Source organism: Balaenoptera physalus (assembly GCF_965194825.1).
Source record: "Balaenoptera physalus genome assembly, chromosome: 1".
Lineage (NCBI taxonomy): Eukaryota > Metazoa > Chordata > Mammalia > Artiodactyla > Balaenopteridae > Balaenoptera > Balaenoptera physalus.
The window spans coordinates 163872370-164014859 of NC_138882.1; the positions used below are offsets into that span (position 1 = coordinate 163872370).

General features: G+C 45.0%; 3 protein-coding genes, 1 long non-coding RNA gene and 2 pseudogenes across 21 annotated transcripts in view; 5 read left to right on the forward strand and 1 right to left on the reverse strand.

Moving 5' to 3' along the window:
* The first annotated feature begins 15389 nt into the window (after positions 1-15389).
* On the forward strand, positions 15390-16402 carry LOC309653400 (small ribosomal subunit protein uS2 pseudogene; annotated as a pseudogene). The gene has a single exon. The product of its transcript is annotated as a small ribosomal subunit protein uS2 pseudogene (transcript).
* Positions 16403-23805: 7403 nt separating this feature from the next.
* LOC309657713 (signal recognition particle receptor subunit alpha pseudogene) lies at positions 23806-36257 on the forward strand (annotated as a pseudogene). The gene is made up of 2 exons: positions 23806-23819; positions 24143-36257. The product of its transcript is annotated as a signal recognition particle receptor subunit alpha pseudogene (transcript).
* A 5165-nt stretch (positions 36258-41422) lies between these two features.
* On the reverse strand, positions 41423-52918 carry MFSD2A (MFSD2 lysolipid transporter A, lysophospholipid). Of its 10 annotated transcripts, none has more exons than XR_014257628.1 (15): positions 52726-52918; positions 51157-51288; positions 49852-49976; positions 46171-46294; positions 45982-46060; positions 45460-45617; positions 44915-45005; positions 44674-44795; positions 44368-44451; positions 43745-43828; positions 43539-43651; positions 42945-43088; positions 42678-42753; positions 42169-42294; positions 41423-41891 (listed from the first exon to the last, which is right to left on the reverse strand). XR_014257628.1 is itself a non-coding variant. In XM_082442217.1 (14 exons), exons 1-14 carry the CDS (start codon positions 52816-52818, stop codon positions 41828-41830), a joined length of 1581 nt encoding a protein of 526 aa, XP_082298343.1. In that variant the 5' UTR covers positions 52819-52918; the 3' UTR covers positions 41423-41827. The 10 variants fall into 10 exon arrangements, 7 of the variants coding, with proteins under 7 accessions (XP_082298343.1, XP_082298342.1, XP_082298341.1 ...); XR_014257629.1 differs by having other exon boundaries at positions 42678-42854; XR_014257627.1 differs by lacking the exon at positions 42169-42294.
* Positions 52919-53084: 166 nt separating this feature from the next.
* Positions 53085-72316, forward strand: LOC309654188. 3 transcript variants are annotated; one of them, XR_014259984.1, is made up of 4 exons: positions 53085-57083; positions 57572-57768; positions 63059-63186; positions 64440-72316. It is a non-coding gene; the product is annotated as an uncharacterized lncRNA (long non-coding RNA). The 3 variants fall into 3 exon arrangements; XR_014259983.1 differs by having other exon boundaries at positions 63059-72316; XR_014259985.1 differs by having other exon boundaries at positions 57572-57667; positions 63059-72316.
* Positions 72317-83443: 11127 nt separating this feature from the next.
* On the forward strand, positions 83444-90058 carry MYCL (MYCL proto-oncogene, bHLH transcription factor). The gene is made up of 3 exons (XM_082446704.1): positions 83444-83676; positions 84035-84539; positions 87508-90058. Exons 1-3 carry the CDS (start codon positions 83596-83598, stop codon positions 88104-88106), a joined length of 1185 nt encoding a protein of 394 aa, XP_082302830.1. The 5' UTR covers positions 83444-83595; the 3' UTR covers positions 88107-90058.
* A 9665-nt stretch (positions 90059-99723) lies between these two features.
* Positions 99724-142490, forward strand: part of TRIT1 (tRNA isopentenyltransferase 1) — a 44840-nt gene continuing 2073 nt past the window's right edge. Inside the window, exons 1-10 of one of the 5 annotated variants that reach the window (XM_082444065.1) lie at positions 99782-99981; positions 127440-127580; positions 131014-131112; positions 131840-131985; positions 134789-134931; positions 136770-136881; positions 137241-137353; positions 137607-137684; positions 140290-140399; positions 140718-140835. In XM_082444065.1, the coding sequence (XP_082300191.1) occupies positions 99808-99981; positions 127440-127580; positions 131014-131112; positions 131840-131985; positions 134789-134931; positions 136770-136881; positions 137241-137353; positions 137607-137684; positions 140290-140399; positions 140718-140835 (1234 nt within the window). In that variant the 5' untranslated portion in view covers positions 99782-99807. Of the gene's footprint in view, positions 99982-127439; positions 127676-131013; positions 131113-131839; positions 131986-134788; positions 134932-136769; positions 136882-137240; positions 137354-137606; positions 137685-140289; positions 140400-140717; positions 140836-142490 lie in introns of all 5 variants that reach the window. The other 4 variants (XM_082444069.1, XM_082444067.1, XM_082444066.1 and 1 more) reach the window with 4 other exon arrangements.

Genomic DNA, 142490 nt, shown 5'->3' on the forward strand with positions numbered 1-142490 from the left:
CAGTAGTTGTGGCTCACGGGCTCTAGAGCGCCGGCTCAGTAGTTGTGGCACATGGGCTTAGTTGCTCCGCGGCATGTGCGATCCTCCCCGACCAGGGCTCGAACCATGACCCCTGAATTGGCAGAAGAACTCTCAACCACTGCACCACCAGGGAAACCCCTGCACATAACTCTTAATCTAAGTATTGAAAAACAGTATAAGTTACATGGTTGTAATATTTTTTTGTACAATATTGCAATGACTCTCCAGCTTAAAATTTGGAGTCAATTTTTTCATATAAAGGGGATATTAGGGGAATACCCTGGTGGTCAGTGGTTAGGACTCCAGGCTTCCATAGCAGGGGACCCAGGTTTGATCCCTAGTCGGGGAAAGAAGATCCTGCAAGCCGCACAGTGCAGCCAAAAAAAAAAAAAAAAGATATCAAATACCAGTATCTTAAAATATTAACAAACTATTAAGTGTAAAACTCCATAAATTCATAGTTTAATATCAAGCATACTGCCTACAGCATAAAATTTTGAAATATTTTATATCACATTAACAAAAAAAGGAAAACTGGATTACCCCCTGCAAAAGATGTCACAAATGGCATACAATTATGACAGGGGACCCAAGACTAAGACACAGTTTTTTTTTAAGGTGTGATTTAATAGATTTTATTTAGAAAACTTACCCAATATTAGAGAGCATATATTTTCATCGATCATTTCCATGGAGCTTCTGTAAATATTGACCATACTCTAGGCCATGCTCTAGCCTTGTTGAAAAACAATCTCAAATACCAAAGAATAAGTATTATACTTACCACATTGTGTGTCTAAATCATAATTAGAGGACAATAACAGCAGCTACTAAAAATGCCCTGTATGTTTGGAAAATTTTAAACATACTGCTTAACTGATCACGGAAGACATCAGATAGGAAATCACAGAACACTTAGAATGAAATGACTTTGAAACTTGTAGGATGTACTTCATGCAAAGCCTTGAGTGCTTATATTAGAAAAGAAGATAAGCTAAAATTTAAAGAGCTAAATGTTAAAGTCAAGAAGTCAGACAAAGAGGGAGTTCCCTGGTGCCCTAGTGGTTAGGATTCGGGGCTTTCACTGATGTGGCCCGGGTTCAATCCATGGTGGGGGAACTGAGGTCCTGCAAGCCTCGGGGCGTGGCCGAGAGAGAGAGAGAGAAAGAGAGAGAAAAGTTAGGCAAAGAACAACAGAACTAACCCAAAGAAAATGGAAGTAATGAGTTAATAAAAGTAAGAAGAGAAACTAAATAAGCAAGAAACAAATACATGTGAATTTTAAAAGATTGACATAACCGAAAGTTGATTCTTTGAGAAGAATAATGAAATAGATAAATCTCTGGTGAAATGATGAAGAGAAGTCACACAAAATTTTTGGAGTAAAAAAGAAGCTACAGGAGAGACAGATGGTGTAACATATGTAAAGACTACCTACCACAGCCCACCCTCTGGACAACACAATTCACGCCCATTGAATGTGCAAAATACACTCACCCTTCTCCCACAACTCCCAAAATCTCATTTGATTATAGCATCAGCTCCAAGTTCAGGATCTCATCATCTAAATGAGGTCTAGGTGTAGATGAGGCTCTTTAGATGTGGCTCTTTGGGTGTGGTTCCTCTTGATCTGAAGATCTATGAAAAAAGAATCAAGTTGTCTGCAACACAAACACAACATACAATGATGTTATAGGGATAAGATAACTGCAATAAATACTTCTGTTCAAAAGGGAGAAACAGGGCACACATAACAGTCAGTGTTCCATAGCAATTCTGAAATCCCAGCCAGGTACATGTTTCCATTTCTTTGATTGGGACTCAGTCCTGCTCCCAGCGAGTGATTCTCTGTGGCTTTGAGCTCTGCCTTCTGGACTCTTGGTTCTTCACATTGAGTCATCCTTCCTTTCCCATAAAAAGTGGCTTATATTTCCTGCTGTGTAGCTTTCACAGCCTGCTTCCTGCCCATAGGAATTTGGGTGTTCCAAGGGCTCTTTTCATTTTGAACCGTCCTTTTTACTTGAAACTGGTGGTACTTCTAAAAATGCAGTTCTCCTGAAGGTTGTGTTTTCTGGGAATTTTATTTAGGTTCTCAAAAGTCACATCCACAAATATCTTCAAGATAGGCCCTTCTCTACCTTGGTCTGAGATTCAGTATGCTATAGGAAACACCCTTAAGATTCTTAAAAGCTCTCTTGCCTAGTAAAAAAAAAAGTCTAAGAGGCATTCTACCATTCTTAGAAGCCACTTCATTTACTTGAGAGAATTTATAAAACACGCACTTAAAACTTTCTAAAGTCTTAACAAAAAGTCTTACAAACGCACTCTTGACCTCTTCTTTATTTGAAGAGTATTCTTCCTTTGAGAAACTTTTAATGGCTGGAAAAACTGTCCTGAGCCCTTCATATAGCCTCTAAATTTTTCTAAAAAGCTGACTAGTTCCCTTTTAACGTATCTCTCTCTTTCAGTACCTTATCATTGACAGCTAAAAGAAACCAGTTGGCACTTGGAACAGTCTACCTAGCAATCTCCTTAGCCAAATTCACCTATGCATTAACTACATTTTCTATTTTGTGTTTTACAGGTGACGTTCTTCTGAACTTTTTGCTACTACCTAACAGGAGTTATCTTTTCTCCGGCCTCTAATAACAATTTCCTTTCTCTCCTTCAAGTCTTCACTAATGGTCTCCCTGAGGCCCTTCCAGCTTCCAAACACTTCTTGGTCCCAAGCCATTGCCACATGTTTTAGGTTTTTGTCACAGCAGGATAACACTTCTGGTATCAATTTCTGTTCCAGTTATCTATTACTGCATAACAAACCACACTAAAACTTAGTAAATTAAAACAATAATTTATTAGCTCTCATGCTCCAGTGAGTTGCCTGGGCCCAGCTGGGCATTCCTCACTTGGGCGGTCTCTCATGTGATTACTGTCAGATGATGGCTGGGGCTGGAGCCATCTGAAGGCTTGACTGGGCTGGATATACAAGATGGCTCGTTCACATAACTGGGAATTCATGTTGACTCTCTACTGGGAGCTTAGCTGGGCTGTTAATCAAAGTGCCTACAAGTGACCTATCCATGTGGCTTGGGATTCTCACACCATGGTGTCTGGGTTCTGAGGGGGAGTGTCTGAAGAGAAAACATTCCAAGAGATCCCCATGGAAGCTGCAGTATTTCTTATGATCTAACCTTGGAAGTCCCAGAATGATACTTTCTCTGCATTCTATTGATTAAGCAAGTCAGCATTCTATTCTGTTGATTAAGTGAGTCGTTAAGTCCAGTCCAGGTTTAAGGGGAGAGATAACTCTGTATCATCAAGGGAAGGAATTGATCACATTCATCTCTGGAGACTGTCTACAAAATCAAGTTAAAAATTATTTTGTCCATTTCAAAAAAAATATTAAGTTTATAATTATAACTGTATTAAATGTATTAATTTTGGTAGACTGGACATTTCAAGTCTTCCCTTCCAAGAATAGGAGATGTTTTTCTGTTTGTTTAGATTTTGTCTTATAACTCAGTCGTGTTTAATTGGTGAGAGAAACTTTCTTTTTTGGAACAAGAATGTAAAAGAAACAAAGCATTGTGTATACTTGGAATACATTATATTCATCCGAGTTCCTATATGAGGCTACATTGTACAGATTTATAATTATTATGTTTAAGAAATTTTTAAAATTATAGAATAAATCTATCAGTATCCTTGTGGGAATAAATGTCTGCATGAATTTAAATTATGGCTGATGGCTAAAGCAGTGGCTTAAAGTCAGAAAAATCCAGTGACTTCTAGATTTTCATTCATTCATAAGTTGATTGAACTGAGAAATAGTCCACTCTCCTCTACTCGACCTGACTCCCTTTTTCCAGCCCATAAAATTAAACCAAAGTCAGATTATTGGTCTTTGAGGGCAAAGATAGGCAGTCTCTACCATAATCAATATCGTTTAATGAGTACCTACTATATGATATGTAATGGCTAGGTACTTTGCACCTATTTTCTCACTTAAGATTAAATTAGACCAATAGGCCAAATAGAACAAAAGAGAGATCTCAGAGATAGACCTATGTATAAATATGGGAATTTAATATATGATAAAAGTATAGCACAAATAAATGAGAATATGACTGTATCAGACAGGGTTCAAGCAAGAGACAGACACCATACAGTAATATGAACAGGAAAAGTTTAACATAGAGAACTATTAACTATAGCAGGGGATGAAATAACAGGAGATTGAGTAGTAAGAAATAAAAAGAGCACCTAAAGAATGCAAGAATCTCAGATGTAAGGAATAGCTACTACCTCTAGGACAATGCCCACAGAAGAGTGGGCAGCCTGAGACCCAGAATGGGTTGACAAAGGAGTGTCCTCTTCACTGGATGATGAAGTTGCACCAGTGAATTTTTCTGGAAATCTATCCAAGAGGGTGCCAGGGGAAGCTGCTGCATGCTGGACACTGCAGGCCACTGCACAATCTAGGAACCAGGTGCTGGAGAAGTTACGTGCTGCAAGCCCAGTGTCACAGAAACTGCATACTGCAAGAACCTGATGAGAGAAGGAATCAGGAAATATCTTTTTCCTCAGTGTTCCTCCAGCATCCTCTACTGACTAGCTTAACATTATGCCAGATGCTAATAGAGAATGGAGACATATTTAAAAGTATCATCTTAAGTTTTGCTAAGCAGGCAATGAAGGGTAGATTTGGAACTGTGAGGCAGTACATTGAAAACTGGCACAGAGGCTAACTGGATTGTTTAGTAGATAGTTTTTAATAAATTGGCTCACTATATGGAGAAAAATACTAGATCTCTATTTAATACCATATATAAAGGTGAGTTCCAAATGGGTTAAAGACCGAAACATAAAAGGTAAAATTATGAATTTAATAAGAAAAAAAGTAGGAAGATATTTTTGTAACCTAGAGGCAGAACAGAAATGGTTTTTCAAACTTCAAAAAAGTGTAACTTGAGGTAAAAAAGAAAAATCAATGGATTTGATTACACTAAATCAAGATTCATTTTGGTTCAATAAAGGACTGTATAGACAAAGTCAAAAGAGAGATGACAAAATGGGAAAAGATAGTTGCCTTGTCTCACACCAAAAAGAGATTATTAACTAGAGCAGGATTTGGCAAACTCTTTCTGTAAAAGACCAAATAGTGAAAATTTAAGCTGGCTTTGTAGTCCAAATGATCTTTGACACAACTATTCACCTCTACTGTTGTAGTAGGAAAGCAGCCATAGACAGTAAGTGAATGGGTGTGACTGTGTTCTAATAAAACTTTATTTACGAAAACCAAAGGTGTGCCACATTTGGTCTATGGGCTATAGTTTACTGGTCCTTAATCTAGAAAAGACAAAGAACTCCTGCATACTAACAAAAAAAATACAGCAATTTTTTTCAGCTTTTAAAATGGAAAGGGGACTTCCCTGGTGGCACAGTGTTTAAGAATCCGCCTGCCAATCCAGGGGACACAAGTTCGAGCCCTGGTCCGGGAAGATGCCACATGCTGCAGAGCAACTATTCCCGTGCGCCACAACTACTGAGCCTGCATGCCACAACTACTGAAACCCATGCGCCTAGAGCCTGTGCTCTGCAACAAGAGAAGCCACCACAATGAGAAGCCCGCGCACAGCAAGGAAGAGTAGCCCCTGCTCGCCACAACTAGAGAAAGCCCACGCGCAGCAACGAAGACCCAACACGCCAAAAATAAATAAATAAATAAAACTTTTATTTTATTAGACTTGAGATGTCAGGATTTGTTAAACTACCACCATACATTAGCTCATAAAATAGGATTTAGGAGACTTTAACTTTCTACATTATGCATTTAGGTATTGTTTATATTTTGTAGAATTTTACATGGCATTTATAATTAGCCTTGTATACAATATAGATTTTTTTAAAGTTAATGTTCTGTAGCTTATAATCAATTCTTTCTCCTCATTCCCTGAGTAATTCCTTCTTGCATTTTGGTAGAAAATGCAAAGTTGGATGGTGTTACCAAATGGCTGACTGTCCAAGATCTATAAGTATAGAAGTCAGCTTGCTATCCTTTCTGGTTTTCTTTATAGAGATATAATTCACATAGTATAAAATTCACCCTTCTAAGTGTACAATTCAGTCATTTTTAGTATATTTAAGAGGGTTTGCAGCCATCACTACTATCTAATTCCAGAACATTTTCATCACTCCAAATAGAAACCCCATACTGGGACTTCCCTGGTGGTCAAATGGTTAATTAAGACTCCACGCAGGGGGGAACGGGTTCGATCTTGGTTGGGGAACTAAATCCCGCATGCTGTGCGGCCAAAAAAAGAAAAAGTTCCATACCCCTTAGCAGTTATTCCCCATGTCTCCCACCCAGCATCTGACAACCACTAAGCTACTTCCTGTCTATGAATTTGCTTATTCTGATTTTTTTTTTTTTTGGCCACACTCAGCGTGGCATGCAGGATCTCATTTTCCTGACCAGGGATCAAACCCGCACCCCCTGCAGTGGAAGCACAGAGTTTTCACCTCTGGATCGCCAGGGAAGTCCCTGAGCATTTCATACAAATGGAATCATACAACATGTGGCCTTTTGCGTCTGACTTCTTTCACTAAGCAGAATGTTTTTGAGGTTTATCCACATTGCAGCATATATCAGTAGTTCATTCTTTTTTGTAGCTGAATATTATTTCATTTATGGATGTACCATATTTTGTTCATTCATTCATCAGTTGATGGACATTTGTTTTTTTCCCACTTTTTGGCTATTATGAATAATGCTGCTATATCTTTTTAAAAAAAATTTTTAATTATTATTATTATTACTGACTTTTGGCTATGTTGGGTCTTCGTTGCTACGCACGGGCTTTCTCTAGTTGTGGCAAGTGGGGGCTACTTTTCATTGTAGTGCATGGGCTTCTCATTGCAGTGGCTTGTTGTGGAGCACGGGCTTTAGGCATGTGGGCTTCAGTAGTTGTGGCGCATGGGCTCAGTAGTTGTGGCGCACGGGCTTTGTTGCTCTGTGGCATGTGGGATCTTCCCGGACCAGGGATCGAACCCGTGTTCCCTGCATTGGCAGGCGGATTCTTAACCACTGCCCCACCAGGGAAGTCCCAATAGTGTTGCTATGAACGTTTGTGTATAAGTTGCGGCATGAACATATGTTTTCAACTTTCTTGGGTATACCTAGGAGTAAAATTGCTGGATCACTTGGCAACTCTGTGTTTAACATTTTGAAAAACTGCTAAACTATTTTCCACAGCAGCTTCACCATTTTACATTCCCACCAGCGATGGATCAGTGTTCCAATTTCTCAATATTCTCTCTAAAACTTGTTATTGTCTGTCTTTTTTATTATAACCATCTTAGTGGGTGTGAAGTCATATTTCATTGTTGTTTTGATTTACATTTCCCTGATGATTAATACAATTTCTGTTCTAATGCTTATGTGTGTGTGATTGTGGTGGTGGTCATGGTATAATAATTACTTTGCTATACTGACAAGGTATTTATGGATTGTATGTTGAAGAAAACATAAAACATAGAAAGAGCTGATTCTATTCTCTCCCACGTTTTCCATTCGCCTGTCCTCCCCCACAACAAACAAAAAGACACCCAATCAACTCATTTTATCTTCTTCATGTAGCAAGGTGGCTAGATTGGACACAGTTTGGGAGTCAGTATTTCTGATAAGTGAAAGTCATTAATGCCCTTCTTTCCACCTCCACATACCTATTTAAATTTGTCTTAGTCGGCTTGAGTTGCCATAACAAAATACCACAGACTGGGTGACTTAAAAAACAGGAATTAATTTTCTCACAATTCTAGAGGCTGGAAAGTCTAAGATCAAGGTGCCAGCCAATTCAGTTTCTAGTGAAGATCAAGGTGCCAGCTAATTCACTTTCTGGTGAGGACTCTCTTCCTGGCTTGCAGACGACCACCTTCTTGCTACCTCCTCACATGGCCTTTCCTCAGTGTATGTGTGTGGAGAGAGAGAGAATGAGAGTTCTCTGATATCTCTTCTTAAAAGGACACTAATCCTATTGGATCATGAACCCACTTTCATGATCTCATTTAACTTTAATGACTTCTTTAGAGGCTCCATCATCAAATACAGCCATATCTGAGTTTAGGGCTTCAACATATGAATTTGGGGGGGATATAAATAGTCAGTGTATCCTCTGATTTCCTAGGAACCTCCTGAGAATCTGTCTTGATCTATGTCCACTATTTGATTCGTACACATGCAAACTCATCTGATGGATTGGTTTAGCCCTGACTGATTGGAAGGAAATTCAACTGTGCACTTGGGGGGAAATTCAAGAGGAGGAGACTGTATGAAGCTTACGCAAAAAGCCAAATCCAGCAACAGGGACTATGAGAGGGGAGTAATAGGTCACTGCACTACACAACATCAAGGGCACCATTCACATCATAATCTATGTGAATGGCACTCCCTGGAGTTTTGTGTAGTGCAAAACCTATAAGGCCATATCCTAGGTAGTGGTTCTGAATATAATGTATCAGCAAGTACTGGTACCCTTCCTGAAACCTTTTTCAGTCCAGACACTATGGAGGTATGCCCGGGGAGGAAATTGCTATATGCATGTGTTGAAAAAGCTGGATCACTAAGTATCAGCTTATTTGGGGGTCCTCTTTGCTACAAAACCATTCTAACTGAATTTAGTGTTCTTTTTTAGTGGAATTCTTCTAACTGAGCTTAACACTAAGGAATCAACTACCAAATAAAGTTCTTTGGCTACAAGCAACAGAAACCAACTCTGGCTAACTTAAGGGGGAACATCAAAGGATTTGTTGAAAGAAAATGTGAAAATTCACAAAATCAAAAGACAGTCTGAACAGTTAAGTATCAAGATAATCGGGAATCAGGGAAGTTCTGGATATGTAGGTAACAGAAACAAACAGAAAGTCCCTTCAGGATACTGCCCCAGAATGAATCAACTTGAAGAGTTTTTTGTTCTCCTGTCTCCCACTAAAATATTCTCCCAGAGAAAGCACTTTCAAGTGGCCTAGTTGGGATTAGACGCCATCCCCTGACTAGGGAAATGCAGAGAACCATGACTGACAGCTCCACCAAGCCAGCGTATAGTGGGGGAGGAGGCATTCTCCGAAAGAAGGAGATAGAGGAAAACAACAGATGTCCTCTGCATTCCAACCATGGTTGCCAAGCAACGTCCTCCCACTTTTTTTTCATACCATATACAATTTTTAAATGCCTCTGCCTAACATAATGTAATTATCTCACATGCAAACAAAGAATACACTCAACTCCTTCCAAAAGGCGATAACCCATGTCCAGTTATGGCATCCATTTCTCCCCTCATTCCATCATGATCCCCCTCCATATTCTGCAACTTGTGGACAAAATGACAAATTTAACCATCACAATTCACAGCATACATGAGTCTAGGGGAAGGGAAAAGGAAAGAGAAGGATAATTACTTTCTAAATATATCTGACTTTCTGCATATTACTCTATGTCAGCTTGAGAAGGAAAAACCCAGTCTTCCTCCTGTGTTTCTCCTTTACTTTCATACCACTACCACACTCAAAACATTTCTGACACCAGATGTGTGGGGTTTATCCCCACAACAAGCAATTCTCTGTGATGCTAGCTGGGTGTCCTACAGTCTAACTCAATCCTGACACCATCTACCTGGAGTTAGCTTCAGATTCCATAGATTAAGGGCTCAGTCCTACAAGACTTCTCCTCCCCCCCATACTTCGTCTGCCAATTGCAAGTCCAGGTTGTCACCTGTGCTTCTGGCCAACTGACTATCAGTTGGAGGTTCCCATGACCTCCTCATCGGGTTTGATTAATCTGCTAGAGTGGCTCACAGGACTCAGGAAAACTGTTCGCTTACTGTTTACCAGTTTATTATAAAAGGTACGATAAAGGACACAGATGAACATCCAGATAGAAGAGATGCACAGAGCAAGGCACCAGGGAAGAGGCACAGAGCTTCCATGCCCCCTCTGGGCATGCCCCTCTCCCTATATCTCCACATGTTCACCAACCTGGAAGCACTCAGAACCTCATACTATTGGGATTTTTATGGAGGCTTCATCACACAGACGTGATCAGTTATTAACTCCATTTCAAGCCCCTCTTTCCTCTCTAGAGAGTGGAAGGTAAAACTGAAAATTCCAAGACTCTAATCATGGCTTGGTCTTTCTGGTGATCAGTCCCCATCCAGGAGCCCACTGAGTCACCTCATTAGAACAAAGGCATTGCTATCACTCAGGAAATTCCAAGGAACTCTGTGTCAGGACCTGGGGTCAAAGACCAAATATTAGAATGAAAGATGCTCCTAGTGCTCTTATTAATTAGGAATTAATTAATTCCTTGAGACTAGGAAATTACAAGGGTTTTAGAGCTCTGTATCAAGAACCAGGGGCAGAGAACAGTATATATATTTTCTGTTATCTCACAAAGTTATATCTAAATAAAAGAGAAAAAAATATCCATGGCACAGCAAGGAAGGAAATGTAAGAGGCAGCTGTCCTCACTTAACGGAGCTGATTGTGGTATTTATGACTTCTCTCCTCTCCCACCAATCCAGATTGTCTTGTCATTGGCCAGCACCTTGGTTGGACTAGTGCTTTGCCAGGTGGGATGTGGTAGTCAGCCTTCAAGGTAGCACCCAGTGATTCTCACCCCTGGGGTTCATGTCCTTGTTTAGTCCTTTCCCACATTGAATAAATCCTAGAATATTTTAGATTATTGGGATTGAGTCTTCCCCCAGGGTAGCTACATCATCTGCTCTCATGCTTACCACTCTGGTTTTCAGCTCTCTCTTTACTTTGGACCCTGGAAATTACTCTTTCTTCTTACCAGTTCAGTTATGCATTTCCTTAAATTTCAGTCAGCATTTCTTAGTGTTTATCATCTGAATGTTTTCAGGTTATCTAGTATTCCAGATTGCTGAAGTTGAAAGTTGCCATGTGTTTACATTTCTATCTCCCCAACTAGACTACACGCTCCACAGAGACAAGGAAGTTGTTTTGTTCATAATTATGTTCGATAATTTTGCAATGTGCCTGGTACATAATAGACATTCATTACATGTTTGTTAAATGAGCACATGTAACCAGGGAAGGAATGGATGCCATAATTGGACATGGATTGTCTCCTTTTGGAAGGAGTTGAGTGCATTTTTTGTTTGCATGTGAGATTATTAATAAGTTATTAATCAATCAATTAATGAGAAGGCATGTAAAAGACTTTCTCCATTTTAAAAAAATTATTTAATTTATTTATTTTTGGCTGTGTTGGGTCTTTGTTGCTATGCACGGGCTTTCTCTAGTTGCGGCGAGCGGGGGCTAACCTTCGTTGCAGTGTGTGGCTTCTCATTGCAGTGGCTTCTCTTGTTGCAGAGCACAGGCTCTAGGCAAGCGGGCTTCAGTAGTTGCAGCGCACGGGCTTCAGTAGTTGTGGCACACGGGCTTAGTTGCTCCGCGGCATGTGGGATCTTCCCAGACCAGGGATCGAACCCATGTCCCCTGCATTGGCAGGTGGATTCTTAACCACTGTGCCACCAGGGAAGTCCCAAGATTTTCCCCATTTAACAAAATTCTCTTTCAGAATTCTCTGTTGTTGATAATTAAACCTTGAGACTTGCCTTTTAGATATTATTGTTTGGCCTGCAAACATGGTGGTCATTTGAGTTTTACTTCTTTTTTTTTAAATTTTATTTTAAGAAGTATAGTTGATTTACAGTGTTGTGTTAATTTCTCCTGTAGTTTTACTTTTTCTTATACTTATTATTTTTTTAACCTTGAAAGTCTCCAGAGGATGTGGAATTTGGTTATGTTGACCTAGTTATAACACTGACAGGACATGAACTTCTCTGTGTCAGGGTAAAAGAAACAAAATTTATTTATATAAATATATTATTTGCATTGGTTTTTATAGAGCTTGTTCTTTAACGGATGGATATTTTAGTGATTGACTTGAAATTTTGTGTTGTTTAGAATAACTGTTCCATAGTCTGTGGAACTTGACTTGATCAATTTCATGATCAAAAGAGAATTCTTGATTCTTTTTTTCTACACTTGCCCCCATCTTCCCCTTTTCTGAATCTTATCTAGTAGTTCAGGCCAAAACCTTAGGAAGCAGTTGCGAATCCTCTTTTCCTTCCCATCCTACAGCCCTCACCCCACATCCAATTCATTAGCAATCCGGTTGACTCTCCTTTTTAAAGACTCTAACCTCTTCTCTGAAGTCTTACCTACCAAGTCTAAACCCCCATCATTTCTTGTCTAGACTACTGCAGAGCCCCCAACTCACCTGCCTGCTATCACTCATGTCCCCACTATCAGTTCTCCAGACAACAGCCAGAGGGAACTTTTCAAAATATAAATCAGATCACATCAGATATACAGTCATGGGCTAATTTAAAAGGCAACTGGAAAACATATCCTCTTGTGTCATCCCTGGCTATGTTGTAGGAAGCCAGGGGCCATCTCAAAAAAAATGGTGTGACTTTCTATCCCTAACAAATTAAAAAAAAAAAAAAGAGGGAAGTGTTGCTGCCTGAGAACTTTATGGGAAGTTATAAATTGCAGAGCTTGGCCTGATCATCTTGGCTGTCCTCTATCCTTCATTGTGCAGCTAGCACAAACAACCTCTGAGCAATCAGCACGAGAATGCTGAAAAAATAGTCATAATAACCTGATGTTTTCCAGATACATCCCTGCTGTTCTGCTTGCTTCTCTCATTACAAAGTTGACCTTTGATGAGCTAGTGAAAGGCTAGTTCCTATGATGGCCCAGGGTTGCTGCTCTGATGTTATGCCATCACTCGGCAGGAATGAACATGATGGATTTTGATCCTTTTCTATGATGCCTTCCAGAAGGACCAATGGCCAGAAATACAGTGGGCAGAAAAATGTTTTCTGACTCAGGTCAAAATAGACACACATTTAACATAAAATTAATGAAGCTTAAGATTTAGGACCGCTTCCTTGTGTGAGAGCCTTCCAAAATCCTGTATCCAATTTTGTGTTCATACTTATGTATTCTTTTGCTCCCCGCCATTTGCAACCAAGTTTACAACCCTTATTCCCAGGTTTTGTGACAGCTACCAGGAAAAGGAGATTCAGGGTGTTGATGATATGAGCTGGGAGAAAAGAGCAGCAAATACTGTGTCCCTGGGACCTTCTATTTTGCTGACACCCTGAGAGAACTTCTGTCCCAACCATTCCAAGCCACTCAACATCCACACCCTTAACTCAGCAATCACCACTTTTTGTCATTCCCAAGAATCCTGGCAGATTGCCAGCTGCGTGGTCATCCGTGAGACCCCATTAAAAAAAAAATGATCCTAAATATCTTTATTAGGAATTTCTATGTCAGCTTGACCATCTCTTCTCCACAGAACAGAGAGAGGCCAGTTTGTAATAGGTAGTTCCACTTGGCCCTGCCTCTCTACCATCCAAGATACGAATTGTGATTCACTGCAGTCTGGGCAGTATGTATCAATATTTGAACTTCTTGGAACACAGCAGACTCTCTGACTTATTAAACTTAACTAGAAGTAAGATTTTTTGCTTTGATCTCTGTCCCCAAGTCATGGACAATCAAAATACTCTGGATTTGCATTGACTTCGATAGCTCCATCTTTAGGCAAAATTGCACAAAGTGACTTAAATTGTGTCAGTCAGCACTTCTCCACTTCCCCTCTCCTTCATCATCTCCAACGCAGGACATTGAAGTCTCACTGAGTTATATTTATACTAATAATTTTTTAATGTTTAAGAACCACCATTTAAAAAAGCACCCAGTAATGGGACTTCCCTGGCGGTCCAGTGGTTAAGACTCCACACTTCCACTGCGGGGGTGCGGGTTCCACCCCTGGTCAGGAAACTAAGATAACGCATGCCATGTGGTTAAAAAATAAAATAAAATAAAACATAAAATTAAAACTATACCCAGTAAAACTATATAATCCTCAGGCCCCACAAAACCCATCTTTGTCTTCAGGGAGTGGCAACTTGAAGGCTTCATTATTGAGAGACCTTAATTTCTATTTAAAGACCAAGTTAACAGAAGATCAGTATATTTCTGACTAAGCCAGATATGCAGAATATTTCACATTTCCCAGCAATGTGGAGGTCCAGGTAACAACTCAAGTTCTCACTCTGGCTAAAAAAAAAAAAAAAAAAAAAAATCACTCTACTTCATCTTTACCTGATATTCTATGCCTCCTATTTACTAAGCATCACATTACCCAGGAGGGTCACCAGCATTTCATGGTAAATGAAGCTAACATTTTTTTCGCCTTAGGTTCTCACAACTGTATCACATGTATGGTGTTATACGAAGGGTGGATTCCATTAAATATAAGACCCCCCACTTGATGAGTTTAGATATCCATGTTGCAGATTCAGAGTTGGGGAGAACTGAATTGGTCTGCATAATAGAGGAAGGCAAATTGGAGTACAGAAGGTAATTCTAGAGGGAAGGATATATAGGAAAGGGAGAATGAGGGGAGCCAGCAAAATTCTGGAAGACTGGATGTACATGGGGTTAAATGTCAGTGAGAAACCTATAGAATGGCAGGATAACTGAAAAGAATTTTAAGACTGGGGGACTCCCCAGGCTTCCATGGTGGTGCAGTGGTTAAGAATCTGCCTGCCAATGCAGGGGACACGGGTTCAAGCCCTGGTCTGGGAAGATCCCACATGCCGCAAAACAACTAAGCCCGTGAGCCACAACTACTGAGCCTGTGCTCTAGAGCCCGCGTGCCACAACTACTGAAGCCCGTGCGCCTAGAGCCCCTGCTCCGCAGCAAGAGAAGCCACCGCAATGAGAAGCCAGCCCACTGCAATGAAGAGTAGCCCCCGATCACCACGACTAGAGAAAGCCCGTGTGCATCAACAAAGACCCAACACAGCCAAAAGTAAATAAATAAATAAGATCGGAGGACTTCCCTGGTGGCCCAGTGGCTAAGACTCTGAGCTCCCAATGCAGGGGGCCCAGGTTTGATCCCCGGTCAGGGAACTAGATCCCGCATGCCACAACTAAGACCCGGCACAGCCAAATAAATAAATATTTAAAAAAAAAAAAAAAAGAATTTTAAGATTGGAGTTTTCCCTTTTTCAATGTAAATACTTCCCTGCCCACCTCTAATCTTATACATCTACTCTCAAACTAATGCTTAGTATGAGTAGTTTTTGTAAAACTTGGAGAAAGAAGTGAGGTCATACATGTGGAAAGGATCAGGAACCCAGTGGGATAACCTGAGAATGTAATCCTTAGGAATTCACAGGATTCTTAAGAAGGCTGTGGATTTCCTTCACAGGGTTTGGGATTGGAGGCTAGAGGCAATTGTTTGTTTGTTTGTTTTGTTTTTTACTTTTTAAAAATATTTAGCTTTCTGCGCCATATAGGGGTCCATACAGCTTTGTTCTGGATTCCCGTCGTAACTTAAAGGGAAACTTTCACGATGTCCGGAGCCCTTGATGTCCTGCAAATGAAGGAGGAGGATGTCCTCAAATTCCTTGCAGCAGGAACCCACTTAGGTGGCACCAACCTTGACTTCCAAATGGAACAGTACATCTACAACAGGAACAGTGATGGCGTCTACATCATAAATCTGAAGAGAACCTGGGAGAAGCTTCTGTTGGCAGCTCGTGCCATTGTTGCCATTGAAAACCCAGCTGATGTCAGTGTCATATCCTCCAGGAATACTGGCCAGCGAGCTGTGCTGAAGTTTGCTGCTGCCACTGGAGCCACTCCTATTGCTGGCCGCTTCACTCCTGGAACCTTCACTAACCAGATCCAGGCAGCCTTCCGGGAGCCAAGACTTCTGATGGTTACTGATCCAGGGCTGACCACCTGCCTCTCACAGAGGCCTCTTACGTTAACCTGCCTACCATTGCTCTGTGTAACACAGACTCTCCTCTGCGGTATGTGGACATTGCCATCCCATGCAACAACAAGGGAGCTCACTCAGTGGGTCTGATGTGGTGGATGCTTGCCCGGGAAGTTCTGTGCATGCGTGACACCATCTCCCGTGAACACCCATAGGAGGTCATGCCTGATCTCTACTTCTACAGAGATCCTGAAGAGACTGAAAAGGAAGAGCAGGCGGCAGCTGAGAAGGCTGTGACCAAGGAGGAATTTCAGGGTGAATGGACCGCTCCAGCTCCTGAGTTCACTGCTACTCAGCCTGAGGTGGCAGACTGGTCTGAAGGTGTGCAGGTGCCCTCTGTGCCTATTCAGCAGTTCCCCCCTGAAGACTGGAGTGCTCAGCCTGCCACTGAAGACTGGTCTGCAGCTCCCACTGCTCGGGCCACTGAGTGGGTAGGAACAACCACTGAGTGGTCTTAAACTGTTCTTCCACAAACTCTTAAAATGGAAATAGGTTGATGGAAAATAAACAGTTTCCAAAAAAAATTATTTATTTATTTTTTTAGAGGCAATTTTATGTAATCTTAGAGGGTAGGGAGCTGGGCTGCATGCTTGGCCTCTCCTTTTCTCATCCCACCAGGTGTGTCTTGAGATGCGGGGAGAGCTCTGGGCATCACCCTTGTTTGGGCTCCATTTGGGTCCGTCCTCTCAGCAGACCTTCCTTGCAGCTCACTAGTCTACATTGAGGACTAGCATTCAGGGCTGCTGAGTGTAGCCTTGGAGACCATGAATGCGTGTGAGGTGCACAGGTCACACTCCACTCACCAAACCCTGCACCCTGGCACAGAGCTGCAACCACTCAGGGAGGGGGCGCCCTTTACCAACTTCCTCTAAGGGGCTCTTTTAGATTAGATTAGAGGTGGCCTGCTGCCACTGACTGGGTCAGAACAGGAAGGGGAAACCTACCCCTCCCATACTTGTCCTAGTTGCCTACCTTCCCCTAGAGGTTTATACAATTCTCTGCTCTTGGGTTTCACTAATTGTTCCTGACTTAGCTACCTCACCCACTCTACCCCAGTAATTTGCAAGGCCACCTCTCTCACAATGGGTAGGACTTCTATCTGCAATGCAGAACAGTTTTATTTTCTTTCTTTGATCCTTGGCCTCCCAAACTGTGTTCACTTAGGCCGCTGGGAATAATGAGCAAGGCTATTGAAGAGCCAGGTACTTCTTAATGGCTTTTCCTTTTTCTACAAAGACACAAAGGCCCTGCCAAAGCTTTGAAACTAAACCCTTAGACTCCTCCCAGCTGTGCCTGTGTGTGTTACATCAAAAGGAGCCCAGTAAAAGGGAGAAAGAAGGGGACAAAGAGGGTGGTTTTCTTTTTCTAGTTATAACTGTTTGCATTTTCTGATTTTTCTGAAATGAGTACACAGAGGCTCAGGGAGGTTATATAACTTGCCTGAGGTCACGTAGTCAGTAAGTGGTGACCTGGACGTCGATCCCATCCCAGGACTTCAGGTTGCATGGAAGGCTCTTTCCACTATAACTGAGCTGTCCCTGGAAGATTGAGGCTGGCTGCCAGGCTTGGAGAAGAAAGAGCTTTTTCCGTAAGGACAGAGACATATTACTGTCCCTGAGCTGGTGAAAAAGAACCTAAATATCTCTATAGTCCAGCAAGTGAACGTACCGCTTCCAAGTGATTGGAGAGCAGTCATTTCCAGATTCTAGCTGGGCTAATAGGGTCTCTCTCTCAGGGAAATCCATAATTAGAATCAGGAGTGTCCAACTCAATCAGCAGAGGTCACTTGAACAGAGAAGTATGCTTCAGAGCTATGGGTTGGTCATCTTCTACCTGCCAGTGGAACAAAATGCTGAGCAAAGTTATGCAGAGGGTCACATGAGTGGAAGACATAGGACAATTCCTAATGTCTTTAGTTCCTGGATCCAGTGAATTCCTACTTTGTTTGGGGAGGCCAAAGAACTTGGGACAAAGGCCACTACATCCCGAACTAGTCATTTCCAAACTGTAAATCCGTTGCCATTTATCACACATTTTCATGAAACAAGAGGCCAAATAGCTTAATGGCTAAAAGCCCCAACAAGGACACAGACTTCCTGGGTGACTTGGGTAAGTTTCTTTTTTTTTTTTTTTTTTTAATAAATTTATTTATTTATTTATTTTATTTTTGGCTGCACTGGGTCTTCATTGCTGTACGCAGGCTTTCTCTAGTTGCAGCACATGGAGTACTCATTGCGATGGCTTCTCTTTGTTGCAGAGCACAGGCTCTAGGCACGGGCTTCTGTAGTTGTGGCTCGTGGGCTTTAGAGAGCAGACTCAGTAGTTGTGACTCACGGGCTTAGTTGCTCCACAGCATGTGGGATCTTCCCAGACCAGGGCTCGAACCAGTGTCTCCTGCATTGGCAGGCGGATTCTTAACCACTGCACCACCAGGGAAGTCCGGGTAAGTTTCTTAATATCTGTTTCCCCAAATGTAAGATAGAAATGGTACCTTTCTCATATGATTTTTGTGATGATTCAATGAGTGGCTATATGAAAAGCCTTCAGAATAATGACTGGAACATAGAAAGTAATGTGTAAATGTTAGCTATTACTCAAATTTGTTTTCTTCTTCTTTCTCCCATTTTATAAATGGGGAAAGTAAGACCCCAAAAGTCAAGGGTTTTGTCCAAGGCCATGTAGTAATCACATAGTTAGGCTGGGCCTAGAACTAAAGTCTTCCAATCCTATGTGCAATATTTAATTCATCACCCTAAATGTCCTGCAACCAACCACCAGTGCAGAGTTTCCTTGGGAAAAATGTTAGAACCCCAGTCTTGAGGGTATTATGAAAGCTGGTAAGGAACAGCTCTCTTCCTCTGCTCCCAGTTGGAGAACTAGGCTACTGCAACTTGGCCTGCCCAGCTGGGCCTCCATGCCTGTACAATCGAGGAAGAAGAAGAGGGCTTGGTAATGATAATACAAGATTTTGAGAAGTATCTTGCAAAGAATCTTGCAGCCAGAGATACGTCTGCTAATGTTTAGGCAATCAGGAAGTGCAGAAATCATAAGGGACCAACACCAATGATCTCAGTTACCAGAGACACAAAGTGGGTGATTCACAGGAGGAAGCCTGAAGCTACACTCCAAACCTCCACCTACCGCCTGCAGAAGCCCTAGCCTGGTCACTACTGACAGAGTAATAATGGTCTCTCCTTTCCTCTGCTTTGAAAATCTCACACGTGCACCTCTCATTTGCAGGACACAACCCAGAACTGTGCTGTCGAGGGAATCTGGGAAACACAGTCTTGAGGCTTCCAGCCTCCAAAATATAGGGGAAGTGAGGATGAATCTTAGAAGGAAGTGAGAATGGTGCTGAGATGCCAACAATCTGATATGGTCTACCCCTTTAGCTAGTCAGTGAAACTCATATACATTCTTCTGTGCATATTTAACTTTCAAAGAACAGTAATGTTTTCCTTAATACAATGCAACTATCCCTCATATGAATAGGGATGTTGTTATAGGCTGAACTGTGTTTCTCCAAAATTCATATGTTGAAGCTCAATCCCCAGTACCTCAGAAGGGACTACTTTGAAAGAGGTGTTTAAGTTAAAAGAGACTGTTCGGATGGGCCCTAATCCAATCTGACTGGTGTCCTTATAGGAAGAAGGAATTTGGAGACACAGAGATACCAGAGGTTCCCATTTCACTTAGAACCTTGCAGGATTTTGAGTAGAGGCGTGAGCTGATCTAACTCACATTTTTTAAGTGATCTCACTGGCTGCCATGTTGCAGATAGAAAGTAGAGACCAGGGTGGAAACAGGGAGACCGTTTTGGAGGCTGTTGTAACAGTTTTGGGAGATGACAATGGCTTGGACCAAAGTGGTGGTGGGGATGGTAAAATTGATCAGATTGGAATGCATTTCGGAGGTGGAACCAACTGAATTGACTGATGGATCCCATGTGGAGCATGAGAAAAAAGAGGTGTTGGGAATGATTCTAATATTTTTGGCCTGAACAACTAGAAGAATTAAATTGTTACTTACTAAACTAAAATAAATCTTGGGACTTCCCTGGTGGCGTAGTGGTTAAGAATCCTCCTGCCAATGCAGAGGACATGGGTTCAAGCCCTGGTCTGGGAAGATCCCACATGCCTAGGAGCAACTAAGCCCATGTGCCACAACTGCTGAGCCTGCACTCTAGAGCCCACGAGCCATAACTACTGAGCCCTTGCGCCACAACTATTAAAGCCCACACGCCTAGAGCCTGTGCTCCGCAGCAAGAGAAGCCACCTCAATGAGGTGCAATGAAGAGAAAGCCCATGTGCAGAAACGAAGACACAATGCAGCCAAAAAAAAAAAAAAAATCTGGGGGAGGAGAAGGTTGGGGGTGCCTGTGTTCAGGAGTAGGTTCAAGGTTTTGGTTGTAACATGTAAACTCTGAGGTGCCAGTTAGTGATGTAAACAGAGACAGGAAGTAGAAATTTAATCTACAAGTGTACACTCAGGAGAGAGGATGAGACAATGAATAATTTGGAAGCCGTCAGTGTACTTAAATCCATGAGACCGGAGGAGATCACTTAAGCCAATGATTCTCCAACAGGATGATCCACCCACTAGAAAAAATTTTGGAAAATTGCCAGGACATTTTTGCGGGGGGAGGTTATGTATTCATGATTAGGGTTGGGGCACTATGAGGCTTTAGTGGGTGGGGCCGGGGCCTCTCGGCATCCTGCAATGCACAGGACAGTCCTGCATAACAGAAACTGTCCCACATTCCATATGATTTTCAAATGTTCTATCAGACATTCATTTGGTAAAAAATATGTTTATTATTTATCTCAACGTAGAGCCTAAATCTATTCTCCACATAAACACAGAGTATTCGGGGTATTGTTTTAATATACACCAAGTTTCCCAGGAACGCCATTTCCCTGTAATTGATGCAAGAGGGTGCTTGGTCTTGATTCGAAAATCAACAACACAGCTTCTCTCTGTATTTGAGATGCCACTCCAGTTCTCCTGGATCAGTCTGCGTGTGCAGCTTTGGCAGACACAGTGATTCTAGGAACGACTGCAAGCATCTGATGATTTCATTAGGGCTTCTGGTGAAGTTGTGCAAAATTTTTGCATATTCAAATATATAATGCTTTATACATTAGTTTCCTCTTGCTTCTCCTTGTAATACAGGAAATTCAATTCATTATTTTGAAATTATGTGTATAGATTGCTTTGAGGGGTATACTTCATTTGTCCCTCTGGACCTGATCTACTCTCTGCTCTTCTGCACCCTGCTACCTGCCCCAGGAGGCCAACTTTCGTAAATGACATCAACCAGCTCCCTTGCCCAGTGGCTTCCTGTGGGGTTCAGCCAAAGGGAGATACCACTCCCTCATCTTGGTCTTTCAGGCCCAGGGATGGCAGACACGTCCTCTAGTGCTTCCTCATTTCTTGTTGGTTCCCTTAACTTTGCCCAATCTTTGTCAATAATCCCTTCATAAAACTGGCCTTGATTGGACTCGACTTGAGTGTGCCATCTGTTTCCTGCCAGACCGTAACTAATACAGTAGCTACATTATCTCTCAGTTTCATTTCAGGACAGTAAAGGGCAAATTACAAAAGATTTGCTATAAAAAGGAAGTAAATCCAGAATATGGAACATTCTACAGGAATATTGAGCTGGTTTCTGCAATAAGTCAATGGTGTGAAAAATAAAGGGAAGAGGAGGACTGCTGGCGATGAATAAAGTTGAAAGGATACGGCAGCAAAATGTAATGTGGAGACCTGTTTGGATCCAAGTTCCTGTTTGGAACAAATCCACTGTAATAAGACATATCTGAGACATTAGGGAAAGTGTAATTATGGACTGGATATTAAATGATACCAAAGAACTATTTTAAATGCTGTTAGGTATGGTCATGGCATTGTGGTTTTGCAAGACAATGGCCCATGTCTTTAAGAAATGCATACCGATCTTGCTTGAATTACAAAAGAAAGAAAGAAAAAGAAAAAAGAAATGCATACTGAAGTAGGTAGGAGTGAAATGACTGGTGTCTGGGATTTGCTTTCAAATCCCAGACTTCTGCAAAGAAAAAAGAAAAAGAAAAAAAGGGATAGATAAAGCAAACGGGGAGAAGTATTGTTAAATATTGAACCCAGGTAATAGATATATGGGAATACATTGTACTATTCTCTCCACTTTCGTTTGTATGTTTGACATTATTTATGATAAGACATTTTAAAAATAAATTAAATTAAATTAAAAGGGAGCATTGGGGCTTCCCTGGTGGCGCAGTGGTTGAGAGTCTGCCTGCCAATGCAGGGGATACAGGTTCGAGCCCTGGTCTGGGAAGATCCCACATGCCGCGGAGCAACTGGGCCCGTGAGCCACAACTACTGAGCCTGCGCGTCTGGAGCCTGAGGCCGCGATAGTGAAAGGCTCGCGCACCGCGATGAAGAGTGGCCCCCACTTGCCACAGCTAGAGAAAGCCCTCGCACAGAAACGAAGACCCAACACAGCCATAAATAAATAAATAAATAAATTAAAAAAAAAAAAAAAAAAAGGGAGCATTGGATCTGATAAGGTTGAGAACCATCAACCAAGTGTAGACAAGAGAAGAGGTCTGAGACTGGGTCCTGGGTACTTCAGGTAGAGGTTGGGAAGATGGGAGGAAAGCCCGGGAGGGAAAAAGAGAACAAAGAGAGAAAGGTGTCCCTGTGAGGTCAAATGAGTTTCAAGGAGGAAGTGATCATCTGGGCTGTAGATGAGCAAGTAAGAGGGCAACTGACCACTGGACTTAGCAACATGGAGGTCATTGGTGACCTTGACAAGAGCAGTTTTGGTGTAATAGTTGGGGCAAAGCCTGACTGGATTAGAGTCCAATCATCCCTCTCTCTAGATTCTGCTCTTTTCTCTGTTCCCTGTTACAGCACTCCTGCGGCTAGGGTAAGTGGATTGGAGTGGGTTCAAGAGAGAATGGGAGTAGCCAAAGTAGAGAGAGAGGATAAAGGCAATCTTTTGAGATGTTTTGCTATAAAGTAGATTAGAAAAATGAGACGGTACCTAGAAAAAACTGTGCTGTCAGAGGAGGGATTTGGTTTAATTTTTTTTTTCTTTTTTTGGCTGCGTTGGGTCTTCGTTGCTTTGCGCGGGCTTTCTTTAGTTGCGGTGAGTGGGGCCTACTCTTCGTTGCAGTGCTAGGGCTTCTCATCACGGTGGCTTCTCTTGTTGTGGAGGACGGGCTCTAGGCACGCGGGCTTCAGTAGTTGTGGCTCGCAGGCTCCTGAGCACAGGCTCAGTAGTTGTGGTGCACGGGCTTAGTCGCTCCGCCGCATGTGAGATCTTCCCGGACCAGGGATCAAACCCATGTCCCCTGCATTGGCAGGCAGATTCTTATCCACTGCGCCACCAGGGAAGCCCTGATTTGGTTTTTAAGACAGTAGAAAACATGGCCTGTTTGTAAGCTGCTGAGAATGAATCATTAGAGAGGGAGTAATGGAAGATGTGAGAGAGAGAAAGAGATAAAACTATTGTAGGAGGAATGTGCTCGAATAAAGGAGTGCAGATACTGGTGGGTAAGTTGATGTGGTGGTCGTAGAATGTAGAAGGTCTCTTTTGATTGCTTTTCTAATGAAATAAGAAGCAAGATCACCATTTGAGAGTGAGGGTGGAGAGGAGGCTTTGGAGGTTTGAGAAGACAGAGGGTGTGAGATAGTCGGTTAAGAGTGGAAGAACAAATGGACTGGGGAAATGAGTAGCACCACAGGCCCATTTATAGTGAAACTAGCCAATATCGTTGTGTCTTTTTCTCAACCATGTTGAGCCTGGGATTTGGACTTAAACAGGAGTGTATCCAGGCAAGATCTATATAGAGGAAAGTGGGCAAGAAAGTAATGATAATGATGAGACCATGGACCCCAAGAGGTAAGTAGGCAAGGTGAAGGGCAATAAAAAGGTGGTAGGGTCAATGGGCTGGAGATCCTGAAGAGGTTAGAAAGTTAATGGATTCAGGATATTTAAGAGAGTGAGCCAGAAAGATAAGCGGTGATGGTCAATAAATGGGATGCTTTAAAATAATGAAAATACAAGCTGGAACTTTAAGATCGATGAAGATGTTTTTTAAATTAAATATGTGGAAGTTTCATAGAATTAATAAGTGAATTTTAAAAGGTTACTGGATACAAGGTCAATATACAAAACAAATGTATTTCTGTCGATACATACTAGCAAGAAACAATTGGGAAATGAAACTTACAAAACAATACCATTGGAGCCGGTGTCCGGGGCCGCTGGTGGGACGTGTCCCGCGCTTGGCGCAGCAGGAAGCAGCGGCGATCTCAGCCTGAGTTCCCAGCGCCTGCCCGGCTCCTTTCCCGCTGCCGCCAAGCTCAACTTCTGCACCATTTTCTCCAAAGGTGGCTCGTGCTCTGGTGCTTCCAGGGCGTGAGCGACTCATGCACCCGGCTCATTAACGCGTTGATTCGTTCGGTACTGCGGCAGGAAAGGGGAGGTAACAACTCCTTCGCCCATGAGGCACTCACGCTCAGGTATAAACTGGACAACCAGTTTGAGCTGGTGTTTGTGGTAGGTTTTCAGAAGATCCTAACACTGACGTACGCAGGCAAGTTGATAGACTCTGTGCACCCACTGTTTTGTGACCAGTACCGCACTGAGATCCAACAGCAAAGTGCCTTAAGTCTATTGAATGGCACTTTCAATTGCCAGAATGACTTTCTGCGGCTCCTTCGTGAAGCAGTGGAGAGCAGTTAAGATCCGTGCTCCCACAACCATGAAGAAATTTGAAGATTCTGAAAAGGCCAAGAAACCTGTGAGGTCCATGATTGAGACACGGGGTGAAAAGCCTAAGGAAAAAGCCAAGAACAGCAAAAAAAAAAAAAAAGAACCAAAACAAGGGGACCAAGAAGGAAGGTTCTGATGGCCCTTTGGCTACCAGCAAAGCAGTCCCTGCAGAAAAGTCAGGTGTCCCAGTGGGGCCTGAGAACGGGAAGAACTTTCCAGAGAGGAACTGATCCGCAGGAAGTGAAAAGAGTTCACTCAGAAGCATGGGAGGGGTATGGAGAAGTCCGGCAAGTCCAGTAAGTCAGATGCTCCCAAGGAGAAGGGCCAAAAATGCCCAGGGTGTGGGCACTGGGTGGCACTGCTAACAGGGAAGTCCTGGACTATTGCACTCCCACCACCAATGCAGCCCCCGAGGTGGCCCCGGCCGAGGGCATCAACTTGATTCGAGGAACTGGGTCTGGGAGACAGCTTCAGGATCTGGACTGTAGCAGCTCAGATGACGAAGGGGCTGCTCAAAACTCCATCAAACCTAGTGCTACCAAGGGGCATCTGGGTGGCATGTTTGGGATGCTGAAGGGCCTTGAGGGTTCCAAGAGCTTGAGTCGTGAAGACATGGAATCTGTGCTGGACAAGATGCGTGACCATCTCATTGCTAAGAACATGGCAGCAGACATTGCAGTGCAACTCTGTGAATCTATGGCCAGCAAGCTGGAAGGGAAGGTGATGGGGACGTTCAGCACAGTAACTTCCACCGTAAAGCAAGCTCTCCAAGAGTCCCTGGTGCAGATTCTACAGCCACAGCGCTGTGTAGACATGCTCCAGGATATCATGGTTGCCCAGCACCATCAGCGCCCTTATGTGGTCATTTTCTGTGATGTGAACGATGTGGGGAAGTCTATTAATCTTGCCAAGATTTCCTTCTGGCTGTTAGAGAATGGCTTCAGTGTCCTCATTGCTGCCTGCGATACATTTCGTGCCGGGGCTGTGGAGCAGCTGCGGACACACACCCAACGTTTGAGTGCCCTACACCCCCCCGAGAATCACGGCGGCCACACCATGGTACAGTTGTTTGAGAAGGGCTATGGCAAGGATGCTGCTGGCATTACCATGGAAGCCGTTGCCTTTGCACATAACCAAGGTTTTGATGTGGTGCTGGTGGACACAGCTGGCCGCATGCAATACAATGACCCTCTGATGATTGCCCTGGCCAAGCTCATTACTGTCAATGCACCCGACTTGGTGCTGTGGGGGGGGGAAGGCCTTAGTAGGCAATGAGGCCGTGGACCAGCTGGTCAAGTTCAACAGAGCCTTGGCTGACCATTCTACGGCCCAGACACCTCGGTGTCCTTACCAAATTTGGTACAATCGATGACAAGGTGGGAGCTGCTATTTCTATGACCTACATCACAAGCAAACCCATCGTCTTTGTGGGCACTGGCCAGATCTACTGTGACCTACGCAGTCTCAATGCTAAAGCTGTGGTGATTGCTCTCATAAAGGCTTAATGTGGCTCTTGGCCAATACCAAATCACCACTTTGCCCCAAAGCCCCCATCCCTGTATCAAGAACGTGCTCTAGATCATGTGAGCAACTTGTCTTCAGTGTCGTTCAAAGGCAGAGTGAGAGGAGCTCCGGGCGGGGGCTTGCAGCCCCTCCTAACCCCACTCCCTGTTCAGCCCAGCCTCCACCTGCAAGGAGGACCTAATCATGTTACAATCACTGCCCATTACCCGCCCCCATCCCCACGCTCCTCCCCCTTCCTACTCAGGCATCCCTTCACTGCCTAGAGACTCGGTCTCATTACAGTTTGACCAATGGTTAGAAGATCCAACACCAGAGCTTTGCTAGCTAAGTGTGGTCATGGGGACGTCCAAGAATCATCCCCAGCTCCATTAGATAAAGAGACTTCCAGAGCCATCTCTGGGTCTTGAGTGGCACCTCTCCCTAGGATACACAGCTTTCAGGTCCCTGGGGCCAGGGACCCCCAGGGACTGTGGCACACTGTGGCAGTGTATGGCCTATTCTTAATTGTTGCTAATTCGAGGATGACCCCTGTCCCCGTTTCCCCAAAGCATCAGCTACGCCAGAGCGATGTGTTACAGATGAGTGAAAGAGGAGTCCCTGCTTCCCTCAGAGATAAAGGGAGCCAAGCTGCAGTGTTGCATTGGGCTTCTCAGCCTCCAAGATCTCCTCCCGCTTCCAGAATCCAGACGTAACTTTGCATGTTCCCCTTCCCGGGAGAAAACCAACTGTCAGAGGGGAGACACACTGCCCTCTCCCCATTCTTCACCTGAGGTGGATCCTGGCTTTTCCTCATCTTCTTCTACAGTGCCCGGTAGACAAGTGCTACGTTGAATACAGACCTTGTTAAGAGTTGTACTGTAGCTTGGTATTACAGATGCACGTGCTATTAGTGCAATAAGGTGAAGGTTGTCTGCCCAGAGAAATATATAATTTATATAAGAAAATAAATTTCATAAATAAAAAAACCAATACTATTTGTAACTGCATGAAAAATATTAAATACCTAGGAATAAATCTATTGAAAGTTGTGCAAGACCTTGATACTGAAAACTATAGAACATATCTGGAGAAAAATTAAAGATGACCTCAGTAAATGGACAGATATTCCATGTTCATAAATTGGAAGACTCAATATTGTTATTGATTTTTTCTAAATTGGTCTATAGGTTCAATGCAGTCCAATTAAAATTCCAGCAAGCCACGTGTGTAGTATGTGTGTGTGTGATTGTGTGTAAACTGACAAGGTGATAGCAACATTTATGTGATAATTAAAGGACCTAGAATATCCAAGAACTCTTTTTTTTTTTTTTTTTGGCTGCGTTGGGTCTTCGTTACTGTGCGCGGCTTTCTCTAGTTGTATTCTCTAGTTGTGGCGATCCGGGGCTGCTCTTCGTTGCGACGCGAGGGCTCCTCATTGCGGTGGCTTTTCTTGTTGCGGAGCACAGGCTCTAGGCATGCAGTCCTCAGTAGCTGCAGCACGAAGCCTCGGTAGTTGTGGCTCGCGGGCTCTAGAGCGCAGGCTCAGTAGTTGTGGCGCATGGGCTTAGTTGCTCCGCGGCATGTGGGATCTTCCCGGACGAGGGCTCAAACCCTTGTCTCCTGCATTGACAGGTGGATTCTTAACCACTGCACCACCAGGGAAGCCCAGAATATCCAAGAACTCTTGAAAAAAAGTTGGAACACTTACGTCACCAGATTTCAAGATTTACTATAAAGCTATAGTAATTAATAGCAGGGAGCTTTTGGAGCAAAAATAGACAAATACGATCACTGGAACAGAATAAAGAGTCTAGAATGGACCCACACATGTATGCTCTCTTGATTTTCATCAAAGGTGTCATTGTAATTAAGTAGAGGAAGGATGGTGTTTTAATAAATGATATTGGAACAACTAGATGTATGTGGAGAAAAAAGAACCCTGATCCTTAAACTATACACAAAAAATAATTCTAAGGCGATCATAGACCTAAATGTAAAAACTTCAACACTCAAACTTCTAAGTAAATACATAGATTTTTTTTTTTTGATATTGGCGTAGGTAAAGATTTCTTAATCAGATCACAAAGTGCACTTAGCTATTAAAAAATTGATAAATTGGACTTAAAAACATCTAGTCATCAACAGATATCATTAAGAAAACAAATTAGCAAGGTAGAGACTGATAAATCATATCCAGAATATAGAAAGAACCCTTATAAATCATTAAGAAAAATGCATTCAATTCAAAATGAGTAAAAGACTTGGAACAAGCATTTCACAAAGGACAAATGGCCAGTAATGTATGAAACTGCTTAAAATAATATCTCATCAAAGAATGCAAGTCAAAGCAACAATGAGATACTTGATACATTCAGAATAATGGCTTTAAAAAAAACCTGTCATCTAGGGTTGTTGAGGATGTGGACTAACTTGAACTCTCATATGTTATTATTTGGCAGTTTCTTAAAAAGCCAGACATACATCTACACTATGATGCAACAGTTGCACATGCAGACATACACCCAAGAAAGATTAGTTCATATGTCTGTCAGAAGTCTGGTACAAGAACGTTCATAGCAACTTTAGTCAACAGCCAAAACTGGACAAAATCCAAATATCCATCAACAGGAGAATAAAACACTTTGTGATGTATTCACAAAATGAAATATTACCAGCAATAATCAAAATGAAAAAAAAATACTAGTACACAGAACAACACAGATAAATCTCAAAAACATTGTGCTAAGACAAAGAAACCAGACACAGAAGAATACATACTATATGGTTCCATTCATAAGAAGTTCAAGAATAAGCAAAACTAATCTATGGTGACAGAAATCAGAATAGTCGTTACCTCTGGTGGATTGGGTATTGATTGAAAAAGGCACAAGGAAACTTCCAGGGAGATAGAAATGTTCTATAGCTTGAACTGGGTGGAGGTTATGTGGGTGTATACATAGGGAAAAATTGAGCTGTACAGTTAAGATTTGTGCATTTTCCTATATGAAATTTACCATAATAAAAAAAATTTTAAATAAGGAGCTTCCTTTATAATTACAAAAGCAAATAAATGCGTGCTCTTTACAGGAAACTAAAGCAACTAAAGGAGTGAAACCAAGCCTTGAACCCATTTCTGGGGACATGGGTCTATCTTCAACTCTCTGCAGGTCTGAGATGAGATTGCGGGAGGTTGTGTTTTGTGCAGACTCCAAAGGCAGATCCAGGGTATGTGGCGGCAAACCACAAGCACCCAGTTTCCATTTAGGATGAGGAATATCTTTTTTACACCTTTCTTTAGAAATAAAAAGACTGACTTGAACCATAATGAACCGTCTGCCACCGGCGTGTGTGAGCAAAATGCAGCCAGCCAGCCACAGGCAGGAATGTCGTTGCAGCGTCCAAGCATCAGGTGGCAGTTGGATTAGACAACCTAGTCTCTTCCCTTGTGGCCTCTGTGCGTGAGTCCCTTTAAGAAATAGCAGGGAGTGGATCTGCATCTCGCCTGGGTGTTAACAGAAAAGACCAAACCCATCTGCTAGGAAACTAGCTCTGGAGCCCGGGCCCTGGTGGAAGTAAAGGGGAAGGGACTGACACAGGACAAGAGTCTTGGTCCTTCAGAAACTGACAATTCCACTCAGAACTATAAACAATAAATTCTGGGGAACAGGACTTTAACAAGGAAAAACAAACAGGAAGCTATTGAAAAGATGAAAACCTGAACCAAGAAAACTGCAGTGGGGATGAAGGGGATGGAGATCAGCTCCTCAGCCCTGAGACACGACTGTATTTATTCATCCCTATGCCCATCCATGCCCCTCCCTCAGCAAGCTCTCCCCTAAACTGTTCCTGTATTCTATAAATCTACCATTTACCCCCTTTAAAAATTATGATGTATTTCAGACATACAGAGGCTATAAGGACTAATGTAATAAACACCTGTGAAACCACTACCCTGTTTAGGAAATAAAGCATTAATACTGGAAAGAAAAAGAAAGAAAGAAAGAAACTGACAATTCGGAGGGAAAACAAAAATAACTCTGAGTGTGGGAGTGAGAACTAGATTCCATCCTCCTTCTGTCTCTGGTTGGCTGTGTGACCTTGTGTGACTCCATTGCCCTCTCTGAACCTGTGGGCTACCCTGGGTGGTTCCCCTACCTTCCCCAGTACAGATGTCCTTTGAGGCTGCATGGGGGTCCTAAGGGAAAGGTACTGGGTTGAGTGACTGCGGTGACTGCCATGGGAGACAGAGAGACTTCAGGCCTCATCTCTCATCTCTGATGAACCACTATAAGGGCAGACAGCCCTGCCCCCTCCTTGCTTCTCTGACCTAGGTCACCCCAAGATATCCCAGACTCCCTCCAAGCTATCCAGGCCATATTGGATCACCTTGGAGTGGGGACTCAGTCCACCCACCCCAGGTCATTTTCAACAGGATCTCTGCCAGACAGAAGGTAATTTCCTGGATGGGTGAGCAATCAGAACTTACTCAAGGCTGGGCCACTTTAGGGCTTAGGCCTCACCCCGGAAAATGGAAAGCACTTTAGGCCATAGCAATCGGGCACTTCCTTGATTGCCCTGGAGATGTGAGCCCCACCCTGCCTCTCACAGCTGCCCTGGAGAAAAAGAGGGAGGCTCTAGGAAGCCACAGGAGCAGAAACAAGGGAAGCCAGAGGCCAGGGACGCTGGCACAAACTGTTGGACTGCTTGCCTACTGTCTAGAACTTGTCTCAGTGGATCTGGAACATCGATGGCCATCCTGATCACCTCGACCACCTTTGAGAGACCCACCTTGCTCGTATCAAAATGGTCCCTTTTGGTCCTTTGCCCTGGACCTTTGACATTCTGGACTAGTTCTGTTCTCACTTGTGGCTGAATGTAACATGTGTACAATAAGTCATCTCTTTTGCTGTCTTTGCTGAAGAAAAAAAAAAAAAAAAAAGGGAGGCTCTGGATCACATCCAAAACACCCAGTCCTAAACCTTCCCTGGTTCTCTACCGCCTCTGTCATTGCTGCTGCTTTCTTCTCCCCTCTCCTGCCCCCCTTCTTGGGGTTACAAATGAATTTTAGCAAGTAGGAAAATTTGCAAACACGGAATCTGCAAATAATGAGAATCAACTGTGTGCTGCACTGCGGGGTACTGGAGGGACCTCTGAGTCAGCCTGGAAGAGTCAGGGAAGATTCCCAAAGAGATGAGACTTTGGCTGTGACCTGAAATACAGAGAGGTCTAGACAGGGGGTCTGTGACCAAATAAGTCATGTGGTTTAACAGAGAACTATTTTTTTCCTATTCCTAGGTAATTTGTTGCTCTCATAAGTGTGGTCTTCTCTTTCACCTTATCTTCTAACTTAGCACTGGACGATAGAACTTTGTACAATGATGGATATGTTCTATAATTACATGAATACAACAGCCACTAAGCACACTTGGCTATTGAGAACTTAAAATGTAATCAGTAGGATTGAGAAACCGAATTTCATTTCATTTAATTTTAATTATTTTGCATTTAAATTCAAATAGCCACACATGGTAGTGGTTATCATGTCAAACGATAGTTGTTCTTTTTTAACATTTTTATTGGAGTATAATTGCTTTACAATGGTGTGTTAGTTTCTGCTTTATAACAAAGTGAATCAGTTATACATATACATATATTCCCATATCTCCTCCCCCTTTCATCTCCCTCCCACCCTCCTTATCCTACCCTTCTAGCTGGTCACAAAGCACCGAGCTGATCTCCCTGTGCTATGCGACTGCTTCCCACTAGCTATCTATTTTATGTTTGGTAGTGTATATATGTCCATGCCACTCTCTCACTTCGTCCCAGCTTACCCTTCCCCCTCCCCATGTCCTCAAGTCCATTCTGTAGTAGGTCTGCGTCTTTATTCCCGTCTTGACCCTAGGTTCTTCATGAACTTTTTTTTTTTAGATTCCATGTTAGCATACGGTATTTGTTTTTCTCTTTCTGACTTACTTCACTCTGTATGACAGACTCTAGGTCCATCCACCTCACTACAAATAACTCAATTTTGTTTCTTTTTATGGCTGAGTAATATTCCATTGTATATATGTGCCACATCTTCTTTATCCATTCATCTGTTGATGGACACTTAGGTTGCTTCCATGTCCTGGCTATTGTAAATAGAGCTGCAATGAACATTGTGGTACATGACCCTTTTTGAATTATGGTTTTCTCAGGGTATATGCCCAGTAGTGGGATTGCTGGGTCGTATGGTAGTTCTATTTTTAGTTTTTTAAGGACCCTCCATACTGTTCTCCATAGTGGCTGTATCAATTTACATTCCCACCAACAGTTCAAGAGGGTTCCCTTTTCTCCACACCCTCTCCAGCGTTTATTGTTTGCAGATTTTTTGATGATGGCCATTCTGACTGGTGTGAGATGATATTGCATTGTAGTTTTGATTTGCATTTCTCTAATGATTAATGTTGTTGAGCATTCTTTCATGTGTTTGTTGGCAATTTGTATATCTTCTTTGGAGAAATGTCTGTTTAGGTCTTCTGCCTATTTTTGGATTGGGTTGTTTGTTTTTTTGGTCTTGAGCTGCCTGAGCTGTTTATATATTTTGGAGATTAATCCTTTGTCTGTTGATTCGTTTGCAAATATTTTCTCCCATCCTGAGGGTTGTCTTTTCGTCTTGGTTGTAGTTTCCTTTGCTTTGCAAAAGCTTTTAAGTTTCATTAGGTCCCATTTGTTTATTTTTGTTTTTATTTCCCTTACTCTAGGAGGTGGATCAAAAAAGATCTTGCTGTGATTTATGTCAAAGAGTGTTCTTCCTATGTTTTCCTCTAAGAGTTTTATAGTGTCCACTCTTACATTAAGTCTCTAATCCATTTTGAGTTTATTTTTGTGTATGGTGTTAGGGAGTGTTCTAATTTCATTCTTTTACATGTAGCTGTCCAGTTTTCCAAGCACCACTTATTGAAGAGACTGTCTTTTCTCCATTGTATATCCTTGCCTCCTTTGTCATAGATTAGTTGACCACAGGTGTGTGGGTTTATCTCTGGGCTTTCTATCCTGTTCCATTGATCTATATTTCTGTTTTTGTGCCAATACCATATTGTCTTGATTACTGTAGCTTTGTAGTATATAGTCTGAAGTCAGGGAGTCTGATTTCTCCAGCTCCGTTTTTTGCCCTCAAGGCTGGTTTGGCTATTCGGGGTCTTTTGTGTCTCCACACAAATTTTAAGATGTTTTGTTCTAGTTCTGTAAAAAAGGTCACTGGTAATTTGATAGAGATTACATTGAATCTGTAGATTGCTTTGGGTAGTATAGTCATTTTCACAATATTGATTCTTCCAATCCAAGAACATGGTATATCTCTCCATCTGTTTCTGTCATCTTTGATTTCTTTCATCAGTGTCTTATAGTTTTCTGCGTACAGGTCTTTTACCTCCTTAGGTAGGTTTCTTCCTAGGTATTTTATTCTTTTTGTTGCAGTGGTGAATGGGATTGTTTCCTTAATTTCTCTTTCTGATCTTTCATTGTTAGTGTATAGGAATGCAAGAGATTTCTGTGCATTAATTTTGTATCCTGCAACTTTACCAAATTCATTGATTATCTCTAGTAGTTTTCTGGTGGCATCCTTAGGATTCTCTATGTATAGTATCATGTCATCTGCAAACAGTGACAGTTTTACTTCTTCTTTTCCAATTTGTATTCCTTTTATTTCTTTTTCTTCTCTGATTGCTGTGGCTAGGACATCCAAAACTATGTTGAATAATCGTGGCAAGAGTGGACATCCTTGTCTTGTTCCTGATCTTAGAGGAAATGCTTTCAGTTTTTCAACATTGAGAATGACGTTAGCTGTGGGTTTGTCATATATGACCTTTATTACGTTAAGGTAGGTTCCCTCTATGTCCACTTTCTGGAGAGTTTTTATCATAAATGGGTGTTGAATTTTGTCAGAAGTTTTTTCTGCATCTATTGAGATGATCATATGGTTTTTATTCTTCAGTTTGTTAACATGGTATATCACACTGATTTGCATATATTGAAGAATCCTTGCATCCCTGGGATAAATCCCACTTGATCATGGTGTATGATCCTTTTAATGTGTGGTTGGATTCTGTTTGCTTGTATTTTGTTGAGGATTTTTGCATCTATATTCATCAGTGATATTGGTCTGTAATTTTCTTTTTTTGTAGTATCTTTGTCTGGTTTTGGTATCAGGGTGATGGTGGCCTCATAGAATGAGTTTGGGAGTGTTCCTTCCTCTGCAGTTTTTTGGAAGAATTTGAGAAGGATGGGTGTTAGCTCTTCCCTAAATGTTTGATAGAATTCACCTGTGAAGCCATCTAGTCCTGGACTTTTGTTTGTTAGAAGATTTTTAATCACAGTTTCAATTTCATTACTTGTGATTGGTCTGTTCATATTTTCTATTGCTTCCTGGTTCAGTCTTGGAAGGTTATACATTTCTAAGAATTTGTCCATTTCTTCCAGGTTGTCCATTTTATTGGCATAGAGTTGCTTGTAGTAGTCTCTTAAGATGCTTTGTATTTCTGTGGTGTCTGTTGTAACTTCTCCTTTTTCATTTCTAATTTTATTGATTTGAGTCCTCTCCCTCTTTTTCTTGATGAGTCTGGCTAAAGGTTTATCAATTTTGTTTACTTTCTCAAAGAACCAGCTTTTAGTTTTATTGATCTTTGCTATTGTTTTCTTTGTTTATATTTCATTTATTTCTGCTCTGATCTTTATGATTTCTTTCCTTCTACAAACTTTGGGTTTTGTTTGTTCCTCTTTCTCTAACCTTCCTTTAAGGTTAGATTGTTTATTTGAGATTTTTCTTGTTTCTTGAGGTAAGCTTGTATTGCTATAAACTTCCCTCTTAGAACTGCTTTTGCTACATTCCATAGGTTTTGGATTTTCGTGTTTTCATTGTCATTTGTCTCTAGGTATTTTTGATTTCCTCTTTGATTTCTTCAGTGATCTCTTGATTATTTGGTAACTTATTGTCTAGCCTCCATGTGTTTGTGTTTTTTACATTTTTTTCCCTATAATTGATTTCTAATCTCATAGAGTTGTGGTTGGAAAAGATGCTTGATATGATTTCAATTTTCTTAAACTTACCAAGGCTTGATTTGCTACCCAAGATGTGATCTATCCTGGAGGATGTTCTGTGTGCACTTGAGAAGAAAGTGTAATCTGCTATTTTTGGATGGATTGTCCTATAAATATCAATTAAATCCATCTGGTCTATTGTGTCATTTAAAGCTTCTGTTTCCTTATTAATTTTCTGTCTGGATGATCTGTCCATTGGTGTAAGTGAGGTGTTGAAGTCCCCCACTATTATTGTGTCACTGTCGATTTCCTCTTTTAGAGCTGTTAGCAGTTGCCTTATGTATTGAGGTGCTCCTATGCTGGGTGCATATATATTTATAATTGTTATATCTTCTTCTTGGATTGATCCCTTAATCATTATCTAGTGTCCTTCCTTGTGTCTTGTAACATTCTTTATTTTAAAGTCTATTTTATCTGATATGAATATTGCAACTCCAGCTTTCTTTTGATTTCCATTTGCATGGAATATCTTTTTCCATCCCCTCACTTTCAGTCTGTATGTGTCCCCAGGTCTGAAGTGGGTCTCTTGTAGACAGCATATATGTGGGTCTTGCTTTTGTATCCATTCAGCGAGGCTGTGTCTTTTGGTTGGAGCATTTAATCCATTCACGTTTAAGGTAATTATCAATACGTATGTTCCTATTACCATTTTCTTAATTGTTACGGGTTTGTTTGTGTAGGTCCTTTTCTTCTCTTGTGTTTCCCACTTAGAGAAGTTCCTTTAGCCTTTGTTTAGAGCTGGTTTGGTGGTGCTGAATTCTCTTAGCTTTTGCTTGTCTGTAAAGCTTTTGATTTCTCTGTCAAATCTGAATGAGATCCTTGCTGGGTAGAGTAATCTTGGTTGTATGTTCTTCCCTTTCATCACTTTAAATGTATCGTGCCACTCCCTTCTGGCTTGTAGAGTTTCTGCTGAGAAATCAGCTGTTAACCTTATGGGAGTTCCCTTGTATGTTATTTGTCATTTTTCCCTTGTTGCTTTCAATAAGTTTTCTTTGTCTTTAATTTTTGTCTGATTACTATGTGTCTCAGCGTTTGATTACTATGTGTCTCGGCGTGTTTCTCCTTGGTTTTATCCTGCCTGGGACTCTGCACTTCCTGCACTTGGGTGGCTATTTCCTTTCCCATGTTTGGGAAGTTTTCGACAATAATCTCTTCAAATATTTTCTCTGGTCCTTTCTCTCTCTCTTTTCCTTCTGGGACCCCTATAATGCAAATGTTGTTGCGTTTAATGTTGTCCCAGAGTTCTCTTAGGCTGTCTTCATTTCTTTTCATTCTTTTTTCTCTATTCTGTTCTGTGGCAGTGAATTCCACCATTCTGTCTTCCAGGTCACTTACCCATTCTTCTGCCTCAGTTATTCTTCTATTGATTCCTTCTAGTGTATTTTTCATTCCAGTTATTGTATTGTTCGTCTCTGTTTGTTTGTTCTCTAATTCTTCTAGGTGTTTGTTCTTTAATTCTTCTAGGTCTTTGTTGAACATTTCTTGCATCTTCTCCATCTTTGCCTCCATTCTTTTTCCGAGGTCCTGGATCATCTTCACTATCATTATTCTGAATTCTTTTTCTGGAAGGTTGCCTATCTCTGCTTCATTTAGTTGTTTTTCTTGGGTTTTATCTTGTTCCTTCATCTGGTACAAAGTCCTCTGCCTTTTCATTTTGTCTCTCTTTCTGTGAATGGGGTTTTCCTTACACAGGCTGCAGAATTGTAATTCTTCTTGCTTCTGCTGTCTGCCCTCTCTGTATTGATTTTTGTATGTTAATTTTATATCCCATATCCTTATGGACTTTTCTTGTTTAGAGCAGTTTTTCAGTTGATTCACTTGGGTTCTCTTGGAATACAATCATTGACAAATAAATATAATTTTACCTACTTTCCAATTTTATTTATTTTTTTTATCTAATTGCATTGGCTAATATCTCCAATGAAAGGTTACATAGTAATAGTGGTGACAGTGCATATCTTTGTTTCTTATTTAGTCGAATTTCCAAGTGTGATTTCTTCCTTTTTTCATATAAAAATGATACAAACAGGTGACAAATGAATTGTTTTGTCCCCCAAGCTTGCTCCTCCTCCACCCCTCTGTTCCCTAAGTTAGAAATCTAGGCATTGGACTTCCCTGGTGGCACAGTGGTTAAGAATCTGCCTGCTAATGCAGGGGACATGGGTTCAAGTCCTGGTCCAGGAAGATCCCACATGCCGTGGAGCAACTAAGCCCGTGCACCACAACTACTGAGCCTGCGTGCCACAACTAGTGAAGCCCGCATGCCTAGAGTCCATGCTCCGCAAAAGAGAAGCCACCACGATGAGAAGCCCTCGCATCACAATGAAGAGTGGCCCCCCTCGCCTCAACTAGAGAAAACCCACGCACAGCAACGAAGACCCAATGCAGCCAAAAATAAATAAATAAATTTATTAAGAAAAAAAGAAATCTAAGCATCACCTTCATTTCTCTCTTTCCCTCTCCCTCTCTCACCCTTTCTCTGTCAATTATCCAGGCCAAACAGCTGCCAAATCTGTCTTCTTTCTGTTTCCACTGCCACCACCTCTGTCTGGTCCTCTTCATTACCCAGGAACATTTCAAGAGCAGCCTCTTCATTAGTCATCCTGCTTCCACTTTCACTTCCTTCAATCTTTTCTCCACAAAGCAGATGATACAGTCTTTCTAAACTCTTAATCATCATATGGTCCCCCTACTTAAAACTTGTCAACGGATTCTGTCTGCTCTTAGGATAAAGACAAAAATCCTTTTGGTTCACATGGTTCACAAAGCCCTGTGCCATCTGCCTCTGCCTACACTTTTTTAGAAATGTAAATCAATTTTGTAGAAATGTAAATCAACTTTTAAACCTCTTCAATGGCTTTGGCTGCTCTCAAAATAAAACTGAAACTCTCACTGTGGGCTGCAAGGCCCTGGGTGAGCTTGTTCCCGTATAGCTCTCCAAATCCACATCACACCATCTACCCTCTCCTTCACAACTCTCTGGCTGCACAGTTTTCTTTCAGTACTTCAAATACACTAGGCTCTTTCCTACCTCTGGGTTTTTATGCTAGCTGTCTCTTCTACCTGTAATACTTTTCCCCAAGCTCTTCAAATGTCTGGCTAATTCTCCTCCTTTGTGATTTGATTCAAACATCACCTTCTCAGAACATTCTTTCCTGAGCACCTGATTTAAAATAACCTCCAAATAAAATAAAATAAAATAACCTCCATTACCAGTTCCCTCTATTAGTGCACTCTGCTTAATTCTTTCATGGTGCTTATTGCAATCCGAAATTATCTTATTTGCATGTCCATTTATTTGTCATTGGTCCCCACTAAGAATGTAAGCTCTGTTTTGTTCACCACTCTATCCTCAGAGCCTAATCGATGCATGACACATAGTAGGCCCATTATAAATATTTGTTCCGTAAATGGATAACCAAGGTCCTAGAGCCAGTCAAGGACAGATCTGGAAATCCTTCTTTGCAATGTTAAAAGGTGTTTCCCCTTTCTTCCAGCAGGTGGAGTCAGAGCCACATCGGGTCCTCAGCAGGGGTGGAGTGGAGGGGTATGTGCTTTGCCTGGCTGAGGGCAGCAGGACAGTGAAGAGGGAGAGGCAGGGTTTGTTGTAGTGCTGCTGGATCCAAGCGTAGAGGAAGTCAAGGTGGCAGCGTCTCCCAAAGGACAGGAAGGTATGAGCTGTCCAGAAGGCACCTGGAGCGGCCAATGATCCAAGGAGCCCCTGGGATCCCAGATCACTTTCCCACTTCCCCCATCTATCCAGCCTCCTAAATCACACCCCCAAGAATCAGCAAAGGGTCTTTGAGGAGGAGAACAACCTTCTGTGAACACGAAACTGGAGAGGCAATGGTTTTCAATTCCAAATCCCCATGGTACAATGGAGGGAAACTGAGACCGGGGAAGCCTCCCAGTGGGTCAGTGGGAGTTGGGTCTGGCTGACAAAGCCCTCTCTAGTCTTAGTTCATTCATTCAGCTCCACACGCCCCACCCCTCCACTTCATGCCCGCCCCTGGGCGCCGTGTGGGCGGCCATGACGAGGGCATGGATTCCCAGAGCTGCCCCAAAGATGCAAGGGACAGGTATAGCTTTCGAGAGGCATGCTGGAGCCAAGGCACACTGGACCAGTGTCTGCCAAGGGGACCAGGGGCCAGAGGTGTGTTCCAGGGCCAGGCAGGTGACCTGCAAAAAGGGCTGCATCTAAATCTAGAGCTGGGGAAGTCGACAGGGGTCTTGGATTTCCTCCTGAAGACAATGGGGATTCAAAGGAGTTTCTAAACAGGAAATCTACTAGGTTATCTTAGATAGCTTGCAGAAGGAATCAAATCTGATTTGAGATCAAATCAGTCAGTCAGCCAGTGAGGACGCTGGTATAATCATCCAAGGTGAGAGAAGATAAGACCTGAGGAGTAATTGCAGGGATGGGAAAGAAGTAAGCTTGGGTGGTTTAGGAAATTTCTGTTTTAAAGATGGGATTGGGTGGTTATTGGTCAGAGTGGAGGGAGAAGGGAGGTGTGAGTGGACCTCTGCAAATGTCATCTTGGAGTCCTTGAACGCTCCAGCTATGGAGGTCAGACCAGAGCAGCCTCTGACCCTGAGGGCAGCTCCAAAGGCAGCAGCAGGACCTGGCTTGGTGGTGGCAAAAGTATTGAATGGAAATGTACCTACCTCACTCAGAGGGAAGTTATGAGGACTAATTAAATTGATATTTATTAAGCATGTGTAACAGTGCCTGTTATTAACACTTTATAAATTTTAAAAAGTGGTTGAGGGCTTCCCTGGTGGCGCAGTGGTTAAGAATCTGCCTGCCAATGCAGGGGACACGGGTTTGAGCCCTGGTCCGGGAAGATCCCACATGCCGCGGAGCAACTAAGCCCTGCTCCGCAACTACTGAGCCTGCGCTCTGGAGTCTGCGAGCCACAGCTACTGAGCCCGCATGCTGCAACTACTGAAGCCCACGAACCTTAGAGCCTGCGCTCCGCAACAAGAGAAGCCACCGCAATGAGAAGGCCACACACTGCAAAGAAGAGTAGCCCCCACTCGCCACAACTAGAGAAAGCCTGCGCGCAGCAACGAAGACCCAACGCAGCCAAAAATAAGTAAATTAAATAAATAAATTTTAAAAAAAAAAGTGGTTGAGTAGAACTTCATCCAAAAAATGGAGCTCCAACTCAAAAAAAAAAAACAAAAGCCCCAAACCCAAAGTAAAAACCAAGCCTAAATAGTCTAAGCATGCCTCTCCTCTGGGCCGCATTTATCCATCTATGTAAAATAAAGAGGTTGGATTGGTAGCCACTTGATCCTGCCAGTGTTGCTTTCCTGATTTTTTGGAGTTTCATCTAAGTGTGTAAAACCCAATGACTTGCTGAGGCAAGTTCCTACCAGCTTGTGAGGGCAAATTATTAAATTTTCAGGAATTTTGCAGGAGAGCACAACTGCTGGTAACTTGAAATTGGCTATAGTGGGAATATTTACAGCCTGGAAATAGGCAAATGCTACAAACTAGGCCTTCCCCACCATCCTCCTCCCCGCCACCAGTGGTGAGACCCCCTCCCCTCAACCAACACATACACCCAGCTAGGTACATTCCCGCCTTCCAACACTGTCATTGTCAGTGGTGGAGGAAGAATCACAGGTCTCTGGGGACCCCGCAGGGGCCCAGTCACAGGGTCTGCCCCAGCACAGCCAGCGCCACATGCTCAGACAAGCCTAGCGTGGGAAGCAGAGCATGCAGGCCTGAGCAGAGCAAACTGGTTGTTCTCAGACACAGGGGAGCAGTGGGTAGTGGTTAAGGGACTAGAGTCTCGAAGACCTGGGATGTTACTCCAGTTAGGTCTCTCTTGGCTGTGTGAGTTTAGCCAAGTCCCTCTCAACACTGGGGCTCAGTTTCATCATCTTTAAAATGGGGACATTCCTGACCTAGCAGGATGCTTCCCAGTATTAAGTGAGAACATCAGCAAAGTGAGAGGAAAGCTTCCACACCTGGGCCTGGTACAGACAGGTGTTCAGTAAATGTTAGCTGATGCTGTTATCACACCTCCACACACATTCTCGCCCCCCAGGGCACCTGCGGCTGAGCGCTCCCTCTCACTCTCTGCACCTTGGCATAGAAGGGCTCAGTGTCAGGACAAAGACAGAAAACAGGCAGCTCCGTTTCCCAGCTTTTATGAAAATTAATAACATTAATAGCTCACAGACATATACAAACACACACACTGCTATGTACATGGTCATTAAGTTATTAATTAGTCTCTGTATAAAACGTTTCTACATTAGTGTTCCGGGCTAGGCCCGATCAGTCCTTGTGGCATATTCACAGTAGCAGCCCCTGGGCTTGGCCCCTGGGGTGGGCAGAGGGAGGCTGGTGGCTGTATGAACAGCCCGCCTCACGATGGGCACAGGAGGCGTCCTGGGTCGCTCACTCTCGAGTCTTTGGCTCCCTTCCTGGCATCTGGAGACCAGCTGTTCAGTGAGCAGGCAAGCAGGCCCGGATTCCTCATGTGGCCTGGTGACCCAGGCCCTGTGCATGGTGGCTTCGTGCCACCCAGCAGGCCCTAGAGGATTCTGGCTAGTTCTGTAGAGTCTGTGTCAGAGCAGCCCGAGCTGCTGGCCTCTTCCCTGCAAAAGCCAGAGGAGACGGGCTGGAGGAAGCACCCTTACCCACCTGCTTGTTCCCCGCAGGATCTTGGCTCTGAGGTCTTAGCTGACTGCCAGGCTGGTCTAAATCACAGGACATAGTTTGCTCACTCCCACTCTCAGCCCAGAAACTGCTGGTAGGCTTGTTCGCTGTCCTTGCAGCCCACAAGGCATCCCAAGCCCCAGGACTACGCCCTGGCCCAGGGTGGGTTGATGAGCTCCGCACAACTCACTCCACCCTGCCCTCTGGCCTCCGCACCTGAGGTCCTGCACACCAGGAGAGCCGTGAAGAGTGTGGGCTCTGGAGTCAGAACACCAGGGCTCAGACCCCAGCTCTGCCCCTTATCACTTGTCACTCTTCCTGGTTAAGCCTCAGTGTCTTCATCTGCAGAGTGGGAATCATAGGAATCTCTGACACCCAAGGTTGTTGGACGACCATAGGAGATCATGAGTACATTCTCTAAAATGTAAACTCCTTGAGGGCAGGGATTTATCTGTTTCATTCCCTAGAGCAATGCCTGGCACATGGGCGTCCCATTAAGTACTTGTTGAATGAATAAATGTAAAACCACTCAGCACAGGCAGGCAGCGGAAGTGTTCAAGAAATGTTGACTGCCATGGTGATGAATCAGCTGGGGGAAAGGGCAGAGGAGCTGTCCCGGGAAGATGTGTGGAAGGCAAATCTGGCTTTGGCCCCAGGAGGCACTGGTCGAGGGCTTAGACTGGATGATGTCCCCTCGTCCACCTCCCTGTCCCTTCCCCACTCACCTCAGAGCCTGCAGGGCCTTCTTGTTCTGCCGCCGCTTCTCCTCGTCAATGGGGTACAGCTTAAAGAGCAGCAGGCCTATGAGGATGAGGACTATGGGAGCCATGGTCACCAGCATCTTCAGTGTGAACTTGACAGGTGCTGGCTGGGAGCAGCCACGGGTCTGGTACCCAGTAAAGCTGTGGGACCCAGTGGTTAGGGGAGTGGTGAGGATGGGGCACCTGGGACCTACCCCTGCCCAGCACTGCCCAGACCCCCACCCCACTCACTCCAGACTGAGGGTGGAGATGCCCAGGGAGACTCCGGAGGCAAACTTGGTGAAGAAGACGTAGAAGGAGAAGAAGATGGGCTCGGTCCCATGGATATGGGGCTGCTTCAAGTGGAAGTCATCAATGACGTCAGGCAGCATGGACCTGTACACAGTGGTGGCAGCCGTGAGCACCCTTCCAGCTGGCAACCCCAGGCCCCCACTAGCCCATGTGGTCCGTGTCAATAAGATTGGTCCTCTGAGAGTTTGCAGTCCCACAGCTCACACACAGTTCAATGAGGAGAGGGCAACTTCATGTGAATAAAAAAAGAAGGCCCCTTCCTCCAAGATGAAGTAGCCCCAGATCTAGTTGCTCAGCTAGGCAAGTATAGAGTGCAGGCTAGATCTGAGCCCCCATTTCCCACCCTGACTGGATGTGGTTGTGCAGTTCACAACCTGTACAACTGTACTGGGAAGACCTGCCCCACCCCCAACCTGGACCCACAGAATGGCCTGCAGGGAGAGAAGCCCCCACAGGATTCTCCCTAAGGAGCTTCAGAACTAGGGGGGGGTGGGAGGCTGGGAAACATACCCAGCTGGGCCTATATACACTTACCAGGGTAGTAAGAAGGCAGCTGCTACACTGATGCCAGCTGCCACAGCTACCACATATGTGACAATCAGGTTACTCTCCATGAGGGCCACCAAGATGAGAAATGGCACTGCTGACTAGGGGAGCGGGCACAGGAATACGAGTCAGCTGGGAGGCTCCCATCAGTAGCCCCCAAGTCAGCCCAGGCCCTGTCCTTCAGCCCCACTCACTGAGATCCCAATGTACACAGCCATCTTCTTGCCAAACCGCGTTAGGAACCACTGCCAGATGGGGATGGTGACTGTGGCCGAGAACTGTGGATGGGCAAAGGGGGAGAGGGAAGTGGGTTAGAGCCATGCAATCCCCCCTGCTCTGCCCGGGACTCTAAAGGTGCTCCCAGCCCTGCTCAAGAGACAGATGACAACATCTGGACAGTTGAGGACAGGCACTCGATGGCTCTTCAGGGGAACTGAGAGCGAGTCCCAATCTCCTCTCCTGCCTTCTCTGAGCACAGAGCTCCGGAAGTTCTGGCTTCCACACCTTTGCTTTTGCTATGCTGTCTACTTGAATATCTAACCGCAAACCCTCTTTTCTTCCCCCCAGTGTAATTGAGATATAATTGACATATAACATTGTACTAGTTCAAGGTGTACAACATAAAGATTTGATATATGTACCCAAACTCTTTCTCTCATAGTCCTACCTAAGCAGTGGTAGGTCAGATCCAAATGTTCTGAGAAGCCTCCCTCATCCCTCATGACCTTGGGCCAGTCTGGGAAACGTCCTCTGGCTATCCAAAGAACCACCTCGCAGCCTAAGCCACTTCGGCCACCCTCGGGGGCCCCACACGCACCATGATGGCCAGGAGCAGATTCTGGAATTCGTTGCGAAAACCCAAGGTGTAGGTGCAAAACAGAGCGAAGTTCCCCTCCACCAGCTGGGGGACAGGAGAGCGTGGTGGGAAGAGAGGTAAGGAAACAGGTGATGTAGTCGGAGCTGAGCCTCCATGACATTCCCCGTGCTCCAGGGACCTCTGCTCACCCCGCCTCCATTCCACCTGTCCCTCGGGCTTTGTCCCATCCTGAGTCCGAGGCCTACCCCACCCCTTGTTCCACATACCCCCTCCTGCCCAGGCTGAGCATATCAGGGCCCCACTCACCATGAAAGCCAAGGAGGTGAAGAGGAAGCCAGCAATAAGCTTGATGTATGGGCCATGGCTCATGACCAGCCGGATGCCCCGAAAGAAGGGCATCGGCTTGGCCTGCTGAGTCTCGTAGGGTTCTGGGGGCCAGAGGGGACAGTGAGGCAGGAGCAAAGGCCCCTCCCCAAGCCTGAGGCCCAGGCAAAGGGACAAAACCACCCCACGCTGGGGGCCTGCACCCCTCCCCAGGACCCCTCACCTCTCTGCTCCCGCACGCCCAGGGTCAGGATGACAGCACAGATGACATAGATGGAGGCAATGACCCCTGCCGCCAGCAGGTATGCGTTTTGCTGTAAAGAGAGTAAAGGTGACATAGAGAAACAGTCAGTCTGATTTCATCTCAGCTCCCAGCATCTCTACTCAATGACCTTGGATCAGTCCCTTCTCTGGGGGCCTCACTGTCTCTATCTGCGAAATGGGAAAATCAGCCTGGGCCTGCTGCTGCTTCCCAAGGCCAAGTCCAGATGAACAAAAGGTTAAGAAGGCCAGGCTGTGGAGTCTGAGAGCCCACAGTTCAAATCTCCCCAAATCTAGTTTCTGCAACTCACTAGCTCGATTACCCTGGACAAATCATTTAGCCTCCCTGTGCTTCAATTTCCTTATCTGCAAAGTGGGCATGTTAACACTTTGTATAACAGATGCCCAACATTTACAAACACTAGCCATTATTAATATCTTGAGGATAACAGCAAAATCACCCCATCGTTCCTCATCTCCCCCACCCCTGCCCTGCCAGGGCCTTACCGTTTCTCTGAGCGAGGTGGCGCTCTGCGTGCGATTGGCACCTTCCAAGGCTACTGTAGAAGCATTGGCGTCCTGGACACAAGGTGTATGTGCTTGGCCCACAATCTGCCCCTGGATTGCTGTGCCCAGCACTGTACCTAATACCTCCACGGTCATCCCTGAGCAGGAAAAAGCAAGTCCTTTTGAGGGGCCGCACGGCTTGTGGGCCCCCAGGGAGGAAGGTCAGAGGGATATAAGTCGAGCTCTAGCCACAGGTGATAGTAGCAGCTCCAGACAGGATGGTTACTGGGTACTGGGGTAGATGGCACCTTGGCCTAAACTCATGGCCTCGCTATGTGACCTCTCCCTGGTCCTTCCACCTCCCTGGTCTCACCAGAGCAATAAGTTATTTTTAAGATGGTTTCACACCCACTCCCAAGAGCAGGGAGCTGGGCCCACAAGGGAAGAAACATGGTAGGAGGGTCAGGGAGTGGGGGCCCCTGGGTCCCTGGTGGGTGGGATCAGGGGGCTGGGGAGACTTACGATACGCAGTGGCAGAATCCCTCTCACTTTGCTCTGTGCTGATGAACATGGTGAGAGCTGAGTAGGGAACGTGGAAACACTGGCATGGAAGAGAGGCCCTCGGCCAGTCAGACGATGGACAGACAGATGTGGCTTTGGGCACCAACCCCGGAGGCCCCAGGGACTTCCCGCACCCCTGCCCATACTCACCGTGACCAGCGTCTCAAAGAGGCAGTAGAAAAGCAAGTACCACAGGGTCTGGCCCTGTTGGAAGTCAGGCACAAACCAGATGAGGAAGTAGGCGATGATGGCCAGGGGCGTGGAGAAGATGATCCTGAGGAAGGGGAGGGTTTGAGTGGAGGCAGGATGCCAAAACGCCAGGATCGGGGCCCAGGCTGGACTGCTCTGCAGCCTCACAGGGTGCCCGGCAGGAAGGAAATTCCTCCCCCTGGATGCACCCACCCCAGGGTCTCTGGGAAGGGACTGATGGCCCAGCCCAGAAGGGCACACTGAGGCAGGGCCCCCAGCCTACAATCCTGAGCATGGGGTATGAGGTCAGACCCTCCTGAGTCTTGCCTGCATCTCCCCAGGTGTGAAGGCTCCAAAGACAGGGGCTTTCTACGGGCTGAGGGGCTGAGAATGCAGGCCAAGACCTCAGACGGTGGGGCAGGGAGGCGGGGGGGGGGAGGAGCAGTCCCAGTGGGATCTCACCCATGTGTGCATACACAGGAGTGGGGGAGGCCAGCTCCAGGTGAAGGTGCTCCTTCTGGAGCAGCCACAGGGGAGGACTGGGCCCCGTGCCTCCCCACAGTGTGAGTCCCACACCATCCTAGTTAGATCTCAGGATGGTCCAACTTCACGGCATCAGTATAGAAAGGCAGCAGAGAACCATGGTGCAAAGGCCTTTGGAGCCACCCTTCCGGGATCCAGTTCTGGCTCTACCAGTAACTATAAATAACTTGGTCTTGGGCAAGTTATTTAACTTTTGAGCTTCATTTTCACATCTGTAAAACGATAATAGTAATAGCACCTACCTTACCTTCAACATTCACTCAAGAAATATTCAAGTGCCAACTCTGTGCTGAGCACTAGTCTAGTGACTTGGGACGTATCAGTAAACAAAACAGACAAGTCATTGCCCTTGTGGGTTTACATTCTGGTTGGCAAACAAAAAATAAACATAAGATATGTACTAGCCAGCCTTAAAAAGGAATGAAATTCTGACACTTGCTACAATCTAAAACTTGAAGACCTTATGCTAAGTGAAATAAGCCTGACACAGAAAGACAAATCTGGCATGATCCCACTTAGATGAGTCAAATTCACAGACAGAAAGTAGTTGGTCGCCAGGGGCTGGAGGGGAGGAAGGAATGGGGTATTAGTGTTTAACGGGTACAGAGTTTCAGTTTGGAACAAGTTCTGGAAATGGCCGCACAACAATGTGACTATACTTAATGCCACTGAATTGTACACTTGAAAATGGTTAAAATGGTAAATTAAAAAAGTTTTAAATAGTGTATTCTACCACCCACCAAAAAAGCTACATAACATAGTAGACGGTGATTAAGTGCTGTAGAAAAAAAGAAGGAAAGCGGGCTAAAGGGGATTAGGAGTATGTGGGTACAATTCACAACCAGGTGGCCAAGGTAGCCCTCACTGAGAAGGTGACCTCTGTGCTGGGCCTTGAATGAGAGGAGGGAGTTGGCCTGGCAGCTTGCGGGGCAACAGTGCTCAGGTGGGAAATGTGCCCCAGCAGGCCTGGGGAGTAGGAAGGAGGCCAGGGGGCCAGAGTGCCTGGCGTGAGCATGGGAGATGGAATTAGGAAACGAGGTTGGACAGGAAATGGGATGCCAGGTCATGTAGGGCCCAATAGGCCATTGTAAGGACTTTGGCTCTATTTCACAGGGTTGAAGTAGTTTTGAGACTTCAGTTGATATTAAAATGTAGAACAGTTCTTGGGACACAGCAAGTGTTTGCTGTGATTATCACACCAGGAAAGCTCAGCGGGAGACTTCAGGGAGCTGCCGAGAGCACTGGGCTGGGATTCAGACCTCAAATCCATCCCTGCTGCATCTCCCATGTGACCCTGCTGACACTCTGCCTCTCAATGGGTGGCCGGGAACTCCAGGAAATTGTTCGCCAGAGTCTTCCTGGTCTGAAACGGAGGATTTAAATGCTGGCTGAGGGCAGGGGCTGGTCTGAGGCCTGGGAGGAGAGGGGGTCCCAGGGCTCATGAGCCCTGGAAGGCCCAGCCTCTTTCTACACCGAAAGGAGAAGGGGTGCCAGGTCCCAGGCCCTAACGGGGGTGGATGAAGAGGAGGGTCATGCACATTACACGGCAGTGCTCAGCATGCGCTCAGACAGGGCTGGGGGTACCACTCAGAGGTATCGCCAGGAGTTCCCACCCCGACAGCTGAGGCCATGTGCTGAATCACAAAGCAGCCTGAAGGGCCCTCAGCTACTTCACCAAGCTGGTTGCCGCACGCGCCTGCGTGGGCGAGACGTCCTCAGATCTCACCTCCCCAAGGGAGGGCTTCCTCTGCTCTCCCACCCTTGCCCTACCCCACCCCTCCCAAATCCTCAGAGAACCAGGGCTCCTTTGGCAGCCTTCACCAAACACTCCATCCAAGCAGCCGGGCTGTGGAACCAAATGTGACTGGGAGTAACCCGGGCTGCTGCTATTGCTGCTGCTTCAGGCTGGCCGGGGCAGCTGCCTGCCATTGGCTGTGTCTCATGAGGAGATGTGGCAGCACAGCCCCGCCCCTGCCCGGCTGCCAGGGAGGCGGGTACAAGGCCCCGTCTCAGGGGCTGGCTCACCGGGAGCCCCAGCAGCCTGTGCAGGTAAGGCAGACTCTCCTGCCCCCTGGCCCTGAAGCTTGGATCAAAGGCCCCAACCTGGGCCTTTGCCAGGGGCTGGCGGGATTTCAGTGGGAGGGGGGCCTCGTGGGAAAGGAAGCTGTGCTGGGGGGCAGGGACTGTGGGAAGAGCTTTGAAGGCCTTGAAGGCCGGAGACCAGGTATGGGCGCCCCTGGGGCAGGAAGGCGCCCACTCGAGTCTGGATGGGCTAGAGATGAAAGGGGCATGTCCTCCCCCTGCCCCCCAACCACCAAGCAGGATGTCCTGGAGGGAACCAGAGCTCTGGCCTGTCAGCCTGTCCCTTGCGCCTGCCTTTGCCATCTGATCTGTAGCACCACCTCCCCCAGACTTGCCTCAAAGCCTGAGGCTGAGGCGTGTAGGCTCTGTATCAAAGGAAAAGGTAGTTCTCACGGTCCAAGGAGCCAGAGGTTATGCTGTCCCTTCTCGGTTTTACCTTCCACGCTTACCCCTCCACCAGGAGCCACTCTGCAGGGGTGCCAAATTATACATTACTTAATAAGTGCCAGAAATGGTTCTAAGCACATTACGTATTAAAAAATTTAATTCTCACCACAACCCTGTGAGACAGGCATAATCATTATCCCCACTTTGCAGATGAAGAAACTTGAGGCTGAGATGTTAAATGTCTTGCCCAAGGTCGTACAGCTCTAAGTGGCGAAGTCGGTATTCAAACTGAGGCAGGCTGGCTCCAGAGTGTAACCTTTCAACGATTATGGGAAGTGATGGAGCGGGAGAAGTTAGAATTCCAGCTTCATGGAAGGGAAAAGGACCTTGGGGAGGAATGGGGCCTGGGCCAGGGGAAGCTGCTCAGTCTAGCAATTCGGCCAGCCTGGGAATGAACTGGAAGGAGTTCCAGTGCCCATGCCTGGGGCAGCTGAGGCCTTGCTGGGGTTTTTGCATCATTCCTTCTCCTCACCCCCCAGCCTGTGACAAACCATGTGGAAGGACCACGGGGTAGCAGACATGTCAGAAGCCCCGCCTTCTACCACCTCAGAAGGAGCATTTTCTACTCACCAGGGCATGAGGCGGCCCAGGCGGGTCCAGGGGGATTTGCTAATGCAGAAGCCCACCAGGGGGTCTGTGATGGCATCCCAAGCTCGGCCCACAAATAGGATGATGGAAGCAGAGAAAGGATCCACCTGGGATGGGGAACAGGCAAAAGATGACTCCCTCATCCTTCAACTGATGGGCAACATCCACCCTCACTGACGGGCAAAAGCAGGGCTCCCTCCCCACTTCAGCCTGGCCATTAGGACCCTGTACTGCTCCCACCCAGGCCTTAAGCATCATCACTTGCCTTGTTAATAATGACAACCACAGTTTCCCAATAGAAGTAGCACTGTGTGTCTCCTTGGAAACTTTCCCAGATATTTCCCCTTATGTCCTCCCCTCCACTGCCCTTGAAAACACTCCCATCAATTAGAATGAATCCAGAATTCAGTTCCTTGCCTCCCTCTCACAAGCCCCAACCACCTGATATCAGAAATGGCATTTGCTGGGTCACCGCAGTGGCCCTCAATTTCCCCATCTGTATAGTGGGGTTATGATCCCTGTCGCACAGGGTCAAGCTCTATCTTGGATGTGGAAAAAGGAATCAATAGAAAAAATGTTGAAAAAGTAGACTGTTACTGTCACTACCCATTCAAGCTATCCCCCTTCCCCCAAACCTTCTAGGCCTAAATAGACAGTTTCTCTGGACTTTTCCTCATCCATCAAGGCTCTACTATTACTATCACTCCAGGAAGCTGGAGAGGCCTCTCCCACACTGCAGTTTCCCCAGTCTGACTTTTCTAACTTTTTACATTTTGACAGCAGGTTCCCCATATTTGCACCCCATTTAGGGCCTGGCCCATGGGAGTTGCTCAAAAACTAGCTGCTTAAATGAAGTCATTTGTCCTTTCTGGGGCTTAGGGTTCCCCATCTATTAAGTGAATACAAGATGCCTTGCTTGCAAAGTCACCAACCCCTGAGCCAAGCCAGCTACTGCTGTCCAGCTGGGGGCATTGTGTGCCAGTCTCTTCTAAGAACCTCACAGCGGGCTCCATTCTATCACACCACCGCCTACCCCTCCAGGCTCTGTTGCTCTTGGCAGGCAAGGAGGAGTGAGCTGACCTTGCCACTAAGACTCCTGGGGCAGAGGCTCCCCTTCTGGATACTCTCCAAAGCCTTCTTATTTCTCATCCACTGTGACTCTGAGAGGCAGGAGAGTAGGGATTCCCAGTCCCATTTCACAGTTGGGGAAACTGACCCTACCCTGGAGTCCATAGTCTCTCCCACCTTGGGGTGATGGAGGAGCCCTAGCGGGCTAAGCTCACTCACCTGAGCTACATCCAACAGGTAGATCTGCAGGAAGAACCCCAGGGCACAACCCGTCACCTGGTAGGGGGCCCCCCCAACTGCATAGCAAAGTTTGTTGCAAATGGACAACTGGTTTTTCTTCTTTGATTCCTTCTGGGAAGAAGAGGAAAGAATGAAAAGAGATCCATGACCCTGGCCTTCATCCTAGAAGTTTCCAGAGGCAGGAAACTCTGGAACTCTGCCAGGAGGAACAAGTCTGCCTTGCCCTATTCCCACCCAGGGAGAGCTCACTTCCCACAAGAAATGAAAGGTATTCACTGTTCTTAAAAATCTGGAAAAGGGGAATCCATACTGAGGAAGTAGCCCCTAAGCCACCCCACCCCAAACCCAGATCCTTATCAGCTCGTCTTCACTTAATGACTCCCCCCAAGGCCTCAGTTCTGTTCCTTTCCAAGTTGGAGGGGGAGCACACTCCAGCAATGGACCTGTCCCCACCTGGCACCAGCTGCCACAACCTGAAAATCCTCTTGCCGTCAAGAGCTGCCTAAGCCCAGCCCTGGCTTCTGCCCTGGTTCAGAGGCTAGTGAACCTGCCTACTGGGTGAGGGCTCTAGAGATCCCTAAGGGCCCAGCCCAGCTGGCTGTAGGCCCAGCTGTTCCTTCCATCTGTCCCAGAGCCTCCCTGGCCCCTGGAGGCAGCCAGACCTTCAGGCAAACCCAGGAGCTGTCCTACCCTCCCTCTCTCCCTGTCCCCCTCCCCCAGTTCCCAGGGGATCTTGGAGAGGGGAGGAAGGGCCTCTAGGTGCAGGGCTGGACCCTCTCTGGGTGAGGCACTAGGGAGGTTAAGGTTGCCCAGGGAAAGTAGATTACTCATACATGGGAGCAGCATAATTGCTTACCCAGGCTTCTTCCAAGGATCGGTTAATAAAATTAAAACGAAAAGGCAGTCACCTCCTAGGCGGATATCTTTTGCCTGGGATCCCTCCCTGGGGCCGCCTGATGTCATTGGGTCCTTCATTATGTCCAGAGAGCTGGGAATGGGGCCGAAGGTCAAGACGCGCAAAGCGCCGCGCGCGGGCCGACACCTACACTCACACAAACGCCTGCGGAATGCGGCTCCTTTAAGAGCAGAGCCCTTGCTCTTATGAATGAACTTGAGCGGCCCTCACAGCGGAGTTGAGAAGCAGGCGTAGCATGTGGTGGTGGAGAGCAAGGGGATGAGAGATTTGGGACCCAGGTGGGTTTCCCAGATTTCTGGGGTCTCTCTGGCGTCTAGGGCAGCAAAATTAAGCGGCTGGTCACAGAGGAACGGAAACCGACTAGGCAGAGCGGAGCCGGGCACCACGTGGAGCCGCCGGTGGGGCCGCTCCCCGGAGACACCCAGAGTCGGGGGTGGGCAACAGGGGGCCGGCGCCTACAAAGCTTCTCCATCACTCCCTGCCTCCGGGGCACCCCAGGGCCCTCTCCTGCCTCTGGGTCCTCCTGTTCCCGGCTTAGCCCAAGGTGTCCCAGAACCAGGTTTATCCCGTGACGCCCCCACCTCAGCCTGCCGCCCACCCTTGACCCTCCACCCGGGGTGCCCGGCCCTCACCTTCACCTGGACCGGGCGTTCACCGGCTTGGAGGATGCCGGTGGGCAGCAGCCCCGCGGCGGAGCCGCTCTCGGCGCCCTCTCCTTTGGCCATGAGCCGCGGGCCACGCCGCCCTGGACCGGGAGGCCGGGATGCTCCTCTGCTCCGCGATGTTCCTCTGCTCCGCGGGCCTCCGCTCCGCCCGGGCTCGCGTTGTAGTTGTAGCCGCCGCCGCCGCTACGAACGCCGCTGACTCGCTCACTGCACTCCCCACGCGCCTCTTAAAAGGTTGGGCCCTGCCCTCTCTAACTGGCCAATCCTGGAGCTCTGCTACACCGCCGCCAGCCAATCCTGGAGCCCGTCGATCCTCCCGCCGGCCCAAAACCCTCTGCAGCTTGTGCCACCAAGCCACGTTCTCCAGCCTGGAACCCGCATCCGGCTGCGCGTCTCCGCGCAACCCCGGGGTTAAAGCCGGAGACCCACTTGACAAGCACGAGGAAACTGAGGTCCAAGGCTAAAAGTGACCTGCCCGATGTCCCCCAGAGTGAGTTCTCTACCTGAGTGAGATCTACACCCCATGACTTCCGACCCCCAGGCCTAGGAAAGGCAGGGGCTTGGAAACCCACTGCCCCCTTTAACGTCTGGAGTTAGTTCGAGTCTCCCTCTGCTCCAAACCTGGAGGATATAGCGCTGACACTTTCCTAACCGACGCCCCTCTCCCCTCCCCCAAGACGGACCATTTCTTCTTCCCAACATTGGCATCTGTAGGGCCCTCGCGATGGGAGAGAAAGACGAGGCAACGCAGTCGCAGTCGCTGCCGGCAGGAAGCTCCTAAGTTGTGGAGAGGAGTCGGGACCACAGCCATTAGCACACAATGATGATAACAGCGGCATTTTATGGAGAGCTTCCTCCGTGCTTAACATGATCTAATTCAACCCCCATAACCACCGTGTGAGGGTGGTACTATTATTATCCCCATTTTACAGCTGAGGGAAGGAAAACTCAGAGAAATGAAACTGCTCTCATGTGGCAGAGCCAGGCTTATAAGGTTTTGCCCCATTTCACATCCTTCCCTCTCCACAGCCCCGCGCTATCCCTCTCAGCAAAAATTATGAGAAGGCTAAACCTGTCTCCTCAAGAAGAAGCCTTGGGAGAGGGAATTCCCTGGCGGCCCAGTGGTTGGGACTCCGTGCCTTCACTGCCGAGGACCAGAGTTCAATCCCTGGATCCCTGGTCGGGGAACTGGGATCCCACAAGCTGCGTGGCACGGCCAAGAAGAAGCCCTGGGAGATACAAAGCTCTGGGTTGAAACAATCAAGGAAAGTTTGGAAAGAGTGCTGAATAATCTGGTCCTTGAAAGAAGATGGGGGACTTCCGTGGTGGCACAGTGGTTAAGAATCGGCCTGCCAATGCAGGGGACATGGGTTCGATCCCTGCTCGGGGAAGATCCCACATGCCGCGGAGCAACTAAGCCCGTGCGCCACAACTGCTGAGCCTGCACGCTAGAGCCCTCGACCCACAACTACTGAGCCCGCGTGCCACAACTACTGAAGCCCGCGTGCCTAGAGCCCGTGCACTGAAACAAAGAGTAACCCCCACTTGCCACAACTAGAGAAAGCTCGCGTGAGGCAACAAAGACCCAACGCAGCCAAAAATAAATAAATTTATAAAAAAGGAAGAAGATGGGAGGCCAGACCCAGATGCCAGAAAACAGTCTTCTACCACCTCTGGGTCCCTTATGTCACCATCACCCCTGGCTTCCCAGGCACTCAAGAGGCTGGGAAGGGGCCAGTTGGCACTGACTAGTGAAGTGGTTGCTGGGACGCTCAAAGGCTACTCACTCCTGTGCCTGTGGTTGCTCAGTGTCAGTTTCCTTTTTTCTTTCATAAAACCTGATTGCCAGCAGGAGAGATGAGGTCTGGCTGCCCCAGGATGGCCACACCAAGCTTCCTCATCTGCCCTAGCAGATCCCCATCTTGGCACACAGATCTTGGCCACTGCTGAGCCTAAGAGAGCCAAGATCAGGCAGCTGAATACTGTGAAAAGGGCCTGCACTGGCCCCCATGGTTCTGCCATGAGCTGTGTGACACTGTTCTGTCTCTTCCCCTCTCTGCGCTTGAGTTGGCTGAGGTGACTGTACGATCCCTTCCAGCCCTAACATCCTCAGTCCTATGGGATCACACTACATCACAAGTGATTTAGACGCCCGCCAAACCGTGAGCTCTGGGAAGGTAGGAACCACATCTTTTCCACTGCCGTATCCCCACTGACTAGCAGGGGCCTGACTCAGATGTGTTCAGTGATGCCTGCTCAGCCTCCCTCAGGCACAAGCACAAGGGTAGCCCATTCAGAAAAGCCCCAGGCTCCTCCGTTTACTAGCTGTGTGGTTGATCCTGGGCAACTCAGTTAACTTCCCTGTGTATAAGGTGGAGATATTAAGTGACTAACTAATAGAGCTGTTTTGGATATGAAACAAGAAAATGCAGGGGAAGTGCTTAGCACAAGTGCCTGGGAGCCAAGGCTGGGCTGGTCCCCCCTCCTGGCCCGATTCCAGTCTGCCAGCATAGCAGTATAAGATTCCAGATATGGCCTGACCAAGCCAGCACAATAGGCCTATTATTTTCCCCAGTCTGGACACGACACATTGTTAATGCAGCCTAAGACTGCTGGGCTTTGGAGCCTTTCTCTCCCATGATTAGTTCCCATCAGGTTGTGGTCAACTAAATCATTCAGATCCTTTTCACTGGAGCTGGGGTCAAGTCAGGTCTCTCCCTCATACTCTGCTTTGTGTAGTGTTTCCCCCTTCTTGAAGCTCACAGAACAACAGTGTCATCTTGCTTATTCCAACCTGTTGAAATTGTTTTGAATGCTGGTTCTATTGCCCCCTGTTTTCTCTCCTTCTCTAAGTTTAGATCCAGGCTGCTCCTTGCGACTTCAACTATACCATCCAGCCTGTTGGTCAAGACAGAGCCCCATAACACATCACTAGAGACACTCATTCACCACTGACCGAATCAGGGCCCTGCTAATACAACAGCTCCCAATTATTGCTGGGCAAGCACTGTGCTAAGTGCTTTAGGTATATACCATCTCATTTACTCACAACATAACTGGGGAGGGTAGTTTTTATTACCCCCACTTTATAGATGATGAACCTGAGGCTAAGAGAGGGAAAGCAGCGACCAGTTTTATACACCCAGAGTCAGGCCTCTCTTTCAGACCATGAGCTTGGCTGTAAACTCATCACTTAGAGGTGTTGTCCTCTGGCTACACACAGTCTTGACCACGTGTCTCCATGGCCCTCTTGGCTACTCTCGTTCCTACCCCCTTTCCCCCACACCACCAGGCCTGGGGCCCAAGAGGCTTTGCTGAGGCTCCAGTCCAAGGTGGGCAGAGGGCAACCTTATCAGCTCCATTAGCCTCAGGACCCTGGAGCAGAGACCTGGGCCCATTCTTCATAACAACATTCTTTTCATCTAGGATAGCAGTGAGGACAAGGGCTTCTCCCTTAGGAGCAGAAAGGCAGCTCCCCACTCTGAGGGGTACTATCCTTGTGGCCAACCTTGACCTTTTCTGGATCTAGCCCAGCCTCACAGTCAAGGACTAATACATTTCAGAGATCCCCTTGTTGCTCTCCACCTGTCTGTGCCCTCACAGGGCACCATGCCCAGCCTGGTGGGCTTCATCATACCCTAGCGTACTCCCCTGAAGGCCTTTGGGGAAGGCCACCGGGTCCCCTGATCTTCTTGGGAGACAGAGCAGCAGAATTAAGTGCAAAGATTCGAAGGACAGGTCACCTGGCTTCATAGCCTATCTCTACCATACAGTTTACTCTTGGGCAAATTACAAAATCTCCTGAGCCTCACTTTCCTCACCTGTCAAATGGCGTTAATAATTCTGTATATCTCACAGTGTTATCATGAGGATTAAGTAGGGTCCTTAGAACAGTGCTTGGCCTATAGTAAGCATTTAAAAAGTTTTATCGTCATCATTAATATCATCACCACCATCATCATCATTAGTAGTATCCTGGGTGAAGCCACACAAAGTAAGGCCACTTAAGTCAGAGGGGAGAAAATTTGATGTAAATGTCTAGGGGCTAGATTTATATCTGGTGATTCAGGGTGGTATTTCTAGCCCTGTGGGATGCTTCCAGGGCAGGATTACCAGGTAGAGCTGTTGGGGTGTTGGTGCTAGGAGATTGTTGCTACGTGAAGGTGTTGTCAGATGCCAGTGTTGCCAAGTGGGATAGTTTGCTTGCAGCCTGTTATCCAATGGTAAGATCTCTTTAGTCCCTAACTGGCAGATCTACCACCCTGACTTCTGGAGAAAAGGAGCCCAACCCATGCCTTAGAACATACTTATCTCAAGAGCCACTAGTAAGTTTATACCCTAGGTGGTGGTGGTCTGAGGCCTGAGGCCAGGGAATGGCCAGGTTGAAGAGCTTAGGGCTGGGCAAACTATTGCCTGAGGCTATTCCCCCACCTAGCCCTTTTGTTTGCCCTGGGGGGAGATGAAAGGGCAGAAAGTAAGAAGGAGGGACTCTTGAGGGTCCCAAGAGAGGCTCTTTGGGAAGGAAGTAGCTGAGGGCCCTTGAAGTCATCTGAGGCTACCAGTTCCTGCCTGGATGTTGGTTGGGCAATTGAGAGACAGGAGAGGCCTCAAGGCTGATCCCCCAACTCAAGGCTGATCACTCCACAGGGAAGCCTCCTATCCCGGGCTTCAGGACTGGGCTGGGTGATGGGTCTAACTTCTGAGCCTCAGTTGGGGCTGAGGGACATGGAGAGTGCCCAGAGACTCCTTGGGATACTTGGTGCCCCCTTCCCTACCTAGTGCCTGTGCATCTTCTCATCATCGACTCCCCCAGGTTCAAGGTCCTCTCCAGAAGAGAGAGACAGCCCTACTTCCCAGGAAGACTCTGACTGCTGAGGTGACGTGAGAATGATGGAGTGGAAGAAGCTGGGTAGGTCAGCCTTGGCTCAGAAAGCCACGCCGTGGCACAGCTCTGAGGGAGCCCCAGTGGCTGGACCAACCTACCTGGTAGGCTCCGGGGTACAAGATCAGGTGAGGTGCTCTCTGGGCAGAAGCCCAAAGCCTGGCCTCAGAAGAAGGGGTGGGGACTGAAGCCTGAGTGATACTGCTCTCTTACAGGCTGGCCAGGCCTCTGCCCTCCTTCTCTTCATGCTCATTCCATATTCCTGCAGAGCAGCTGTGCCTTGGTCTGTTGGCCTTGACCCTCTGAGAGCCGGAAGACTCTTTCAGAGTAAGTGACTTGTTGGACTCAGACCAATGTGGCAGAAGCAGAACCTGCCTGAGGTCCCGCCTCCCATCTGGGCCTCCTTTTACCTCCTTTTACCTATCTATACAAAAAGCACTCTGGACAGCCCAGCACCGTGCAGTGGCTGCTTCCACTTCCACTGTGGCATGCAGAGACCTTCGTCTTTTGGTGACTACCTTCAGACACGTAACCCTGTGATCTCATGGTGATTAGGTGTAAGAGATAAGCATAGCTGGGGCCCTTAGAGAGCGTGGCCTGGAGTCAGGCTCATCAGGGTTTGAATCTAGTTCTGTCTCTAGCCAGCTCTGTGACTTTGGGCAGGTCAGTTAAGTTCTCTAAGCCTCATTTATCTGATCTGTAATTTATCAGATCATCCTGTTATAAGATCAGGTGAGACAATGTATGGGTACAAAACAAACCTTACAGTTGGCTCTCAACAAATGTTAATTTTGGGACTTCCCTGGTGGCGCAGTGGTTAAGAATCCGCCTGCCAATGCAGGGGACACAGGTTCGAGCCCTAGTCCGGGAAGATCCCACATGCCGCGGAGCAACTAAGCCCGTGAGCCACAACTACTGAGCTTGCGCTCTAGAGCCCTCGAGCCACAACTACTGAAGCCCGCGCGCCTAGAGCCCGTAGTCCGCAACGAAAAGCCCACGTGCCACAACGAAGACCCAACGCAGCCTAAAATAAATAAATTTATATTTAAAAATGTAAATTTCTTTCCTCTGATCCCTCTGATTGGCAGGATGTCTTTGATTAATAGACAGTGGAAAAACACTTTCTGATCTGGGTTTAGAACTTAAAGGTTGAGGGTCTTAAATTAAAAAAAAAAAAAAAAAAAAAAGGATACTTGGAGGAGCTGTAAAGGTGGCCTTGCCAGTACTTTCACTGAGACTATTCGGTGTCCACCCAGCAACACAGAGATGAATAAAGCGTGGATAATCTTATCTTCTGAGAAAGTAACATCTAATCGTAGAGACAAGTGTAAGCGGACTAAGTTATGGAATGATGTGACAGAGGCCTTATAGAGATCTGTCTGAGTACACATTTGAAAACATCAGCTTCTGTTTGGGGGGTAGAAGTCTGCAAAGGCTTCACAGGAGGTGGTGATGCAACCAAACCCTGAGGAATGAGTAAGAGCTCCTGAGACAGGGAAAGGCATGCCAGCCACAGGGAACACCACAGACATGGAAGTGTGTTGGAGGATGGTGGGTGAAGGAACACTGAGCAGCTTGGACTGGCTGGGCATTTGCTGGCTGGGGATCTGGTAAGCCCTGAGGCTGAGAAGATGCAAAGAGGCCTTGTATCCTCATCCTGAAGACACTGGGGAGCCATTCAAAGGATTAAATGCAGAGGAGTAAAATGACCACATCTGTACTTTATAAAGATGACACTGTCACTAGCCATCCTCAGACCCTCATCTCATCTCTCCTGTACTGTTGCAGCAATGCACTAAATGATCCCCTCTGAGCCAATCTCCAACAACAGATGAACCTTTTTTTTTTTTTTTAATTTGGCCGCTCCATGTGGCTTGGAGTGTCCTAGTTCCCCGACCAGGGATCGAACCCCGGCCCTCAGCCCCTCAGCAGTAGAAGCGCGGAGCCCTAACTACTGGACTGCCAGGACCAGATGAATTTTTAAAAAACAAATATGACCTTTTCATCCCCCTATTTATTTATTTTAAATTTATTTATTTATTTATTTATGGCTGCATTGGGTCTTCATCGCTGCACGCTGGCTTCCTCTAGTTGCGGCACGTGGGGACTACTCTTCCTTGCGGTGCGCTGGCTTCTCATTGCGGTGGCTTCTCTTGTCGTGGAGCACGGGCTCTAGACGCGCAGGCTTCAGTGGTTGTGGCACGTGGTCTCAGTAGTTGTGGCTCGTGGGCTTTAGAGCGCAGGCTCAGTAGTTGTGGTGCATGGGCTTAGTTGCTCCATGGCATATGGGATCTTCCCGGACTAGGGCTCGAACCTGTGTCCCCTGCATTGGCAGGCGGATTCTTAACCACTGCGCCACCAGGGAAGTCCTCAATAAATGTTTGATGAGTGAAAGACTAAATGAGTGAAGGGGCTGTAACAGCCCCTTCCTCCATGTTTCTGGGCCTATGGGTCTACATAAAGTGCTTCCTAATTTCCTTTCTGGTAGAAGTGAGACCAGAGAAAGGAAGGAACTTGCTCAAGGTCACAAAGCAAGTCAGCAGCGGTGGGACTCTGTTTCCCATCCCACTGGGATTCTGAGGGCCAGCCCTTGCAGAGAAAGCCCCAGGCCATGTTTTGCCTGGTATCTGAGTCCCCAAGATGGACCCTCCAGACCAGAACTGGGAGGACCACAGAACACTCCCCCTGCCACACACACAAACACCAGCTCCTTGTTCCCTCCTGCCAGGAGTAAGGTTGAGATCTGGAATTCTTCCACCTCAGCTTGCAGTCTTGATCTCTGCCTTTGGGGCTGCCTCTAGGAGGAGCGTCAAAGATCTGCTAGGCTCTGGGCTGAGTGTGGGGTTCTACGCCACCCTAACTAGCAGGTTAGACTCTGAGTTCCGGAGCTAAGATGAGTCTGTGCTGGGTTCTAGGCTTTGGGGCAGGTTCTGAGCTGGACTCTAGGCTGCTCTGGGCTCTAGATTTTGGGCTTTGTTTTGACCTGAATTCTGGACTCTGAGCTTTGGGTCCTCTGGCTCTGGGCTCTAGGCTGTGACCTGGGTTATAGGCTGAGGGTCCAGCTCTAAGTTCTGAGCTCTGATCTTGGGCTCTGGCTGGAATTTGGGCCAGGTTGTGCTCTGGGCCCTGTGGTCTGGGTTCTGGGCTGGACTTTGGACCAGGTCTGGGCTTGTTTGGGCTCTGGGTTCAAGCCTCTGAGCTGTACTTTGGGGCTGGGGTGGGCTGAATACTAAACCTTAGGTGGTAAGCTGTGATCTCTGTCCTCTGAACTCCAGGCTCTGGGCTTACATTGGGTGGGAGGAGGGGGTTACAGAAGGGAGAGTAGCAAATTCTTGAGTTTCTCCCTTTGCCCCACTTCTCTTCCTGGAGACTTTCAGCTTTAATTCCTCCTCCCAGAGGAGAAGGCCAAAGTGAAGGTGGTAGTAGCCTTCCTTGAGGTGCCGAAGACTTCCCTGGTCACCAGGAAGAATGAGAAGTGAAGGGTAGGGCAGGTGGCATGTGGAGGTGTCCTCAGGTGGGCAGGATCTATTCTGCTTGTTATCAAGGACCTTCCCACAGAGCAGAGTGTAGTGAGGAAGCACAGGTGCATCTCATAGCAACCATGGGGTGAGAGCAAGGGGTTCCCACCCCCACCTTTCCTTTCCTTTCCCCGAGATGTCACCCCACCCTCTGTTCCAGCCAGGAGTTGGGCTTGAAGCTCTTGGACCCCAGAAGAGGTAATTTCCAGGGCTCACCGAAGCCTTTGCTCAAGTCCATCCCCTTACCCTGACTGCTTTCTCCCTTACAATGGACTTCTCCACATTTTATTCCCCTTCCTCCCCCATCTGCTCTGGAGCCTTTTGCCCAGCAGGACTCCTCCCCAGCCCCACTGCTGGACATGCTCACTCCACGACGCTGCCATGAATGCAAGGCCCACGTGCTGGTGACAGAATTCACTGAAGGACCAGGAATTCCTGTAGGGAAATACAACTGGGAAAAATCATTTTAAATTGTACATGACACATGACTGCCCAAGGGGAAAAACAATGAAAACCTGTTAACAGGATGTCCCCTCATGAGTACACTCAGTTCCTAACTTTATTCTCCTGTCTCAGATCTTCCTTCCCTCACACCCACAGAAAGAGACCACCTTTTCAGTTCTCCATTGGACAAAGCCTCCATTAGGCTCTGTGCAGGAAACCTCACCCCCTAAGCCATATGGGATCAAATCAACAGGATAAGAAACACTCAGCAGAATACTCCCCAAAGTCTGAATTATTCAGACTAGCAGCAAGAGCATGCAAAGGTACAGGAAATAGCCTTCACCAAACGGCCTAGGCTGGGTTTGGCAATTTTGATTCTCAGTGTCCTGTCCCTTTAAAGTCTTTCCACCAATGAGAAGTAACAAGCTATGCCTCCTCCTCATTGTTCAGATTTGGCCTTTTGGGGTGTGTGGGGATGGCGGGGTGGGGGTGGAGTGGTTAAATGCAGATCAAATACACACATACACACATACCCCTATAAAATACAAGTGTTTATTCTCAGCAACAGTATAGTCTAAATCCATATTGAGGAAGAAAAACACTTTCCTAAGAGCCCTGTAATTGGGTCCCTGTCCATAGTGGGGATAACTCGAATTATCTTTTAGAACAATGGCAGATCCTCTGAGCACATCCTCTTGCTTCAGGCTATGCCACAGCCTACCATGTATAAAAACAAGCCTGCAAAGAGCATTAACCTATGATAGTTCCTCTTGGGTATCTAATGTCCTTGTAAGAGCTTTTTTTTTTAAAATACATTTATTTATTTATTTATTTTTGGCCGCGTTGGGTCTTCGTTGCTGCGCGCGGGCTTTCTCTAGTTGCGACGAGTGGGGGCTACTCTTCATTGCGGTGTGCGGGCTTCTCATTGAGGTGGCTTCTCTTGTCACAGAGCACAGGCTCTAGGCGCACAGGCTTCAGTAGTTGTGATGCGTGGGCTCAGTAGTTGTGGCTCATGGGCTCTAGAGCGTAGGCTCAGTAGTTGTGGCGCACAGGCTTAGTTGCTCCGCGGCATGTGGGATCTTCCCAGACCAGGGATCAAACCCGTGCCCCCTGCATTGGCAGGCAGATTCTTAACCACTGCACCACCAGGGAAGTCCCATAAGAGCTTTGAAATGATTACTTCCTTCCCTTTGGACCAGATGAAAATCATGGGGAATGGAGGGCTTGAATTCTTCCTGTCCCAGAGCGGGCATTCCAGAAGTGTGGGGCATTGGGTTTTCCAAGTACATATTCATTCTTTACATCTCAGCTCCAGTCCCCCACTGTGACCACTGCATCCTCCCTTACAGCTCTGTTTGTCCTAAAAAAGCCTCGACCTAAAACACACAGGGCTGTGAACCTCCTGGGCAAGCTCTGTTCTTAACATGTTTCATGTTTGTTCATTCTGTCTTCCCAGTGTTCAGGAGCCCCAGGATGCAAGGACGAGACCAAGATCCCTTCATTCAGATGAGCATTCACTGAGCCCTGACTCTGTGTCAGGCAGAGTCCTCAAGGAGTTCAGAGTCTAGAGGGAGAAACCAACAGGTAAATAAATCATTACAGTAAGGATCTGATAAAAAAAAAATTATGATAGAGGGAAACAGAGGAGAGATATGGGCAGGGTTGCCATGTTGCACAATTCTGGGGGTCTATATGATGGGTCCCTCCAGAGTTGTGCAACGAGACTGCCCTGGTCATGTGCGAGCCCAGAGGAGGCATCTGACCTAGTCTGTAAAGTCCCTTGAGGATATCAGGCATTAGCTGGGGCTCGAAGGGCAAGTTTGCCAGGCAGACGAGGAGTGAAGGACCATCCATACAGAGCAAACAGCATGTATGAAGCCACAGAGGGGTGAGGCAAGATGCTAAGTGCTAGGAAATGTCAGGAAATCCATTTTGGCTGAAGCACAGAGCACATGTGGGGGAATGCCGAGAGCATTTTGTTAAATGAGTTAATGAATGCAAGAAGGACTATAATAACAAAAATCATAATCACCAACATTTGTTAACCACTCACTGTACGCCAGGCACTGCACTAAGTGGTTTCAGTGAATTTCTCATTTTCACCACATCCCCGTGAAATAAGTTCTTTAATATCCTCTCCTCTGCAGATAAGTGCAGAGAAGTTAGTTAACTTGCTCAAGGTCACAGAGCTAGTGGCAGAGCCAGGATGGAAACTCAGATGTCCTGGACTCTAGAACCCTGAGCCATTGACCACTGCTTCTCTCAACACTAAGGCCCTTAGCTTTGGGCAGGGGTGGCCTCAGTGCAGAGCCAGGTGGGCACCAGCTGTCACATCAGCCCCGCTTTGGGCTTCGCCAGCAGCAGTGCTTTCACTGGCCATCGACATTGACAAGAGTCAATGGTTCCACTGAGATCCTAAGCAGAAGGGGAAAACGAGGAGGGAGCCTCCTGAGTGAATTCTCCGGGCATGTGTGAGAAGCCCCTGGGATTCCCAGAGCTCCCAGGAGGACTTTGAGGGAGGCTGGGGTCCTGCAGAACCAGAAAAAAACACACACACACAATTTGGTGACCGTGTTTTTATCCTAGGCATGGTTACACCCTGAAAAAATGTCAAATTCTCTTCAGGTCTCTCATGTCTGCATGTCCATGCCACCTATTTTTCAACCCCGTCAGGACCTCCCATCCCTTGACACACCCCCATCCTCTCCCAAACTAGTGTCCCTTCCTAGTTTTACTTTGTCTTTCCTCCACAGGGCTGGCATTTCTTTTGCAGACACATTCCCCTGTCCTCATCCTGGGTCAAACCCAACTGATTGCTTTCTCTGCTTCTATGCCAGGCTACTGCAAGCTGCTGGAGGAAACCCCGGAATCACATGTGGTCTCTGAGCTCACCTGCTCCACAGCCCTTTGCTTGATCCTTGCCAGCTCTCAGGCTTTTTTCTCAGCCTCATTCTAGGGCATTTCCCCCTCAGCATGACCTTAAAGGACCTCTTCCTTTAACCCTCTCTTCTATTTACCCCATCCTCTCCCACCACTTCAGTGACCATATTTATACTAATAGACTGTATTATATTCTGTACTAATATACTAATAACTCCTCAATCACAGCTCCACCCAAATCTGGATGCCTCAATGTGTATTTCACACGGTTGTTAATAAAAACTAACTTTTTTTGATTTGTTAGACACTGTGCTTGGTAGATGACATGGACCCTGCCCTCGTGAGCTCACAATCTGCTGAGCAAATAGAACTAGGCAATTAGAATGGAGGGTGTTGGCAGACAGAGCTGAGGGGACAAGAGAGATAGCCGATCCAAGGAAAGTGTATCAGTTAGGCTTGGATTTGGCTGTAGGTGACAGAAAACCTCAAATCACAGTCATTACAACCAGTTAGAAGTCTGGAAATAACTAGTCCAGAGCTAGTATGGTGGATCCATGACCATCAGAAACCCAGTGCTTTCTGTGTTATTGCTCTACCATCTTCTGCCATCCTTAACACAATGCTTCTATCTCGTTGTCCAGGATGGCTGCTCAAGCTCTGGTCATCACGGTTGCATCCCAGTCAGTCCCAAGGAGGAAGGTGTGAAAGCAGCACACTCTCCCTTTAGAAGCAGTTCCTGGAGGTTGGACAAAACCTTCTGCTCACAAGCTGACTAGCACTTAGTCACAGAGCCACACCTAGCTGCAAGGAATTCTGGGAAATAGAGCTTTTACTCCAGGCAAACTTTGTGCCCAGCTAAAGAGCAGTGTTCTATGACTAAGGACAAGCAGGGTAATGGATATTAGGGACAACTAGTAGCTTCAACTTCAGATGAAGCTGATGAGCTGATGCTTAACCTGAATCGTGAGGGATGAGTCAGAGTTAGCCAGGCAGAGTAGGGTGTTTTAGGCAGTGGGCTGCAGAGTGCATTGTTGGAAATGCAAGTGATTCAGGGTGTCTCCAGCATGGAGTGAGGGAAGACACAAGATGACATTATCTAAGGAATGATTCTGAGAGGGGAGGCATGGCCCATTCTGAGGAAAGAGGCACACCTAGAGGAAGGGCAGGGGGGAACCAGCCTGAGTTAAAATTAGGTTCCTCCAGAGATCAGCTGCCTGAATATGGCTTGGACTTAGAAGTCCCTAAACTTTCCTTCTCCGGCCTGGAGTTCCAAGAGATGCCGATTTGCACTTGGGCTAACTCTGCTTAGCAGGGAGGCTCTGGAAGCTCTGGAGCTGGGCTGCAGTTCGAGATAATCATCTAGGACCTGTTAGTGGCAGCAAGGCCATTGGCCTCAGCAGCCTCGACCGCTGGTCAAAGGCAGGGCAGAGCTCACATGAGCTACCAGCTGTAGCGTCCTCCCCAGACACATCACCAGGCCTTCCAAAGGTTATATTTATTTCCCCGGGCTGTTTGCAGACATCAGGGCAAGGCAGTCAGCTGGGCATGGAGTGTCTTGCTCTCTGGAGAATAGACCCCACCCCCTTGACTCGGCGCGTACTGCCCTTCTCTGCTCTTTCAGCAAGTGGACAATGACCTTGGCCCGGGTCACCTCAGAGAATTCAGCGGGGAATTCCAGATATGCCAACACCTCCCCACTGCCCACCGCCTAACAGAGCTCTCCAGCTCACACTCTCCCCCTGTCCCACATCACATACAGATATACCACATACACACATTGCTTGGACCACATACCCAGGTCCACATACCTATCTCCACATATACAGTTATCCATACACAAAAGTCACATACACATCACACACATGCTACGTATAGGCACAGCCCTCCAACTACCCCCTATCATTTATAGACACACACATTACCTACAGACACATACACACTACACATGATATTCTAACATGCCTATACCCACCACACACCATGCCACATATACATCAATACCTACACATGCACACACCTGCACCTCACACCCAGACCCCCACTGATGGTGGTTCCTGGGTCTGGGGGACAGGGTCCCCAAGTTCCCTTATCCATAGGAACCCTTGCCTTTTGAGCTTTGATGGGACAGAGACTCAGTGAGGCAATCAGAGGGGAGAAGGAGGCACCCTACCTCCACAGCAGAAATATATATACTCAGCCCCCAACAAAGAAGGAAGACTGGCCTTTCCCCTATTACTCTATGGACTCATGTTTGCACCTGATGTCAGGGACATGCAGTTCTGGGCAGGTGCTCCAGTATTCCAGTAGGGTGCCTTGGCTCTGTCCCCTAGAAACAAGGCTGTGCCAAGCCTACCAATGTCATAGCGGCAGGAAAACCCTTATGCAATGGGCACTGGAATGTGAAGGACACCTGCAGGAACTGACCCAATGGACCTGGGGAAGGGTGAAGAGGAAAGGCCTTCACGGTTATTGACATCTACTCTCCTCTAGGCGCCATGCCTGTGGGGACTCCACAGCCTTGCCTCCTGACATTCTCACATCCACTGTTGTCCCATTTTATAGGCAAGAGAATTGGGGCGCCAAGGATCACAGCCAGTAAATGGCAGGCTCATGCTTTGAACCTGGGACTGTTTGTCCCCATAGCACTTGTCAGGGCCCTGACGTTGAGCTGGGATACTGCAGCAATGTGGCTTGAGGGCAGGGGTAACCCCAGAAGTGAGCAGGCTGTATGGGGCTCTGTTTAGTCTCTTCCCATGCTCTCTCCCTCCTTCTAACTGGGGAGTACTGAGGCAGGAAGCCACAGTCCAGGAAAGTGGAGCTGGAGATTGGGGGGGTAGGAAACAGTTGGCTGGATTGTGAGTCTGGACCCAATGCTATAGGCTAAGCCTATACTTGTCCTGGATATAGAGCCAAAGCTGGTGCTAGGCCAGGAGGTGGAGCTACAGCTTGAAGCAGGTCAGAGTTGGGACTGAGCCAGGAGCTGGACCTGGAGCTGCTGTTGCTGGAGTGAATCCAGGCCAGATCAAGGACTGAACCTGCAGCCAGAGCCAGGATAGTGGGGTTGGGGGATGGAGGCTAAGGGACTCCCAGCTCATGCTTACAGAACCTCCCCAGTACGTCAGGTACTGTGCTAGGTGCAAAGGGAGAGACACGCTGGAAGGAGCTCATGCTACCCAGTAGGGGAGAGAGAGTCAGGAACACCAAGGACTTTAATCCAAGGTAACTTGGTTCTGGCAAAGGGGCCCCCCATGAAGCTGGGCCTTTGACGATGGCCAGAACTTCAGTCGGCAGAGATGGATGAAGCAGACTGTGGTAGGCCAAGTAGGCAATGGGTGCAAAGGTCCAGAGTCAAGAAAGCCCAGCCCAGGGTCTGTTCAGAGGAGGGTGAAGTAGATCCTGTTTGGCTGGAGCAGGCCAGGGGAGCAGTGAGCATGAGAGCCCAGAGGGCCTGGTTACCTGCTACGGAATTTGCACTTTATCCAGAGGGCAACGGGGTATCGTTGGCAGGTGTTAAGGACAATGACATGGCCAGACTTGGGTTTTAGGAGAGACCGCCGGCTGCTCATGTGGAGGAGGGACTGGGGTGGAGGTGGGAGAACTGGAAGTCAGGGAGACCAAGGAAGAGGCTGATGGAAAGGCCAATGCAAGAGATCACAAGGCCCAAACTGGAGCAGTGACTCAAGGACTGGAGGGAAGCGGACAGATACAAGGTCTGTAGAGGGGTAAGATTGACAGGATTTAGTAATTATTTTTTGATTGAGTGTGAGGGCGAGGATGAAGCCTAGGAGGATACCCAAGGTAGAGCCCAAGTGTCAGGAGACTGAGAAGCCATCACAGAAGTGGGGCCACCCCAGGAGAAACCGTAGGGATGGAGCCTGAGCTCCAGCCTTGTCCTCCCAACTCTGCCTCTCACCAGCTGAATGTCCTTGGCATGTTATTTATGTTCTCTGCACCTCAGTTTCTTCTTCTGTAGAATGGAGAAGATTGCATTTCCTCCACAGGGGTTTTTTTAAATAAATTTATTTATTTATTTATTTATTTTTGGCTGTGTTGGGTCTTCGTTTCTGTGCACGGGCTTTCTCTAGTTGCGGCAAGCGGGGGCCACTCTTCATCGCGGTACGCGGGCCTCTCACTATCGCGGCCTCTCTTGTTGTGGAGCACAGGCTCCAGACACGCAGGCTCAGTAGTTGTGGCTCACGGGCCCACTTGCTCCGCGGCATGTGGGATCTTCCCAGACCAGGGCTCGAACCCGTGTCCCCTGCATTGGCAGGCAGATTCTCAACCACTATGCCACCAGGGAAGCCCCCCTCCATAGAGTTTTTATGACGATCAGATAAAACATGCATGATGGTGCCTGGCACATAGTAAGAGTCAATGCATGTTTCAAAGCTCAGCCCTGCCCCAGCCCAGATCTCTGGCTCCCAAGTAAGATCGCTGGCCTCTACCAATAACAGTCGCAATAACTCTTGGTCACAAGGGTTGGGGTTCTCTCAACTGACCTGTTATCCTACCATGTGGCAGCTCCAGGTACCTCTGGACTCCCCACTTCCCCACAGCTGAGAATGTCCTGGGTGCCCTGTTTGCTCACTCTGCAGCCAGAGGGGCCCAGCTGGGCCCTTCCTCTGAGCTCCCCTTCCCAATAGCGTTCCAGAGGCCCACCAAGTGACCCTGGGGGGCAGGAAGGAGCTTCTGAAGGGCACTTAGGTGTTCTGAACTTGACTGGGGTCTTGCCCCCATCTTACCATTCAGGCTACATCAGGCTTTGGTCAGAACCCCTCCTCCTTAACTATTCTTTCGTCCACCGCTGCGGTGAGATACTGGGGAGAGGTCCAGTGCTGCAGATGGAAGATAAGTCCCCCTGGCAAGGCAGGGGATGGAAAAGGAAGAGATTCTGGACCCCGCAAAGTCTGGCAGGCTCCTCTCCTCCTCCTTTTGCATCTTCCAATTCCTTCAGTGCCTTCATCCCTTAATGTAAACAGGACCTCAGGATCCATCCGGGGCCTTCTGTTCTTCCCACACATCCCTGGGGTGAATTTTTTTTTTTTTTTTTTTTTTTTTTTTTTGCTGTGTTGGGTCTTGGTTGCTGCGCGCAGGCTTTCTCTAGTTGTGGTGAGCCGGAGCTACTCTTCGTTGCGGTGCACGGGCTTCTCATTGCAGTGGCTTCTCTTGTTGTGGAGCACAGGCTCTAGGCTCGTGGGCTTCAGTAGTAGCAGCACGCAGGCTCAGTAGTTGTGGTGCGTGGGCTTAGTTGCTCCACGGCAAATGGAATCTTTCCGGACCAGGGATCGAACCCGTGTCCCCTGCATTGGCAGGTGGATTCTTAACCACTGCGCTACCAGGGAAGTCCCCCACCCTGGGGTGATTTAACCAGGCCTCCTGTCTCACCAACGGTGTGTCTTAGTGCTGGCTCTCTCTTTTGAGCACTAGATCTGAGATACCTCACTGATCTCATGACTGACGCAGACTCTCAGACCCCACATGGCTAAAAACAAACTCATTCCCCTCCTCTGGACCCTCAGGTCAGTGAATGGGTCTACCTTCCACCCATTCCCTCAGGCCAGAAACCCAAGAGTCAACCTGTCTCCTCTTTCTCCCCCATTCCCCACATGCTGTCAATTCTACTTTCGAAATTCCTGATACCTGTCTACTCTTTCGCTCCATCTCCACTTCACTTCCTGGTAAGGAAGGTCTCGACACCTTCCACTTAATCACTAACTTCTGGCCTCTAGCCCAGCTGTGAAAACGCAAAGGACTTCAGATCTTTTCTTGGTTCAGGGGACACAAATGACATGAACTGCCCCATTCTGACATATTTAAGAAATCTTTTTTTTTTTTTAGGAGATGTCCCAGAAGGCAACATTTTAAAACCAAGGCAATCAATAACCACAACTTAAATATAATATCTGCCTTTCAAAATAAATTTGCCTTGCAGACCCTTGCAACAGGGGAATTGCCCAAGAGTTTTTTTTTTTTCTAGTAAAACAATTAACAGCATTTTGCAAAAGACATAGGAAAACACACTATAAATAAAGAGACTGCTTCTAGCACAATAGCCAATAGCAGGTTATGAAACACAAGCTTCCCAGACCATCAATCTTTTAAAAAGAAGCCCAAATCTGAGTTTTAGATGAAGTTTCACAATTTTCAAAGGTTGGCAATCAGTTTTCAAAATCTTTAAAAACGCTGTCCAGGCCTCCAGCGTGCAACTTTTGGCCCCTCTAGTGCATCCTCCACGCCACTCTTGAAATGGTCTTTTGCAATAATAAAAATTATTTTTTGAAAAGATCCTACACTTAATGCTGACTGATTGCAGCCATGATTCCAAGTGCTTCACACGGAATTCATTTAATCCAACACTCCATGAAGTAGTGGAGCTACGTCTGCTCATTTAATCCAACATTCCACCCGCTGAGGTCCAGAGAGGTTAAGTCATTTGCCCAAGTTACACAGCTACTGGGTGGCGGAGCCAAGATTCCAACCCAGCCATCTGACCACAGAGCCACCAACTGTGAAGGTCCTTGGGATCATGGACCGGTGCCTGCCGCACCTTGATACCTGATGGGTACATGAATGAGTGAAGGCGTGAAGGCATGAGGGCAGATCGAGTCTTCCCTGCCCAGTAACTACCTGCCTGAACGCCGCGGGCCGCGCCCCACCAGCGAACGCCAAGAACGCGCGCCAGGGGGTCCGCGGCGACTCAGCGGGAGCGAGCCTTGCACAATGCAGGTGCCGGCTGCTCCCTCCCTTCCGCCGCTTTGAGGCTCCGGGACAGCCCCGGCCACCGCTTCCTGCGCACAACCGCCGGGCCTGAGACGTCCGGCTGCCGCCCTCCGCCCCCCAAGCCCCAACCCTGGAGTCGGGGTGGGTTCACTTCCTGGCTGTGTGCTTGGGGCAGGTCAGCCAGCGGTGCCACGACGGATTTGTTGTCTCCAGGTCCTTCCCGTGCCACGCCCCTTCCTTGACACACCGAGTGTCAGGGTGGTCCAGGACTCAGAGCCAATTTAAATTCAGCACCCACCCCACTCCTCCACAAGTATGATAACAATAATAGCCTCTACATCGTGGAGCACCTTCCTAGATGATGGGAAGGCCCAGCCGAGAGCTCTGTACGGATGATCTCGTTTAATCTTCGCAACGGTCATGCAATGAGTATTCCTACCCCTATTTGACAAGTCAGGAGACTGAAGACCAGATTGGTTAAGTGCCTTTCTCAGAGCAGGCAGTGAGGGGATGGCGGAGCCCTGATCTGTCTGACACCAGTGTCTTGCTTGTTCCTGCACAGTGTTCTGTGTAGCTGATCCAACGTTTGGGGCCATGGACTGGAGCCAGGCCTGGGAAGACAGACCCAGGTGGGTGCTTCCTGAGGGAAGCACCCTTCTGATGGGGGATAACTTTCTAGTTGGGAGTTGGACAGTAGCACACAGTGCTATAATACTTCCACCATAACAGATATAGTAGATAATAGTAAAATACAGTAAAACAACTGGGGAATGATGAGTTTGGAGTCTCTACTATCTTTGTGTTTCATATTTACTTAAATGTAAATTTATATAATTTAATTTTTAATGACCACATGTAACAACCAGCTCCCAGGATTCCTGAAAAGGCAACAACTCCAGCACAGCACTGGGCCTAGGTGACTCAGGCCCCAAGGGTGGCAGCTCCTTCTGCTGCCTCAGGGCTCCTACGCACATGAGTCACTGTCTCTCTAGCCTGGGTTTCCCTCTAGTGGACAGAAGAGTGATTCCAGGTGATTCCCTGGCTCCACCTGTGCCCAGACGTCGGAACCCAGAGCAGGGTGTGGATGAGGTTTTGTCATCCCTCACGGACAAAGTTTCTTAAGGAGAGTTTGTATGGTTTCACAATTATCCTCAGGCACGAGGCACGTGGTATTCCACCTCTCTGAGGGGCAGTCGTGGAGGGCCCCTGGGTGACAGCCATGATCATGATCTCCAGAGCTTCTCAAAAATTCCATCTCATCCCCCATGTGATAGCTCAGGCTGGCTACATCAGCTCCCCCCACTCCCATCAGGTCTACCTCTTAAAAAGGCAAACTTGTGAGTGCCTTGTTTGTATTAGGGCTTAAGTTTTCACATAACTCATAGTCCACTAGTGAAACACTGATGAGGACCATTCATATGTGTCGGGCACATATGAGAAAAAGGAGTCAATTAGATGCAGAGCTGGGGCTCCCTCTCCTGCATTATGCTTAGACTCTCTTCTTCCAGAAGTGATCTTTCCAAAGCACAGATATATCTGCGTCACTCCTCCACTCACAAACCTCCAATAATTCTCCATTGCTTTCAGCTTCAGTTCAAGCTCCTTCACCATACATTCAAGGCCTTGATTGAGACCCCACATACATTGTTTACCTTGAATCTCCAAAGACAGAACGAAAAGAAAACTGACATTTTTGAAATTCTCTTCTGGGCCAGGCACTGTGCTAAACGCTTTGCCAACAGTATTATTTAATTCTCCAATAATGCTACTAGATAAGGATAACCACTTTACAGATGAGAAAACTGAGAGGCAGTACAAGCCGACTTAGTGTGACACAGCTTGCAAACAGAGAAGTTTTATATTTAGCCTACCCGTCTCTGTTCTTGAAAGCTGTCCCTGTCTCTCTAGACCTGGCCCCTTCCCCAGGTTGGCTGCAGAGTGAGGTGCAAAGACTCCAGAACTCCTTTCTCACTGCACTCAAGGCAAGGCCACATTTCTTAGGGTTCTTAGGAAAGGATTGCTTTTCAGTGAAACTCAAGCAGAGCCACAGACTTGGGATTAGAAACCAGATTTTAATCTGATTAAATTTTTCTGGTGTTGACGCCAGAGTCCTTCCTCTCCCCTCCTTCCCCCTTTCTCTTCCCTAACTCTCCCTTCTCATCTTCTCCCACCTTCATCTCCTTAACTTCCACTGGAATCCTAAACATCTTTAAGGCTCAGATGAAATTTCCCTCCTCCAGAAAGCCCTCTCAGACCACCTGGCTCAGGAATCTGCTTAATGAAAGTGAGAATTGTTGCAGTTTGAAAGGGAGAGCAGATTTCTGGCTAAACATGAGGACTGATCACATGGGTTTATCTCCACTGATTCCTGAAATTCCACTAAAATGACAGTAAATGGATTAGGAAAAAAAGTATAAACTCACAAGGGAAGGGAATGACTGCTTAATGGGTGTGGAGTTTCTTTTGGGGGTGATGAAAACGTTGTGAGAATTGTGGTGATGGTTGCACGAAGGAAAGAAGGAAAGAAAGAAAGAAAGAAAGAAAGAAAGAAAGAAAGAAAGAAAGAAAGAAAGAAAGAAAGAAAGAAAGAAAGAAAGGAAGGAAGGAAGGAAGGAAGGAAGGAAGGAAGGAAGGAAGAAAAGAAAGAAAGAAGGAAGGAAGGAAGGAAGGAAGGAAGGAAGGAAGGAAAGAAAGAAAGAAAAGAAAGAAAGGAGGGAGGGAGGGAGGGAGGGAGGAAGGAAGGAAGGAAGGAAAGAAAGAAGGAAAGAAAAAAAGAAGGAAAGAAAGGAACAGGAGAAGTTGGACCCATACCTCACACCATATACAAAATTTAACTCCAATGGATCAAAGACCTAAATATAAAAGCTAAAACTATAAAACTCTAGGAAGAAAACATAGGGGTAAATCTGCATGATTTGGTAATGAATTCTTACATATGATGCTCCAAACCACAAGCAACAAAAGAGAAAGTAGATACATTGGATTTCATTGGAATTAAAAACTTTTGTGAATTAAAGGACACTATGAAAAAAGTGAAGAGGCAATCCACAGAATGGGAATAAATATTTGCAAATCATGTATCTGATAAGGGTCTAGTATCCAGACAATGACAAAAAGACAAACAATTCAATTAAAAAATGGGCAAAGGATTTGAAGAGACAGTCTCCAAAGAAGATATACTGATGGCCAATAAACATGAAAAGATGCTCAATATTATTAGTTGTTAGAGAAATGTGAATCAAAACCACGAGGGGAATTCCCTGGCAGTCCAATGGTTAGGACTTGGCATTTTCCCTGCCATGGCCTGGGTTTGATCCCTGGTCGGGGAACTAAGATCCTGCAAGCCTCAAGGCACGCCCCCGCCAAAAAAACAACAGTGAGATACCACCTTACATCCACTAAGATGGCAATAAAAATAACAGTAATAATAACTGAAAATAAGTGTTGGCCAGAATATGGAAAAATCAGAACCCTTATACATTACTGGTGGGAATATAAAATAGTGCAGCCACAGTGGAAAACAGTTTGGCAGCTCCTCAAAAAGTTTGGCAGTTCCTCAAAAAGTTAAACATAGGGGACTTCCCTGGCGGTCTAGTTGTTAAGATTCCGTGTTTCCACTGCAGGGGGCGCGGGTTTGATTCCTGGTCAGGGAACTAAGATCCCACGCGTGTGGCCAAATAAGTAAATAAATAAATATAAATTAAAAAATAAATATCAGGTTATTTTTTTAAAAAAAGTTAAACGGAGAGTTGTCACCTGACACAGCAATTCTACTACTAAGTATATACCCAAAAGAATCAAAGACATATTCAAACGAAAACATGTACGTGAATGTTGATAGCAACATTATTCATAATGGCCAAAAAGTGGAAATAACCCAAATGTCCATCAACTGATGAATGAACAAAATGTGACATATCTATACAATGAAATATTATTCAGCCATGAAAAAGAGTGAAATCCTGATATATGCTGCAACATGGATGAAGCTTGAAAACGCAATGCTTAGCGAAAGAAGCCAGATGCAAACGGTCACATACTGTATAATTCCATTTATATGAAATGTCCAGAAAAGGCAGATCTACAGAGACAGAAAGCAGATTAAAGGTTGCCAGGGTGTAGGAGGGCAGGGAATGACTGTTTAATGGGTACGGGTTTTGGGGGAGGAATGATGAAAATGTTCTGGAATTAGATGTGACAGTTGCACCACCTTTTGAAAGCACTGAATTGTACACTTTAAATGGTTAAAACGGTGAATTTGATGTTATGTAAATTTTACTTTAATTTTTTATTTACTTCTTTATTCATTTATTTTGGCCACGCTGCACAGCATATGGGATCTTAGTTCCCTGACCAGGGATAGAACCCATGCCCCCTGCAATAGAAGCATAGAGTCCTAACCACAGGACCACCAGGGAATTCCCTTCTTTAATTTTAAAAAAGAAAGAAAGAGTAGGGGAGACAACAGCAATTGAGAGATGTGAAGCTGGAAACCAGATGGATAATGGCTGGCTCCCTTAGCAAAAGGCCAGAGGAAGCTGAAATACAACTCCTTATCCAGGGAGTGAGGAAGAGAGAGAAGTACCAACAAGAAACGAGTCTATAACTGCATCAGAACACAAGAACAGCTCAGGAACAGGAGGCGCTGGATACATTTGAAGGCAGGTTGTAGGATGGGGCTGAAAAGGGGAGGCTTGCATGGAAGCATAAGGAGTTAGACTCCTAAATCTCCTCCTTCAACCTCTGCAGCCAAGTGACTGCCCTCTTCCAGCTTGTCAGGAGATTGAATTGAGAGGCTCTGGATTTGGGAACACCAGGCACAGCTGAGAATAGGAGTGACAGACTGTACTGTAATGAGGGGGGATTTGCTGAACTATAAGACCCTCTCACCCCTTTTCCCCTCTTGGTTCCCAGAACACTGTCAAGCAGGCTTATTACCTTGCCCCTGGTAGAAGATTAGAGGACTTCTCTACATGGACATTTCAAAACCCACAGATACAGACAGTTGAAGAGTTCCTGGTAAAACTGCCAGATACCTGCTTACTCACCCTATAGTGAAGCTCCTTAACTAACAGACCACCGCCTGCCCAGTCCCCACCACACACACATAGAGCTTTCAATCAGCTTTTAATACTTCACTCTTTAATATAAGTAAAAGCTGACAGCAAGGATCACCAGACATTTGATGAAAGCCTCTAACAAAAAAAAAAGAGCAAAGCAAGTGCGGGGTGGGGAGACAGATTCCAAGGAAATAGGGAAAACAGGGAGCAGAAGAAAACTTCACAATTTATAATTAATATAAAAACTATTATTAATAGCCTCAGAGGGAAAAGAGGGGGAAAAATTGTGTCCATGGAAAAAAAAAGAAGCCACAAAAAGGGAACATTTGAGAAACAAACAAAAAAAAGAGCTCTAAAAAAAAATTTTTTTAAATATAGTATCAAAAATTAAATCTATAGGTTGGAAGTTGAGGAAATCTCCCGGAAAGTCAAAAACAAACAAACAAACAAAAAACAAAACAAAACCACACACACAGAGAGGTAGAAATTGAAGAAAAGATAAGAAAAGGATAGCAGGAGTTTCAGAAAGAGAGAAGAAAAGAAAATGAATGGAGTGGGGAAATTTTTCAAAAAAATAATTGCAGAGTGCAATTATTTTTTCAGATTTGAAGGTTCATAATGCAAAAAGATCCTGCAATGCAATTCTGACACTAGCTACCCAGACTAGGCCAAGTTTCACAGGTTGAGGGCATAGTCCTCCAAGAGACTTGCCTCACTTCAGACACCAGCTGCAAGCTTAGGGGTTCCCAAACCACCTACACTTCTGACCAACTGACTACAAATTCAGGGAGTTTCCACTACCCCCTGAGGTTTGATAATACACTAGGACAACTCACAGATCTCAAGAAAATGCTATACTTATGGTTACAGATTTATTAGGGCAAAAAAAGATACAAATCAGGACCAGCCAAAAGAAGACACATAGGACAAGGTTTGAGGGTCCCAAATGTGAAGCTTCCAGTGTCCCCTTCCTGTGGAGTCAGAACACATCACCCTCCCAGCACATGGATGCAGAGGACTGTTAACGAGGAAAGCTTACCTGAGCTTCAGTGTCCAGTTTTTATTGGGATTTCATTACATAGGCACAATGGATTGAATCATTGTCTGCATGATTGAACTCAATCTCCAGCCCCCTTCCCTTTTCTAGAGGTCAGACAGTATCACATGGCTTAAAGCTCTAACCCCTAATCACAAGGTTGGCCTTTCTTGTTCGACCAACCCCTATCCTGAGTCATCTTAAACTATCCAGGGGACCACCATGAGTAACCTCATGAGCATAAACTATCAGGGCCCTAATAACAAAGACAGTCCTATCACTCTGGAATTCCAAGAATTTAGAGGCTACTTCCTAAGGACAGGAGACAAGGGCCAGTCAAATTATTTATTATACAACAGACCCACACCAAAGCACAGCAGTGAAAAAAAAAATCAGAATTCCAGAGACAAAGAGCACATTCTAAAATCTTCCGGAGAGAGAAACTGGTCACATACAAAGGTTTGTAGATCAAATGATATCAATCTTCTCAATAGCAATACTGGTTGCTAAGAAACAGGAAAGCAATACTTTTAAATTTCTTAGGGAAAATTATTTCTCATCTAGTATTCTATACCCAGCCAAAGTATCAACCAAAGATGAGGGTATAATAAAGACAATTTCAGAAATGCAAGGCCTCAAAAATTTCACTTCGCAAGTACCCTTTCTCAGGCAGCTGCTAAAGGATGTGCGCCACCAATGTGAGGAAGTAAATCAAGAAAGAAGAAGCAATGAGCTTCAGAAAACAGGAGCGCCAACACAGGAGAGAAGCAAAGGGAATTTCCAGGATGATGGTGAAGGGAAGTTGTGAAATGACAGTTGTGAAGCAGGCCTAGAGATCATTAAGTTCAAACTGTAACAGAAAAACAAAGGGCTCCAAAAGGGATGTTTCCAAGAAAGAAATGGAGCTGATAGATTGATTAACTGTCACGTTTGACCATATGAAGTGGTCTTTGTAGCTCTGGTGGGAACGTGTAGGGTAAACGTGTAGAATAAATATATCCATAGAAAGAAATATCTACATTGAAATCTAAGCCAAAAAGAAAAAATATATACAATTTAACTCTGAAAAAAAAATTTTTAAGAGAGGAAATGTAGTCAGAGTACCCCATAGTACTCTGATACTCTAATATTTGACTCATATAGTCAGAATATTATAGATATTGAATATTTATTTCATAATTGAACTATAAATCTATTGGGAGAATAAGAGAAGACCAAGTATGTATGGTGGGGGCTTCCCTGGTGGCGCAATGGTTAAGAATACGCCTGCCAATGCAGGGGACACGGGTGCAAGCCCTGGTCCAGGAAGATCCCACGTGCCACGGAGCAACTAAGCCCGTGCGCCACAACTACTGAAGCTCGCGCCTAGAGCCCGTGCTCCACAACAAGAGAAGCCACCACAATGAGAAGCCCGCGTGCCACAACGAAGAGTAGCCCCTGCTCGCTGCAACTAGAGGAAGCCCGTGCACAGCAACGAAGACCCAATGCAGCCAAAAATAAATAAATTAAATAAATTAATTAAAAAAAAAAAAAGCCTGTATGGTGGGACGGGAAATATAAGAGCTACATCTCCTTCTATTTTAAATGTCAATAGGGGGACTTCCCTGGTGGTCCAGTGGTAAAGAATCCACCTTCCAATGCAGGGAACAGGGGCTCGATCCCTGGTCGGGGAACTAAGATCCCGCATGCCATAGGGTAACTAGGCCCTCGCGCCATAACTACTGACCTCGTACGCCTCAACTAGAGAGCCCACATGCCGCAAACTAGAGAGCCCGTGTGCTCTGGAGCCCGTGCACCACAGCTAGAGAAGAGAAAACCCGCATGCCACAACTAGAGAGAAGCCCAGCGCTGCAACAAAAAAGATCCCACGTGCTGCGACTAAGACTCGACACAGCCCAATAAATAAATAAATAAAAATTAATTAATTTTAAAAATGTCAATAGGAATTTAAAAATTCCTATTGGACTTCCCAGCCAATAGCTGTGAGAAATAAATTTCTGTTGTTTTTATGTCACCCCACCCCCCAATTTTTAAAATAGATTATCTGTATTGGTCAAAATGTGGAGGGAAATATCAGGGACAAAAAACAGCTAAACCATGGGGCTTCCCTGGTGGTGCAGTGGTTGAGAGTCTGCCTGCAAGTGCAGGGCACACGGGTTCGAGCCCTGGTCTGGGAGAATCCCACATGCCACTGAGCAGCTAGGCCCGTGAGCCACAATTACTGAGCCTGCGCGTCTGGAGGCTGTGCTCTGCAACGAGAGGCCGCGATAGTGAGAGGCCCGCACACCGCGATGAAGAGTGGCCCCCACCTGCCGCAACCAGAGAAAGCCCTCGCACAGAAACGAAGATCCAACACAGCCATAAATAAATAAATAAAATTAAACATCATTTAAAAAAAAAAAAACAACCAGCTAAATCAGTAGTTGCCTTTGGAGAGTGGGAATCAGGGGTGGTGAGGGTAGGGGAGAAGACTACCTTTTTTTTTAACCGTGTCATACATTTAGTTGATTTTGAAAAATTATTATTTTTCATGTATTTTTTTCATGTATTTTACATGTATTATTTTGATTCAAAATATGTTTTAAGAAAAATAAAGGAAATTAAAAATTGCAGAAAAACTGAGTGTCCCTAGAGTAGCATTTGTTACCTTCGTGAATTCATCACCATCCTGGGTCCAGACATCACTCAGAAACCAGAGCTATTAGCCCTAAAAGCAGCAGCGTCTCTGCAGAACAGACACACATTAACCAGGCCCATGAGACTGATACTTCAAATCAGATGCCAATTCATTAAGTTATAAGGGGAAGCAGGGCTTTGAAGCAGACTGGATCTTCTTGTTCACTGATGAGGGCGTTCTCTCCCTGTGGGCGGATCGACATGGGGAACAGAGTGGTTTTTCAGCAGGTCGCTTGGTGATCCAGAGCACAAGTGAAGTGGGGGATGAACTGGGTGGTTTCAAAGAATGATGCTTCCATCTCCGTTGTTCCTGGACCAGCATCTTTGTCCCCAGACAGTGCTAGGATGGACACTCTGGTGAATGCCTTGACAACACTTTTTTTTTTTTTAATAAATTTATTTTATTTATTTATTTTTGATTTTGTTGAGTCTTCATTGCTGTGCATGGACTTTCTCTAGTTGCGGTGAGCGGGGACTACTCCTTGTTGCAATGCGCAGGCTTCTCATTGCGGTGGCCTCTCTTGTTGCGGAGCACGGGCTCTAGGCACGTGGGCTTCAGTAGTTGTGGCTCACGGGCTCCAGAGTGCAGGCTCAGCAGTTGCGGTGCATGCGCTTGGTTGCCCTGCGGCATATGTGATCCTCCCGGACCAGGGCTCGAACCCGTGTCCCCTGCATTGGCAGGCGGATTTTTAACCACTGCACCACCAGGGAAGCCCGACAACACTTTTTTTTTAAAATAAATTTATTTATTTATTTACTTATTTTTGGCTGTGTTGGGTCTTCGTTTCTGCGCAAGGGCTTTCTCCAGTTGTGACAAGCGGGGGCCACTCTTCATCGCAGCGTGCGGGCCCCTCACTGTCGCGGCCTCTCCTTCTGTGGAGCACAGGCTCCAGACGCGCAGGCTCAGTAGTTGTGGCTCACGGGCCCAGTTGCTCCGTGGCATGTGGGATCCTCTCAGACCAGGGCTCGAACCCGTATCCCCTGCACTGGCAGGCAGACTCTCAACCACTGCGCCACCAGGGAAGCCCCCTGACAACACTTCTTGATCTCTGCTTTGTTGACTGTCCAGACCCCTCCTGACTGGCACCTTCTTCTCTTTAGCCGCATTAATACCTTTTTTCAGGTTACAGTCTAGACTGGGCCTGACAGTGATTCTGTCTCCAGCAGGTAGACTGGCACATCTCCATTTTTTTTTTCTCTTTTTTAAAAATTTTTATTGGAGTATAGTTGTTTTACAATGTTGTGTTAGTTTCTACTGTACAGCAAAGTGAATCAGCTATACATATACATATATCCCCTCTTTTTTGGATTTCCTTCCCATTTAGGTCACCACAGAGCATTGAGTAGAGTTCCTATACAGTAGGTTCTCATTAGTTATCTATTTTATACTTAATATCAATAGTGTATATATGTCAATCCCAATCTCCCAATTCATCCACACATCTCTACTTTAAAGCATTAGAGGCTTGTGTCCAAACAGGCAACACATTTACAAAGCACCCACGCTGTGCCAGGCTCTGTTCTAAGCCCTGGATCTACAGTGGTCAACAAGACTGACATTTGTCCTTGCCCTCATTGAGCTTACAGTCTGGTGAGGAAGACAAAGTATGCAAAGTGAAGGAGCAGTTTAGCTCTCAGAAGACAACTTAATTCACTTTATTCAAGTTCTTGAGGTGAGGCTACCTCCTGGTTGTCCCCAGATATCACCTACTACAATGAACCATGGGGAGGGGCTGTTGAGTAAGGAATCTCATCTAGATAGAGAAAGAAGACCCACTTCTCAAGCATATATTCCCAGCCTCCCATGGATTCTATGCCCCAAATCTTTCCAGTAAAATGATTTTCTGCTTAAATGTATCTGTCATTAGTAACCAAGAACTCGGACTGGTACGGCAACCATTTCAGACATCTGTGGACCAGAGAACAAGTCCCCAAAAGGCAGTTCCAACCCCTCTGCCTCGGGGCTGCAACCAAACCTGGAACCTCTCTGATCTGTACCTTCCATTCAGCACAAAGCAGGGCACACAGGCTGTCTCACTAAAATCTGGTTGGCTGAGTCACTCAGTAATTTCAGCCAGAAGCTGTTCTATGTACTGAGGTTGCAAAGCTAGTAAGAGGTAGTTGCTGCCTTCAAAGGTGTCCTGCATGCATCTTGGAGCTAACATATGCAAAACTAAGGGTGTCATCTTCCTTCCCTTTTCTCTCAACCCATACATCAACTCACACCTGGTGTCCCATGCTCCAAACACATTGAACTGCTTGCACATCTCACATCACTCTGCTGGGATTTCAACAGTGAGTAGTTTGGTGTTCTTAGACCACAGGGGTGGGAGAGAAAGATAGCAGGTAATCAGGCTGCTGCTTGTAGACCAGACCTTGAATGCCAGTTAGAGCATTCTAGATGTATTGGTTGCTACCCCAAGTTACTTTCCTTGGTCTAAATAGAATGCCCCTATAGTTTAGCTTTTCCTCTTCTACTGAAGGAAGTCTGCATAGAAGAGGACAAAAGGCTTATATGTCCATCATCTTGGCTAGAGATGCAGCTGCAAGCAAAGTTCCCATTTTACAGATGAGTAAACAGAGGCTTCAAAGGACTTGGCTCTACAGCTAGCGAGTAGCAAAGCAAGGGCTTGAAGGAAGTTTCCAGACTCCAAATCTCCATTCTTTCCTCTACTAGTACAGCTGCTACAGAGTGTTTTGTGTGTGGTATTAGGGAGGGGAATCTCAGCCCTGGCCTGGTCCTGGGGAAAAATTCTCTTTGCCACCCATACCAGGGGCTAAGTTTGTTCTACTTGCCTCTCCTGGCCTAATCCCTTCCCTAGATACTCTATCTTCTTAAACCCTCACAACAATCCTGTGAGGTATCACCATCCCTTCATTTTACAGATGAGACCAAGGTTCAGAAAGGTTAAGTTTCAGGCTCCAAAATCCGGAGTCTTCACCACCTTGCTTCGCTGAGGTTTAGGAACACCGAGCTGATGAAACGGGCCAAAAGGTGATGAAGCGGGTGCCAGGGACCAGCCCCAGTTCAGGGCTTAGGGCCACCAGGCGGCGCGGTGGAGGTGCGGCTGCCCCCAACTACCTTATTCCCCGCGGGCCAGAAGCACCAGAACCAAGAGGGGCGAGCCCAGGGAAGCAGGCTCGTGGGGCGGGGAGTAGTGCTCTTCCCCAGCCCAGAATCTGCAAGGAGCGCGGTTCTCGTTCGGTCTCTAGGGGACCACCCGGGCCTCGCTAAAGAGTCACGCCCCCACCAGGCGACCGCCGGGCTACATCAGCTCGCCGCCTGCTCTGCGCTCCCCAGTGTGCAATTTATTTCGAGGGGTACAGGGACTAGAATAGAGTGAGAGAGGGTAGCTTGGAGGGGTGGGGCTGGGACTCCACCGCCCCCACCTGTCGACCGGGAGGGGCGGGGAGGGGCGGGGCTTGTCCCGTAGGGCCCGCCCCCGGTCCCTGAGCCCCGGGCGCGCGACGAGATATAAGGCAGCCGGGAAACAATGCGCCTGCATCTCGCGCTCCCGCGCCGCTCCCGGGAGCGTCCGGGCTGCCGTGCGCGAGCGAGGGCGGGAGCGCGCGCGGGAGGGGGCGAGCTCCTGAGTGTGGTCCGCGCGCTCGGTGGCGCGCATGTGCATGTGTGTGGGCTGCCGGGCTGCCCCGAGCCGGCGGGGAGCCGGTCAGCTCCAGGCGGTCGGCGGCGGGAGCGAGGTGAGGCTGCGGGCGGCCGGGGAACGGGCGCGGGTCCCGGGGAACGGGCTGCAGGCTGCCTTCTGGGCACAGCGCGCCCCCGCCCGGCCCGGCCGGGCCCTGGGAGCTGCGCTCCGGGCGGCGCTGGCAAAGTTTGCTTTGAACTCGCTCCCTGCAGCCTAGTCCGCGCGCTGTGACCGGCTTCCCTGGGCACGCTGACCCTCGGCCGGGCTGCCGGGTCGCGAGGGAAGGGCGCGGGCTCCAAGCCGAGAGATTGAAGAGGGACGAGAGCCTGGCAGCCAGCTGTGCTGGGGGACGGGGGGACGCCTCCCTCCCCGGGCCCGCACCCGGGTCAGCACGTCCCCCTTCCCTCCCGCAGGGAGCGGACATGGACTTCGACTCGTACCAGCACTATTTCTACGACTATGACTGCGGGGAGGATTTCTACCGCTCCACGGCGCCCAGCGAGGACATCTGGAAGAAATTCGAGCTGGTGCCGTCGCCCCCCACGTCGCCGCCCTGGGGCTCCGGTCCCGGCGCCGGGGACCCGGCCCCCGGAATTGGCCCTCCAGAGCCGTGGCCCGGAGGGGGCGCCGGGGACGAGGCAGAATCCCGGGGTCACTCGAAAGCTTGGGGCAGGAACTACGCCTCCATCATCCGCCGTGACTGCATGTGGAGCGGCTTCTCGGCCCGGGAACGGCTGGAGAGAGCGGTGAGCGACCGGCTCGCTGCTGGCGCGCCCCGGGGGAACCCGCCCAAGGCGCCCGCCGCCCTGGACTGCGCTCCCAGCCTCGAAGCCGGCAACCCGGCGCCCGCTGCCCCCTGTCCGCTGGGCGAGCCCAAGACCCAGGCCTGCTCGGGGTCCGAGAGCCCAAGCGACTCGGGTAAGGACAGCCCTGGGCCATCAAAGAGGGGGGCACCCCATGGGTGGCCAAACCTCTGCCGCTGAGGTCAGGCACTGGGTCTGCGCAAGCCCTTCCGCCACCTCCCCCTTCCTGTGGCTGAAGCTGCCGGTGTAGCCCCCAGCGGTGTCTGTCTGGCACGTGGGTGTGTTAGTAAACAGTTTGAAGAAGTGGCGTGGGAGCCAGCGTCCCTTTGATGATGATTGGAGGCCCAGGGGACAAGGGAGACAGGGAGACAGGCTGAGGCTTGGCGCTTAGGAGGACAATACGGGGATTGGACCGTAGGGGATTTCTGTCCTCCTAAAGCTGGAAAGGGTCCCTTAAGTGTCACTCCAGGCTTGAATTTTTTTTTTTTTTTTCCTGTCTCTTTCTCTGGGGAACTCACTCCCCTGAGGAGAGAAGAAGCTGAGGAGTCTTTGTGCAAAGCCAAAGCCTTCATCCTTTCAAAAACCTGGTCTCCTGCCTGGTTTACTTTCAAAAGACAATAATGGCTCCTCTTGCACCCCTACCCCTTACCATGTGTGCATCCACACCATCACCCATGAGACAGGTAGCGGAGGAATGACCACTCCCCATTAACAGATGGAAAACATGAGGCTTAGAAATAGGAAATCACCAGAAGTGAACCCCAGCTTCCTGCCATCCAGCCAGCCTCTTTTGCTCAATCCTCCATCCCAACCAGGCACTTCTCTGAGGTTTAGAGGAACTTCGTGGTAGCTTATCTGAGAAGTGGTACATCTTGCCTTTTTGCTCTGGCCTGATGTGGGAAGGTGTTCCTCTAGGTCCCGCCCAATTCATCTGAGGGCTTTCAGCTGCTTCATTTGTATTCAGCACATGTTGGCTGGCCCCTACTTTGTGCTAAGCTCTGGGCTTGGTGCTGGGGTCACAGATACAGAGCTCCAGGTTCCCCTTCCCTATCCTTGAAGGCAAGTGTAAACCTCACTGAGGACAGCCTGCTGCATCCTGTGCCACCAGACTATGTTGTTCTTAGCCTAACCTCTTCTCAGAAGTGCCCATGAGAAATACTGGGGAGGGTTTTTTATAGGGTGCAAACTGAGGCTCGCATCGGGAAAATCAGGACTGAAACCTCACTGTAGCTTTTAAGAATAACTTACATGACCATTTAGAGGGAACTGGGGAATGAGTATGGAGGTTGTCATACACTTGAAGGTAAAAATAGGATAACAAGAACCATTAAAAGTCAATTTTTTCGGTCCACTGTGTTAAGGTCATTTTTAACCTGCTTGCTTTCTACACCAAGACCTTCTGTTTGTTTAATGGCTGGAATGGGAACTTTGAGATCAAGAAACCAATAAAGATGTATCTCTACAAAGGCTGTTGGAGTGGTAGAATGGAAAGAGCATTGTTTTGGGAGTCTGGAGATCTTAGTTTGAGATCCAGAACGTTACAAAGGTGATGTGTGGACTTGGCTGAACTGGGTGTCAGTTTCTCCCTTTGCACATGGAGTATGACCTGATTGTCCAGCCGAGGACACTTCCTTGTCTGGGTAGAGTTAGACACTACTCTCCAAAAAGGAGAATCGTGTTGTACCTTATTTCTTCCTTAGGCAGAGCCTTCCGCAGCTATGAGGTTTAACCCTGAAATATTAAAGGTTTGGGATGTGGGGAAGCCTCCTGATTCATTTTCTCACCTGCCCTTTAACCTGAACCTGTTTGCGAGCTCCTGGTTCACTCATAGGCCACATGGCCCAGAACAAAATGCAACAGATTGCAAACAATGAGGGGGGTGGGAAGAGTGACTGACGGCAAAGCGCAGCCAATAGGGGCCAGGGGCTGGGTAAGACAGCCTTCAAAACACCGCTTAGCCAGCCAATCACAGGCCTTGGGGGCAGGAGGGCTGAATGGTCAGGTTTTATTAATGGAGAAATAATGCGATTGTCCACACAATGGAAGCCTTCCTGACAAAGGGGCTCAAGCATCCTGATATGCAAAAGAGGCCGAGAACTGAGCTCTTCTGTTGTCAGGCTGAAATGCATTAAGATGGCCTTCTATGCGGGGGCTGGAAAACGTGTGGAACAGGAAGGTTCTCCCCAAATTGTCCCTCTCCTGGTTGGGGTAACCTAAAAGACCTTGGAGCAAGGACATGGGGGCATGTCCAGGTGTTGCTAGTGTTTTGGCCCTCTTGTATCAGAACATTCCCATGCTGCTCAGTTCCTGCCCTGGCATAGGTAGCTTGGAAATGGTCGCTTGTACCTTTGTGAAGTTCCTGCAGCTTTTGCCGACCTGTGATTACAAATCCAACCCTCTTCTGGTCCAGGGAAGGGGGTGGGGCAGGCAACCTATAAATGATGGATGACTCTAGAAACCCATTGAACCCAGGAGCAAAATGCTGCTAAGGCAAACCCTTTCCCTCCCCTCTGGGTGAGGAGCGTTGGGTTGTAGCCCTCCCTTCTCCGACTCTTCAGCTGAAAGGGGCGGCAGAATAGAGAGGTGGGGGAATAATAGGATTTATAACTTGTGAAAAGTAACAATTCCCAAGTGCAGGCTGTGCTGGGCAGGAACAAAGGGCAGCTCTGCCCACAGACCCCTCATTTACAATTCTGATGGAGCATGAAAGAGCCCGACTGGGGAAGATCTTTAGAGCTAAACTTTGTCCCAGGCTGATAGCTCTTTTTCTCCATCCCCTCAGTGGGGGAGGGGAGAGCCTGTGCAGACTGGGGGCTGTTGGCTTGGGTCTGCCTTTTGTTCTTATCTAAGCCTTGCTGTGCAAAGAGAAATTGGAGAATATTTTCCTTCTTGCTTATTTCACCTCCTTTCCTTCACACTGCCCTTAGCCTCATTACAGATGAATCAGCTGTCTTTCTCCTCCCTTGAATTTGTTTATATCTAAATTGGGAAAATGTCACCTCCTTTCCCAAACTCCAATATAGGGTCTGAGTATGTGTTTCTCATGGGGTGTGTTTCTTCTGTTGATCTCTCTTCTTGGACAGAGGGTGAAGAAATCGACGTTGTGACTGTGGAGAAGAGACAGTCCCTGGGTGTCCGGAAGCCGGTCACCATCACGGTGCGAGCAGACCCTTTGGACCCCTGCATGAAACACTTCCACATCTCCATCCATCAACAACAGCACAACTATGCCGCCCGTTTTCCTCCAGAAAGCTGCTCCCAAGGAGAGGCTCCAGGGCGAGGGCCCCAAGAAGAGGGTCTAGAGAGAGATGTACCAGAGGAAAAGGAAGATGAGGCAGATGAAGAAATTGTGAGCCCCCCGCCTGTAGAAAGAGAGCCTCCCCAGTCCTGCCACCCCAAACCTGTCAGTTCTGACACTGAGGACGTGACCAAGAGGAAGAACCACAACTTCCTGGAGCGCAAAAGACGGAATGACCTCCGTTCCAGGTTCTTGGCCCTGAGGGACCAGGTGCCCACCCTGGCCAGCTGCTCCAAGGCCCCCAAAGTAGTGATCCTGAGCAAGGCCTTGGAATACTTGCAAGCCCTAGTGGGGGCTGAGAAGAGGATGGCTACAGAGAAAAGGCAGCTCCGGTGTCGGCAGCAGCAACTGCAGAAAAGAATTGCGTACCTCAGTGGCTACTAACTGACCAAAAATCCTGACTGCTCTGTCTTAACAAAGACCCGAATTTATTTTTTAACCTCCCCTATTCCCCATAGGAATTTGCACATTTTGGTTCCAGTGGGACAGCCTGGACAGTAGATCCCAGAATGCATTGCAGCCGGAGCACACACAAGAAGGGCTTGCATTCTTGGAAACCTTGCAGCCCAGCTCTCCCTCTGCCCTGACTCATGGGAGCGCTGTGGCTTCTCTGACGCCTTTGGCTTCTCAGGCGGACAGCTGACTGAGGAGCCTTGGGGTCTGCCTAGCTCACGAGCTCCGAAGAAAAGCCCGACAGATGCTATGCAACAGGTGGTGGACGTTGTCGGGGGGCTCCAGCCTGCATGAAATCTCACACTCCGGATGAGCTTTAGGCTGGGAAAGGATGCTCCCACTGGTGTCTCTGGGGTGACACTGGGACAGCTGGGCCTGGACACTCTCCCTGAGGCTCCTTTTTCCAGGAGACATACAAGCTGTCTTGGGTGAAGATGAGCTCGCAGACTTGATCAGCAGGGACCATTACCTCACTGTCAGACACTTTACAGTAGCTGAGGAGTTGGACACCTTTAATATATATATTCTGATGTTAAATGACACCCCTCCTCCCACCACTCTCCAGGCTGCGACCTTGAGAACATTTAAAGAGCTTGGCCTCTAGATTCTTTGTCTAAAAGCCCCCTGGGCCCTTTCCTCTGAGGGCAGAGACCATTCAGTCCTCACCAGGGACTTTTTTGTTTCCTTCTGCCTTTGTTATGCAATGGGCTCTAAGGCACCACCTTTCCCATAGGTCAGAAGTATTTCCCCGGGACACAGGGCAAAGTGTCCCAGACTGTGGCCTGGGGAAGGCTTGGAGTCCTGGCTGTAAACCTGTTCCCTGCCCAGGTGTTTTCCATCTTAGAATCTTCTCAAAGCAGATGTCAGGCACCTGAGGAGAGAGAACTGTACCACTTCCTCTTTCCCACCTCCCTCTCGTCTCAATCCGTTACTGATAAGTTTGAAGTTCTACTAGGACCATGCAAACCTGTCCTTCTCATGCAACTCCAAGGAGCTTGCTGGCTCTGTAGCCACCCTTGGCCTTCTGCCAGCTTGACATGAGTCAGATCCTTTTCCCAGAATCTGGGCCTTACTGCAGTTCTTACTGGGAGAGCTGCTGGGACTCATCCAGAGCTCTGGAAGGCAGACTAGCTTCCTGGTGGGTTTTTAAGGAGCTTCTAGGAGCTCTGCTTAGTGGACCATGATGGATTTTTCCCCAGCTGGACTGAGCCTCTCCAAGTGGATTCCAGGCGCAGCCTCCATTCTGAGAAAGGCACCCAACCCAACAGGTGTCATGTGGGCAACCTCAGCAGCCCCTAAGCCTAGCCTGGAAGAAAGACCAGCCCCTCCAGAACTCTGCCCAGGGCAGCAGGTGCCTACTGGATGGGGGTTTGAAAGTAGGGGAAGGGAGGATGGTAGAGCGCTATACGTGGCTCTGGGAAGCCAGTTGCTACTTCCAAACCTATTATGCATGAGGGTCTGTTCCTGAGGTTGCTCCCTGGCCTCAGAGAACCCCAGTGGAAGTTTGGAAAAAGCCCCCATACCTTCTGGAGCATGGTTTTTGGGAGCCAACTGACTTCTGGAACTGTCTTTGGAGAACAGTTGGGATGTAGGTTACTGATGTCTCACCTGAATAGCTTGTGTTTTATGAGCTGCTGTTGGGTATTATGCCGGGAGCAGTCTTCTTCTTTTTTTTAATACTGTATTTTTGTATGCCTTTTGCAAAGTGGTGTTAATTGTTTTTGTACAAGAAAAAAGCTCTGGGGCAATTCTCCTGTTGCAAGAGTCTGATTTATTTTAAAAGGCAGGTTTACCTGAAATTTTGTATTTAGTTGTGATTACTGATTGCCTGATTTTAAAATGTTGCCTTCTGGAACATCTTCTAATAAAAGATTTCTCAAACATCTCAGAGTGGGGGCAGAGCTTATGCCCACCGCATCCCCCGGAACCAAGGAAAATTGTTTCAGGGTAGCCACGAGTGATCTCTAATCATGTTGCTAACCTGGTCACTCCACTTTGGGTTCCTGAAATGCCATTTCAGACATGTCTAAACAATGTAGGTTCAGTACTCGGTAAGCACTCTTGTGAATTGCAGAGTGCTGAATTTGTATTTTAGAAGGCTTGAAATCCCAGGGTTCCACCATTTACTCATCCTGTGCTTTTAGCTTTACCTAAAAGCTAAAAGCCCTAGTTTCCTTACTTGTAAAGTGGGGATAAATGCTACTTCACAAGGGGTTGGCAGGCATTAAATGAAGGATAAACTTTTTTTTTTTCTTTTTTCTTGTTTTTGGCCACACGGCTTGTGGGATCTTAGTTCCCTGACCAGGGATTGAACCTTTGGTCCCTGCAATGGAAGCGCAGAGTCCTAACCACTGGACCGCCAGGGAAGTCGCTTGCAGGATATCTTTTTTAAAATTCTATGAGAATTGGTGGTGTGATGTGATTTTTTTTTCTTTCTCCCTTGATTAATAAAGGAAAATGAAGGCTCCCTTTACCTCCCATAGTTCTCAGAAACTTGCCGTAAATGCAAGAGGGGAGAATTTATTTATTTATTTATTTATTTAATTTATTTATTTATGGCTGTGTTGGGTCTTCGTTTCTGTGCGAGGGCTTATCTCTAGCTGCGGCAAGCGGGGGCCACTCTTCATCGCGGTGCGCGGGCCTCTCACTATCGCGGCCTCTCGTTGCGGAGCACAGGCTCCAGACACGCAGGCTCAGTAGTTGTGGCTCACGGGCCTAGTTGCTCCGTGGCATGTGGGATCTTCCCAGACCAGGGCTCGAACCCGTGTCCCCTGCATTGGCAGGCAGATTCTCAACCACTGCGCCACCAGGGAAGCCCAAGAGGGGAGAATTTATTAATAGCCATTCCTGATGGAGCACTGCCTATGTCTAAGCACCCTGCTCCTTCCTACATGTTATGCCACACCAACCACGTGCCAAGGTCTACAGAAGAGGGAACTGAGGTTCTCAGAGTGAAACATAACTGCCCAGCATTACACAGCTAGTAAGTAAATGAGTTCAAGGGATTTGAAACCAGCTCTGCCTATCTGTAGAGCCAGAGGTGTGAACCACTGCATAATAATGATCAGCTTGTTTTGTTAGCATGGGGTGTGTGGAGGAAGTAGACAGGGGATTTCATCACTTAACTGCTTGCTGGAACTGTCTCTCCTTGGGGCCACTGTGCCTGCCACTTATTGGGATGAAGTGGAGCAAATGTTCCATGACCAGCCACTCTGCTGCATTTGTGGACTGGGTAGATTCGTCTTGCCCCAGAGAGGCGCCTTCTGGGACTGTGAAAGGAAAAGAGTTGCTGTTCAGAAAGGCATGAGCATCATGGTGGGAGAAGGCCACTTTGTCTCATGTAATCCTGCTTTACAGCTGAGACCTGGGTCAGTATTGCCCACCTGCACTCCTGCGAAGCCTGAGTTGAGTCCAAAAGCTACTATTGATGTAAATTCCTCACATTTACAAAGTGACCCTCATCACAACCTGGTAAATGAGCAATATCTGCCACTTGGTACTGGAGACCAGACAGGTTTTTTTTTTTTTGGCTGCACTGTGCGGGCTTTCAGGATATTAGTTCCCCGACCAAGGATTGAACCCACACCCCCTGCAGTGGAAGCGCAGAGTCCTAACCACTGGACCACCAGGGAAGTCCCCCAGACAGATTTCTTGCTTAAGGTCACAGAACAGAATCCTAATCCCAAACCCAGTCTCCTGTCAGGTAAACTTCCCACTCCACCCCCACTGCCCCTACGTCCCCAAACCCACGGCATAAATAGCTGTTTGATAAAAACAGACTTGGATCACTGGGATTCTTTTCTTAAAACTCCATATCCCTCTTTCAGTTACAGTGGCTCTGTTCCCAGTGCGTTCATCCTTCCACTTGTCGAGAAACTAGTTTGTAGGGCTTCTCTCGCTTTACTAGACCTTGAAAGAATTCATGAGTCCTCAATAAAATCTTAGGGACTCCTAGGTACAGGCCGTAACGCTGATGCTGACGTTGTTTTACATACCTTAATTCTCACAATAACCTGGAGATCAGGGTGGTGTCAGCCCCATTTCACAGGTGAGCAAACTGAAGCTCAGAGATATTTAAGTCATTTGTCTGAGCCCAGGCAGCTAGTACCAACTGTCTGCCTCTAAGCTTCAGCTCCTTTGAGTCTGACTGTTGAGAAAGGAATGGGAATAAAGCCATCTCCTGGGGGGAAGGGAGGGTGTTTCTGGAATGTGAAGTATTTTAAGCTCCTTCCTAGCTCACTTCTGCAGACTCCTACCTCTATCTTTGTCTGAAAATAGCCAGGAGATTATTCCTGGATTTCGGAGAACAATTTCTACAAATTAGGTTTTCCTCTGAATAGTACACCTAAGGGACTAAGTACACAACTCGGGGTTGTGGACGTAGACAATAAAGGACAGCTGAGAAGCCACACGTGGAGTGGAAAAGAAACGCCATCCTCTCTGTTAGACAATCAAAGGCTAAACTAAGTGCTTAACTCCTGCCCCTATTGGCAGCTATTTTGGGGAACTGAGACAGGTTGAACTATCTCAAAAGTGCCGAATTTGTCTTAAGTGCCCCCTGGGGTCAGGACATTTCAGAATGTGCACATTAGAAGGAGAAGGGGGTGATGGGGATGGCTTTGTTGATCTGGAAGGTGATAGGGAGTGTGAAAGAGGATTCTAAGGATAAGATAACCAGTTGGGAGGTGACTGATGACTGGGTGACTGGGGAGGGTAGAGGGGAGGTCTGTAAATGTGTCAGCTAAAGTTCCGTTGGGGTGTGGGCGTTTCTACTTTAAGCCCAGTGGACAGCTCTTCTTAATGTCTTTATTTAGAACTGCTGCCAAAGGGATCAACTGTATTAAGATTACCATTCTTTTGGAGAGCAAATCTAAATATGTTCTTAAAGTCTCTAATCAGGTGAGTTATTCAACAATTAGACTCAGTGCCAGGGGTCCAGTCGGTACCGGCCCAGGAAGTAAGTGTTGGATTGCCTCTAAACTTGTGGGAAGCAGTATGGTTAAGTAGCCTCCCACACCCAACAGAGCTCCATTCCAAATCAGGCTCCGTATTTTCCAGCTTTGTGAGCTCGGACAAATTATTAACATCTCCCAGTCCCAGTTTCCACATCTGTAAAACAGGTACAAATCATAGTACCTGCTTCTTTGGGTTGTTGTGAGCAATATTAAGTGCTCAGTAAATGATTAGTATTATCTAAACCATCTAACAAGCCACACAGATCAGTCATATTTGGAAGGTGATAGAAGGGATTGGTAAAATAAGAAATCTTCCCAGAAGGAGTACTTAAAGTAATCTGAAATGGACATATTAATGTCTCAAGAGGCAATAAATCATCAGGGAAGGAGTAGACAGGATTTTGGGAGACTGAGATGAACAGAGGAGTAAAGGGGGGCAAAGACCTGAGCCTCTGACTGGTCCACAGCATCTCGTGACCCATGGCAGGCAGGAGCTGTGAGTCTGTGATGCTGTCGCACATAAGGGCCCTCCATTGGTCCTTACTGGGCACTGCAGTGTCTTCAAACTGAGCTGGAGTCAATGACTCCATTCAGTCATTAAATCCTCTAATGCCTATTTTTGTTCAGGCGATGATCCTCGAACCTGAGTGGACCTTAAGAATCTATGCATCCCCGAGACCCTGATGTAGTAGGTCAGGACCAGGAATCTACATTGCTGACAAGCAAGCAGGGAGGTGGATTTCCTGAGGTCACGCTTAGAAAAACATTGGAACAAGGGGTTGGAGCCATGTCCTGTGGAGATATAAAAATATTCACAGAAGGTGGTATAGATGGCATAGTAAAATGGTTAAGAACAGGGACTCGGGGTTACTACCTATGTGATGTTTGGGCGTATCACTCAACCCCCTTGAGTCCTCGAAGTTTCCTTCTTCTCTAAAATGGATATAATATTAACATCTACCTCATAGGACTGTTGCAAAGATTAAATAAGTTACTATATTTAAAGTGCTTAGGACTTCCCTGGTGGCGCAGTGGTTAAGAATCCATCTGCCAATGCAGGGGACACAGGTTTGATCCCTGGTCTGGGAAGATCCCACATGCTGTGGAGCAACAAAGCCCACGCGCCACAACTACTGAGCCTGCGCTCTAGAGCTCTCAAGCCACAATTACTGAAGCCTGTGCGCCTAGAGCCCGTGCTCCGCAACAAGAGAAGCCACCACAATGAGAAGCCCACGCATTGCAACGAAGAGTAGGCCCCGCTCCCCGCAACTAGAGAAAGCCCGCGTGCAGCAACAAAGACCCAACGCAGCCAAATATAGATAAATAAATAAATTAATTAAAATAAAATAAAGTGCTTAGAATAGTGCCCACATAGTAAGAGCAATGATATATGAAGTGATGGTTCCTTATGGAAGTTTATGAGCGTGCAAACATGATCACAAAGTAAAGCAGTATGTGTCTCAGACAAGGGCTGCAAGCCTCAGAAGGGGAAGAGAGCACTTTGGAGTCGTCAAGAAAGTTCTTGTTGGAGATACTGTGACTTTAACTGGAAATACGAGTTCCAGGAGTAGTTGGCTAGGTGAAGAGGAAGAAGGTGTTCTAAGCTAAGGGAATAGCTATGCGGAAGAGAGGATTGGGAAGGTTGTGTGGAATCTGGGGAAGGGGGAGGAATCTGGTCTGATTTGCAGGCCAGGTGGTCTCATTTTTACAAAACAAGAGGGGTTGCACTGGATTTCTAAGAGGATCTTTTTGCCACAAACATCCTCTGTGATTCTGTGAAATAGGGAAGTCAGGAAAAGAAACTGATTGTGGTTTGGGACACAATGAGATTGAGGTAATGGGGTCATTCAAAATAGAGCACCCAACAGGAAGTTGCAAATGTGACATTAAAGCTTTAGAAAGGGGGTTGAAATGAAGATACAGATTTGAGACTCATCAATACATGAAGATGATGAAGGCCCACAGTGCCAATCCACAAGAAAGAGAAAGGGCCAGAGAAGTAGAGGAGAGGGATTGAAGGAGCCATGAGATTAGAACCGGAAAGGACCTCTGATGGTTCTGCATCTTTTCCCCTTTTGCACCTCCCCACTCTGATTTTGCAGCCTTCGGGGATCCCTGTGCCTGTGTAGGCTCTCTTGGAGATCTGAGAAGGCAGGAAGTGAGCTCTCTTTGAGAACATTCTGGTGTGCTCTGGAGCAAACTCTATAACTCAACTTTAGGAGTTACAGAAACCATGGTAACTCCATGGTTTATGGTGAGCTCTACTCTCTTCTTCCCCTCACTTGTTTTGAGCCATTCCGATGTTCCTAGATTTGAATTGGCCAATCACCAATGGCAACAGTAATGGAAACAGCCATTCACCAAACCAGTAGAAGGTGTTGTGATTACTCACAGGCACTGTACTGGGTTGTATATTGCCCCCACTAAATTCATGACTATCCAGAACCTGTGAATGTGACCTTCTTTGGAAATATGGTCTTTGCAGATATAATCAAGTTAAGATGAGGTCATACTGGATTAGGGTGGGCTCTAATCCAATGACTGGTGTCCTTAAGACAGGGAAATTCTAGGGCTTCCCTGGTGGTGCAGTGGTTAAGAATCTGCCTGCCAATGCAAGGAACACGGGTTTGAGCCCTGGCCTGGGAAGATCCCACAAGCCGCAGAGCAACCAAGCCCATGCGCCACAACTACTGAGCCCACGTGCCACAACTACTGACGCCTGCGCGCCTAGAGCCCATGCTCCGCAACAAGAGAAGCCACCGCAATGAGAAGCCTGCTCATTGCAACAGAGTAGCCCCCGCTCGCCGCAACTAGAGAAAGTCCGTATGCAGCAACGAAGACCCAACACAGCCAAATATGAAAGAAACAAACAAATAAATAAATACATTTATTAAAAAAAGAAAAGAGAGAGAGGGAAATTCTCGGACAGAGACACACATACAACAGAGAAGATGGCCATGTGAGATAGGCAGGATTGGAGTCATCCTGCTGCAAACCAAGGAATGTCAAGGATTCCCAGCAACCACCAGAAGCTAGAAGAGGCAGGGAAGGATTCTTCCCTAGAGGGGAAGCATGGGAGTGTGGCCCTACCAATGCACTGATTTTGGGCTTCTAGGCTCCAGAACTGTGAGAGAATACATTTCTGTTTTTTTAAGCCACCCAGTTTGTGGTAATTTGTTATGGTAGTCCTAGGAAACAAATACAGGCACCAAGTTCATAATGAAATATTCCTGCATGAAACATTTTTTATTTGGGGTGCCTAATTAGGATGGGGGTCAGGCTGCAAATGCACTTTGCTTTTTTGTTTTAATTTGTGATTAAAAAAAAATTTTTTTTTTGGCTGTGCGGTTTGCAGTATATTAGTTCCCTGACCAGGGATTGAACCCGGGCCCCCAGCAGTGGAAGCACAGAGTCCCAACCCCTGGACTGCCAGGGAATTCCCGGCACTTTGGATTGTACCAAAAAGCTAGTGTTTATCTTTGACCCAACTTTCTTCTCTTACCTTGGGAACAGATGCTTCAGGCCTTCCATGGCATATACCTCCTCCTTTCCACGTCACAGCATCCTGTAGAATTCCAAAAAGTTCAGACTTTCTGGATGCTCCATTTTGAATGACCCTTCCACTCTAATGGCTTCACCTTTACCTTCTCCCTATGTTTCTTTCTTTTTGTAAAAAATTTTTTAATTGGGTCATCACCTAGATTTCCCCTCTACCTTTCTGCACTTTTCCCTTTCTCCTTTTCTGCCATGTTCCCATGCCCATTCCACCCCACGTACTGCTCTCAATTTCCTAAAGAATGTGAGGCAACCTAGAGTTTGCCCATCCTGACTACCCATCTGCCCTAGGGTACAGCACACCCACACTGGCAGTAACAATTAGGTGGCTGACTGTGGACTTTCAGAAGGGCAGGCAAGAATTATTACCCTCCAAGTAATTTGAGTCTCCCTAGTACCTCATTCCTGCATTTTAGACATGCCCTTCCAGACTGAACGTATCCCAGCATTTTTGCCTTGTAAACTAGATTTTTTTTTTTAACCCCAAATAATCTGTAAGCAGTGGAGTGTGTTGAGATGGGCTTCTGCATCCTCACCTCTAGATATACACATACACTTTGAGTGAGAGACTCCCTTTCCTGTTGAGCTACCTTTCAGAATAAGCTATTTCCCATCTGGCCTCATACAAGGCAGAGAGGGGTCAGGGCTAATACCTGGGCATGACCACAAATAGCTTTTCTGACTCCCTTTTGCCGCCTTTTGTCTCCTTATTACCCTGCAAAGCTGCACATTAGAGGGTTTTATGTTGTTTTTTATAAATACTTATTAACTCTTGATCATAGACTTCAATTTCCCAATTTTCCCTTGAACTTAATCTCTCTAATTAGGATTTCAAGTTACAGATTATCTTTCAGGAACTATTCTTAGTATAATTTAGAGTTCAGAAGATCATTAGCGAGACAGAGGTACAAATAAAATAGCCTAAAGGTATTAAAAAAATATGTTCCCATTCTCCTTTGGTGGGGCTGGCAGAACTACAATGAATGGAAATGGTATGATGTTTTTTTCTCACTTCTCCTCATTTGTTTTGGACCACAGGCTCCATTCTGATTTAGGAGTCTTTCCTGCTCAGTATTTCAATGATAATTCTCCCCATGGTCTACAGGATCCCTGTTCTCTTTGTTTCTATAGCAACAGTCCTGTGTTGCTTGGCTAGAAGCAATTTTCTGCTGCTGTGGTGAAGCCCCATTTTTTCATTCCTTGCTCCCCAGTTGCCTTGGTAACCAGCCTCTCCCTCTTCTGGTCTCTCAGTGGTAAATTCCACCACCACCACCCCCCTTCTCTCTCTCTTTCTCTCTCTCATAACAGTCACCTGGTCATGACTTGGACAGTACTTTCCCATCTGTGAGTGAGCCTCCTCTGTCATGGTCAGATTGTCATCATGAAATTAGCCTCCCTTTTGCTTTATTTGCATCATTTCTCTGGCCTGCCTTCTTTCTGCTTGTTGTCAAGGTAACCGTACCCTCGGAAAATCTGCAGGCAAAGGCTCTACAGTTAACAACCATCATGTGAGAGTGTCTGCCAATATGTGGCCACACATCTTGATTTTAAAACCAGCCCCAGGCGGGTACCACAAATTGGAGAGAACAAGGCTTTTGATCAAAGCAGGCTGGATTGAGAAAAGGAGGTACAAGGACCCTGGGATACATGTGACTACAAGGTGTAGGCTGGGTCTGCAAGAATGGCCATTATGCCAGGGGTGATCCAAGTGACTGAGAAATGTATTTATTGGCAGTCATTCAGGGCAGGCCTATCATATTCTCTAACCGTCCAGGGGTGATTCCTCTGACCCAAGGGTGATATGACCTGAGAGCTAGGCAGAGCCAGGTAGTAATCTCAGGCAGAAAGCAATTAAGACTCTTAAACTGGCTAACAAAGGGTTAGTAGAATAGGTATTTAGGCACTTTCACACATTACTGAAAATTCCTCTGCCCTTAGGCTGCTGCTCTAACCTCTTTAGTAAGGCAGATGGGGTGTTACTATTATAATACAAAGTGTTTAACAAATGGTGGTGATTATGTGCCAGGGCGTTGTAGCAGGCACTTTTCAGGCATTACTTCATTTTCTCCTTATGGCAGTCCTAAGAGGTACTTAAGGATGAGAAAACTGAGGCTAAGTGAATTGTGTGAAGTCACTCAGCTGATAAGTGGCAGAGTTGGGATTCGAACCCATGTTCATCTGGTTCCAAAGTTCTTTTTTTTTGGCCAGACGCCACATGCAGGATCTTAGTTGCCCAACCAGGGATCCAACCCGTGCCCCCTGCAGTAGAAGCGCGGAGTCTTAACCACTGGACCGCCAGGGAAATCCCCCGTAGCCCTTTTTTAAAGGTTGTGTAGTCTCCAGAATTTTGGTCCTCTCTGGACCTAGTTTTCCCCACCCCCACTTTAATCTGAGGGTTGCTACTATTTTATCCTTTCTGCCTTCCTTATTTTTTCTCTTTGTATGTTGTGGGTTGTTTACTAGCTTGTTTTTTATCTGTTCTCACTCCATCTCTTGCATCCTTTCGCCAAATAGATGAAAAATCTTGTTCTGTCTTCTGACTGTGTCTCAGTTTGAGTTGTTGGATGAAAACATTAGAGCAGCCGCCCTTGCCTGAGAACTGGGTAGATCTGATCCTGGTGAATGCCACACCTCTGAGCTCACTGGCTGTAGCACTAGATATGCAAGCCATTCTCCCCCCTATTAACAATTATTGGGTGTCTGTTCGGTATCAGGTACTGTACTGGAGATACAGTAGTGACCTAGGCGGAATCTGTTCCTTGCCTTTATAGAACTAACAGTCTGGAGAGAAAGTCAGACAATGGACAAGAGGTCAATATATAATTTCATATTGTAATTAGCGCTATGAAGAAAAAGAACTGGGCGCCGTGGAAGAGAGAATAATACGGATAGATCTATTTCAGATACGACTGCCATGCCCCACTTAAGAGAGGAGGTAGTTGAGGTTCTCACATCAGCAGCTAGTTGATGGCAGTCACAGCGGGAGCTTCTGAGCGTGGGGACCTGGGTCCCTCACCTCCTTCCTCCCTCCGCACCCTCCCTTCAGAGCCCGAGGTCCGCGCAGGCGCACTGACGGTTGCCATGGGGACAGCTGCTCCTGCGCAAGCGTAGACTTCTTTAAGATGGCGGCGGTGGCGGCTGCGCGAGCTGTGTCTGCGGGCCCTGGGCTCCGGGGCCTAAAACGGACACTGCCTCTTGTAGTAATTCTCGGGGCCACGGGCACCGGCAAATCCACGCTGGCGTTACAGCTAGGCCAGCGGCTCGGTGGCGAGATCGTCAGCGCTGACTCCATGCAGGTATGACAGTGCGGCTGTCCCCAGCGTGGTAAACCGGAGGCCGTGCGTGGGCCTCTGGCTGAGTGGATACCCTGTCGCTTGGTGGTAGTGGGTGAACCCCGAGGCTTGTGGGGCGGAGGGGGCCGGGCAAGGGCACCCATTATTCCTAGGCGCCCACCATGTGCCGGACATCGTGCCAGGTGTTTCACTGCCATCATCTCATTTACTTCTCACGATATTAGTGTTTGGTGTAGGTTCTGTTATTATCTCCATTTACCGATGAGGGAATTCACCTAGGGAGGTGAAACGACTATCTCTGTGTCACCAAGCAAATACGTGGAGATGGTATTTGAACCTACAAGGTTGACCTATAGGTATCCATTATATACCTTTTGAAGGAAAATTATTCCAGAGCGGTTGCTATTTAGAGTTCCCAGCGACACCAGGATAAATCATTTACCATCTACGAGTGTCTGCTGAGGGAATGAAGCAGGGTGGATAGTCAGGAGACCTGGTTTCTCCTCCCTCATCTGCCATCGGCCACGTGACCTAAACAGTGTCGGTTTTGGGGGACGTTATTTATCTGTGAAGTGGAGAAAATGCCGCCTACTTCACAGGGCTCTGGTGCTTCATAAGTGAGAACATGAGTGTTAGAAAGAAGAGCAGGATGGCCTGTCCTGAAAAAGTCCAGGCACTTGGCAAATGCTTTATGATGCTGAGATTTTCAACTTACCGGCTGATAGGAATCAGGAGGTTTTGCCCTCTTCCTTGAGCCACAGGGAGGCCCAGAAGGAGTGTGTACACATCACACCTGGGAGCATTTGTGCTCCGATTGAGGATGGGTGACATTTGGGGTAAATCTCCGATGGAGAAATTACAAGTTAAGAGTTTTCACACTGTAAGTGAGGTGCTCGGTGAAATGCCTGGTACTGAACCTAGCACCTGATGGGTATTCAGCAAGGACGGGCAGTCCTTCTCCCCACTGTACCCCGTAAACTCTGGGCATGGTTTCCACCCTCATTAGTTCATGTGGGATGACACGACCATCAACACACATCAGATGATTAGGATAATTCAACAAATCTTTGTTCGCAACCTCTACTTTGTGCTGGCTTTGAGAGGCAGACTTTAGCTCAAATCCCAGCCTTGCCTTTTCTAAGATATGCAACCTCAGCCTGACCTCTTCATGTCTTTTTTTTTTTTTTTAAACATCTTTATTGAAGTATAATTGCCTTACAATGGTGTGTTAGCTTCTGCTTTATAACAAAGTGAATCAGTTATACACATACAATATGTTCCCATATCTCTTCCCTCTTGCATCTCCCTCCCTCCCACCCTCCCCATCCCACCCCTCTAGGTGGTCACAAAGCACCGAGCTGATCTCCCTCTGCTATGTGGCTGCTTCCCACTAGCTATCTATTTTACATTTGGTAGTGTATATATGTCCATGACACTCTCTTACCCTGTCACATCTCACCCCACCCCCTCCCCATATCCTCATGTCCATTCTCTAGTAGGTCTGTGTCTTTATTCCCGTCTTGCCACTAGGTTCTTCATGGCTTTTTTTTTTTTTTTTCCTTAGATTCCGTATATATGTGTTAGCATACTGTATTTGTTTTTCTCTTTCTGACTTACTTCACTCTGTATGACAGACTCTAACTCCATCCACCTCATTACAAATACCTCCATTTCATTTCTTTTTATGGCTGAGTAATATTCCATTGTATATATGTGCCACATCTTCTTTATCCATTCATCTGTCGATGGACATTTAGTTTGCTTCCATGTCTCTTCATGTCTTTGTTTCTTCTGTAAAATGGGAAGAATAATATCAATAACACGATATTATTGTGATGGTTAAACGAGATTAAATATGTAAAGCACTTAATACAATATCAGGCACATAGTAAGTGCTAAAAATATGATTAGGTGCTATTTTCTGCAAGGCCCTTTTGGAGAGACAAAACTGCGATCCCTGTCTTCAAGGAGTTTTAGTCCAGATAAACATGAAACAAAGCAAGTTAGTACGTGTTTTTGTTTTTGTTTTTTAATTTTATTTATTTATTTATTTTTATTTATGGCTGTGTTGGGTCTTCGTTTCTGTGCGAGGGCTTTCTCCAGTTGCGGCAAGCGGGGGCCTCTCACTATCGCGGCCTCTCTTGTTGTGGAGCACAGGCTCCAGACGCGCAGGCTCAGTAGTTGTGGCTCACGGGCCTAGTTGCTCTGCGACATGTGGGATCTTCCCAGACCAGGGCTCGAACCCGTGTCCCCTGCATTGGCAGGCAGACTCTCAACCACTGCGCCACCAGGGAAGCCCCAATATGTGTTTGAAGTGAGTTATTAGTGATGCTTTGCAAGGGGCGGGGATGGGAGGTGGGGAGGAGAGAGACTGCAGTGTTAGATGTTATGATAAACCATAGAATTTCTGAGAAGAGAGAAATCAGTGAAAGCTGATATAGTCATGGAAAGCTCTGTGAAAAGGGACTTGAAGGATAGGTGAGTTTTAGATAGATAAAGAAGAAAAGGCATTGTATCAAAGGAAGGAATGTGAATGAAGATTTAGAAAGTGAAATGAGCTTAGTGTGCATGTAGGACAGTGAAAGGAGACTATTTAACAGGTATTGTAGATATTGTGGAATGGAGGATGAGTAACATGATGAAGACAGTGTGTAAGAAGCATTCATTTGTGAGCAGTTTGCCGATGAATTGGATTTGGGGGTGGGTGGGAGGGGCATACCAAAAAAAAAATCCAAGAATGTAGTAATAATAGATCTTTGGCTTGATACTTCCGAGACTTGGGTAATATGGGCTTCAGTAAGATGGCGTTTCACTGATAATATCTAAGGTCCATTGCAGTCTTAATGTTCTGTAATTTTGGGCTGGTATGTTAGTGGGAATGAATGGAAGAGAAAGATGTAACATTTTGAAGGTAGTATCATGTTACTGTATGAGTTGGTCACTGATTGTGGAAAGAAGAGAACAGTGCACACAGTGTGTTTCAGGTTTGTGTGCCTGGGAGAGTATGGTGAGCCTGGAAGTCAGGAAGATCTGGTGGGGCACAGTGGAGGTGGCAGCAGGACATCCATGGGGAAAGTCTAGTGGGTGTGTGAAGAATGCAGCAGGTGTGATCCCACGTTAGGACTCTTACACTCAGAGGTTACCTCTGCCTGGTGGAATCTCTTCCCCTACATAAGCATGTGGCTTGCTTCCTCTCTTTGTTCAGGTCTTTACTTAGATGTCATCTTATTGAGGCCTCTGACAATCCTATTTAAAACAACACAACACACTGTTGCTCCCTGTTTCCGGCTCTTCCTCATGTACCACACATAGTCCTTGTCAGGAAAGCGTTCTCAATAAAACATCTTAATTTTACAAATGTTTTTAAGTAAGTTAGCGGCTTCTAGCAATAAGGATTGGTTATAGCTCTGTAATTGCTGTTATCCATTATTCAGAAATGTTTCTTCACTCATAGCTGTGTACCATAAGGTTGAGCTTGCTAGAGGTCTTGCTCGATATGAAATAGGCCACGTCAGTTAGACACTTTGTGCCTTATATAGTGCTCATGATATGGTAGATCCTTAGCATTTGGTGAAACATTTGTTGACCTGTCTTATCAAAATGGCACATCATGATCCATTTCGATTCTTCCTGTGGTTATAAATAACTAGAATATGAAAATTAAATTTCTTTCATCCTTGGGATGCCGTGAGGATTAATTAATGTGTGAAAAACACTTTGAAGATAATTGAGCTTTCTGAACTGGCAGTAGGTTGTGTTTAATATTCATGACATGGATATATTCCTCTCAGACCCGTTGGAAAACTTTGACCTTTGATTTTTACTTTTCAGTTCAAATAATGAAATAAAGTATCTCTGCCCTATTCACTGTGGGTATACGCAGTTCTTCATTTCTCCCTTTGCTCACCATGCCCCTGGTAGGGTAGTGCTACTCTGCTTGTTTTTTAGCCAATGGAAGGAGATAATGCTTTTCAGTGACTTGAGGTTGAGTCAGAAAATTTTCGTAAGCATGTGAACAAATGACATTCTTTTTTTTTTTTAAATATATATATATATTTTTTTTAAACAATGAAACACTTTTTTAAAAAATTAATTAATTTATTTATTTTTGGGTGTGTTGGGTCTTTGTTTCTGTGCGAGGGCTTTCTCTAGTTGCGGCAAGCGGGGGCCACTCTTCATCGCTGTGCGCAGGCCTCTCACTGTCACAGCCTCTCTTGTTGCGGAGCACAGGCTCCAGACACGCAGGCTCAGTAGTTGTGGCTCACAGGCCCATTTGCTCCGCGGCATGTGGGATCTTCCCAGACCAGGGCTTGAACCCGTGTCCCCTGCATTGGCAGGCAGATTTTCAACCACTGCGCCACCAGGGAAGCCCCAACAAATGACATTCTTAATGTTGGAGTTAACCAGCTTCTTTTTTTTTTTTTTTTTTTAATAAATTTATTTATTTATTTATTTTTGGCTGTGTTGGGTCTTTGTTGCTGCACACAGGCTTTCTCTAGTTGCAGAGAGCGGGGGCTACTCTTTGTTGCAGAGCACGGGCTCTAGGTGCATGGGCTTCAGTAGTTGTGGCGCACGGGCTTAGTTGCTCCGCGGCATGTGGGATCTTCCCAGACCAGGGCTCGAACCCATGTCCCCCGCATTGGCAGGCAGATTCTTAGCCACTGCGCCACCAGGGAAGTCCCTAACCAGCTTCTTAAAAGAACTTTTTCAGCTTTAGTGAAATCCACAGGCAGAATAATAACTTAAATTTGAATAGCACTGTTTATAAAATGCTTACATATGCTTTTTTATCCTCACAATAACCTTGTAAGGTAGACATTATTATCACTTCACAGTTAAGGAAACAGGTACAAGGTCTTACAGTAAGTAGCAGACCTGGAGTTGGACATAGGTCTCTCTCTACTTTCCGTGCTCAGTGCCTGCCTTATCTATACACAAAGTTATCCCTTTAGATGAGGCAGGAGCTGTGGGATTCAATTATTAGAGAGTATTTCTTAACTTGTATGACACTTATCCTTCACAGGAGTGTGCTACATTTTGATCAGGGTATGAAATGTATTTTAGGATTCATATTGTGGATCTTAGTGTGAATTCATAATGATCTCTCTCAAGTTGAGTGTTGAGCTGAGTGTTGGCCAAGTGATGCATTGCTAGGGGGTTGAACCTTACTGCAGCTGAGATATAATTTAATGTCAGTAATTCAAAGATACCGAAGGCAGTGTTTAGTGGAACAGAGGGAAACTAGGCCTTGTGGAGAGCCTAGACTGAGCAGTAAACTTCCTTGTGACAGCCACGCAGACTAAAGGGGGGCCAAATGGAAAGTGGATAATTAGAAAGGTTTTTCAAGTTTCCAAATTGATCTTTCTAAAAACCAGTATTTGAATTTTAATAATCTCTTTTGGAATGCTGCCCAGAATTTTGTATTTCAGAATTGTACCAGTAACTCAGAAAGGATTGTAAAACACTGCCTTAAATCTTAAATTCTCTTGCACCTCATACTTCTTTTGTCATCCCTTTGTCCTGCCTTAACTGTAGGGTCATCCCAGGGCAATCCCGGCAGGGCACTTCCCATCCAGGGAAAGTGCTTGTTTTTTGTAAACACTGAAGAAGTAAGTGCTCTAAGTATTGAGGTAGCTTCTTTGAGATAAAACCCCAATGGGGTGTTAAGGGTAGTGTGTCTAGGGTGATAATATTGTCAGGGAACATAGTAGCCAATGACTTGCTTTTGTAGCCTTGTGGCACCTAAGGTCCTGCCTGGCCTCTCACTTCTCATTCTTGTGTCAGTGGTCTGTTGAGTGGGAAGTCAGAACTAACTTTCTGAGGGATTACTTGCTTAGGGACTTCTGCTGGGCTCAACTGTGGATTTCTCATGGTAGGTCTGACAAAAGTGAGAAACATTTGTGCTTGATTTTCTGAGTTTTCCAAACCCCAGTTTCACAAGTTGTAGAAGCATAAATATTCTCAGCTAGCAGTAAGAGTCTAAATTCAAGGAGGGACAGGTAATACAATCCCTGCTTTCCAGGATGGAAAAACTGAGGTGCAGAAAGATTAAAGAGCAGACTAGAGATCACACTGCGAGACACTTGCACACCTGGGAATTGGATCTGGGTCTTCTAACTCATGTGTAGTGTCTGATATATTGCAGGAAGATGATACTGAAGGTCTTCTTTTCAGTTTGAGTCTTTTTCTTGGCATGTAAATTTAAGGTACAATGCATCGCCTTCAGTGACTGGATGAAACATTGTACTGAGAAATTTGAAGACACTTACCAAAAGATGTACAATGGCTGCCTGGAAATACAGACTGCCAACTATATGCCAAGAGAAAATAAACGAAGTGTTCTATTTGCGTTTATAGAGAGGAAGTATCTCTAATGCCTTAGTTCTTCAAGTCCTGTGGAGAAGCAGTAGTCATACATAGGAGCACAGTTCCCTTGTGTTTGCCTAAACCTACAAGAGGGGAAGCAAATTATTTTTGGCAGTCTTGACTAGTAAGCAGGCTATGTGTCACCTAATAAATGTGGAGTTCTGCCTTCTTTGTCTACTTTGGAACATAATTTAGGAGCAGTGTCTTTTTACCAAAGGACTGTTTGTCTGATAGTGCTCAAGGGAGATCTGGGTTGTATGGGGGAGAGATATGAAAGGAGAGATGGGATAGTGGATCACAGTGGCTTACTAGGACATGAAAATGAAAGCTAGAAAAATCTGTTAACTAGGAGAAATGACGGCTATCCAGAGGCTACTTGCCACAACTTACAGAGGCAGTGTTTTAAAGGACTGAGCTTGAGAGTAGGCCAGAGGAAATCTCAAAATTTTTGACTCATCTAAAAATACATAAATTTCTAGGTCCCTGGGTTCAGATCCGTTGTGAGTGAATTTGGTTTTCCTTTGGCTACAGTATTAAGCTTGGGTGGGTTGTACATATATATTCAGTTTTTTTGCAGCTGTGGGAAGAACTTTAGAGTCAAACCTCCCATGTTATGTAAGGAAAGAGAAGTGACTACTGGCTAAATGGGAAACCATAGGAGAGCACAAATGGGACTTGCAGTTTCAGATTTGTGAGGATGGGGTGCTGCCCTGATGTTTCAGTGCCTGGGGCAGGGTGTTGAAACAGCTCCACTTCAAGTAGGAATATATGTTTGAGGGGTGTAAGTTATTTGGGTATATAGGAATTCACCTATGTGCTCTGCATATACTCTAGTATGGCTTAACTGAACTGGTTGTGGTTTCCTGTATAGTTTGTTGGATTCTTTAGATAAGTTTGAATCAGACCAGGGTCCTGTTTGTCTCCTTGCTTACCTTTGGGGCCCTACTTCTGAGCTGGAACTTCACTGCTGCTCCTTCCTCATTGTGGCAGCCAGAGTTCAAGCTCTTACCACTGTACCATGAATAATAATAATACTGAAAATAATAACAATAATAAAATATATGTCAGGCAGTGTTCTAGAAGTTTGACATATATTATCTCATTTAATATCCTCACCACAACCTTATTAGGTAGGCCCTATTATTATCTCACCCCTATCAAAAATTACTTTCTTGAACCCTCATCTCAGTCTCTATCTGGGGTAATTTTGCCCCCCCAGGGGACACTTGGCAATCTCTGGAGACGTTTCTGGTTGTAACAAATGGAAAGGTGGGTTCCTGGCGTCTAGTGGGTAGAGGCCAGGAGTGCTGCAGAACATCCTGCTATGCATAAAACAGCTCCCAACAGAGGATTATCTGGCCCAAAATATCAATATATTGTACTGAGGCTGAGAAACCCTGTTCTACATTACTGTTAGTTTTTAAATTTTGAAGTAATTATAAGATTTACACAAGAGTTTCAAAGATAGTACAGAGAGTTCTCGTATATTCTTCATCCAGCTTCTTCTAAAATTAACATATCATCATGGCACATGTATCAAAACTAAGAGATTGACATTGGCACAATACTGTTAACTAAACTGTAGACTTTATTTGGATTTTACCAGTTTTTCTACTAATGTCCCTTTTCTGTTTCAGGATCCAATGTAGGATACCATATTGCATTTAGTCCTCATGTCTGCTTGTCTCCAATCTGTGACAGATTTCTTGGTCTTTCCTTGTCTTTCATGACTTTGCTACTTTTTGAAGTGTACGGGTCAGCTGTTTTGTAGATTGTCTCTCAATTTGGGTTTGTCTGATGGTTTCACATGATTATGAATTTTGAGAAGGCATACCACAGAGGTGAAGTACCTTTCTCATTGCATCATATCAGGGTATAATGTCAGCATGATTTAACATCAACTGGTGATGTTAACCTTGATCATTTGGTTTAGGTTGTGTCTGCCAGCTTCCTCTACTGTAAAGTTAAATCTTTTTCTTTTCATTTTTAAAAATTTATTTATTTATTTTTGGCTGTATCGTGTGACATGTGGGATCTTAGTTCCCTGACCAGGGATTGAACCTGCGCCCCCTGCGGTGGAAGCTCGGAGTCTTAACCACTGGACCCCTGGGGAAGTCCCTATTTTTCCTTTCTATACTCTCTTGGAAATGAGTTGCTAAGTCCATCCCACATTGAAGGGGAGGGGATTTAAGCTCCACATCCTGAAGGGAGGAGTATCAAAGAATTTGTGGGCATATGTTAAAAGCACCACAGTAATTAATATTTTAGGGGAGATGCTTGAGGCAATGCAGATATCTTGTTTTTCCTTAAAGTTTCACCTCCTAATTTTAACATTTATCACTGAATCTTTCCTGCTAGAATTATTGTGGTAATTTCCTTCATTCCTCCTACTTCTATTTTACTTTATTTTATTTTTAATTATGTGTATGTTTTGGGTCTTTTATTTATTTATTTATTTATTTATTTATTTATTTGGCTGTGTTGGGTCTTTTTTAAAAAATAAATTTATTATCTTTTTATTTTTGGCTGTGTTGGGTCTTCATTGCTGCGCACGGGCTTTCTCTAGTTGCGGCAAGCAGGGGCTACTCTTCGTTGCGGTGCGTGGCCTTCTTACTGAGGTGGCTTCTCTTGTTGCAGAGCATGGGCTCTAGGCGCATGGGCTTCAGTAGTTGTAGCACGCGGGCTCAGTAGTTGTGGCTTGCGGGCTCTAGAATGCAGGCTCAGTAGTTGTGGCACACACGCTTAGTTTCTCCGCAGCATGTGGGATCTTCCCGGACCAGGGCTCGAACCTGTGTTCCCTGCATTGGCACACGGATTCTTAACCACTGCGCCACCAGGGAAGTCCCTGCATTGGGTCTTCATTGCTGCGCGCGGGCTTTTCTCTAGTTGCGGTGAGTGGGGGCTACTCTTCGTTGCAGTGTGCAGGCTTCTCATTACGGTGGCTTCTCTTGTTGCAGAGCACAGACACTAGGCGCGCGGGCTTCAGTTGTTGTGGTTCACGTGCTCTAGAGCACAGGCTCAGTAGTTGTGGCGCATGGGCTTAGTTGCTCCATGGCATGTGGGATCTTCCCGGACCAGGGATCAAACCCATGTCCCTTGCATTGGCAGGCGGATTCTTAATCACTGCACCACCAGGGAAGTCCTCCTACTTTTATTAATTGAAATTCTTTTGCAGAGATTTGTCCTCTCTCCCCTATTTACTTACATCAGTAGGGATATTTATTTTATTTCTTGGGTTATAATCCGGTACTAAGTTATTTATTTTATTGCTCAAATTATTTCAACTTGGTTATTGGGTGCTCTTTCATGTTGACTCCTGTGTCCTTTGGCATGCCCCATATTTGTTTGTTTAGCACTTCCTTTCTGGCACTACAAGATGCTTTCAACTTACATTTGTCCTGCTCCAGTCCTAGAATCATCCATTTCTCCAAGGAGCCCTGGTTCCTTTTTATTTTTATTTTTTAAATTTATTTATTTATTTTTGGCTGTGTTGGATCTTCGTTGCTGCATGCGAGTTTTCTCTAGTTGCGGCGAGCGGGCGCTACTCTTCATTGTGATGCATGGGCTTCTCATTGCTGTGACTTCTCTTGTTATGGAGCACAGGCCCTAGGCGCAGAGGCTTCAGTAGTTGTGGCATGTGGGCTTCAGTAATTGTGGATCGCGGGCTCCAGAGCACAGGCTCAGTAGTTGTGGCGCACGGGCTTAGTTGCTCCGCGGCATGTGGGATCTTCCAGGACCAGGGCTTGAACCCGTGTCCCCTGCATTGGCAGGCGGATTCTTTTTTTTTTTTTAATAAATGTATTTATTTAATTTATTTATTTTTGGCTGCGTTGGGTCTTCGTTGCTGCGCACGGGCTTTCTCTAGCTGCGGCGAGCGGGGGCTACTCTTTGTTGCGGTGCACGGGCTTCTCATTGCGGTGGCTTCTCTTGTTGCAGAGCATGGGCTCTAGGCGCGCGGGCTTCAGTAGTTGTGGCACGCGAGCTCAGTAGTTGTGGCTCGTGGGCTCTAGAGCGCAGGCTCAGTAGTTGTGGCGCACGGGCTTAGTTGCTCCGCGGCATGTGGGATCTTCCCGGACCAGGGCTCGAACCCGTGTCTCCTGCATTGGCAGGCAGATTCTTAACCACTGCGCCACCAGGAAAGCCCGGCAGGCGGATTCTTAACCACTGCGCCACCAAGGAAGCCCTGGAAGGCAGATTCTTAACCACTGTGCCACCAGGGAAGTCCCCCGGTTCCTTTTTTTGGTGAATGGTATTTAGATACCAAGAGCTGGGTGCTAAGTGTGCTTGTTGCTAGGAAACATATGTATATACACTAATTCATGTATACACAAATATCTATATTTATTTCTGTATCTATCTGTGTGTATATTAAAATAAACATGAATTTATACTGATATCTCTGACTCTGCTCCACCACAGGGTTTATATTAATCTTCCCTTCTTGCTTATTTGTGACTTCTTTCTCAGAGTAATGAACCTGGCTCTCCTTCTCTACAAATATTTTCTTATTTGTACAACCTGTGAAGTAGTTTAAGTAGTTAATACTGTGAGAACAAATTTACCAACTACAGTATAATGTTTGTGTTCAGTTCTTTTTGTTCATTTTAGCCATATAGTATCTAGTCATAACATTGTTTTACAAAGTTACTTAGGTCAGCTCCTCCCCACCCCCCCTCCAGTGAGGTTATGTCATACATTTGTAGTATAATTAGATTCATTTATTGCAGTCTGCGTTCTGTCCTGGTTCTTCAGACATTCTGGTTATTATTTTTTTTAATTTGCATACAGTAGAGTGCATTCATTGTTGTGCACAGTTCTGTGGGTTTTTACAAATGGAGAGAGTCAGGTATCCACCATCACAGTACCATACTGAACACTTCCATCACTCTAAAAATTGCCTTATGTGGCCTCTTTGTAGTCAACTCTTCTACCTACACCAATTTTTGGCAACCACTGATCTGTTTTCTGTCCCTATAGTTTTGCCTTTTCCAGAAGGTCACATACATGGAGTCATACAACATGCAGCCTTTGGGGTCTGACTTTTTTCACTTAGCAAAACACATTTAAATTCGTCAGTGTTGTTGCATGAGTCCATTTCTCTTTGTTGAGTATTATTCCATTGTACGTAATATGTTCATTGACCTATGAAAGGCCATCTGAGTGTCAAGTTTTTAGTAGCTGTAAAGAAAGCTATTATAAACATAGCTAGTGGTTTAACTTTATAGGAAACTACTAAACTATTTTCCAAAATGACTGTACCATTTTGCATTCCTACCAGCAGTGAATGAGAATTTCTGTTTCTTTGTATTCTTTCCAGCATTTGGTATTGTTGTTGTTTTTATTTTTTTTTATTTTTTATTTTTTGTTGCTGTTGTTTTTAATTTTAGCAGTTCTAATAGGTGTGTACTGGTATCTGTGGTGGTTAATTTGCATTCCCCTAAAGGGTAATGATGTTGAGCATCTTTTCACATGCTTATTTACTATCTGTATATCTTTGGTGAAGTGTCTGTCAGATCTTTTTTGGGGGGGGGCTGTCTTATTGTTGAATTTTAAGAGTTGTTTTCATATATTCTGTATACAAATCCTTTATATAGACATGTTATTTGCAAATATTTTCTTCTAATCTGTATCTTATTTTTTCATTCTCTTCACAGTGTCTTTCACAGAAGAAAAATTTACATTTTCATTAAGTCCAGTTTATCTATTTTTTCTTTTATGAATTGTGGCTTTGGTGTCATATCTTAAAAACTCATTGCCAGGGAATTCCCTGGCAGACCAGTGGTTAGGACTCAGCGCTTTCGCTGCCATGGCCCCGCGTTCAATCCCTGGTCTGGGAACTAAGATCCCGCAAGCAGTGCGCCGTGGCCAAAAGAAAGCAAAAAACACAACTCATTGCCAAACCCAAGGTCATGCTGATTTTTCTCCTATTTTTTAAAAAAGAAGTTTTATATATATATATTTATATATATTATATATATTTATATATATATTTAAATATATATATATGAGTTTTATAGCTTTTCATTTTACATTTAGGCCTGTGATCTGTTTTGAGTGATTTTTTTTTTTTTTTTTTTTTTTTTTAAAACTCTTGATGCCCAAACTGTATCCCATCCAAGTTAAATCCGAATTGTGGGGGGTGGGAGCCACGTGTCAGTACTTTTTTTTTTTAATTTTTATTTATTCATTTATTTATTTATTCATTCATTCATGGCTGTGTTGGGTCTTCGTTTCTGTGCGAGGGCTTTCTCTAGTTGCGGCAAGTGGGGACCACTCTTCATTGCGGTGCGCGGGCCTCTCACTATCGCGGCCTCTCTTGTTGCGGAGCACAGGCTCCAGACGCGCAGGCTCAGCAGTTGTGGCTCACGGGCCTAGTCGCTCCGCGGCATGTGGGATCCTCCCAGACCAGGGCTCGAACCCGTGTCCCCTGCATTGGCAGGCAGATTCTCAACCACTGCGCCACCAGGGAAGCCCTTGAGTGAATTTTTATATAAGGTGTAAGATACGTATGAATGTCCAGTTGTACCAGCTCTGATTTTGAAAGACTGTCCTTTCTCCACTGAATTGCCTTTGCACCTTTGTCAAAGACCAGTTGACTATATTTGTGTGGGTCTACTTCTGGGACCTCTAATCTGTTGCATTGACCTGTGTCTGTTCTTTTGCCAGTATTGCATTGTCTTTAGTTACTGTAGCTTTATAATAAGTCTTGAAATTTGATAGTGTAAGCTGTCCGACTTTCTACATTATTGTTTTTAATCTCTGTGTAGTATTCCATTTTATGGGTGTATCATAATTTACTTAACCAGGTTTCTGCTGAAGGACATTTAGTAGGTTTAGTTTTTTGGTTTTTTTTTTTTTTTTTTGCTTTAATAAATGATGCTGAGATGAACATCTTTGCACAAATATCTCTGCATTTGTGTGATTCTCTCTTCAGGGTAAATTTCTGGAATGGGATTGCTGGGTGAGAGGCTGTACATGTTACTTTCTTCTTCTTCCAGTTTTCTAAGAGCTTTATTAGAGTATATACTTTTTTTTTAAGATTTTTTTGTTTGTTTGATGTGGACCATTTTTAAAGTCTTTATTGAATTTGTTATAATATAGCTTCTGTTTTATGTTTTGGTTTTCTGCCCTTGAGGCATGTGGGATCTTAGCTCCCTGACCAGGGATCGAACCCGCACCCCCTGCACTAGAAGGCAAAGTCTTAACTACTGGACTGCCAGGAAGTCCCAAGAGTATATGCTTCCTTTATATTATTTTTCTTATTGAGGTTAAATTCACATAACGTTAACCATTTTAAAATGAAGAATTCAGGGACTTCCCTGGACAGGGGGCACGGGTTCCATCCCTGGTCGGGGAACTAAGATCCCAAATGCTGTGCGGCATAGCCAAAAAAAAAAAAAAAGAACGATTCATTGGCACTTAGTACATTCACAGTGTTGTACAACAACTACTACTTCTATCTAGTTCCAAAACATTTCCATCACCACAAAAGAAAACTCCGTACTCATTAAGCCACTATTTTGAGTTTCCCCTCCCCCCCAGCCCCTGACAGCCACAAGTCTGCTTTTAGTTTCTATAGATTTTACCTGTTCTGGATATTTCATAGAAATGGGATCATACAATATGTGACCTTTTATGTCTGTCTTCTTTCACTTACATTGGTTGTAACGTGTATTAGTGCTTCATTCCATGCTTGAATAATATTACATTGTATGTATTCATCACAGTTTGTCCATCTGTTGATGAACATTAGCACCTTTAGGATATTGTGAATAGTGCTGCTATGAACATATGTGTAATGTATTTGAGTATGTTTTAAATTATTTTGGGTATATACCTAGGAGTGGAATTGCTGGGTCATATGATAATTCTGTGTTTAACTTTTTGAGAAATTGCCAAACTGTTTTACACAGTGGCTAAATCATTTTACATTCCCACCATCAATGTATGAGGACACCAATTTCTCCACATCTTCTCCAACACTTATTTACCTTAAAAAAAAAAAAAAAAGTTATAGCTATCCTAGTGGGTGTGAAAGTGGTATCTCATTGTGGTTTGGATTTACATTTCCCTAGTGACTAATGGGCATCTTTTCATGTGTTTGTTGGCCATTTATTTATCTTCTTTGGAGAAATGTCTGTTCAGGTCCTTTGCTTATTTTTAAATTGGGTCCCTTGTCTTTTTGTTTGAGCTGCACACATTACATTTTGATACATACTACCAGACTGCTTTCAAAAAAGTTTGTACGGGTAGTATGTCTATTTCCCTGTGCCCTTGCAATTCTGTGTGTTATCAATCTTTTCATTGTTGTCAGTCTGGTAGACAAGAAATGGATTTCATTTTAATTTCATTTCTGAGGTAAATTGTCTCTTTAAGGGTGCATTGGCGATTTGTGTTTTTCTTTTTTGAATTTCCTGTTCAATACCTATTATGCCTACTTATGTATAATGTTTTTCATTTTTGTGTTTATCGATTTGTAAGAGCATTTTGTGTAATGTGAGTTTTAACCCTTTGTCCAGTCTCATGAGTTGGAAATATTTTTTCAGTTGGTCATTTGTCTTTTGACTTTTATGAATTTTTTTTGCCATATTAAGGTTTTTTTGTTTTTTGTTTTTAACATCTTTATTGGCGTATAATTGCTTTACAGTGGTGTGTTAGTTTCTGCTGTATAACAAAGTGAATCAGCTATACATATACATATATCCCCATATCTCCTCCCTCTTGCATCTGCCTCCCACCCTCCCTATCCCACCCCTCTAGGTGGACACAAAGCACCGAGCTGATCTCCCTGTGCTATGTGGCTGCTTCCCACTAGCTATCTATTTTACATTTGGTAGTGTAAATATGTCCATGCCACTCTGTCCCTTTGTCCCAGCTTATCCTTCCCCCTTCCCGTGTCCTCAAGTCCATTCTCTACATCTGCATCTTTATTCCTGTCCTGCCCCTAGGTTCTTCCCCCCCCCCAAAAAAAAAAGGTTTTTAATTTGTATATTCTTATACGCTTTTTAGGAGTACAAATTAGTTTTAATATTCTTTTAGAAAGAGTTGACATCTGAAGTTTATAATCCATTGAACTGTTGGAATTTACAGATGTGAATAAAAGGTGTTGTTGATTATCTAATGTGAATGAAGATGTATACAGGGCCTCCTTGCCTTCACTGTTCATGTTGCTCTCCCCTTGGAGTCTCCTACATATTTGTGCAGGTAGATGCAGATTAAACATGGGATCTTGCATTGTCCAGGCTTACTTAGGTCTGAATACCTTTGGTTAGCTACCCAGTTTCCTTGCTCTCTCTCTCTGTTGTTTTTTTTTTAACGTCTTGCTGCCTAGCACAATACTTATAACAATGGTTTTTACCTTCAGCTGCACATTGGAATCACCTAGAGAGCATTAAGAAAATACTGATGCCTAGGCTTATAGTATTCAATAAATACCTGTTGATTCGGATTAGATGATTTGCCTAACTCTTCAGGTGCCAGTATTCTCTCCTAATTTATAGTCAGTCTTTAAGGTTTTCATTTAGCCCACTTATTTAGCCTGGTAGGTAGTTTTATTTACTGGGAAAACTGGGTTTTAGTCCCAGCTTTGCTACTAACTCACTGTATATATAACTTTGGAAAGTTACTGCCCCTCTCTGGGCTTTAATTTCCTCTTTGGATATGTTAGGGAGGGGAAACTGATTGGATTAGATCAGGGATTGGCAGACTTATTAAAGTCCAGATAGTAAATATTTTAGGCTTTGTGGGCCATACAGTGTCTGTTTGTCTCAGTGTCTAAAGCTCCTTTCAGCTCTGGTATTTTGTGGTTCTCTCCTTTCAAACCCTAGTCAGGGAACTTACCTCAAAGAGCCAAGGAAAATCTTATTTAACCACCGGCAATTAAATATAGGTAATACCAAGCATTTGTGTACTGCTTACCATCTGCCTGGCACAGTTCCAAACATTTTACATATATTAACTCTGATCCTCAGAATGACCCAGTGAGGAGTATAGATGCTGTTATTATCCCCATTTTACAGAGGCAAACTTGAGGTAAAGGAAAATTAGATACTTAAATAACCTGCCAGATGAAGGCTACAACTGGGCTGTAGAGCCAGATTTGCACCTGGATTTTCTGGTTCTATTATGCTATACTCCTCTCCCTAATTTAGACATATACCTCCAAATAATGGAGCATCTCAGCTATTATACTCTATCATAGCTATCCGAGAAAATATCACTGAAACCATCAAAAGTGGGCCAATCTTGAGGCTGTAAAGATGGCCACAAAATAGAAACTTTATCATTAACTTTGTTTTTTTCTCTTAAAGTAGCCCTTTTGTTTCTGTCTCAGCATTATAGTCACATGGCATTGTCTGTGTGCATATTTCTAGCTTTCTGTCACACTTACACTGAACCCCTTCAAGGTTCTCAAGAGTATGGTAGCTGTATTCTCAGCTTCTTGAATTTAATTCCACCTCAGTAGGAATTCATTACTTTAAGCAGGCAAACAGACCAGAGTCAAATGACGATAAAACTTCTACTGATAAGAGGCAGCAGAAACAGCTTGGGTTATAGGCAGAGCATCTAGGCTTTAGTCCTCCCTCCACTACCATCAACTGTATGGCCAGGGGAGCTCTCTGAGCCTCAGTATTCTCAACATAAAATTTAGGTGATAAGACTGGTTATGTTATCTCTGAATTTACTTATATCCATGCTTCATCAGTGTTTGCAGGTGGACTTTTTTTTTTTTAACGTTTTGCTTTATTTTTTTAATTTTGTATTTATTTTATTTATTTCTTTTTGGCTGCGTCGGGTCTTAGTTGAGGCACACGGGAACTTTTTGTTGCAGCACGCGGTCTCTTCGTTGGCAGCACTTGGGCTTCTCTCTAGTAGTGGTTTGCGGGTTTTCTCTCTCTAGTTGTGGCACACGGGCTCCAGGGCGCGTGGGCCCTGTAGTTGTGGTGCGTGGGCTCTACAGTTTGCGGCAGGTGGGCTCTCTCGTTGAGGCGCGCGAGCTCAGTAGTTCTGGTGCGTGGGCTTAGTTGCCCGCGGTATGTGGGATGTTAGTTCCCTAACCAAGGAGTGAACCTGTGTCCCCTGCATTGGAAGGCGGATTCTTTACCTCTGGACCACCAGGGAAGTCCCGTGCAGGTGGAATTCTAAGCAGCCACAGCATAGGCTCTGCATTGCAAAGTTTCTCATTTTAACTTACAAGTATGTGCTAATTTTGCATTCTCTGTTCTTATCTGTCTATATTTATTCAGATGTACAAATGTTTCAAATTCTTGTTGCCACCAAGTAATTGATGCTCTGGAAGAATACATCACATACATATTATGTATGCACTTTTTTTTGTGGCTGTGCTGCGAGGCTTGTGGGATCTCAGTTCCTTGAACAGGAATTGAACCCAGGTCACAGCAGTAAAAGCCCAGAATCCTAACCACTAGGCCACCAGGGAACTCGCTGTGTGCACTTCTTTTTTTTTTTTTTTTTTTTTAATTTAGTTTTATTTTAATTTATTTTATTTTTGGCTGCATTGGCTCTTTGTTGCCATGCGTGGGCTTTCTCTAGTTGCGGCGAGTGGGGGCTACTCTTCGTTGTGGTGTGCAGCCTTCTCATTGCGGTGGCTTCTCTTGTTGCGGAGCACGGGCTCTAGGCGCGCGGGCTTCAGTAGTTGTGGCACGCAGGCTCAGTAGTTGTGGCTTGCGGGCTCTAGAGCGCAGGCTCAGTAGTTGTGGCGCACGGGCTTAGTTGCTCCACGACATGTGGATCTTCCTGGACCAGGGATCGAACGTGTGTCCCCTGCATTGGCAGGCGGACCACTGCGCCACCAGGGAAGCCCTGTGTGCACTTCTTAATTTGATAAGCATAGCTTTATGTGATTCTAATCCCTTTTCCTTTGAAGAGAGATAGCCATAAGAAAATAAAAGTCATGATTGGCACTATAAATTCCAAACCACTCCTTTTACCAGACTGACTGAACAGGTCAAGGTACTGGTTCTCCTGCTTTCTGGGCATCTTAATCTGGCTGTTTATTCAACGTGTCTGCATTTGTATCTCTGCTAAACAAAGCTAAAAGGAGTAGTTGCCTGCCATGATGTTCCTGCAGCTAATTCATTGTTTCCAATGTAGTAAAGTGTAAATTTTTTAAAAAGGTATCCTTTTATTAAAGAAAAGTTAGCCAAGAGACTGACTTTTTCTGTACTCTTCAACATCTCTTCAGTTGAATAACCAAATTCAAATTCCTTTAATCAAAAAGGAAAATCAACTTTCTGGCGAGTGTCAACATCTTTAAAAAAAAATAAATTTTCCTTTTATCCTCCTACGCCAAAACTTTTCCTGAAGCTTGGACTATTAGAACTAGAAGGGATGTTAGATATGAGGAACTTGCGGTTCCAGAAATGAAAACTGACTTTCCAAAGTCACAAAGCTGATTTGTACGGAGCAGAGATTAGCAACATAGTAGGAAAAGGAGACTGATTGTGAAGTCAGAAGGCATGGATTCAAAGTTTGTCTCTGCCACTAACTAGCTGTGTGACTTCAGGCAGGTTACCTAATGTGTCTACGTTTCTATTTCCTCACTGGTGAAATGAGGCAACATAATTTCATAGGGTGTGAAACTCTTAGCATGAGATCTAGCACTCTGTACCTCTGGCACAGAGTACTAATAGAGTATATTCCATGTATTAGACACTGTACCAGGTGCTGAGACTAGAGATAAAATACAGTCTTCCCTCCGAACTTGTAGTCCAGTGGGGGAGATCAAAATACTTCACATGTACAAGAAGTTCTGTGATAGAGGTAAATACAGGGTAATGTGGAAGCATGGAGGACAAGCATGAATGGGGGAGGATTGGGGAGAGATCTCAAGGCAGGCTTTCATTAGACGTGGTGCTAGGCTTTCATTAGAGGTGGTGCTAAAGAGTTGGGGGCTGCATGAAGCCATATTTTCATTTTAGAAAGATCACCGGCTGCAGTGTGGACTAAATTGGAAGGGTTATACCCTAAAGGAAGGAAAATCAATGAGGAAGCTGATGGAACAGTTCAGCTGTGAAATCATGAAGCCTTCAACTGATGTAATGGCAGTGGGAAAGATAATGGTGATAAGCTTTGAGATAATTTTAGGAACTTGTGTGAATAGAAGTTGAGACAGATTGGAAATGTGAGGGGAGAGAGACAGAGATACTAGGATCACTTAAAGATTTTTGGTTTGATTATCGAGGTGGTTCACTCAAGTGTGGGTTAGAAGATAAGGAGGTCAATTTGGACATAGCAGGTTTCAGGTGCCTGTTTGGGGTGATGATGATGATGATAGCTACCTAACATTTATTGCTGCTTCCTATAGGGCAGGCCTATTCCATATGCTTTGCTGTATCATTTATTTAATTTTTACAATAATCCTTTGAGGTAGATTTAAGATTATCCTTACTTTATAAATAAGGATTATGAGGCACAGAGAGGTTACTATCTTGCCCAAGGTTACATAGCTAGTAAGTTGTGAAGCCAGGATTTAAATCGTGGCAATCAGACTCTAGAGTCCTTACTGTTAACCGCTTCATCACTATATTATATACCTCTCATAGATGATGGAAATGTCCACTAGGCAGTTAAATGTACAGTTCTAGCATCATGAGAGAGAACTAGATTGCAGATAGGATTTCAGGAGTTATCAGCACAAAAAATGGTTGTAGAAGCCATGGGGGTCACCCAGAGAGTTTGTAGTACAGAAATGGCAGGTTGATGCCATGAAGACTGCCATTTCTCCATATAGTTCCCGTGACAGACATTGCTAGTAGATCAGTGGCTGGCCTCAGTAAAGTAAGCTGAGGAAGGTCCAGTGAGATAGGAAGAAAACCTGGAGAAGATGGTGCCATTTGAAGTCCCAAAGGAGAATTATTTATTTATTTATTTAAAATTTTATTTTATTTATTTATTTGGCTGCGTTGGGTCTTAGTTGCGGCACGCGGGATCTTCATTGCGGCATGCAGGATCTTTTGTTGCAATGCACGGGCTTCTCTCTAGTTGCGGCTCTGGCTCAGTAGTTGCGGCACATGGGCTTAGTTGCCTCGTGGCATGTGGGATCTTAGTTCCCTGACCAGGAATCGAACCCGCATCCCCTGCATTGGAATGCGGATTCTTAACCACTGGACCACCAGAGAGGTCCCCAAAGGAGAATGATTTATGAAGGAGAGCTCAGGAGTATCAGATTGTTGTATTTCCATTACATGTTTTGAGAGCTTAGCAGAAAAATGTTATATTTGGCAGTCAGGGTCCGTTAGTGATCTCAGTGAGGGAGATATCCATGGAGCAGTGGTGGGCAGCCAGCAGAGAAGGTGGATGGATAGTTATATTGATGCATAATCCAAGATTGTGGTTTTCAAGGCAGGTGTAATCCCTAGAGGCAAGAAAGGGATTGAAGGGCTTCGGCATCTAATTTGGATTAGGAAGTAAATGAAGTCAAAAGGGGGAAGATAACTTGAGAGGATGGAACCAAACTAGTGGCGGGTAGCTTTTCCTTTTGCTTGTAGGCAGCTGTGTTGGGGCATCTTAGCCAGCCAGCACTTGGACAGAGCTCCAGGATCTGCCCAGTGTCTCTGCTGGTTAGCACACTCATTAGGGCCATCCTACAGCATGCCAACCCCAAAGGGTTGGAGCTTCAAGGAGTGGGACCTTTGGCTGTACAGATTTTTGGGGAGTTTCTCCAAGGTGAAATGTCTTTGGATCAGGGTTTCTCAACTTTGAGACTCTCGACATTTGGGGCTGGATAATTCTTTGTTGTGGGGGCAGGGGGTTGTCTTGTGTATCGTAGGATGTTTAGCAGCCTCCCTGGCCTCTACCCACTAGACGCCAGTAGCATCCCCACCCCCAAATTGTGACAACAAAAATGTTTCTAGACGTTGCCAAGCATCCCCTGATGGACTAATTCAGTTCCGGCTTACAAACAACCACAGCTCTAGATTCTGCTGGTTTTCCTCTAGGTCTCTGTTGTAGATTTCCCTCACCTTCATTAGCTCCTCTGGGCACTTGAGCTCTGTTGGTTTGGAGAGTTTGGGTTATTTCAGCCTTGTAGCCTTTTTTCAGAATTTTTTCAGTCTGAAAATAAACTCTCTATTAGAGGTGAGACAAAGAGGCGTTATTTCCCTATAGTACCCAGTTAAATACCTAGAACATTAAATGTTTAGGGATCATGATATTTAGAGAAGATTGTAAGTCAATCTTTAATCTCTCTCTTATAAACTTTATATCACTTATCTCCTTATAGTATATTTGTGTCTCTAGCTAGCTGGACTCCTTGAGGACAAGGGCCCTTTCTAAGTCTTTGCACTCCTAATGTCTTGCAGAGTACCTGGCACACAGTAGACTCTCAGTAAATGTTTGCTGAGATAAGCCAGTTTTGTTGATAATTGGCTAAGTAGGTTAAACCTGCAATTTCTCAGAGTATTTCAGTTATCAAGTCTTACAAAGAGGCCAGAGTTCCCTTAGTATTGTCAAAATCTGATTTGTGCAGAGAAGCATTTTATCTAGTCATTTCTATGTACACAGATCACAGGTGTCCTCTGGGAGAATGGGAAATGGAACAGAGTGACGTGCTGCCTTTAAAAGATAACACAGATCCTTTTAGTTCTTCTAGCACCTAGAGCTGACTATGCTATAGGTAGAGTCACACTGAAACTATAATTAAAGATGGAAAATAGGCAAAATGTCAGGCAGTCAGCTACAAACCTGTTCTCGTGGAGTGATGTTTTCTAGACAGGTAAGAAAATTATAAGCCCAATTGTGGCATTTACAATAAGAATATGGACCAAATGTGACATTTATAAAGCTGATTGGCTTCTAGGTTTGTTTAGATATTTATCCTTAATGCAAATGTATAAAATGTTGCTCTGTTTTTGCTTTTTGGCCTAGCAGTATGATTTTAATTAATAAATAATGTGCACCATAAAACATAATTCATAACTGCACAGTTCAATAAATTATCAAAAAGTGAAAATACGTGTGTAACGACAACTCAGTTCAAGAAATAAAGCACTACCAGCCCTCTCAATAATTTTGAAAAATATCGTATGATTCAGCAGTTCTACTTCTGGGTATATATTCAAAAGAATTGAAAAATTCAACAAATCTTTGACATTTTTATTTTATTTTGCTAATTTTCACTAGTTTCTCATTGTATCTAAAATCTATCATCAAGTCTTTTTAAAGTTGTGGAAAAATATACATAATATATAAAACTTACCGTTTTACCAACCATTTCAGTGGCATTAAGCACATTCAGATTGTTCTGCAACCATCATCATTCTCCATCTCCAGAACTTTTTTCCTCTTCCCAGACTGAAATTCTGTACCCATTATACACTAACTTCCCACTCCTCTCTGCCCCAGCCCCTGGCAACCACCACTCTACTTTCTGTTTCAAAATTTGACTGTTGTATGTATGTCATATAAGTGGGATCATAATATTTGTCCTTTTGTGACTGGCTTATTTCACTTAACATAATGTCTTTGGGGTTCATCCATGTTATAGCAAGTTCATCCATGTCAGAATTTCCTTTCTTTTTAAGGCTGAATAATCTTCCATTGTAAGTATAGAACACATTTGTTTATCCATTTATCTCTGATGGACATTTGGGTTGCTTCTACCTTTTGGCTGTTGTGAAAAATGCTGCTATAAACATGTGTGTATATATATATATATATATATGTTCAACTCCCTGCTTTCAGTTCTCTTGAGTACATACCGAGAAGCGGAATTGCTGAATCATATGGTAATTCTACTTTTCATTTTTTGAGGAACCGCCATACTGTTTTCCATAGCTGCATCATTTTACATTCCCACCAACAGTGCACAGGGATTCCAGTTTCTCTACATCCTCACCAACATTTGTTATTTTCTGTTTTGTTTTATTTTTTTTAATAATAGCCATCCTAATGGGTGTGAAGTGCTTCCAAAAAGTTTTAAAGACTCCTTTTGTTAACGGAAATTTCCCAATATATAAAAAAATAGAGCGAATAGTAGTTGAACTCCCATATATCTGTCACCTAGCCTCAATAATTATGAACACTTGGCCAATCTTGTTCCAATTAAAATCTGTCCTTCCTCTCCCACTATTGGAACACAGACCCCAGTCATCATAAACTTAAAACTAATTAATTTTTAAATTGAAGTATAGTTGATTTATAATATATAAACTTTCTTTTTTTTCTGTTAAAGCATAAAACAATGTTATTAATATAAGTAGTGTATTGTGAATTTTATTTGCATCATAGCTGTGTATTTGATTCAGTGATCCATACCTCTTGTGTCGTTATTAACAAATATTTTCTCAGCATCATTCTTGCTCTTGTGCAGTGCAGGTATAGATATACTTTACATATGCCTTTCATCTACCCTTGCCTTCTTGCTTGTTAACAATTTATGAGTAAAATTTTAAAATACACAGTTACTATGATCACAAGCTGCCTCGTCATTTGTAAACACAACTATAACAGCATATCAGTACCTGTCAAAAGAAGTCATATTAGATTGGAAAAGAGTGAAGCAACATCATTATAGACATAGCCTTGAATTACCTCTAATATTTTTTTAATTGAGGTATAAATATTGACATACAACATTATATTAGTTTCAGGTGTACAACAAAATGATTTGACATTTGTATATATTGTGAAATGATCACCATGATAAGTATAGTTAACATCCATCACCATTCATAGTTACAGAATTATTTTTTCCTTGGGATGAAATTTTCAGATTTACTCTTAGCAACTTTCAAATATGCAATAGTGGTATTATTAACCATGCTGTACATTATAGCCTTGTGACTTATTTATTTTATAACTGGAAGTTTGTGCTTTCTGACTGCCTTCATCTGTTTTGCCCACCCCATGCCCCCACCTCTGGCAACCACTAATCCTTTACCTATGCAGCTCCTATTTCTTTTTTCTTTTTTAAAATTTATTTATTTTTTTAAAGATTTTTTTGATGTGGACCATTTTTAAAGTCTTTATTGAATTTGTTACAATATAGCTTCTGTTTTATGTTTTGGTTTTCTGGCCTTGAGGCATGTGGGATCTTAGCTCCCTGACCACAGATCAAACCCGCTCCCCCTGCATTGGAAGGCGAAGTCTTAACCACTGGACTGCCAGGGAAGTCCCCTGATTTCTTTTTTAAAAAGAGATATCATATACTTTCATTTGTATGTACTTCAAAATACTGTATACGTCAAAGTTAAGGACTCTATTTTTTAACATAACCATAAAAGCATATTATACCTAAAAGTTAACAATAATTCTTTTATCATCAGATACCTAGTTTGTATCACCTATATCTTTATGCTCAGTTTCTTTTAATCTGATGGTACAGGAAACAAAGGGTTAACAAGTCACTCAAAGATGACGGTTTACATTGCTAACCAAGATTCAGTTACAATTTTTAGTTTGTTAGCTCTACGAGCAAGAACTCTGGTTTTTTTAAACCATTAATGCTCTTCTTCCTGATATTCGTTGACATTTGTATATATACCATAAACAGTACATTAGGCTACTTCCTTCAGCAAATAAGGTGAGCTTAGCTCTAGGGTTACCTTCTGTTTGATTTATTATTATTCGTTTAATAAATTTATTTATTTACTTATTTTTGGCTGTGTTGGGTCTTCGTTGCTGCTCGAGTTGCTGCGAGCAGGGGACTACTCTTTGTTGCGGTGCTCGGGCTTCTCACTGTGGTGGCTTCTCTTCGTTGCGGAGCATGGGCCCTAGGTGCGCGGGCTTCGGTAGTTGTGGCATGTGGGCTCAGTAGTTGTGGCTCACGGGCTCTAGAGCGCAGGCTCCGTAGTTGTGGCACACGGGCTTAGTTGCTCCGCGGCATGTGGGATCTTCCCAGACCAGGGCTCGAACCCATGTCCCCTGCATTGGCAGGCGGATTCTTAACCACTGTGCCACCAGGGAAGTCCCCTTCTGTTTGCTTTATGTTTATGTGTTTATCTGTTAAAACTGGCCATTTTAAGGGGCTCTAGAAAATACACCTAAAGGCAGAACACAGGATGAAAATATATCTTCAAATTTATCTACATATCTGATAGAATGTGCTGGTAGAGATGTTTACATTTTGGCTTTTTTGGAGGTGGGGGCTGGTAACTATACATTTGCAACTATACATTTTCTTAACGTTAACCTCAGTGTTAAAAATGAGTATCTATTTACAGAGGTCAGAAGTCCTCTTTTGGCAAAATCAGGTTGTTTCTTGATTCTTTAACATTGGGTCATTTGGAATCTAAGCTTCAGTAGAGCCAACTGAAGGCTGTGGGAAAAGGAGAGGCACACACAATTATTAATTCTTTTTCCCTCCTTTAGTTTTCTTAATTTGCACAGAAGACCACAGTATACAGTATACCCTACTGTATACTGTGGTCTAATGTTTGAAGGAAGTCTTGTTCAAGATACATGGAAAAGAACACCCTATGATTTAAGATTCCATCAGTATTTAGGTGTAAGAATGCAGTTCTCTTGTCAGGCACAGATAGATGAGTTGGTTAAAGGCAAAGCTAGTTCTTTCTCTATGGCTCTATTTATATATTTTCTGTGTGTTGTTTTCTTTTGTTTTTTGGTTTTGTTTTTCTTTAAGAGGGCCGTTTTGTTGGTTTATTTATTTCAAAGAAAGTTGTACTATAAGGTTTTTTTGTTTCTTTTTTAAAATTTTTATTGCAGTATAGATTTACAATGTTGTGTTTCAGGTGTACAGCAAACTGAATCAGTTATACATATACATATATCCACTCTTTTTTTAGATTCTTGTGTGCTGTCTTACTTAACAATTTTCTTTTTGCTTGAAGATAGCTTATATCCTTGTTGAGTAAGTAACCTCAGTAGCTAGGAGCACAGAGGCTTCAGAGTGATAGTGACACTAAAATTATTTCCCATTCTTTTTGTGTTGTTGTGATAGTATTGATGGTAGTAATATGGGTAGTAATATAGTGACCCTTACATAGTATTTGCCATGTGCCAGGCAAAAACTAAGTTCTTTACATGTATTAACTCATTTAATTTACACAACAACCATATGAGATAGATATTATTATCCTCATTGTACTGATGAGGTATTAAGGCATGCAGAGGTTAGTAACTGACTACTCCAAGTACAAATAACTAGGAAGTGGCAGAGCTAGGAATTGATCTGAGACAGCCTGGCATCAGGGTCCTTCCTCCTAACCATTATACTGTACTGTACTTATTTGACACCCACATAAGTAAAGGGAAATGTGAGATAAAAAATGTTCTTAACATCTTTGTGGGCTCTATGGAACTTATTTGTTCATTCAGTGCTCCCTGTAGAATCAGTGATTACAGAGAGAACATTCAATCTCAAAGCATTCATCCCTATTTTCAAACTAGTATTTTCAGATCTCTTCTCCATCTGAGACCTTGCATTTAGAAAAAGTACACTTGAACTTTTTAGTTGAGTTGGCAGATCAAGAGCTTACAGACAGGATATTGCCTTTGAGTATTTAGACTGTATTTGCTGACCTCCTGAAGCAGTAATTTGGCACACTGTTTCTACTACAGTTCAGCAGTATTAGGGGTTCTGACTTCAAAGTGTGTATGTGTGTGTTTTATATATATCTTTGTAGATAGGCCACTTCTCCACAAATGGAGCCAATCTTTTACAAATTCTAAAAACCTTTCAGAGTATTTAACTCCAAAAAATATCTAAGCATTTGAAGTAGAACTATGAGCAATGCAAAATGTTACCTTTCTGGAGACTTGTGATAAGTAGTAACAACCTGCCCACTTCTAAATGCTTGAAGTTCGGGCCAAAGACCCTCCAGTTAATCTTGCAGAGTTAGTTCTCATTTGGGCACCGATTTACATATACTTTTTATCTTTAAGTCTGAGTTAATAGCCACTATTTGATAAGAAAGCTACTGTTCTGCTTTCTTCTGTTTCCTTTGTCTTGGATTATGTGGATCTGGCTGTGCTCTGGTTAGAACACATTTCCTCTGGTGCTTTGGGTCAGTCAAGTGTTTGGCTGCAGGGAGGAATAGATCACCATTTCTGCCCATCAAGTGTGCATCTTTTGGAGATAGATGACTTTCTCATGCTAATTTTCTTTCCCCTAGGTTTACGAAGGTCTAGACATCATCACCAACAAGGTTTCTGCCCAAGAGCAGAGAATGTGCCAGCACCACATGATCGGCTTTGTGGATCCTCTTGTGACAAATTACACAGTGGTGGACTTCAGGAACAAAGCAACTGCTCTGATATCCTTAGGAAAGACAGCAACTAGGCTTGGTGGCTGCAGGGCAGCCCAAGCCAAGAAAGTTTTCTTTCTAGTGACAATTTCTCCTAAGCAGAGGTACCCAAGATCAATAGTAGCATCCCCATGAGAACGATTCGGATTGAAAAGATACAGTGTTCTTGCTACTCTGAGTCTTGTCCTCAGACTGCAGCATCAGCATCACTTGGGAGCTTGTAGAAGTGCTGAATTTGGGCCTCTTTCTAGACCTACCGAATCAGAATCTGCATTTAACTAGAGTCCCGGGTGATTCACATGCATATTAAAATTTGAGAGGTGCTGTTTTAGTGGAGAGAACACTGATTTAGGAGCCAGAAAATCCATGCCCTAGTTTTAGAACTGCCTCGTCTGACCACAAAAATTTAATTGGGTAAAGCGTTTACCCCACTGAGCTTCAGTTTCCCACCCTTTAAATGGGGATAAGAAATTAATTTATAAATATAATGGAATTATAGTTAGAATTCGAAAGAGATTAGGAAAAAATAGTTCTGGGTAACACCAAGAAATTTTGGAAAAAAGAATAACATAATGGGGGGGGGCTGCCCTTATATTTTAATGTCCAGACTGCCTTTAATATCTGGACTGCTACATATTAAAACATATTGAAAATTCGTAATAATTATAATAGCATGGAACTTACATAATACTAGACAAATTTATGGCACAGATTAGAAAAGTCAGATACAAATTCAAATGGATGTATATATTTAGCTTATGATCAAGGTGGCATTTCAAAACAGTGGAGAAAGAATGTAGTAGTTAATAATTATTCCTTTCTTCATCGTACTTTATTGTATATATGCAATATAATTAATTTAGCTAGTTAAAAAAAAATTATTCCTGGGACAGTTAATTATTTTTGGAAAAAAAGAAATCAGGTCCTTATTATACGGACATAAATTCCAGATGGATTTCAGAGTTAAGTAAATATGTATTTTTTTTAAATGAAACTTTGAAACAAATGGGATAACATATAATTGAGTAGTTATGTGATTTTAGAGTAGGGAAGGACTTTGTAGATAGTCTTTTTTTTTTAAGGATTTTTTAATTCAATTTTTCCTTTTTATTGTGTTAAAATATACATAAAACTTACCATCTTAACCATTTATAAGTGTACAATTCAGTAGTCTTAAATATATTCACATTGTTGTGCAGCCATCACTACCATCTATGCCCATGATAGTTTTTTTGGGTTTTTGGGGTTTTTTTGAGGAAAATAGCTAGATTTGGATATGTTAGAATTAAGAATTCGTACTGGCAAGAAAGTATTTCAACCATTTCAATTCCTAGGTATCTACCCTCGAGAAGCCATGCCGCAAGTATACCAGGAGATAGGTGGTAGATCTAATTTTAACAACATTATTGCTCTTAACAGCAAAAACATATAAATGCCCAAATTCCTACTTACAGAAGAATGTATAAAATGTGCTTTGTTCATATAAGTACTTTTTCAGCAGTGAAAATGAATAAGTTGCAGTTACATGCATCAGTCAATGTGGAAGAATCTCAGAAACAACATAAAATGCGGGAGATTATAGAAGGATACATAGATGGTCATACCATTTATTATAAAAGTTAAAAAGCAAGCAAAGGTAACCAATATGTTGTTTAGGGTTTTATATACATCAGTAATAATGTAAAGAAAAGCAAGGGAATGATGAAAAACAAACAATACACAAAACAATTCAAGACAGTGGTTCCCTCAGAGAGGGGCAGTAAGGGGTTGTGATGGGAATTACTACATAGGAAGCTTCAAAAGAATTGATAATATTCACTTTCTTACATTGGGTTCATGAGTGGGCAGAGACTAAAATGCAGATAATAATTCTTGCCCTACCTGCTTTATAAGGCACTTGTATCAGATGAAGTAATGTATATGAAAGCCCTTTGCACATTGAAACATATCACCAAATGAACATGGTTGCTGTAAGACAGTTCAGTTGTTCAGAAAGAACTGATGGAAAGTGGAGAGCTAATTAAAAGAGTTAAAGGGCAGCAACAACAGGGGTTGACTTAATCAGATCACTTAGAGGATTGGAGATTTGTGAATTTAAGTAAGAACCTAGAATCAGAGTGTCAGAACTGAAAGTACCTTAAGAAGTATTCGATCAACCTTCTTGATTTGACAGGTGAGGGTGGTAGATACTGAGGCCCAGAGAGAAAGGTTTTTGCTTAGGATCACAGTTGTTTCATGGCTTGGGCAAACATGTTAAACCTTTTCCCACCAAATAACTCCTATCCCATCTCCCTTCCTCTTTTCCATCTCTCCCTTCTGGTATCTCACCATTTCCCCTTCCCCTTTTATTTTCCTTGCTTCCTTTCCCTTTGTTAGTCAGATTATATATTTGAAGTTTTATTCCAATTACTGTGTAATTGTATGTTTCTTATACTTAATTTATAGGGGGGGGATATAGAATTTGTTTCTCTTTTTAAAAAACAAATAGACACGTTTCTTCCTTATGCTCCTTGATTAGTTAACATCTTTCTCCCCGCCCTACCCCAACCTCTTATAGAGGGCTTCTGATAGAAAAGAGGTCATCTATCTCTATGCCCACAGACTGGCTGGCAAGGGGAAGAAGTGTGTAAATGAGTCTTTATCTGGGTTGAAAGTCTCTTTATCAGTTATTCTCAGAAGGGAAGCCCTTTTTAAAGCAGATAATTATCTGTTCAACAGAGATTCTAAAGAGAAAAATTCCAGGTAGCAGTAGTGTAAAAACAATAATGACTAAAGTAAATTGAGTGCTTACTCAGTTGAAAAAAATATTTCAGGCATTGTCTTAGGGATTTTATTTGCACTGTCATGTGTAATGCTCATAAGAACTCATGAGGATTTTACAGGTGAGAAAACTGAAGCTCAGACAGGTTGAATGACTTGCTGAGTGTTGGAGCTGGTAATTGAAATCTGTTTGTCTTCACAGCCTGTGCTTCCCAGTTCATCTGGTAGAGTCTCAGGTGGCTGAAATGTGCACTACTACCACAGAATGGTGAAGACTGAGTTTAAGAACTATGGCTTAGAGAAACCAGCTTGTAATTTGCCTTAGAAGGCAAAGTCACACAGTGGACATCATCTTGGTGGCTTCCTGAGCAGCTGACACTTAATTCTGTGAGAGTCCTTAGGCTCGTGCTTGTTAAGCTGATTTTGAATGCTAAGCAAGCTTTGAGTTTTAGCAGCAAGACCTAGAAAGTTCTCGAATTGGAAGGAATTACCATCATGCATCTGTCTCTGGTTTATGCAAGTCCCTCCAGAACTGATAGGAAATGATTCTGAGAACTCATGAGAAACAGTGAAGACTAGTATCAAAAATATGACGAATGTGGTTTCTTACTAATACCCTACTTCCAAGTGAGTCAGATTTTCTTCTTGATATTAATATCGTGATGTCTTTCTTAACATTCACATTGAAGATATATTTGCCCGAGATAAAATTCCTATTGTCGTGGGAGGAACCAATTATTACATTGAGTCTCTGCTCTGGAAAGTTCTTGTCAATGCTAAGGTATGTTTAGTTCAGTCGTAATTCAATGAGGAAATGGGTTCTTCTTTCTTTCCGGCTAATTTTAATAGGAGGAAAGTTGACTTTTGCGTATTTCTTATACTCAGCAACTGTACTAACTTTCCTACTTAATATTCTGAAGCAAATGCCACCTCCATATGTGAAGTGGGCTTCTCCAGGCTGGCCTAAGGACAGGGGCTGTGTGTGGGAAAAATGCTCCTCTGTGGATTAATTAGCATCTCCGTGTAAGTTAACAGTACATTAGTCTGATTCAGCATTTCCTGGCTGAAACAATCTATATGTCAGGGAGATATCTGACACTAACCATTCTTACAGAGATGCTATTGCGTAGGGTGGGACTTTGCAAACTATAATGTGCTGGAAATTCTGGTCCACTCTTTGGTTACACTTGTTGAGAAGACTAGACTCCTGGATGTGTTAATATAGATGTGTTAGCCTGGGTAGCTTGTACTCCCGACAAGGAAGCAGGGTACCTGAGTACTTCCCTAGACCGCTAGTCCTCTTTCTTCTTTGTTTGCTGTGGCCTCACAGCACTACCATGGTGCATTGGAATTTTCTGTTTATGATCTGTCTCTCACTATATGGCAAGATCTTCTGATTCATCTCTATTCTGTGCTCCTAAACACTTAGTAAAGTGCCTGGCACATACAGTGTTTCAGTGTTTGTTGAATTTTTGAATTAAATTTACTACTAAACCTTCATTTAATAGCCCTGGGAGATGGGCACTGAGAAAGTGATTGACAAGAAAGTTGAGCTTGAAAAGGAGGATGGCCATGCACTACACAAACGCCTAAGCCAGGTGGACCCAGAAATGGCTGCCAAGCTGCACCCACATGACAAGCGCAAAGTGGCCAGGTAAGAAAGCTGGGAGCCAACTGACGCCAAGCCCCTTTAGAGTTAGAGGGCAGTCAGTTCTTAAGTGTGCCTGGGTGAGACAGGTTTGGTAATAGCAGTTGGTGGAGATTGATGTGTTTTAGCTCAGCAGGTTAGGAGGTTAGGAGGCCCAGAGTTATTGCCTCAGTCCAACTCCCTCAATAAATAGTTGCACCCTACTTTGTTGTTGTTACATTTAAAATGCATAATACAATACAGTTTTTCCCTAGGGCCTATGTAATCTTGCTTCATTTTCTATTTGATCTTTGCTTGTATAACAGTTTTCATATACATTTTTTCTGGCATGCAGTCAGCTGACATTGTGATTTAGGTTTCATAATTGATTGTGCAATGCTGAGTTCTGCCCCAGCAGCTTGCCCAGTGGGAGGCAGGTTTTATAAACTGTCTTACAGATCAGTTCACCTTTACACATGGAGACTTTCTTGAAGGGAAGAGAGAGATGACCTTATTAGTTCATTAACCATGTTTTGTTAGGTTGCTTTGAAATTGCAGCCTCGTGTGTTAGGTATACTTTTCTTTCTTCCTTCCTTCCTTCCTCCCTCCTTCCCTCCCTCCTCCCTCTCTCCCTCCCTCCCTCTCTTCCTTCCTAAGATTAGATGGTTTATTTTTTCTTCCACAAATATGCATCTTCATTGGTTCCATATTCTGTTCACTTCTGACTGCATCTTCATTTTATAAGTCATTTTATCTATTTTTTTCCTTCCAGTTTTATTGAGATATAATTGACATACAGCACTGTGTAAGCTTAAGGTGTACAGCATAATGATTTTCCTTATGTATACATTAAATTATTACCACAATAAGTTTAGTGTACTTATATAGACACAAAATAAAAGAGAAAGATTTTTTCTTGTTATGAGAACTCTCAGGCCTCACTCTTAACTTTCATGTATAGTATATAGCAGTGTTAGTTATATTTATCATGTTGTACATTACATACCTAGTACTTATTTATCTTGTAACTGGAAGTTGGTACCTTCTGACTGCCTTCATCCAGTTCCCCCTTCCCCCACCCCCAGCCTCTGGTAACCACACATCTGATTTCTTTTTCTGTGAGTTTGTTTGTTTGTTTGTTTGTTTTAAATATTTATTTATTTATTTTTGGCTGTGTTGGGTCTTCGTTTCTGCGCGAGGGCTTCCCCTAGCCGCGGCAAGTGGGGGCCACTCTTCATCATGGTGCGCGGGCCTCTGTTTGTTTGTTTTGAAGTATAATTGATCTAGAACACTATGTTGAATCCTAATGCACAACACAGTGATTTGATATTTCTGTACATTACAAAGTGATCACCACTTAGGTGTACTCTTCTGTAGTGCCGGAAGCGATACCTTATCCGGCAGAGTAGAGGACCTACTATGTGGATGGTTATACACATTAGATATTTATAGCAACATTTGGTATTGACAGGGGTTATGAAGTATTCCACTCAAATGAGTGTTCTAGATCAGTGTTTCTTAATCCTTTTGTATTATCTCCCCTGCCCCTGAAGCCTTTTTAGAAATTTTTTTCCTAATTGTGCTTCCCTCCCTCCCCTCCGTGAAATTTTAATACTGAAGAATAAGATTTTGGGAGAGGGCCACACATCATTGTAATATCTAAGGTTTTTTTTCTCCCTTGAGGGCAATATCACCCTGTTGATAATGTATAGTCTAGATAAATGAAGTTTATACTTTCCAGTATCCAGACATTTTATTTTTAAACATTTAAATAGAAATCTTCCAAAAACTTTTTGGAAAACTCAGGGGCACTCTGATGAACATTCATTTTTGTATCGTTTTATGGTATGAGTCTAGAGCTTGGTTGTTACTATCTGCTCCTTTTATTAATCAGTTCTTATCATTTCTCCTTATTTTGCGACTTCTAAACTAGTAATGAGTTGAGAATGTGTTTTCGTAAGAACAGTAGGTTCTAAGCAAGAGCTCTAGAGTCTCTAAAAGAAGATTGGAGGACTTCCTTCATCTTTCCTTTAGTTTGAGGCTGTATTCTAGCCTCCAGATAAGTAAGATATCTATTACATTTTTCCCTCTTAGGTCCTCTCTGAGTGACCAGTGATAGGGAAAGACGAGGGGTCTCTACTCTTGTGTTAGGGTTTCAGGAAGTAGAATTGGATCAGGAAGGGAAAGATCACTTTCAAGCTGATAAGTTGCAATCACCCAGAGTGGTAGAGTATAGATTTGAGAGTTAAATTACCTAGTGCTGCATAACATAATAGATGCTGACAGAGTGGATAGTGGCTTAAGAATAAGTGTGTAGTTCTTTCTTCAGTGATCTTTGTGCTAGTAGAGTACCGAATTAGTCAGAAGCATTTTTCATTAATTTTAGACATATTTAAAAAGAAAGTTGATGAGCTGGATATACAGCATACTTTTGTACTGTGGGAAAGGCATTCCAGCGAGACTAGACTTGTTGGCTTATAGCAAAGTGTCCCAGACAAGCTTTTACTGCTTACCTGAAAGTGAATATGTCCTGTTCTCTTTGTGTAGTAGAAACCTGTTGTTTCTGAACCTGTTTAACTGATTTCAGAAAATTTTATATGTGTTTAGAATAGTTTTATTTCTTTCTTTACCTAAAGTTTTCTTTAGAACCCTTTTGTGAGTAGCTATAGGTTTGCAGTAACCCCAGACCTTCATGTGTTCAGGGGCTTATGCAGTGAAAATGACAGTGAGGTATTCTATAATAAATAGCCTCTCCCCTGTTTCTCTTGAGAAGTAATATTTCCTAATGGTTGTTATGGGTGTGCCCACCCTCTCCTTTCAAATGACTTAGGAGCTTGCAAGTGTTTGAAGAAACAGGAATCTCTCATAGTGAATTTCTTCATCGTCAACATGCAGAGGAAGGTGGTGGTCCCCTTGGAGGCCCTCTGAAGTTCCCTAACCCATGCATCCTCTGGCTTCACGCTGAACAGACAGGTAAAAGTCCTTTGGTGTCCTAGAGTTCATCCGAGACAGAGCTTATAGTAATACATTACTGTATATAAAATCTTTAGAGTAAATCAACTATACTTCAATAGAAAGTTGTTTTGAAAAAAAGTGCTTTAGAACTATGAGTGGCTCATAATAAGCACTAAACAAGTGTTAGCTCTTCGTTTTATTATCATGATCATTATTCATTGACTTAGTAAGACACAGTGCCATTTCCCTAGGTATCTTTCTGGAAAGCAGGTAAAGGTAGCCCTGGCATTAGTATAACATGAGATGAGTATAAGATTAGTATAAGATGAGGATGAGATAAGATGGGATGGGAAAGAGACTGCCATCCAGAGAAAATCCAAAGGAGAAAGAGAAGGAAGGCTCCTGTGGAAGGAGGTCTGACTCTCTGGATTGGTTAAAGCCTGGATCACTGATTATTTTGGAATCAGTAGGCCTGAGAAGTGGGAATGATGGTTAGCTAGCTAACTGATGGTATTTCTTTTTGGTTTTTTGCTAATGCCCTGTGATAATAGTAACTTCTTTATCCAACACACATAACAGCAAGCATTCAATGAAGTGTCAAGTGTTCTACATAGTACTTGGATTTCAGAGATGAATGTGAGACAGTACCTGCCCTTAAGGAGCTTCCGGTCTAGTGGGGCAACAAATAATGAGGTAGATACTATGTTGTGATAAACGCTGGGCTAGAAGGTGCTGTGGGGCCACAGAGAAGGGATGATGAGCATTTTCTGGGGGGAGTCGGGGACCAATTTGTAAAGGTAACTTATGAGCTAGGTCTAGAAAAATGAGATCGTTATGGGAACAGGCGGTATAGTTTCGTGATTAAGAACATGTCTCTGAGCCAGACTGTCTGGCTTCAAATTCCTGCTCCATCATCTCTGGTTATGTGAGTTTTAAGGCAAGTTGGTTTACCTTTCTGTGTCCCAATTTTCTCTTCTATAAAATGGGGATAATAATAATAGTACATATCTCATAGCTTCGTTGAGGATTGGATGAATTAATAATACATGCAAAGTGCTCAGAATGTGCCTGGCACATGGTGAGTCCTCAATAAATGCAAACTTTTTAGGAAGATAGAAAAAAAGGTTATTATCATTGTAAGCCAAGAAATAGCAATGGCAGAGATGTAGAAGAACATAATTGAAATGGTGGAAATTTGTTGTTAAATTAATCTCAAATTATATTATCTCAAACTTAAATTATAAGGTTATAGAAAAAGGTAATGTTTTAATAATGAACATTTTGTAAATAAAAACGTGTTACAATGCAGCATCAAACAGTGGTACCTGATTCATAATAAAGCTGTGTTTGACCACCACATTGGAATGATTATCACCTCTCACTCTTTGCTCCTTTGTCTGGCTCAGTAGTTCCAGATATACTTAGGATGGCTTTGGTTTAAAGTTTCTCATTCCTATTTAAGGTGTGTCATCTGAGAGTTCTTAAATATGAAATAGCATAAAGTTAGAGTAACAAATATAATGGAAAAAAGTAAGAGTAAAACGGGGCTCTCAGCTGCCTTTAAAATAAACAATGGATATACATTCCATACAAGAATAAAATATTTCTTCTTCCTAGTAGCTGTAATTGTGTGCTCTTTACATAAGAGGAAGACATGCCTCATTCTGGCTGTTTTTATTGAAATTGCAGAGTTTTAAGTGTGACTAAATATAATTATGAATTACTGTATAATCTTCGGACTCTGAACCTTTTCTTCCATTTGAACAAATTCTCTTCTTTGTGGCAGCCTATGCATTCATCATGTATAGTACACACCTTCGGCAGGCTTGCTGGTTGATGGGTTAATTTGATTCAAGTTCTAGATGAGCGCTTGGATAAGAGGGTGGATAACATGCTCGCCGCTGGGCTCTTGGATGAACTAAGAGATTTTCACAAACGCTATAATGAGAAGAAAGTTGTGGAAAACAGGTGAGAATTTGGCTATTACTTTCACCTACTCTCCATCCCTTGCTTATGGTCAAAAGACCGCAAACATATAATACTGGCTTTGGATCTCCTTGTTTGCTACCCTTCATCATTGGTAGGAGGTTTGGTGTACTTGTTACAGTTGCAATTTTCTAATCTCAGACATTCCCAGGAGTTAATTTTCAAGGGAAGTAACCTGGGAGCTGGTGGGGGAAGGTGGAGGAAGGATTTCAGAGAGGTAATAACTGCTAAGGATCTCAATTTCCTCATCTATGAGATGCAATGGCTCAGCTAGATCATCTCCAAGGCCCTGCTAGCTTTCAGATTCAATGGCTCATCTGCTGATGCTCTCCTGTTCCCAGCCAGGACTATCAACATGGTATCTTCCAATCAATTGGCTTCAAGGAATTTCACGAGTACCTGATCACTGAGGGAAAATGCACACCAGAGACTAGAAACCAGCTCCTAAAGGAAGGTGTGAATTCTCCATCTAACCTAGCCTTGGACATCCTTGGGTGACAGAGTGTCCTGCTGCTATGGCCTGAGAAGGAGCTGAGGCTAAAAGAGACCCAAATGGCCTTCAGCTCAGAATTGAGACTTTCACCTACCAAGTATCCACCAGTGTGCTGACGTGGCTAGTTTTCTCTAATGCTGGGCTGGATGGGCCTTCCTTTCAGCAGAGGGAGAAGTGGTTAGATAGAGGTTCTTATATCTACCTTGTCTTTCAGGTATTGAGGCTCTGAAACAAGTGACTAAGAGATATGCCCGGAAGCAAAACCGATGGATTAAAAACCGTTTTTTGAGCAGTAAGTGTCCTTGTTTTTCCGTGTGCCTTGGGTCTGCTTTCAATGGAACATAGATGTTCTCAGCTCACCCAGAAAGTGAACTTTAGTTTCTGGATCTGTTCTAAGATTTGGGACCTGACCTGGGAGATTTTGCATAAGTGACTGTCCAGGGGTATTTCCCTGTGATGCCTCAGAAAACAGTTCTTCCCAAGGAAGAATCTGCCTTACGCCTTGAACACATGAGTGCTGGCTGCAAACAGGGAAGAACGAAATAGCAATACCTTCTTAGCGGAGTTGGTGCTCAGGGTTGATTTTAGCTTCAGATTTTGTACCTGAAGAACAGTCAGATTTCCGTAGGGAGGCTTTCCTAATTAAAATGGTTTTGGGGCCAGATAAGTAGTATAAAAAGACAAAACTTTCACCAATTCTCCCGGCATCGCTTCTGTGTTCAGATACGTAGTGCTTCAGGCTGCTGCAACTCTTAACTTCAGTTGAACAGCACTTTTAAGGAAAAGGGAATGAAATTCTCGTTCATTGGACCCTGTACTGCATCCTTAGCACTAAATTTGGTGCCATACATACGTTACTGAGCCTTCAGGGTGGGTGGTATTCTTTTCTTTTTGCAGATAAGTAAATAGAGGCTTAGAGAAGTTAAATAACTTGCTAAAAATCCCCTAGCTAATAAGCAGTAGAGTACTGAATGCAGGCCAGACTCTGAAGTCCACGCTCAGCTTTACACCATGCTTCTTATTTCCTTTAGCTATAACTTTAGCTGGACAGCATTAGTATTGGGCCTTGGGTAAGAAATTGTGTGGTTACGAACTAAAAGGAGATTAATCTAAAGGAGATTAAGCATAAGTGAAACCCTAGTTTTATCTTTGGGGCCCTTTTTTAATATGTTTTTGAATCATCCCTGTTTACCTTTTGCCATTGGATTTCTGCTTTCAGTTACAGATACGTACAGCTGAGGTCTCCCCCCTCCTCCTCAGTGCCTCTGAACAGAAGCACCTTGGGCCATGTTGTTGACCCTTGATTCTCTCTCTCGGTTCTCACTCTCTGCTAGAGCTCTCCAGTGTAGTTCTCACGCCAAGGGGCTTTTTACACTTTCTTCTACTTACCTTGCTTTCTCTGCATGTCCCTTTAGATAGAAGTCTTTGTGTCAGCTGAAACAAAGTTCCCTACTACAGATTTCTAATGCAGCTTCTCTTCTCCGCAGGGCTAACAATTAGTCTGTAACAAAAGATGGGTTTTTTTGGGTAATGATTTGGAACTTCTTCCTGTGGTAAAGCCACAACAACTCCCCCATCTCTGAGTCATGAGGGCTTGATGGCACAGGGCATCATATGCCCGTTCCTCATTCATGTGTATGCCGGCGCAGTCCTGGTGCTAGAGTGAAAGGCACAGCTGCCCTGTAAATCAGGAGCCGTGTGTGATTGGCCAAGGGCTGGTGTGCTGGGATAAGGTTCTGGCAAGAAGCCAGAGGGACTTCCCCACCCCAGCTTGGCCTTGGACCCAAGCCAGAAATAGCAGCTGGGAGCCGAGAACTTGTTGAAAGGTACTTAGACAGGGCACAGAAGCCCAACAAAGGACTCAGAGGGGAAAGGAAAATATAGAGTGGCCTGGAAACAGGTGCAGAGCTTAGCCAAGGCCAGGTGTGCTGTGGATGCTGCCTGCACCCTCCCAGTCTCACCTTTCCGTGCGGTGGCAGGTGCAGCCCAGTCCAGTTTATGAAGAATCTTATTTGTGGTTGGCACTATCAAAAGGCCAGCACCTGCCAGCCGTTGGCATTCTGAGGACTTTGATGTTTTTGTCCATGGGGCAGTGCTCTTTGCCTTTAGGCAACTGACTTAACCTAGATGCGGAAGGCAATTTAGTGTATCCACAGACTGGGGAAACTACCAGCAGAGACTAAACATAGTTGGCTCAGATGGATGAAATGCCTGTAGCTAGCTATACTTCCGGCTACCTCCAGTCTTATCTCCCTTCAGAAGTACTTACCAGAGGGTATTTCTTGAATACTCCTCTAGATCTGTTTCTTAGAAACAGGGCTCAACTAGTTCAATTCCAAGGCTTTTTTCTAATTTTCAGATTCAGCAGCTCACTGGTTGATACTCTGCTGTTGCCAGCCCATGATTATCGGTATGGTATTCATGAGTTTCGTGAATGCTAGACTGCTGAAGGGATGTATACGAACCTGAGACTAAAGAAAGCTGTGAACTCTCTTGCCACAGAGTGACATCACTGTAAGATGATATGGACCTTAGAACAGGCACTCACTTCAAGCTGCTAATTGCCTCCTGTCACGTGCTACCTTTATATTGTAGCCCATACAGTGGTCACTAGAGCTGTTACTCTATATTGTTTTCCTGACTGATCTGGAAGATCCTACACCTGAGACTCTGGATTATACAGCTAGACTTACTGGCTGCAGACCAGTCAGCCTTCTGGGTCTTCCTTGGATTGTGTGTAGCTGTTTGGTTCATGTTTCTGGTTAGATTGAATGGCACGGTCAGAATGTTTATTTCTTTGACCCCATATGTTCCCCTTGAGGATTTTGGAGTCCTAGGAGCAGAATAGATTGGGTTTTGGAGGCTGACCTCTCACCGCTTTTCTTTGTCATCATTAGGACCTGGGCCCAGTGTTCCCCCAGTATATGGCTTAGAAGCATCTGATGTCTCCAAGTGGGAGGAGTCTGTTCTTGAACCTGCTCTTGAAATTGTGCGAAGTCTCATCCAGGTGATTATTGATCACGGTACACTGTCTACTGTCTGGTTTTCACAAAGCTTTCCTTTGCTGACACCTTTGTTGCTGTCCTGGGCACCAAGCATCCTTTTCCATGGCATAGAGCAGAAGGCTGCTTTGAGATCCCTGGAGGCTGCATTTCTACTTTCACGTTCAGAAAGGTTGTTGTTAAAATCTCTGCACAGCCCACCTGCTCTCTGGGATGAGAAAAAGGAATCTTGGGAAAATCTCACTCCTCTTTATATCAGAGTATGATATCCAAATCTCTTTGAATCAAATGCTTCTCCCCCATCCCTGCCTTGTTTTTTTCAGGGCCACAAGCCTGCAGCCACTCCAGTAAAGATGCCAAGCAGTGAAACTGAGAACAAGAGAAGTTATCACATGTGTGACCTCTGTGATCGAATCATCATTGGGGACCGTGAATGGGCAGGTAGAGTCTAGGATAGAGAAATCTGTAAGGGTGGGTCACACTGACTTCATGAAAAATTTAAGGTCTTTGGTAGGTTGAATGCTGGAGTCTGCTTGTTTGTAAAAAAAAAAAAAAAAATGGCCAGATTCCTCTAACAGCCTTTGTTCAAATTTCTTGGAGAGGCCTTCTCAAACGGGAGAGTTATCTCTGTATTCTCAATTTCAAAGGAAGATCATATGCCCTCTAGCTTCAGCTAGAGTAGATGTTTTACTGAGAGGTCTGCAGTTAACTTGCCAGAGCTCCTTTGACTTTCATGATCCTGCCTGAGTAGTTTCTTGGTCTCATGTTTAGACCTCAGTGGGGGTGAGGTAGGATTGTAAGGGAAGCCAGGCAACTCACCCAGGAGGCCAAAGGAGCAGAAACAGCTGGGAGGGAACAGGAAGTGCAGTTACTCCTCCTGAGCACATTCTTCAAAAGTGGTGTCTCTCCAGTAACTTTTAAGGTAATACGTTGAAATGGTGTTGGTTGCAAAAACTGTGATGAAAAGTGTTAAGGGAAACTGTGTGAAAGCAAGACAGTTAGACACGCAGAAAGACGGTGGTCAAAGGGTACTGTCTTCTTCATAAGGCGCTCCTGACCAACCCAGGAACAGCCCTGCACCGAGGTTCTAGTTCCCTGTTTCAGAGCCTGGATCTGTCTTTGCCATAGAGTCACATTGCACTCCCCTGTCCGATTTCTGCAGTCATCCAGCAAAGCTCAAAAGGGCCTTAGCCTCTAAGCCTTGAATTTACATTGTATTTAGAAACTTGTTTAAGGCTCACTCCTTTTAGGCACAAGTAGGGCTTGTGTTTTACCCAGTGGCTGGAATCCTGTTCAGAGTACTGCTTTGCATGGCGTTCTCATAGAAGTGGATTTTCCCCCCCCATACCAACCAATAGAATGATTAGTTCTATTAACTGTTAACTCTGGCAAAATGAACTGCATTGTCAGAGACTGGGGATGGCTGTGATTGCCCAAGCAGCAGAAGAAGCCTCGATTATCGTTGGTTCATAATGATGAAAGGGGAAGAGAAAGAGAGTGTCTGATTGTTTTTTCTAAAGGAAACTTAGTGGTTTGATTTGTCGAATGTCCTTCAGGGATTGCCACAGAGAAGCAACATTTGTGAGCCTTTGTGAGCGTGGCTTGTGTAAGCCCTTCTATAGTGCCATCTGTCAAGTCCTTGCTCTCCCGTCTCCTGCTGCCATGGAGAGTCAGTCCAGAAGGCCACTTTTTGCCGTAGGCTCTAGCTGGAGGCAAAGCTGACTTTTTCCCTCAAGTAAACTTTTCCTTGACTTCTAACCTCTTCCTTACCTACTTTTGCTTCCAAATCCCTAAAAATGATGTTTTAAGTAAGTATAAAAGAGAATTTAGGGCTTCCCTGGTGGCGCAGTGGTTGAGAATCTGCCTGCCAATGCAGGGCACACAGGTTCGAGCCCTGGTCTGGGAAGATCCCACATGCTGCGGAGCAACTAGGCCCGTGAGCCACAACTACTGAGCCTGCACGTCTGGAGCCTGTGCTCTGCAACAAGAGAGGCCACGACAGTGAGAGGCCCGCGCACCGCGATGAAGAGTGGTCCCCGCTTGCTGCAACTAGAGAAAGCCCTCGCATAGAAACGAAGACCCAACACAGCCAAAAA

Coding starts and splice junctions, on each gene's coding strand:
- MFSD2A (XM_082442213.1), bottom strand. CDS start 52,818: ATGGCCAAAGGAGAGGGCGCCGAGAGCGGCTCCGCCGCGGGGCTGCTG. Junction 46,295..49,851: donor CTGGGCCGCCTCATGCCCTG/GTGAGTAGAAAA, acceptor CCCCTTCCTCAG/GATCATCTTCTCCACGCCCC. Junction 45,006..45,459: donor CCACCTCGCTCAGAGAAACG/GTAAGGCCCTGG, acceptor CTCTCTTTACAG/CAAAACGCATACCTGCTGGC.
- MYCL (XM_082446704.1), top strand. CDS start 83,596: ATGTGCATGTGTGTGGGCTGCCGGGCTGCCCCGAGCCGGCGGGGAGCC. Junction 83,677..84,034: donor CGGTCGGCGGCGGGAGCGAG/GTGAGGCTGCGG, acceptor TCCCTCCCGCAG/GGAGCGGACATGGACTTCGA. Junction 84,540..87,507: donor CGAGAGCCCAAGCGACTCGG/GTAAGGACAGCC, acceptor CTTCTTGGACAG/AGGGTGAAGAAATCGACGTT.